General features: G+C 45.9%; 1 protein-coding gene and 1 non-coding gene across 2 annotated transcripts; one reads left to right on the top strand and one right to left on the bottom strand.

The window, feature by feature from the left end:
- Positions 1 to 65,505: 65,505 nt before the first annotated feature.
- LRFN2 (leucine rich repeat and fibronectin type III domain containing 2) lies at positions 65,506 to 117,578 on the top strand. Its single transcript, XM_023546050.2, has 2 exons — positions 65,506 to 66,905; positions 116,606 to 117,578. The coding sequence occupies exons 1-2, from the start codon at positions 65,506 to 65,508 to the stop codon at positions 117,576 to 117,578; spliced, it is 2,373 nt and encodes a 790-aa protein (XP_023401818.1).
- Positions 93,994 to 94,064, bottom strand: TRNAG-UCC (transfer RNA glycine (anticodon UCC)). Its single transcript has one exon. It is a non-coding gene; the product is annotated as a tRNA-Gly (tRNA).
- Positions 117,579 to 144,179: the final 26,601 nt, after the last annotated feature.

The following is a 144,179-nucleotide window of genomic DNA, read 5'->3' as shown; positions in this document are numbered from 1 at the left end:
TGGTCCCTGGGGGTATCTGGAATGTAATGGCAGAGCCTGTTCCAGAGCTTATTGGGAGCCTGAGGGTAAAGGAAGGGAAGTAAGACATCTCCCACCTCACACGCACCCTCTTCTGTCTCTGAGCTCCCTCTTCTTTCTTTCCTCACCTCTCATCCCCACATGGTGGAATTGCTGCCCTCATTTCCTGCCACTTCCAGGCCTCGGTGTCCTTAGATATAAAATGGGAAGGGCAATAGTAAGCACCACGTAGTGGTGATCTGACAATCAGATGAGCTGATTTGTGAGAAACTCTTCAAATAGAGCCCAGCACATAGTAAGCGCTCAGTGAATGGTGTTCACTGCCATTGTTGTTTTCCTGCTGGCATAGCGCCCCAGGACCATGAGAGGTCAAGGCCGTCGCTCCTGGGGACCAAGCAGTTCTCTCCCCTACCTTTCCCAAGAAGCCCTGTGGCCCCAATAAGAATGGGTACATTTGCAGTAAGGGGTGGGGCGAGGGCAGCAGAGAAGAGACAAAAGCAAAGTGGGTTCAAGGAGAAAGAAATGATAGAAGAGGAGAATGAAAGTGGAAGCAGAGAGGAGAACAGAAGGTGAATGGTGCTAACACCTACTCTGTATCTGGTATTTACACACATTATCTCGTTTACGTCCCACAACAACCTTTCAGGTAGGTTTTAGTTACCTACCCATTTTGCAGATGAGGCTCTGAATGGTGAAATAACTTGCCCAGATCCAGGCCACTGACAAGTGGTTGAACAGAGATGCCTACCCAGTATTCACAGGTTCTTTCTTCTCAGCCAACCTGAAGCCTTCTGAACTTTGGTGGAAGAAGAGAGAACTCCCAAAGACAGAGGAGAGGCAAGGGGAGCAGAGGGGCAGCGGCTGCCACAGGGACGGGGAGCTGGCCATAGAGCGCCACAGCTCCTTTAGCAGCTTAGTCACGTCTGGGTGTCCCTGGTAGACCTGTTGCCACCCGGGAGCTCATTACTGTCACTTACCGGGCTGTGCTCTGGGCTCCTCTGATGTCTCCTTCACCTTGGCCTGAGCCATCTCCCACTCCACCTGTGGTCCTGGCATCTGAGCCACCCTGGCCCGGAGGAACAGGAGGCTGGGCACTGGGTGGACGGGGCAGGAGCCGGGGGGAGACTGCCGAGATGGGGGAGCAGGAGGAGGGTGCAGAGGGGGAGGCAGCTGAGGCCGCTGGAGGGAGCAGAGTGCTGACTTCAGAGAAGCTGTCAGGTGTCGCCATGGCAACCACAGACTGGGGACTTCTTTGAAAAATAAAAAGGACAACAAGTTTGGGGATTTTATTATTTGTCTTCGCACACTTTGCCAAGAGGAGAAGTCGAGATTTTAGGGAGTGTGCAAGGAGGCTGGGGGGCAGGCAGCGGGTGTCAGAGTCAGGAGGAGCAATCAGAAGAGAGGGTGTGATTCATCCCTTAGGGCAGGTGGAGGGTTCTCCCTGTGGGCCTCCAGGCCTCTACACTCTGCCTTCCAGGACCTGCTCTGAGGTTCAAGGACCTCCATGGCACTTGCCACTGGGATCCAGGGCTACACAGGTCACACCAAGTGACCTGCAGAGAAATCCTTTTCTGATTTGGGTCCACCAGGAGGGGAACATTTCAGAGGCCAAGAAACCTTGCTCTCCCCCATCCTCCCACCCCTGTCTAAAAGCAAGTACCCGCATCAACAACATGGCCATTGACACTAAACAAGTGGTGCAGGGGATAAAAGTCCAGGTCCCCGAGTCACACTGCCTGGCTTTACAACCTCAACACTCATTTCAGCAGCTGGGGCAAGCTGGATAACTACTCTGTGCCTCAGTTTCCCCATTTCTGAAATGGGGCAATAATAATACCAGTTAATGGACGTAAAGCTCTTAAAAACAGTGCCGTTGTGAGGTCTGGCCCCCTGCAGTAGGGTGTCTGCAGTCCTCCCCTTTGTTGTTGTTAGATGCTGTGGAGTTTATTCTGACTCAACAATAACAACAAAATAACCAAACCCATTGCCATTGAGTTGATTCTGACTCATGGCACCCCTATAAGACAGAGTAGAGCTGCTCCATAGAGTTTCCAAGGAGCAGCTGGTGGATTCAAACTGCCAAACTTTGGGTTAGCAGTCGAACTCTTAACCACTGCTCCACCGGGGCTCCATTTCAACTCACAGCGACCCCATATGACGGAGTCGAACTGCCTCATAGGGTTTTCTAGGCTGTAATCTTTATAGGAGCAGATCTCCAGGTCTTTTCTCCTGCAGAACCACTGGGTGGGTTTCAAACCATCAACCTTTCAGTTAGCAGCCAAGCACTTAAGCGTTTGTGCCCCCAGAGCTTTACAGCTTTAGGGCTGTGGAATTGAGGGCTTTCGGGTTGGTGGAAGTTGTAGAACTGAATTCCCAGCCACCCCCATCACCCATCCCCAGGCATGGGGCCTGTCAGACCTGGGCACCAACCTCTATGCTTCCCTCATGTCATCAGGTATCTGGAAGGGAGAGGAGGAGAGTTCCACTCCTTAGGCTGCCTTTCCTGGGGAGTCTGAATGCACACCCAGATTCCGTGGGCCTCAGTTTCTCCAAGGTGCTTTCCATCCCTGGTACTTCTAGGATCCTGAGCAAGAAAAAATAAGCAAATCCAAAGCAAACGGATTTCAGTGCTCAGGGGAGGACCTGTCCACATTGATGAGGGACTGAACCAGCGACTGTTTTTCAATAAGTGGCTTTATTCCTTCCAAACACAAGCCCTCAGTGGACCTGCCTTCCCAAACAGACCCAGACGCTTGTCATGGGCCCCTCAGTGACTGGCGACTCACTGAAATTAGCACGGCAGTTGCACTGAGCATATAAATGCTCTAGAAAGGTTCTCTGGAGACGTTTACCCTAGGATTGTTTTACCTCCCCCCCCCGCCCCCGCCCGCCCCATGTATACAGGATTTTATTTCAGGCTTTGTTTTAATTATTATGAATTTCAGAGTAATTAGGTTTTACAGCAAGTGCCCAGATAGCAGTGTGATATTCCTTTAAATCACAAATTGTAACTACCATTTAGCCCCACCAGGTACGTGCTAGGCATGGTGACCTGCTTTATCAGTAATTCCTAATCAAAGCTGGCAGAGTGGGCTGTCTTATTCTTATTTCCAGGAGGGTAATGTGAAGCCCAGAGGTGAGCAACCCATGTGAGGCCACATGGTGAGCAAGTCAAAGAGCCAGGATTCAAATCTAAGAGGGCCGCTCTAAAGTGGAATTCTGATGCACCTGGGAAGCTTAGGAGGTGGCGAAGGGCCTGACTCCCTCTGAGCCAAACTACCTGGATCTCAACCCCAGCCTCCCCAGTATCTACGCTTTCCAGGCCTCAGTTTCCTCAGCTGGAAAACAGGGATAATAATATGAACCTGGGGATGTTAAAAGGTTAAAGAAAAAAGAAAAACTTGTCATCAAGTTGAGTCCACCTTGTGGTGACCCCGTGTGTGTCAGAGTAGAACTGACTTTTCGGAAGTAGATCACCAGGGTTTTTTTGCAAGGTGCCTCTGGGTGAGTTAGAGCCATCACCTTTTGATAGCTGAGTGCTTAACCATTTGACCACCGAGGGACTCCTTAAAAGATTAAATGAATTAATACGTATGTACAAAGCTCTTAAACAGAACGCAACAAGCACCAAATCAGTGTTCACTTATATCCTTTCTCCCAGGCTTCCATACATGGACCTGAGGAAGGGGAGTGGTACAGCCTTGTCTACACCCAAACATCAATTCTCAAGAGCCCTTGAAATTTTCCTAGAGACAGGCCTTTTAAAAATATCGCAGGTTTTAAGCCAAAACTACTTCCCCAAACTTATTTCACAGCAGCACAGATTCTTGGCCTTGTATGGTGGAAAGAAGACAGATTGTGGAGCCAGACTGCCTTATGCTAGAATCCAGGCCCCACCCTTAATGAAAGTGTAACTCCAGGGCCTTCTATGTAGGCTCTGTGGGGAGGACAGAAGCCCCATCCCCAGGCTCAGAAAACACTTACCCCATTTGCTGATTTTTCCGAAGTAGATTGCCAGGCTTCTCTGAGCGGACTCGAATTTCTAAACTTCAGTTTGAGCAGCCGAGAACATTAACCGTTTGCCCATCCAGGGACCTCGCAGGTCCATCCCGGCCACTAACTTGATTGGGTTCCCTCTCTGAGTCTTAGCTTGCTTTCTTGTAAACTGAGGATCTTGCTCAAAGTAGTTTTAACAGCACAGGCTCAGGATTACGATCCCCAACCCCACCCAGGGTGCCCCTTCCGGACACTGGGTGGCAGGACCAGATACTCAAAGTGGGAAGGAAACACAAGAAGACCCCTAGGAATTCTGGAAAGGGAGAGCTAGAGAGGACCTTAGGCAGTTATTTAGTTAACTCTCCATTTTACAGATGAGAAAACTGAGGCCCCAGTGGTGAGAACGACTTTTGTCCAGTATCAGAGTTGGGAGTAGAGCCCATGTGTGCTGTCTTGTGGGACCAGTGCCCTGTGCACTGTTGCCACTATCCCCTCAGGAGTGTGAAGCTTTAGGCCCTTCTGTGGGGTGGTGGTTACCACTTAGCTCCAGGAAAGTGAATCTTCCCACGTGTGCTATGGCACAAAGTTTGTGAGAGATACATGTCCTATTAGCTGTGATAATGATGATCATAAAAACCAAAAACACCAACCGTCATTGCCATCGAGTTGATTCCAACTCATAGCGACCCATAGGGCAGATTAGAACTACCTGCATAGGGTTTCCAAGGCTGTAAATCTTTATGGAAGCAGACTCCCACATCTTTCTTTCCTGGAGCAGCTAAAAAAAATCTTTACGGAAGCAGACTGCCACATCTTTCTTTCTTGGAGCAGCTAGTGGGTTAGAACTGCAGAGCTTTAGGTTAGCAGCCAAATGCTTTAACCACTGTGCCACCAGGGCTCAGATGATGATGATAAACCAAAAACCAACCCTGTTGCCGCCGAGTCAATTATGACTCATAGCAGCCTATAGGACAGAATAGAACTGCCCCATGGTGTTTCCAAGGAGTGGCTGGTGGATTCGAACTGCCAACCTTTTGGTTGGCAGCTGAGTTCTTAACCGCTATGCCACCAGGGCTCCACGATGATGATAGCTGTAATTTATTGAGTGCCATGTGCCAGGCATTGCTCTAAGTGCTTTGTATTCATTTGATTCTGTGAGATGGGAGCCATTATCATCTATCTCCCTTTTACAATGAGAAAACTGAAGCACAAAAAAGTTAAGCAATTTGCCCAAGTTTTCCCAGCTGGTAAGTGCAGGAACTTGTTTTGAGCCAGGCCATCAAATTCCAGATCCTGAACCTGAACTCTTTGTCTACACTGACTCCTCGGAGTGTAATTTTTCCACATTTCCAGTGCCTAGCAGCTCAGGGAAGGGAAGCGTACTGGATTCAATTCCATTTAACTCTGTTAGAATACTCGTTGAGCCCTATTATGTTATCAGCCAGATAACTAAAAACAGTGGCTGGTTCCGTATTAAATGTATCAATAGAAGAGAAATCACACGTATGTTCATGCACACACATATATAGATGTGCGTATGTACACACACACACATACATACACGCACGCAACCCCACCTAGGGTGCCCTTTCCGGACACTGGGTGGCAGGACCAGATACTCAAAGTGGGAAGGAAACACCCAGCTCCTGGGCTGGGGAGGGGCGAAGGAAGTGTATGCAGGGCCTGGAGACGCCATGCGAGTCCACTCCAGAAGGAAGGAGAGGGGAGCAGGGGTCAGCCCCTCAACTCGGCAGGCAGTGGACTGGCATTTCATTCCCTGAGCCAGCTCATCTCCATGGCCCCCTGCCTCGAGGCTGTCGCTTTGCACATGTGACCCACACTGTCTCTTGTCTAATTATCACATGGAGGAGGAGAAGCTGCAAACAGGTTTACGATGTTCACGGTTTGCTGCGTCTGTGTTACATCCCGTGTGTGTGTAAACAACATCTTGTGGCATTGTTTGATAAATTAAACATCTCTCCCTCCCAGCTTGGAGAGGAGTGTCAGGTCCCCAAAGAGGGGCGCAGGTGAATCATGCCAGGGCTGCCAAAGAGCTTCGTGTGGAGCTCTGAGAGCAAAGCGCTTGGGAAGGAGCCAGGGAATGGAGAGTGTGCAGCTCTGGTCAGGGCCTGCTTACCGGGAAGAGATGACAGCACATGCCGGAAGCTGGACCGAGGCTGGAGAGTTGTTGCAACGGATATGGCGCTACTCATGCCCACCTGTGCAACAGCCAGGTGGGAAGAACAGTGGGGTGCCAGACAGACAACCACCCCAAGCCTCTTTTGACCCCTGGCGTGAGGGGCAGTGGTGGTTCTGTGGTAGAATTCTTGCCTTCCATGGGGGAGACCCAGATTTGATTCCCAGTTGAAGCACCTCATGTGCGACCACTGCCCATCCATCAGTGGAGGCTTACATGTTGCAGTGATGCTGAACAGGTTTCAGTGGCGTTTCCAGGTTAAGACAGAGTAGGAGGAAAGGCCTGGTGATCTGCTTCCAAAAATCGGCCAATGAAAACGCTATGGATCAGAATGGTACAATCCGCAAACGATCGGTGGGGATGGTACAGAACCGGGCAGCTTTTTGTTCTATTGTGCACAGGGTTACCATGAGTCAGGGGTTGGTAGCAAAAACAGTTAAGCACTTGGCTGCTAACCAAAAGGTTGGCGGTTTGAGCCTACTCAGCGGCACCACAGGAGAAAGACCTGCCTATTCTGCTTCCTTAAAGATTACAGCTAAGAAAACCGTATGGGGCAGTTCTACTCTGTCACATGGGGTCACTAGGAGTCAAAAATGACTTGACAACACCCAACAACAATGCAAGGCCCTCTGCCCCAGCCTCCCCCCAACTCTTTCACTGAAAAGAACCTGGCCCATCAACTCAGCTCCGTCCGCCACTAGCTGTGTGACTTTGTGAAAGATACCTAACCTCTCTGGGTCTTGGTTTTCTCATGGGACCACAGACGATGGAGATAACCCTGTTGAAGGCAGGCTGCTGAATCACACCATCCCTTGAGGTCCCTGTCAGCTCTAAGAGCCATGAGCCTCTTTTCAGCCTTCCAGGAGATTCCATGTCTGAAGAAATGAGCCCAAAGAAAGAAATTATGAGAACAAAAGGGAGACACCTTTGATTAGAACGCCCACCACGCTGATGAATGCTTCTCAACTCCACCCATCATTAGAATCACTCAAGGAGTCTTTTAAAAACACCCACACTGGGTCCCACTACTAGAAAATCTGATGGACTTGACTTCAGGAATTAGAATTTTTTAAGAGGTTCCCGTAGGTATAATGTGCAGTCAAGGATCGAAAACCACTGACATAGGTAATCCATCCCCCGACAACCCAGAGTAGAGGGTGATTTTAATTAACCAGGAAGGTGGGGAGAGATTCTGGGGAAACAGAAGTCTAGGCCTTTTTGCAGCTGGGCCTGAGACATTTTTCGGGGTCCAGCCTGTGTAGGTCAGAAACAGGAAGCTGCTCCTGATTTGGCTCGCCACTGAGTGTGGGCTGGGAGAGGCGGAATAAGTCCACTGAATCACCGGCAATATCTGAGACCTGTTCTTGGCTGTGGGTTGGGGCCTGAGAACGAGTGAGGAATAGGCCCTGCTGCCAGGACAGTCCCAGTAAACCAATAAGGCGATGGTGGGATCTGTCTTCCAGCAGTGTGCACTCGGAATTGAGGGGGGGAGAGATGGATTCTGCCTGAAAAGGTAAAGGAGGACTTCTAGAGGTGGGAGGTTTGAGTCAGGGTTTTGAAGGATATATACAAGTTTACCAGCTGGAAACAAGGAAGGTGGCAAGATTCCTAAGCAGGGAATGGGAAACAACACTTATGCCAGTGCGTCTGGCCTAGGGGCTGAGCTGCTAACTCAGCACCTATGGGGCTCCCCAAGTTGCCAGAGCTCTGTGCCAAGCATTGCTGGTGGTGTTATGTAGGAGGTAGTGCACACAGGAGACTGTGGGCCCCACCCTAAGACTTGCATTGTGGCTGGGGAGACAGGAGTTCAAAGGGAATTTCAAGATCTCTGCAAAGGGAATTTCTAGTGGGAGTCCCTAGTAGACCTCAGTTATCAGAGAAGGCTTCTTGGAGGTGGTGAGTCTGGAGAAATGTCCAGGCAGACAGGAGGCAAGCAACATCTCAGGCAACTGCATGCAATAAGTGTGGGGAGGAGAAAAGGCCTATGCTTTTAATGATTCAGCCCCCTGCATCACCCTGGGGTATGGGTGGGCCGGGGGTGCCCAGTGAGACTGAGGTCCTGGGAGGGGCATGTGGGCTGGACCTGTTCTGAACTCTTAGGATAGAAGAAGATGTTTTAAGTTTTAATCCAGCCTGGATTATATTTGTCTCTATACCAATGCAGTCATAAAATGTAAATTGTTAATACTTTTTATGGAGGAAGGAGCCCATGCAGGCCAGTGTACCTAAACCCAAGAAGATCACAACACAGGCCTGGGAAAGACCACTTGACGAGGACTCTGTCTATAAGTCCTACTTGTAATTAACTGTGGCCTCAGCATCATCTCAGAACTGTGGAAACCTCAGTTTCCCCTCCTGTAAATTGGGAGTAACAGAGCCATCGCACAGGCAGCACAGCCCCAGGGGGAACCATTGATATTGACCTGGGCTTTGTGGAGAAGGGCGCACCCTGGGGTTATACAACCGGACCCAATGGGTGTCAACAAAATAACAAGATTTTTTTTCTTTTTTACTTTAGATGAAAGTTTACAGAACAAACCAACTTCTCGTTAAACAGTTAGTACACATATTGTTGTATGACATTGGTTAACAGCCCCATGACATTTCAACACTCTCCCTTCCCAACCTTGGGTTTCCTATTACCAGCTTTCCCGTCCCTTCCTGCCTTCTAGTCCTTGCCCCGGGGCTGGTGTGCCCTGTTAGTCTTGTTTTGTTTTATGGACCTGTTTAATCTTTGGCTGAAGGATGAACCTCGGGAGTGACTTCATTACTGAGCTGAAAGAGTGTCCAGGGGCCACACTTGTGGGCTTTCTCCAGTCTATGTCAGGCCAGCAAGTCTGGTCTTTTTCTGTGGGTTGGAATTTTGTTCTACCTTTTTCTCCAGCTCTGTTCCGGACCCTCTACTGTGATCTCTGTCAGAGCAGCCAGTGGCGGTAGCCGGCACTGTCTAGTTGTACTGGACTCAGTCTGGTGGAGGCTGTGGTGGTTGTGGTTTACTAGTCCTTTGTCTTTAGTTTTCTTCGTTCTCCCTTGCTCCGAAGGGGTGAGACCAGTGGAGCATCTTAGATGGCCACTCACAGGCTTTTAAGACCGCAGACGCTACTCACCGAAGTAGAATGTAGAACATTTTCTTTATAAACTATGTTATGCCAGGTGAGCTAGATGTCTGTCCCCTGAGACCACGGCCCTCACAGCCTTCAGTCCAGTACTAAGAATTTTGACGACTGCTTTGAAGCCTTCTTTGAAGAGAAATTTAATCTTCATTCTTGAGAAGGGGATCAGAGCCCCTTGCTCAACCTCACTATCCCTATTCTGTATAAAAAACCAGTTGCCATAGAGGCAGTTCTGATTCATGGAGACCCATGTGTGTCAGAGTAGAAGTGGCTGATTTTTCAGAATTAGATTGCCAGGCCTTTCTTCTGAGGAGCCTCTGAGGGGAGTGGAACTGCCAACCTCTTGATTATCGATGAGCACGTTAACCGTTTGCACCACACAGGGACTCCACTCTGTTCCCTATACTTCATATCGAATGTTCCCATTGAAGCAAAAATAATCTCTCAGTTTTTAGTACTAATAAATTCCTTGGTGGAACAGTCCGTAGGCATTGTTTGTACACACTGTGTGTGCACACTCTTCGCCCCTCAGGACAACCCACCAGCTCCCTGTGGCCTAGACCCCCTCCTGTCCATCCCCAGCCCCTCACCCATGCACACTACCTCAGCATCATGCAAGAGCTGGTATGAGCCGATGGCCAGACCTGCTTGCCTGGGGTACTGAGGGGAATTCCTCTCAGACAAGCCTTGCGTCCTTTCTTCTCCACGTTTGCTCCAAGAGCCATGATGCGCTCACATCCTTCTCTCCACTCCTGTGCGGCTCTTGGGTAGAACAGCTACATCGTGCAGCCTCTGCTGTGCTGGAGTTGATCAAACACAGAGTCTTTGCACTGATGGCTGGCCTGCTGCTAGCTTGTTATGGGGGCCAGTCCCCAGGCTCGCCCAATGCCGGCTTCCCACACACCCTGGGTTCCAAGCTGACCTCTGTAGCCTCCTCCTCTCTGGGTGGGGTGCCTTGTGGCTGTTCACTCATGAAGTCTCCAGCAACCACGAGAGGGGGTGCAGCTGGGGGTGTCTCCTCAGTACCCACCACCCTGCCTCCACGTGGTTGAGATGGTTGTTGTTGTTAGTTGCCATGAATTGATTCTAACTCATAGCAACTCCATGTGAGAGTAGAACTGCTCCATAGGATCTTCTAAGCTATAATCTTTTCAGGAGTAGATTTTCAGGTCTTTCTCCTGAGGGGCCACCAGGTGCTAAACTGGTTGAGTCACCCAGAAGAAGCACAGTGTCTCCCAGCACAAGCCCGTCTTTCCACAGAAGCTGAAAGTGGTTCCAAAAGGTTCTTGGCTCACCTGCAGGTGGCCAGGTCTCCTTTTCCAGCTTAAAGTTTCCCCCACTACACCTCAGATACCATCCTAGTTGCCTGTCTGAAAACCCCATGTCTGAAATAACAGCATCTTGCATTTATGGAGCACCTTTTGTGTACCAGGGAATGTCTAGGCATTTGTACCCCGGGAGTGAGGAGGGCACATATGAGAGGCAGAGTGGGCCAGTGAGTGACGGCACGGAGGATACAGACTGCTGCCATCCAGTTACCAATCCCGGAGCAAATGGTTTAAACACTTTGGGCCTCAGTGTCCTCATCAGTAAAATGGGCATGATAATAGTAATCCTCACTTCCCAGGCTGTGGTGAGGGTTAAATGAATTATGATATATGAATCCCTTGGAACCATGCCTAGTACTATGGAAGTCTTGGTGGCTACCCTCACCGTATGGCTCCAGTGAGGACATGGAGGCCCAGGAGGGTCATATCACTTTCCCAACACAGCCAACAGAAGGCTGGGATGGAGTTTAAACCCATGTTTTTCTGACTTTGAAGCGGAAGCTTTTTCCAGTCTGACACGCACTGTCTCCTTCTCAGGAACTTCCTGAAGACATGACATTTAAGCTGAAAGGGGGTATGATGTTACCTGAGACCCTTCTCAGGCCTTCTGGCCAAGTGGTAGCAGCTGAGGGCTGCTTGTCACTTTATAACACATCACTCCTGCAGACAGCAGGGTCTTAGAGCTGGGCTGGAGCCTAGGAAGGTCACCTTTATGGGGAGGGAGAAGGGAGGGAGGTGACCCTAAGGCATGGAACTGGAAAGATGAGACTCAAGCTGGCCTTGGGAGAGAGGGAGGCGCCTGGACTCAAAGGGGCAGGGATAAGCCAGTGTGCACTGTGTGTCCTTAGCTGGAGGAAGCACACAGAAAACCTCTGTCCCAGCATCTCACCTGGTGAGAACCGTTTCCGCAGCAGCCAGAGGAACAGGTGCTTAAGAAGTTATTGGTGGATGCCGCCCAGAGTGAATGAAGGGTGTTAAAGACAGGGTGGGAGGAGACAGCAGGTTCCAGGCCAAGGAGAATGACATTCAAGGAAAGCTTTGAGCCAATGAAAATTAGGATTGGGGGATGACAAGACTCTTGCCTGTGAGCATGCCAAGTACCAGAAGGTGGGTGTAGCAGCCACAGGCAGGGGAGAGGCCGAGGGAGAAAAAATGATACGGTTGTGACAAATGGTACTCAGAGTCATGACACATCCCTGGCTCCCCGTGTGATCTCCCCGGAATCTCAGGACGCGGCTCCTTCGGTGATCTGCAGCAAAAGCAGCACCAGGAGGGAAGTGCATACCTACAGGCAATGTGGCTTCCTGCCAGGCTTTCCTGGGGAAGGAGACTGCGGATCACAGCAGGAACTGCTTGCTGTGTGCTGTGTGCAGAGAGAGGGGGCCTTAGCAGACCCTTTTCAAGGTCATTTGGCAGGGTCCCCGGGGATCTTCGTTAGGCTGCAGGTGGCTGCAGCGGCCCCTCTGCTAGCTGTGCCCTCAACTCCCCCTGCTTCTTCTGCTGAGCCACTGCTGAGGGGAGCAGCTCAGATGCCAGCTCAGCCGGCAGGAAGTAAAAAGTTCAGTTGGGCAATGGGTTGTTCTCACCTTGCAAGAATAAATCCCCAGATTCCTGGTTTGCTCCAAGATTTGCCTGCCATGGCCTTAATTTGGTGGAATGCACCAGCTGTTTTGATATCCACAGGCCCATCCAGGCCTGGGGAGGAAAGCAAACAAGAGAAACTGCGAAGGGGTGGGGCTGGAGGGAGGGCAGGGGAGGATGAAGAGTGGATGCGGAGCGCAGAGGCAAGGGAGAGGTGGGGGAGAATCCCGATTTTCTTTATCGTCTGCACACATGCACGTGCACACACATGCACGCACACACGTACACTTGTATGCATATGCATGCACGAAGGTGCACACACATGTAAGCACGTGAACACACGTGCACACACACGTACACACACACAAGCACACACACACACAAGCTTATCTGTAAGACCCCACCCTTTTGTACAGGCTATCGGGCCTCTGTGACCATGTACTCCAGTGTGTGGGGTGTTTAGGGGCATGAAGGTCACTGAATATACATAAATGGGTCCTGGCTGCTTCTGAGCACTTGGGCACGCTCTCACTGGGCCTTGCTTGACAGGGATGGGGTCCCCTATTCACCTGCTATCTTTTGGATGAGTATAGTTTGGCTGTGGGTGTGTGACAAGCTCTCTCTTTCTAATTGGTCTGGTTGAGCCACCAGACCAAGTCTTAATTGTAGTAGCCGTAGCTAGCACCTTGTGCTTGCAACATGAACTCTTTTGATCTTCACAGGAGCCCTCTGAAGCGGGTACTATTATTTCATCCCCATTTTACAGACAGGTGGTTCAGTAACCTGCCCAGGGTCACCAAGCCAAAAAAACCCAAACCAGTTACTATCAAGTCGATTCTAACACATGCCAGGGTTTCAACCCAATTTGTTCCATTTCCACCCCAGGTATACTGAATTGGAATCTACATTTTAATAAGATCCCCTGGTGATTCTTAAGTGTAACTTCCTGGGAACTTGTTAGAAATGCAAATTGTCAGTAGGGGTTTGAACCCAAATGAACCGGTTTGAAGCCTGGTATGTGGTGACCCCGTGTGCGTAGGATGGAAATGTGCTCCAAAGGGTTTTCAAGGCTGTGACCTTTTGGACGCAGATCACTAGGCCTTTAGTGTTCTGGGTAATAGTTCAGTGCTTAACTTCAGTGCCACCGGGGACTCCCCCCGCAGTCACAGCTCTTATCAATAACGGAGCAGGAGTTTGAACCCTGCCAGCTGGCCCCAGAGTCCATGCTCTTGACCTCCAGGCCACACCACCTTGTGCAGAGCGGCCTGGGTGTGCATTGGGGAGATTTTAGCAGCCAGTAGAATGCATCCTTTGGAGAGTCCCCACAACTGTGTCACAATACTTGGTCATTCAGCCTTAGTTTGGACACACCCAATGACAGGCTGCTTATTGTCAGGAGGCCAGACCCATCTTCAAACAGTTTGAATTCTGGAAAAAGTCACTTGGATGTTGAGCCCCAAACCTGCCTCCTTGTGACCTCTTGCCCTTGCTCCAATTCTGGAGAAGTCCTTAACCATGTCAAGAGAAGAGATATCCTTGGCCAATGTTCAATTCCTCTCAGACTCCGAGCCTGGAGAAAACTCACCTGTAAAACTCCTGTTGAGTAGTTCTGGGCTTTGCCAGGAGCCACTTACTGTGCACCCCAGACGCGTTGTCTCCATGTCCATGCAGCCAAGACATGAGCATGGCCCAGCTGCAGGAGTTGCAAGAGGGGTAGGCAATGTGTCCTCTAGCTCAGGCCTAGCTCAGAGCCTGCTGCAGTGTCCACAGGCTGAGTCTGCCTCCAAGGACACAGGCAGCAGTGCCTGCCCCAGACAGGTTCTGGACAAAGCTGTTCCCCTCAGTTCACCAAGTGCTATCAAAGAAGGAACATCAGGGACCTAGGAAGGGGAGCAACGAGAGGGGACAGGGCCTTATTTTTGGGACACACACACATCAACTCATTCAAGGTTCTGGAAGAGTAAGATAGCAAAACATGTGTTGTCTTCATTTTGCAAGTGAGGAAGTAAAGTAGGGAGAGAAGTGACTTGCCTGGGGTGACATGAGTACGGGTGAAGAAGCAGAAGTGGGTCAAAAAAACGTTCTACCTGTAAATCTCATACTGGGTCCAGCCCAAGACCTTGTGGCTTTGCCCTCTAGCCAGAGCAACCCTGGCAGGTTCTTGAGTGAGGGTGTCTCCTCTTTCTCCATACCATCTCATGGTGGAGACACCTGTTCACACTGGGCTGTGATGAATGTGTGGCCAATAGGTTTCTTTCAAGTGGATGCTCCAGCTCCCCCATGACATCAGGGGCTCCTTTAAGTCAGGGCTGAGACTCTTCCCCCAAACTAGGAGCTCCCAAGGCAGAGCTCTGTTTCCCCATGTTCCTGGGCACTCCCTTAAAAAAAAAAAAAAAGATGCCTTGGAGTCGATTCCGACTCATGATAATTTCCGTGGTTTTCAGAGTAGAACTGCCTCCATAGGGTTTTCACGGCTGTGACCTTTCAGAATTCCAAGATGCCTCTGGGTGAGTTTGAATCACTAGCTTTTTGGTTAGTAGTCCAGTACATAACCATCTTTGCCAATCAGGGACTCTGGTTTAGGGACTCCCCTAGAGGGGGAGTTATTTCAGAAAGATGCCCAGGTACAGGAAGAAGACATTTGCTTAGCATATTTACAGATTCTCCTGCTTTTCCCTATCTTTGTCCCTGCTGCCTGCTCCTGGGATGGTCTGATCATCTTATCTTAAAGTAAAAAAAAATCCCCAAACTTCAGATTATCTCCTTGTTTCTGTACAGAGAACATTCCACTACCCTAGACCTAGAAGTTCTCCATGACAAAGTCAATAGCTAACAGCTGGCTTCTCTTGGTGTACCATGTTCTCTTTATTTCCACACTCTGATTAAAAGCCCCTGGTAGACAGCAGGAACTGGAGAGCATTGCCCTCTACTTCCACCCCTACCCTGTTCTTCCAGGTAATGTCCTTCTTCAATCTTTTCTCCTCCAAGTTATAGCCTCCTGCTCCCTATGGGTGAAAAAACAAAAAACAAAAAAACAAACCTGTTGCCATCAAATCGATTCCAACTCATAGCAGCCCTATAGGACAGAGTAGAACTGCCTCACAGAGTTTCCAATGAGTACATGGGGGATTCGAACTGCCAACCTTTTGGTTAGCAGCTGTATCTCTTAACCACTGTGCCATTAGGATACACCTGTCTGAGGGAAGCAGAGGAGATATGACTGATAATCTCTGCAGCCTTTGCCTGATGTGGGCAGTCTATCTGCCTTCCCTCTACTCTGCCCCCTGCTCTGTTCCATCCCATCCAGCCCACCTCTCCCCTTGGACCACTATCTAACTCAGCTCAGTGTTTAGGGCTCTGTTGGACTTTCCAACACTTCATTCCTGGTAACTGAGAGATATCTCTCCTGTCTCTAAATTTCCATGATTTGATCATCTTGGGAACAAATAGTCCCAACAACTTTAAAGCCATCAAGTATCAGATCCAAGTCAAATCCTAGGTAGGCCAGGAGCCCCCAGGATAGGTCTTTGTAGTTGAATACCTCCCTAGTCCCCCCAAACAATTAATGCCTTATGTTGGGTTCCCCCAGAAATAAACCAAGTCAAGGAATTGAAGGTATGCACTTTATTTGAAGGTGATCTTGGGAAGCATTGGTAGGAAATTAGTGAAGTGAGACTGAAAAGGGCAGGAAGCCAGTATAGGGTGTGTTAATGAGGACATTACTGATTTGGACAACTGGGGCTCAGTCCTGCTGAGGACCTCCAGGAGTGTATTAGTTTCCTATTGCTGCTGTAACAAACCAGAAACCTGGTGGCCTAAAACAACACAAATTTCTTATCTTATAGCTCTGTAGTTCAGACGTCTAAAATGGGCCTCACTGGGCTAAAATTAATGTGTCGGCAGAGCTGTATTCTTTTCTGGAGGTGCTAGGGGAGAATCCGTTTGTTGCCCTTCCCAGCTCCTTGAAGCCACCTACCTTCCTTGGCTTGTGGCCCTATTCTTCAAAATCAGCCACAGCGAATCAAGTTCTTTTCACATTGCACCACTCTGACTTCCTCTTTTAAGTACCCTTTTGATTACAGTGCACCAAGCCAGGAAATCCTGGATAATCTCTACCTTAAGGTCGACTGGTTAACAATTTTAATTCCATCTGCAACCTTAATTCCCCCTTGCCCTGTTATAGCATATTCACAGGTCCTGGGGATTAGGACACCAAAATCTTTGGGGGTCATTATTTGGCCTACCACTGGAGATTGTGTAGATGATGTCTCAGAGTTGTCCCACCAAGGAGTGACAAAGCTGAAGTGTCTATACACCAGCTCCCATCCAAAACTGTTTGCAGAGGGTAACCCCTCAGCATTTCTGGTCTGACCATGCACTAGCTGAGTAAGCCAGAGAAAGCCTTTAGGCAGAGAGTCACAGATGCTGGGGGTAGAAAGCCCTCATTATGCACAGAAATGGCGAGTATTGAGGGGGTATGGGTAGGACAGGATGGAGTCAGCCACAATTAATTACTCTTTATTCTTCACAAATTTGAATGTCTGGTTAGGCTGGCACTCATCTCAGGCCCTGGTGAGAGAGTGATGAAAAAGACACTGGTCCTTGCTCTGGAGGGTTTCATGGTCTAGTTGAAGGGACAGGCACGTACAAGATAATTATAATGCAAGTATAAGCACAGTGATAGAGACCTGAGCTGGGAACTGGCAGAACACAGTCTGGAGTGGGCATAAGGGGCGGATCAGAGAAGGCATCCTGCAGGAGTGAAGCCTGAGTTAACACTGAAGGACATTTAGGAGCTAGTCAGACAACAAGGACAGGTCATTGTTCCAGGAGGAGGGGATAGCACAAGCACAGACACCCAGATAAGATGTGGGGCAATGTGTGTTGGAGGCCCAAGTGGAGTAAACAGGCCTGTGTAAGACACTGGGCAGGGAACGGTGGGGATTCCTCTGCAGAACTAGACAGAGTGTGGTCTTGGAACCCTACTGCCCACATGAAGGGGCTCAAGCTTCATCTTGCATCAAATGGAAACCTTTGAACGTTTTGAGCAAAGGAAGGATGTACCCAGATTAGCAGAGTTGTTAGATTTCTCTGTTCACAATGTAGAAAATGGAAATGAGGTAGCAAGACTAGAAGCCAAAACCAGTTGCCATCAAGTTGAGAAGCAGGGCAGATTATTCAGGAACTATTGCAGTAGTCCAAGGGGAAAGGCAAAGAGCCTCCAAAGTGGGATTCAGTTTCAGAGGTAGAGAGGCATGTCTGCATTCTAAGGGCAGGTCTGTTTGTAGATAAAATGCTCTTCGATGGCTTAGGCCAAGGTACGAGTGACAGAACATCTAAATTGGACAATAGAAATTTATTTTTGTCTTATATAATAGCCCAGCCCGGCACTTCAGGCTCCTTCTACCTTGTTGCCCGGTTGGGCATGGCTTCCATCCCCAAACTCACCTCACGATCCAAGATGGCCACTGCAATTCCATCCTTCTGCGTTCTAGTCAGCAGAAAGGGGAAGAGGGGAGAAGGGCTCAATCCTTCCTTTAGGGACTCTCCCAAAAGCTGTCTATACTTCTACCACTTACACTTCATTGCCAGAACTTAGCCACATGGCCACATCTAATTGTAAGGGAGGCTGGTAAATGTTGTCTTCTTTCTGGAAGGCATATGCCCAGCCACAATTCTATTACTACAAAAGCAAAGCAGATGGGTACTGGAGGCAAGTGGTCCTGGTGATGTAGTGATGGACATGTGCATATGGCTAGACTGACCTGGCTTCTGCTTTTGTCACCTTGGGCATCTCCTCTGAGCTTTGGTGCCTTCATCTGTAAATGGAGATGCTAATACCCATCCTGTAGGTTTGTCGTGAAGTTTCAATGAGATAATGAACACAAAAGTGTTTTGCAAACTGTAAAGTGCTATCCCTTATATGGTACCATTGCTGTGATTGTGGCCCAGGATTGCTTTACAGGGAGAGACATAAAACTTGAGATCCTAAAGAAAAGTCAGTATGAAAAGCTTAGGATGGGGAAAGGAAAAGAGTAAGGTGGTGGGGAGATCTTCTCAAGGCAAAAAGGGCTTAGGGAAGGGAGGCTGTTAATTGAGTGCTGAGGCAGACCTAGAGGGCTTCTTGGAATGGGGTCTATGTGCCTCTGGAGGAGGCATCTTCAGCCAAAGCCAGGAGGTTGCACCTGAAATCCTGCAAGAGCTATGGAGGGACTTCTATAGCTTCCTTTGTAATCCTGGTGCTTTCCTCCATCCCTCTGATCCCACCTACACTGTCATTGGACCAATCCAGGGTTAAGAAGAGAAACCATAGGGCAGCCATCACCAGATTCGCTAGTTGGGCTCTGCTTTTCTCTTCATTGGCATATGAAATCATTTCTTGGTTTTAGCCCAGGTGCCCTTAGTTCTTTATAGTAATGACTGCTCTATCAGTAAACAGAAGGGTTTTAATTTCACAAGTGTGTTTGCAAATTGCACATTTTGCATTTCCTGAGCCTTAATACTGTAAGAGAATTAAGAGGTCCCAGGAAGACTTGTGATCTTGCTTAAGCTAATAAAAAACGAGCCTACATAACTACAAACAGGACCTTAGCGAATGCATTTGTAGATAGCTGTTGACCACATTTTTCTGTCCTGTATCAAATCTTCTCTGATAAATTCAGGTAGTGATTAAACGAGTGTTGGGGTGGGGCGGGGGTGGAAGTCTATCGTTGCTATTACAGTTTAGGATTTTGTGTCTTCTTCTTTCTTGTCATTCAAATTACATTTTAACCCACAGCCCTGGAAATCTCCACCCCCCTTCTGCTTAATTTTTCTCCTTAGTACTTATCACCTTCTAATATGCTGTTTACTTTGTTTGTTTATCTCATTTAGTCACTGTCTTTTTTTTTTTTTTCCCAACTAGGCTCTGTTGAAGGAGGGGAAAATTTTTTTTTTAATCATCTCTTTCATTCAATGGTGTATCCCCAGTACCTACAGCAGTGTCTGGCAGGTGGTAGGAGCTCAATCAATTATTTGTTACAGAAAGGATCAAAATCACCTGGCATGGTGTTGAACACAACAGTGTGTATAATTTCTAACATCACTTTTGGGCTGTAAAATTCTGTGTTTCCAGACGCTTGGTATATAATGTTTGCTTCCTGAATGCCTAGCTGATTTATTAAATAAATGAACGAATCAACTGGTACAGTACAATGATGGAAAATAATGTTGCTGTCCAATTGAATTGCCTCCCCTCTCCCCTAGCTGTTCCACAGCCCCGGATGGACAGAAGGAAGGAGGTGCAGAGAGCAGCATATGTTCTCCGCCCTTATCTCTCCTGTGCATGGCCAATTTTTTAAATAGCATTTAATGACCATTGCATAAAGATGTCACTGCGTCAGTGCCGTCCCCCAGCAGTCGGCAAACTGTGAAGCCCCCTCATCTTTCTATGTCGATCCCTCCCAGGAGCCAAGGAGAGGGCTTACTGGGCAGGGTCACCTACTTCATTTGTAACCCAGCTCCCTGGATAGGGTATTCTGCTAAATGCTCCCTCTCAGTTATCTGCCTCACCTATGGCAATGCTCTTGCAACACAAGCCGGACAATTAGAGGTAATTGGGACAATCAGTATTTGTTATGGAAATTTGCATTCTACAGGAGGCGGCCCAGAATTTACAACCCCCAGCTTGGGGAGATTTTTTGATCTGGGCTAAATTCTGCTTTCCATTCTAATGCTTATTTTCCAGACAGCAGGGTTTGTTTGCCCCTTTTGTGATCACATGGTGGTCCTTAGGAGGGGATTAGGTATGAGTCTCACCAACCAATCAGAGGGGGTATGCAAATTAGAGTCTGGGAATTAAGGAAGCAGGTCTTCCGTTGTCAGGGACCTGGGGAGGAGTCTACTGCCTGGAAGGAGCCTCTGGGTCTGTAGTCAGACCCCTGGTGACTGATTTTTCACTACGTTGACCAGATGTTTGACTTAATTGACAGACTTGTTTTGCTGTCTCAGCTGAGTAACTCAAACCTGCTATTGGTAGGAACATCAGCAAGGGATGCTTCTGCAAGGAAGCTCCACACCAGGGCCCACACAGGGACTTAGGAACTTGCAGCTGCTCCTGTCTGCTGCCACCTCCTTGGGCATGGACACTTCACTGGTGTCCAACTTTATCAGCACCCATTTGTCCTTCTTGTGAATGACAGCAGCGTTGTGCCATGGTTATAAATGTTGCCTGACTCTGGACTGCAGCTTCCTACCAGTTGTTAGCTGGGTGACCATAAGCAAGTTACTTAACCTCTCTGTTTTGTAGTTTCCTCACTGGTAAAGTGGAGATAATAATACCTGACTTATAGTGTTGACATGAGGAGTCAACAAAATAATGCATATGAGGCCCCTAGCTGAGTAGTAGAGACAAATGTTAGATGTTCTCATTACTAGGTTCCCCTCCAGCCCCTCGACAAGCCTTCACAGTGCCTCTGTATGAACCATCTACAAGGTAGAAAGTGCCAAGTGTCCCAGAAGAAGCACAGATGAAGGTGCTTGGGGAGTTTGGAGATGGAAGACACTGACCTGGTTGTGGAGGACAGGCAGGTTTGTCAAGGGGAAGGAATGGCATTTGTTCTGGTCCTTGAAAGACTGGTGGGATTTGTACCTGCAGAGGTGAGAGGAGGCCATTATGAAGGCAGAAAGAGTGGGGTGTGGTGGAAGAGACGTTCACAGCGAAGGGCCCATGTTTGTATCTGCACCTACAAGATCTCCAGCTACAGTTAAAAGACTGTGTTTCACTTTACCTACAGATTTCACTGGAGTTATTTATAACACGCAGCCTCCCTGAGCCACCCCATGTGCAAGGAGACCAGGGGAACATGTCAACGCCTTGCAATGGTATCCCTCTGGCTCGAGACTTTACTCCTATGATAGCTCCATCATAGACTCTGTACACTTTGTTGAGAAAATGAAATACTTTTCTTAGATTATTGGAGAATATAAAGAGTGTTAGATGGTGGGTCTCACAGATCACTAGACCCTTCATGGACCCCAACCTGCCTGCTCAGGAAAGGAACCTGGCTTCCCTTCTTAGGGAAAAAAAAAAAAATATTGCCATCGAGTTGAACTCATAGTGACCCTATAGCACAGAATAGAACTGCCCCATAGAGTTTCCAAGGAGCGCCTCGTAGATTCGAACCGCTGATCTTTTGGTTAACAGCAGTAGCTCTGAACCACTACACCATCAGGGTTTCCAAAAATCTGTAGGGAAGCAGATTGCCACAGCTTTCTCCTGTGGAGCAGCCGGTGGGTTCAAACTGCTGACTTTTCGGTTAACAGCCAAGTGCTTTAACAACTGCCCTACCAGTGCTCCTTAGGGAAGGCAGAGATATTTAGGCAAGCTTACAAATAACAAAAGTTTTGTCGTTGCAGTTGGTCCTATGGGTTCTTGGAAAGCATGTGTGAAATAAACTACATTTGCTGAAGCATCTATTTATCCAGTATATTAGTTAGGATAAAGATGAAGCTGATGTAACAAAGAGTCTCCAAAGAAAGTGGCTTAAATAAGATGAAAATGTGTTCCACTCTCACAAAACTATCTTGTTGCTCCAGGCTAGTAGGACAGCTGTGCTTGACAAAGTCATTCTGATCCAGAGTCCTTCTACCCTGAGGCTCAACCATTCTCTTGGACCTTGTGCTCATCTGAGTGGTTGAGGCTGGGTTGCTGGCACATTTGCTTTCCAACTAATGGGAACTGGAAAGAAAAGTTGAGCACAACAGGTTTTTTTTAAAGCAAGGGATGCAGAAGTCAGTCTCGTCGCTTCTGATACTATTTCTATATACCTGGTGGGCCAGTGGTTAAACATTTGGCTGCTAACCGAAAGGTCGGCTGTCGCAGTTCAAATCCACCAGCCACTCCTTGGAAACCCTATGGGGCAGTTCTACTCTGTCCAGCAGGGTCACTATGAGTCAAACTTGACCCAGTGACAGTAGTTTTTCCTCTGGAGAACACAAGGTCGTGTTGTCACACCTAACCCTACAAAAGCAAAAATCCATGGATGGTGCAAATGGTTTGCACTCAGCTACTAACCAAAAGGTTGGTGATTCAAATCTAACCAATGATGCCACAGAGAAAAGGCCTGGCAATTTACTTCCATGAGATTATAGCCATTGAAAACCATATGGAGTGCAGTTCTACTCTGAGATGCGTGAGGAAGCCATAAGCCAGAATCAACTCAACAGCAACCGATTTGTTTTTTTAATTCTACAAGAGGTTGGGAAATAGAGTCTCTAGCCAGTTCCATGTGTCCAAACAAACCTTGGGGGAGGGGTGGGGTCTGTTAGCATAAGGAAGAAAGAGGATTAGTGTTCCTTCTCAGTCTCAAAGTTGAGAAAAATAGAGAAAGCTGAGAGCTACTTTGTGTTGCTCTAGCCCATCACCTACCCATGTAACCAAGACTTAGAACCCAGTAGGAAGAGTGCAGTGAACAGCTCTGGGCTGACCATGCAGCAGGACTGTTTTACTGTTACTTTGGGCCTTTTGCTGCTACTATGTAGTACTGTTTTTGTGAAAATGTCTTGACTTCCCAGCTATCCTCACCCCCTCATGCACAAGGGGCATCACTGCTTGCTTGTAGGAAGAACACCTACTGGCAATGAAACGTACATTCTGGCAAATTACCCATTCTCTGATCCATCCTTACATAACTTACATATTTATGTTTGCAAAACAGTTGATTGTGGTTGCTTCTGCTCCTCATAGTCACCCTAGGTGAAAGCTAGGCAGGTTTTCTTCACATGTTCTGGAAGAGAACATAAGCTAACGGAAGTTAAATGATGTGTGAGAATAACTGAGGTTATGCTTTAGTAACAAGCAACCCCCAATCTCAATACCTTAACCCAACAAAGGTTTACTTCTCACCCACACAGAATCTGCTGTGGGCCTGAATGACTCTGCAGAACAGTCGCCTTCATGTGGTGACTCAGAGATCCAGACTTATAGTGGCTCCATCTTCCTGTAGCTCCTCCACTGGGAATATGCAGCTTCCTTTGTCATCATGGCCAGGCAAGACAGACCAGATAATCAAGTACGAGATTTTCACTGTCATACCCAAGAAGTGACCCACATCACGTCCGCCCACATGTCATTGGCCAGGCATCACCACAGAGCTCACAAGCCTGCAAGGATGCGATCTTAGTTTCTTAGTGCTGCTGTAACAGAAATACTACAAATGGGTGGCTTTAATGAGCACAGATTTATTTCCTCACAGCTTAGAAGGCTAGAAGTCTGAATTCAGGGCATCAGCTCTATGGGAAGACTCTCTCTGTTTGCTTGTCTCAGCATCTATAGCTTTCTTCTTGGCCTTCCTTGGAGATCTTCATGTTGTATCTAGCTTCTCCCTCATCCCTGTTTGGTTTTTTCTCTGCCTAATCTGTTCTTTTTTTTTTCAATCTGTTCTTTTATATCTCATAAGCGATTGCCTTAAAGCATACTGATAGGGCCTTATTGACATAGCAAAGGAAACCCTATTCCCAAATGGGATTATATCCACAGGTATGGGGGTTAAGATTTACAGCCCATATTTTGGGGAACACAATTCAATCTAGAGCAGGAGTAGAAAAGTGTTATCTTCTATGTACCCGGAAGGGGAGGAGGGTTGGATATAGGTGAACACTACTCCTATCTACCATACATGTTTTGCTCAAGATCCCGTGGAAAATCATGACATCTTAAGGTTTTTTAAGGGTTATCTTATTTATGATGTAATGCTAGACTGACAGTAAGGCATGTCAACCTCCCCCTCCCCAGGAATAGCAGCAAATGTTCACACATGTGACTAATGTTTTTGTTAGGTACCATCAGTTGGTTCCCACTCATAGTGACCCTTATGTACAACAGAATGAAACACTGCCCATTCTTGTGAAATCCCCACAATCATTGTTACGCTTGAGCCCATTGTTGCAGCCACTGTGTCAATCCATTTTGTTTAGGGTCTTCCTCTTTTTCACTGACCCTCTACTTTACCAAGCATGATGTCCTTCTCCAGGGACTGATCCCTCCTCACAACATGTCCAAAGTATGTGAGACATAGTGTCACCATCCTTGCTTCTAAGGCGCATTCTGGCTGTACTTCTTCCAAGACAGATTTGTTTGTTCTTTTGGCAGTCCATGGTATACTCAATATTCTTCTCTGACACCACAATTCAAAGGCATCAATTCTTCTTCAGTCTTCCTTATTCATTGTGCAAAATTGACTGATAAGACAGTTATTCTGAGGAGAAAAAGGCTAATCCCATACCTAGTACCTCCTTGTGGGATGCTGGGCTTTTATCCAGAGTAGGCAGCTATGTATATTTCAAGGCCCCAAATCTACATAATTAGGATCTGTCCTTTGGATCAGGGATGTGGGAAAACCCTCTTAAAATGCAGACAGTCTCTCTTGGCTCGGGGACAGTAACATACAAGCATCATTATCCATTCATACCTCCATATGGTTATGGTATTCTTAGTGAGCAGAGACTGAGAACCAGAACAGGTACATTTTGGTGGGGGAAGAGAAGGAGTAAAAAGAGGGAAGGATAAAGGAAAGGAAGAGCAGTGGAGAGAGTTTGGGGTGGCAAACCCATCATGGAGTAAAAAGTTGAAACACTGTATGGTTGACAAGCTACTGCTCAGAGATAAGTATGTGTGGAGGGTTCTAGGAATACCATTTTTCCAAGGAGCCGAAATTACTATAAGCACGTGTGAGTAGAGCTGCCCTTAAGGCTTGTTCTTGTGGCCTCAATCCAGGTAACATAGCCACTCTTTTTCATCCTTCTCCTTTCTTTCTCTCCTTAGAGGGAGACATGAGCCTTTTGTCTGGGCCCAGAACAACCATTCAATAGCTGTAACTGTGGAGAGCCTTCAACGATCTGTCATGATAATCTTCATTTGTAAAATGAGGATAAAAATATTTCCTTGGAGAATCAAATAAGCCAACAAATAGGCCAGGTTTTTTAACTATGTTGTTGTTAGTTGCTGTTGAGTTGACTTCAACTCACTGGCAACCCTACATACAACGGAACAAAACGTTGCTTAATCCTGCGCCCTCTTCATGATCATTGGTATGCTTGAGTCCATTGTTGCGGCCGCTATTTATTTTGAGTGCCCTCCAACCTAAGGGACACATCCAGAGTCCCTGATCCCATTCTTCTTGTATTAATCTCTCCAGACTTTGCTTAGAAGTAAGAAAAATTATTCAAGTAACTAAAATACACTTGGTGATTTTGTTTCTAAAGTCTTTGGACAGACTTTATCTCTTTGGAGGTAACCTCATATAGGAGGGGTTTTTATTCCAGTGTTGTGGATGAAGCAAACAAGTCTCAGCGGGGTGAAATGCCTACTGTGTGGTGGAGACAGGATTGGAACTCAGGTCTCTCTGGCTTCTTTCTGCACTAGAAGTTCACAGACCAAACCCCCAGCTGCAGGATTTGCAGCAGCTCTGCCCACCAGTGCTGCCCAAGGCCCTCGTTTCCCTGGACTTGGTGACATGAATCACGCTGTGATTTGCGCCCTGAATGCACAGTGGCATCTCCGTGGAGCCCTAAGAACACTGATGTCTAGACGCTACCCCAAGCTGACTCAGGCTCTCGGCAGGAGGGTTCTAATGAGCAGCCAGAGTTGGGGAACAGTGGTGTGGGGGAAGCTTCAACTTGGGGTCAGGACCCCTGGGCCCCACTGCCCCCCAGAGCTGTTGCTCATCCCCAGCAGCACAGGAGGAAAGTACCTGGGAAAGTCCAATTGCCAGATGAGTGCTTGGTGTCATGCGCATGACAGCTACCATGAGCACCATCTCCCAAGTCCCAGACTCTCCTCCTGGCCTAACCCTCCCTCTGCCAACCTTCTAGGTGTTTTCCTGATGTGAAATAAACAATACCCTCCACCCCCCCTGCCAAGCTAACCAAACATATAAAATTAACAGGGGGCTGGTTCTTTGATTCTCTTACTAGAAGGGAGAAAGCCACATTTCAGAAGGGAAGCAGACAGGATGTTCTCTGTAATCCCTTTACTCAAGCTAATTCTTTCTATCTTTGGAGATGTCCCCAGCCAGAGCTGTTTAAAAGTGAGGAGGGAAAGACATGTCGAGAAATTAGTTACCTCTGAACAGATACCCCAAAAGTTTGTGAATCTGAGTGCTGTCACCTTCTTGCATAGAGTGAGAGGGGCAGGAAGAGAAGGTAGTGACATGATTTGAGACACTCTTGGAAGATACCCCTGAAAAATGTCTTCCCTGTGCACAAGCCTGCTGTTCATTTTGGAATCCCACTATTAAATATTCATTCCTTTGGGTCTTTCAGAGCTCCTGACTGGACTGCAAATATTCCAAAGGGTTTACACCTTAATGTCTTTTGTTGTTGTTCTATTTTAGATGAAGGTTTACAAAACAAACTAGTTTCTTATTAAACAGTTAGTACACATATTGTTTTATGGCATTGGTTAACAACCCCACTACATGTCCGCACTCTCCCTTCTCAACCTTAGGTTCCCTATTACCAGCTTTCCTGTTCCCTCCTGCCTTCTAGTTCTTGCTCCTGGGCTGGTGTGCCCCTTTAGTCTTGTTTTGTTTTATTGGCCTGTCCAATCTTTGGCTGAAGGGTAAACCTCAGGAGCAACTTCATTACTGGGCACACCTTATGTCTTGACCTCTTAAAACCTCATCATCAAATCATTCTCCAGGTTCATGGCTTGTGAAGAATGGAGATGCAAGAGAAAGCCTGGGGAATAGGGTCTAGAAGAGGGACCAACAAGGGAGAGTGGGTCAGCTCCTAGTAACAAACAACTACTTACATGCATCCAGTAGCTCACAGTTTCCTATGAAGGATGCTCTTTTGCCTGCATGACCCATTCAGTCCTCACCACAATTTTATGAAGCCTGCAGAAAGAAATCTCTGTTCCCATTTTACAGATGAGAAAATGGAGACTGATAGAGGGAAATGATTTGCTGATGGTCCCATGACTCAGAAATGACTCATAAACCCACAAACCCAGGTTGTGGAAGTGCTAACTGCTTCCACATCTTCCCTATATTACTGGGGGGTACATTGCGCATACCTAAAACAAAAAGGAAAAAACCCAGAAACATGTTCCAGCCTCCCTTGCAGACAATCTTGGACAATTAAACTGCAAATATCCCTGAAACGTGTTGCACCTTGTATCTTGATCTCTTAAAACCTCATCATGTACTGGTAAGGAGTGAGCTTCTTGGCTCAAGAAGACACATGAGACTATGTGGGCAGCTCCTGTCTGGGAGGGAGATGAGAAGGCAGAGGGGGACAGAAGCTGGCTGAATGGGTACAGGAATACAGGGTGGAGAGAAGGAGTGTGTTGTCTCATTAGGGGGAGAGCAACTCGGAGTACATAGCAAGGTGTATATAAATTTTTGTATGAGAGACTGACTAGATTTGTAAACTTTCACTTAAAGCACAATAAAAATTAAAACCACCAAAAACCTCATCATGTCCTTTTCTAGGCTTATAGCTTTCTGGGAGTAAGGTTTCTAAAAAGTGGAAGTAATTAGGTGGGACTTCTAAGAAAGCCCCCCTTGCCCTAGGCCCTTCTGCTTTTCCTCCTTCCTGCTGCATAAAAAGGGGGTCCCAGAGCTAGAGCTCTAGCAACCATCTTGGAGACCTTAAGGACAGAAACTGTGTGCTGAGAATGGTGGAGCAGAAAGACAGAAGGAGCTGGGCCCCTGATGGCCATGCTGCCCAGAAAGCCAGACCTGAGCCCTCTACTTCGGGATGTCTTTTACACGAGAGATATAAACTCTTATGAATTTAAGTCATATGAAGTTGAGTTTTCTGTTCATTCTAGTTGCTACTCTGAACTTTGACTCCAGGTTCATTTCCTCTGTGATGCCGACAGCAACTTTCTCATTTCACAATGGCTGGCCTGCTGAGACCTGCTGGCTGGTCCCAGGAGATTTCTCTGAGTGGGAAACCAGATTCTCTCTGGAGCCCTCTTCCATTTGCTCCAACACTGCTGGAATTAGAAATGTGGGGGAGCACCAAAAGCTGAAAGGGAACATTCCAGAAGGCTCCCAGGTGGCTACCCCAGTTCTTCGCAGAAAGAGTAGTTACATTAGGTGCCTTCACTCAAGTCTCCATCTTTGGCACAAACTCCTCAGGGCATCAGTGAGCAGTGCCACCCGGCATGGTACAAGGCACAGTGGAAAGGGCTTTGGATGTGGAGGCCACATTTCTAGTCTTTTCTTTGGGTAACCTGGGGAAATCTGCTCAATTCATTTGAGACTTGGTTTCACCATCTATAAAACAGGTGCAGTATTACTTGTCCTGTTCATCCCCATTTGAGGATGTCAGTTGTCAATAGTCAAACAGCATGAAAGAAATTTAGAAAACTCTAAAATCCAAGGCAGGCTGATTTTGATTTTGGTCCTGACTAGGGAGCTGCCTTTCCTCCCCACCCACCCCTATTTCTTCTTTATGTCTTTTCTTTCCTTTGTTTGTTGGGGCTTAACTTTCCCCTTCAGTAGAAGCTGGGGTATCTTGGGAAGTCACTGAGTATAAGAACCTTTTTCCTGCTTAGGTGGCTGGTCCTATATCTGTTCTGGGTCCTCCTTTTGTAGAACACCTGTCCATACCTGTCATTCCTCCTCTCCCCAGGAATCCTAGGGTCACTAGTAAATATTCCTCCTTGCCAAGATGACTGTATTTTTATGGGCTTGAGTGCAGATCTCTACTAAGGTGTTGGTTAATGTCATGGATTGAATTGTGTCCCCCCAAAATATGTGTCAACTTAGTTAGGTCATGATCCCCAGTAATGTATGATTGTTTACTATTTTTTTATCTGATGTGATTTCCCTATGTGTTGTAAACCCCATCAGTATGATATTAATGAAACGGATTAGGGGCAGTTATATTGATGAGATCTACAGGATTAGATAGTGTTTTAAGCCCATCTCTTTTGAGATATGAAAGAGAGAAGCTAGCAAAGAGACATGGGAACCGCATACCATCAAGAAAGTAGCACTGGTAGCAGAGCATGTCCTTTGGACCCAGGGTTCCTGTGCAGAGAACTCCCAGTCCAGGGGAAGATTGGTGAGAAGGACCTTCCTCCAGAGCTGACAGAGAGAGAAAGCCTTCCCCTGGAGCTGACACCCTAAATGTGGACTTCTAGCCTACTAGACTGTGAGGAAATAAATTTCTCTTTGTTAAAGCTATCCACTTGTGGTATTTCTGTTACAGCAGCACTAGATGGTACCGAGACAGTTGGGTGCTGCTCTAACAGATACCTAAAATGTGAAAGTGGTTTTGAAATTGTGAATGGATAGAGGACTCAGAAGGAAGTGAGGAGAACTGTTAATACTGGGGAAGGCTCAGATGGTGAGAAGCAGCAACAGGAGACTGGCCGCAGCAGAGAACCGGAGGACCTCAGCAGCAGAACCAGGAGACCAGGGCCAGATAATGCTGGAGCCGACCTACGGAGAGAGACGGCTGAGTTCCTTTGCGAAGGAAGTTTCCTGGTAAAGTGGGGTGCCACCAGACACTTACTGGTGGAGCTACTGAGCTTTGGAACACTTTCCCCAGCAGGGCAGATGTGGGCATGAGGTCCGAGGGCTGAGAGGCCCGTGAACCAGGAAGCAGAAGCTGAGACAAGGAATACAGGAAGCCAAGCTGCCTCAGTCTCAAAAGGTATGGCCTCGACCTCTGGGGTTTCAAAGGGTGGAGCCATGGCTTCTGGTGTTTCTAAGGGTGGAGTTACCCCTCCGATGGACTAGAAGAATGGTGCATCTAAAGCCAAGGGAGCAGAGTTGCTGTCCCAGTGGGCCTGGAAGGTGGAGCTGAAGCCCAGGACTGAGGGGCCTCCACTCAGAATCTGGAGACTGTGGCCAATACTTAAGAGTCTGGAGGGCAGGGCCGTTGTGTAAATGCTCTCAGAGAACAGAGGATTATTTTCAAGCCTTGAGGGCTAATGTAATATGTTCTGCTGACTTGCTTGGTGCCTGTTATCCCTTCTTTCCCCCCAGTTTCTCCCATTTGTAATGGGAATGTCTCATTTGTGCCTGTTCTGCCATTGTACCTTTGGAAGTAAATAACTTGTATTCTAGATTTCAGGGATGAAGAATAATTTTTCAATTTTGGCCTTGGATTTAAGGCTTTTGCTATGATATGATGGGGTGAATGTTTTACATGTGGCAAGGACATGAATTTGGCGGGGGCATAGGGTAGAATATCATGGATTGAATTGTGTCACCCCAAAATATGTCAACTCGGTTAGGCCATGATTCCCAATATTGTGTGATTGTCTACCATTTTGTCCTCTGATGTGATTTCCCTACGTGTTGTAAATCCTATCACTATAATGTTAATGAAAGGGGTTAGTGGCAGTTATATGGATGAGATCTACAAGATTAGATAGTGTCTTAAGCCAATTTCTTTTGAGATATAAAAGAGAGAGGCAAGCAGAGACATGGGGAACTCATACCACCAAGAAAGCAGCACTGGGAGCAGAGTATGTCCTTTGGACCTGGGGTTCTTGCGCAGAGAAGCTCCTAGTCCAGGGGAAGGTTGACGAGAAGGACCTTCCTCCAGAGCCAACCGAGAGAGAAAGCTTTCCCCTAGAGCTGACACCCTGAATTTGGACTTCTAGCCTACTAGACCGTGAGGAAATAAATTTCTCTTTGTTAAAGCCATCCACTTGTAGTATTTCTGTTATAGCAGCACTCGATGACTGAGCCAGTTAATAAGACCTCGATGGGAGGAAACTGGCTAAATCTGCCCTTTTGTCTTTTCCTTGGCGCCCAGGTTGTGTACTGGTTAAGAGCTCAGTTGGTAACCAAAAGGTCAACAGTTCAAATCTACCTGCCACTCCTTGAAAAACCTGTCGGGGCAGTTCTACTCTGTCCTATGGGGTCACGATGAGTTGGAATTGACTTGAAAACCATGGGTTAACAGGTCCTTTCCTCAGAGGAGAGGCAGAGCAGCAAAAGAAGATGCCCCCCTCCCAGTCACCGCAAAACTAATTAGTGTGGTCCAACCTCCCCAGGATTTTCATTGGCTGGTTTTCTGACATTGATGTCCAGGCCTTTCTTCCTAGTCTGTCTTAGTCTAGCTCTGCTGAAACTTGTCCACCATGAGGGACCCTGGTGGCTTCCAGTGTCATATCAGCATGCAAGCCACCACAGGATGACTGATAGATGGGTAGTGGTTGCTAACTATAAAGGGTTGTAAAAATGTCAGGGGTTACCATCGTATCATCACCATCACCACTACTATCATCATCGCCACCATCATCATCATCGTTTTTTATTTTACTCTATACAGGAGAGCACAATATACAAAAATATCGGCGATTATAACTACACAGAATCAATAGTCTGGCTATTTCCAGCTTAGGAAACAAATCTCATTGACATACCTTGTCAATATCTCTTCCTAGATCCACTTCCCTGCAGTTCAATGTCTTTCTCCTCTGACTTTCTGAACTGTTAGCTGCCTCCTCCTTTTTAGTCTAAAGTTAATTTATGCTTCTGAATACCTGCATTAATTTTACATTGTGTAATAAATTTCCACAAACTTAGTGACTCAAAGCAACACAGATATATTATCTCACAGTGTCTGTAGGGCAGGAGTTTGGAAGACTGTAGCTGGATCCTTTCAGGGTGTCATAGGGATGAAATCAAAGTGTCGGCCAGGTGCATCTTCATTTGGAGACTCAGTTTAGGAAATACCTGCTTCTAGACTCTCTCAGATTATTGCTAGGATTCAGCTGTGGGATGAAGCTCCTGGTTACTCTCTGCTTCTCAGTCAGGGCCTCTCTCTTCCTAAAGGCTACCCTCTCTTCCCTGTGGCCCTCTTCACAACGTGGCAGTTTGCTCTTTCCAGGCCATCTGGAGACATCTCTCTTACGATTTGAGTTTCTCTGACTTCAAGGAGGTCTGAGTCCCTTTCTTTTCTTTTTTTTTTTTTTTTTGTGCTTTAAGTAAAAGTTTACGAATCTTTCACACAAGAACTTATACACACCTTGCTATGTACTCCTAGTTGCTCTCCTCCTAATGAGACAGGACACTTCTTCTCTCCATCCTGTATTCCTGTGTCCATTCAGCCAGAGAGAAGCTGCCCACATAGGCTCGTGTGTCTACTTGAGCCAAGAAGCTTACTCCTCACCAGTATCATTTTCTGTCTTATAGTCCAGTCTAATCCCCGTCTGAAGAGTTGGCTTTGGAAATGGTTCCAGTCTTGGGCTAACAGAAAGTCTGGGGACCATGACCTCCGGAGTCCTTCTACTCTCAGTCAAACCATGAAGTCTGGTCTTTTTTTGAGAATTTGAGGTCTGCATCCCACTGCTCTCCTGCTCCATCAGGGATTCTCTGTTGTGTTCCCTCTCAGGGCAGTCATCGGTTATAGCCGGGCACCATCGAGTTCTTCTGGTCTCAGGCTAATGTAGTCTCTGATTTATATGGCCCTTTCTGTCTCTTGGGCTCCTAATTACCTTGTTTCTTTGGTGTTCTTCATTCTCCTTTGCTCCAGGTAGGTTGAGACCAATTGATGCATCTTAGATGGTCACTTTCTAGTGTTTAAGACCCTAGACACCACTCACCATAGTGATGTGGAATGTTTTCCTAATAGATTTTATTGTGACAATTGACCTATATATCCCCTGAAACCATGGTCCACAGACCCCTACCCCTGCTACTCTGGCCTTTGAAGCATTTGATTTATTCAGGAAATTTCTTTACTTTCGGTTTAGTCCAGTTGTGCTGACCTCGCCTGTATTGTGTGTTGTCTTTCCCTTCACCTAAGATAGTTCTTGCCTACTATCTACTTAGTGAATACCCCTCTCCCTCCCTCCCTCCCTCCCCACCCTTGTAACCAATCAAAGAATATTTTCTTCTGTGTTTAAATATTTCTTGAGTTTTTATAATACTAGTCTCATACATTATTTGTCCTTTTGCAACTGACTAATTTCACTCAGCATAATGCCTTCCACATTCCTCCATGTTATGAAATGTTTCACGGATTCATCATTGTTCTTTACGGATGCGTAGTATTCCATTCTGTGACTATACCATAATTTATTTATCCATTCATCCATTGATGGGCACCTTGGTTGCTTCCATCTTTTTGCTATTGTAAACAGTGCTGGAGTGAACATGGGTGTGCATGTATCTGTTCCTGTAAAGGCTCTTCTTTCTCTAGGATATATTCCAAGGAGTGGAATTACTGGATCATATGGTAGTACTATTTCTAGCTTTTTAAGGAAGCACCAAATCGATTTCCAAAGTGGTTGTACCATTTGACATTCCCACCAGAAGTGTATAAGTGTTCCAGTCTCTCCACAACCTCTCCAACATTTATTATTTTGTGTTTTGTAGATTAATGCCAGCCTTGTTGGAGTGAGATGGTATCTCATTGCAGTTTTGATTTGCATTCCTCTAATGGCTAATGATTGTGAGCATTTCCTCATGTATCTGTTAGCTACCTGAATGTCTTCTCTGGTAAAGTGCCTGTTCATATCCTTTGCCCATTTTTTAATTGGGTTATTTGTCTTTTTGTGGTTGAGTTTTTGCAGTATCATGTAGATTTTAGATATCAGACACTGATCAGAAATGTCATAACTAAAAGCTTTTTCCCAGTCTGTAGGTAACCTTTTTAGTCTTTTGGTGAAGTCTTTGGATGAGCATCTACCCACTGCCGTCGAGCCGATTCTGAGCATAGGTGTTTGATTTTTAGGAGCTCCCAGCTACCTAGTTTCTCTTCTGGTGTTTGTGCATTGTTAGTAATGTTTTGTATACTGTTTATGCCATGTATTAGGGCTCCCAGAGTTGTCCCCATTTTTTCTTCCACGATATTTATCATTTTTCGATTTTACATTTAGGTTTTTGATCCATTTTGAGTTTGTTTTTGTGCATAGCGTGAGGTATGGGTCTTGTTTCATTTTTTTGCAGTGGATATCCCATTATGCCAGCACCATTTGTTAAAGAGACTGTCTCTTCCCCCAGTTTACTGACTTTGGGCCTTTGTCAAATATCAGCTACTCATATGTGGATGGATTTGTATCTGGATTCTCAATTCTGTTCCATTGGTCTATGTATCTGTTGTTGTACAAGTACCAGGCTGTTTTGACTACTGTGGTGGTATAATAGGTTCTAAAATCAGGTAGCATGAGGCCTCCCACTTTGTTCTTTTTCAGTAATGCTTTACTTCTCCAGGGCCTCTTTCCCTTCCATATGAAGTTGGCAATTTGTTTCTCCATCTCATTAAAAAATGTCATTGAAATTTGGATCGGAATTGTATTAAATCTATAGATCGCTTTCGGTAGAATAGACATTTTTACAAAGTTAAGTCTTCCTATCCTTGAGCAAGGTATGTTTTTTCACTTATGTAGGTCTGTTTTGGTTTCTTGCAGCAGTGTCTTATAGGTTTCTTTGTATAAACCTTTTACATCTCTGGTAAGATTTATTCCTAAGTATTTTATCTTCTTGGGGGCTACTGTAAATGGTATCGATTTGATGCTTTCCTCTTGGATGTTCTCTTTGTTGGTGTAGAGGAATCTAACTGATTTTTATATGTTTATCTTGTATTCTGATACTCTGCTGAACTCTTCTATTAGTTTTCAGTAGTTTTCTTGTGGATCCTTTAGGTTTTTTTGTGTATAAGAAATCCTGGTGGCACAGTGGTTAAGTGCTATGGCTGCTAATCAAAGAGTCAGCAGTTCGAATCCACCAGGCGCTCCTTGGAAACTCTATGAGGCAGTTCTATTCTGTCCTATAGGGTCACTATGAGTCAGAATCAACTCGATGGCACTGGGTTTGGTTTTGGTTTTTTTAAGGTCATGTCATCTGCAAATAGAGATGTTTTTACTTCTTTCTTACCAATCTGCATGCCCTTTATTTCTTTTTCTAGCCTAATTGCTCTCTCTAGGACTTCCAGCACAATGTTGAATAAGAATGGTGTTAAAGGGCATCCTTGTCGGGTTCCCGTTCTCAAGGGGAATGCTTTCAGATCCTCTCCATTTAGGATGATGTTGGCTGTTGACTTTGTATAAATGCCCTTTATTATGTTGAGGAATTTTCCTTCTATTCTTATTTTGCTGAGGGTTTTTATCATGAATGGGTGTTGGACTTTGTCAAATGCCTTTTCTGCATCAATTGATAAGGTCATGTGGTTCTTGTCTTTTGTTTTATTTATATGATGGATTACATTGATCATTTTTCTAATGTTGAATCATCTCTTCATACCTGGTATGAATCCCACTTGGTCATGGTGAATTATTTTTTTGATATGTTGTTGAGTTCTACTGGCTAAAATTTTGTTGAGGATTTTTGCTCCAAGTTCATGAGGGATATAGGTCTGTAATTTTCTTTTCTTGTGGTGTCTTTACCTGGTTTTGGTATCAAGGATATGCTGGCTTCATAGAATGAGTTTGGGAGTATTCCATTCTTTTCTATGTTCTGAAATAGCTTTAGTAGTAGAGGTTTTAGCTCTTCTCTGAAAGTTTGGTAGAATTCTCTGGTGAAGCGGTCTGGGTCAGGGCTTTTTGTTGTTGTTGTTGGGTTTTTTTAAATTACCTTTTCAATCTCTTCTTTGTTATGGGTTTATTCAGTTGTTCTACCTCTGTTTCTGTTAGTTTAGGTAGGTAGTGTATTTCTAGAAATTCATCCACTTATAGGTTTTCAGGTTTGTTAGAGTACAATTTTTCATAGTAATCTGATATGATTCTTTGAATTTCATTTGGGTCTGTTGTGATATCACCCATCTCATTTCTTATGCATGTTATTTGCCTCCTTTTCAGTCTGGCCAATGGTTTATCAATTTTGTTAATTGTTTCAAAGAACCAGCTTTTGGTCTTGTTACCTTTTCAATTGTTTTTCTGTTATGGGCAGTTCTACTCTGTCCTATAGGGTCACTATGAGTTGGAATCGACTCAACGGCAGTGGGTTTGGTTTTTTTTGTTGTTGTTTTATTTCATTTAATTCTTCTCTAATTTTTATTATTTGCTTTCTTCTGGCACCTGAGGGTTTCTTTCATTGCTCTCTATTTGTTCAAGTTGTAGGGATAATTCTTTGATTTTGCCCCTTCTTTTTGGAGGTGTGCTTTTATTGCTATAAATTGACCTCTGAGCACCACTTTAGCTGTGTCCCAAAGGTTCTGATAGGAAATGTTTCATTCTCATTGGATTCCTCGAATTTCTTTATTCCATCCTTCATTTCTTCTGTAATCTGGTTGTTTTTGAGCAGGGTGTTGCTCAGTTTCCAAGTGTTCGATATTTTTCCCCCTGCTTTTTCTGTCATTGATTTCTAGTCTTATGGCTTTATGGTCAGAGAAGAAGCTCTGTAATATTTCAATGTTTTGGTATCTGTTAAGGCTTGCTTTGTGACCTAATATGTGGTCTATTCTAGAGAATGTTCCATGTGTGTTGAAAAAGAAAGTATACTTGGCTGCTGTTGGGTGGAGTGTTCTGTATATGTCTATGAGGTCAAGTCGGTTGATTGTGGCATTTAGATCTTCTGTGTCTTTACTGAGCCTCTTTCTGGATGTTCTGACTTTCACCAAAAGTGGTGTGTTAAAGTCTCCTACTATTATTGTGGAGCTGTCTATCTCACTTTTCAATGCTGTTAGAGTTTGTTTTATGTATCCTGAAGCCCTGTCATTGGGTGTGTAAATATTTAATATTGTTACATTCTTCTGGTATATTGTCCCTTCAATCATTATATAGTATTCTTCCTTATCCTTTGTGGCGGATTTAACTATAAAGTCTATTTTTTCAGAAATTAGTATTGCTCTCTTTTGATTGTTGTTTGCTTGATATATTTTTTTCCATCCTTTTAGTCTCAGTTTGTTTGTGTCTTTAAGTCTAAAGTGTGTCTCTTGTAGATAGCATATAGACAGATTGTGTTTTTGTTTTTTTTATCCATTCTGCCACTCTCTGTCTCTTTATTGGTGCATTTAGTCCATTTACATTCAGCATAATTATGGATAGGTATGAGTTTAGTGCTGTCATTTTGATGTCTTTTTTTGTGTGTTGTTGACAGTTTCTTTTTTCCCACTTATTTTTTGTGCTGAGTAATTCATGTATTTTCTTTTCCTCTTATTCATCGTTGTCAGTTTTGTTTTTGCTGAGTCTTTATGTTTTTCTTGTATTTTATTTTGATGTGTAGGATTGTTAGTCTCCTTTGTGGTTACCTTAATATTTACCCCTATTTTTTCTAATTTCAAACCAAACATTTGTTTTTTCATATCACCTTGACGTCCTCTCCATATGAATGATCTATGACTATATTTTTTAGTACCTCGTCATTGTTTTAATGTTGTCATCTTTTACATAATGACATCACTGTTTCCCTGTTTTAAGCTTTTTTTATCTTGATTTATGTTTGTGATTCCCCTGTCTGGATTGACATCTGGTTGCTCTGTCCTGTGTTCTAGTCTTGAGTTGATATCTGATATTATTGATTTTCTAACCACAGAACTCCCTTTAGTATTTCTTGTAGTTTCGGTTTGGTTTTTACGAATTTCCTAAACTTCTGTTTATCTGGAAATTTCCTAATTTCACCTTCATATTTGAGAAACTGTTTTGCTGGATATATGATTCTTGTCTGGCAGTTTTTTTCCTTCAGTGCTTCACATGAGCCATCCCATTGCCTTCTTGCCTGCATGGTTTCTTCTCCGTAGTCTGAGCTTATTCTTATTGACTTTCCTTTGTAGGTGACTTTTCATTTATCCCTAGCCACTCTTAAAATTCTCTCTTTATCTTAGGTTTTGGCAAGTTTTCTCTTAATATGTCTTGGTGAGTTTCTTTTGAGATCTACCTTATGTGTGGTTCAATGAGCATCTTGGACAGATATCTTCTCATCTTTCAAGATATCAGGCAAGTTTTCTACCAGCAAATCTTCAACAATTCTCTGTATTTTCTGTTATCTCTCCCTGTTCTGGTACTCCAATCACTTGTAGGTTATTTCCCTTGATATAGTCCTAGATGTTTCTTAGGGTTTCTTCATTTTTTTAAATTCTTTTATCTGATTTTTCATTGAATGTAGTGGTGCTAAGTGTTTTATCTTCAATTCATTATTTCTGTCTTCCGTATCCTCAATTCTGCTCCTCTGACTTTCTATTGAGTTATCTAATTCTGAAATTTTATTATTAATCTTCCGAATTTCTGATTGCTGTTTCTCTATGGATTCATTCAGCCTATTAAATTTGTCATTATGTTCATGAATAACATTTTTAATTTCTTTAACTGTTTTATCTATGTGTTCCTTGGCTTGTTCTGCATTTTACCTAATCTCCTTCTTGATCTGTTTTGAAGAGTTTTCCTTCCTGATCTCATTTGAATTCTACACCTGGCAATTCCAGGAATACATCTTCATCCGAAAGATTCCTTGAATCTTTGTTTTGAGCACTTGTTGAAGTGATTGTGGTCTGCTTCCTTATGTGATTTGATATTGACTGTTGTTTCTGAGCCATCTATAAGTTATTGTATTAATTTATTTTATGTTTGCTTACTGTACCCTAGCATCTTGCTTTGTTTTGTTTTGTTATGCCCAAATAGGCTGCTTGAGTGAGCTAGCTTAATTATTTTTGCCTTTGAAGCTCTAACATCTTGTCACCAGATGGCTAGAGCTGTTACCAGGTATATGAGCCTAGGAGTCCATTCATTTTCTTGTGTGGATTCAGCTCGGGTGTCCAGGTAGTTTGTCATCAAGTGTGTAGTACAGGCTCTCTCCTAGAGTCTTAGAGGGGCAGAGGTGATTGTTGTAGGTACAGGTATCTGTTTTTTTTTTGCAGCAGGGGGTCACGCTCTGAACAAGGCAGGGAGCTGACAACCATCCCATGAGTGTCTGTGAGGAAAGAACATCCCTGTTCCCTAGAGCACACAGATGGGTGGGTTCTGCAGCTGGATTGTGGGCACCCAATGCTTTTGGTTGTAAGGACTGGGAGGAACCACCTATCCTTGGACCCCTGCCGTGAGTGGCTAGGTGATGTGGGTGGAGCCACCAGTCCTCAATCCCCTGATGTAGGTAGGTGAGGACCTTGCTTAATAGGCAAAGCGATGTCAAACATCAAAAACTCACCTCTCCACCACACAGCTGAAACAGTTGACGTCAGATCTAAAGCACATACACCATTGCAGTAACGAGGGCCTAATATCCTGGAATGGGCCCACACAAGTCCATGCAGAGATTTAAGGTATTCAAAGTCCATAGGCCATTTGTGCCTGGACAGGAGCCACTTCTGTCCTGAGATCCCCAGTTTAGTGGAGCTGGCAGATTATCTTTTCCCCCAATTGTTAATTCATTCCTTCTCCAAGGCTAGGAGAATGGCTCAGGCCTTGCAGCAGAACCTATCTCAGGCCCTGGAAAATCGACAGCCACCGAAGCTGACTTGGGGGCTGGGGGACCAGTAAAATAAATGCAAGTACTTAGATTTTGCTGAGAGCGCTGTTCTTCTCTGGTTCCAGAGGTGTGAGTAGACTGTGTGGCTCACTGTCTCTCCCTGAGGAAACCATGTCCCGAATGCTACCGCCAGCCCCGCCATGGTCACTTCAGGGGGTTGTGCCTGAAGGGTGCTGGTTCCTGCTGAGTCAGATCTGGCAGCTCCCCACTGCTTCTGAACCATCTCTCCCTCCTCCTGCCCCTCAGTCCAATTTCCTAACTTTGTCTTTGATGTTTAGGGCCCCCGGCTTGTCATATATAAAATTGTTTCTCTCTTTTTTTTGGCCTTTGTTGTAAAAGGGATCACCAAAAGCTTGTGAATACTCCACCATCTTGGCCCTGCCTTCTTGGGCTCATCTTTACCTTATGTCTTTGTTGTTCTTCATTCTCTGAGTCCCTTTTAAGGGTCTACCTGATAAAGTCAGGCCCACTGGGACAATCTCCCTTTTTATTAAGTCAGTCAATAAATTATGAGCTTTAATTACATCTACAAAATCCTTCTGCCATATAAGTGTAACGTAATCACAGAATCGATATCTCATCTTATTTGTAAGTACTGTTCCCTTACACTTAAGGGGAGAGAATTATACAAAGGGTGGTTGGGACCACCTTGGAACTCTGCTTACCGCAGTATCCAAGAGGTCCATATTTCTCATCCTTCACTCTCCACTTAGACCAAACTAAGCTCCAGTTCAATAAAGTGTTGAGTCTCCTCTGCCACCCAGAATTTGGAAGAAGCAAGAGGCCTAGAAACAAGTAATTGCCAAAGTGGTTGTCTTAGTCACTTTCCTAGGAAGAGCCTGAGGCAGGAGTTCAGTGCTGATGCTTATTTGGGAAATACAATTCCAGGGCAGTGAGAACAAAGGCAAAAGGAAGAAAGGCAAGGAGAATGGGAAGCATTGCAAGGTGAGGTGTCACTGTAATGGCCACTGCTTCACAACAAGCCACAAGGAGACAGTTGATAATGCTCAGATGCATCTGCTCAGTCAAGCAAAACATCCATGGGCAGGTTATATGATGAATCCATGCCTTGGAGGGAAGAAGAAATGGAAGTTATCTGCCTGGCTTCATCCTGTCTCCTGTTTTCCATTGTTCAAGGTTTGCCTCATACAGATATAACTACTTAGCAATTCCAGGTTGGAGAGCTTCTCTAGAAACCAGATTCCATGCTCTGGGATGTGGGGTCTTATTCCAGCCCACAACCATGCCTGTCTGCATAGAGGAATTCTGCCACGGTGGCAACTACAGTGGAGCAAACAACTATAGGAGGCAGGTGGTATATAAGGCAGATGAGAACAAGAGAACATCATGTGTTTGGCAGAATGATGCCAACTAAGCTCATGATACTTCAAAGGCAACCACACATTGAGGCATGATAGAAAGGGTTACCAGAAATCCACTGCAATAGGCTAAATGAGAGAAAAAATGGCTCGAAGGCAGAAACAATGGAAATGAAGAGGAGTGGAGTCAAGAGGTATTAGTTATTCCCATTAGTTATTTATCTCATAACTACTAGTTTATTATAAAAGTAATATATTATATAAAACTGGAAATATCACAAAAGTGCATATAATGAAAAGAAAGTCTTTTTTTTCTGTCCAAGATTCCCAGTCACAGTTCCAAGAGACACCAAAATTTTTCTCTGTCCTTTCAAAAAGTTATGGCTTATACAGTCAAAGATAGGCAGGTAAAGAGACAGACAGACAGACAAATGTGTATGTGTGTGTGTTATGCCACAAATGGAATCTTACTAGGTTTTGCAACTTAGCATTTCATATATAGGTATGCTATAGGTGAGCATTTAAGCTATGTACAGTCTTTGGTTATTCTGAAAAATGTTGTAATGAAATCCTTGTACATATGTACAAATATCTGCACAGGATAAATTCCTAGATGTGGAATTGTTGGACCAAAGAGTGAGTGCCATTTAAATTTCTATTGATATTGCCAAATTGTCTTCTAACAAGACTGTCCTAATTTGCACTTACTTCCCCCTCCCTCCACAACCTCAACAACATTTGGTTGTGCTTGTTGGCCTACAGCCTCACAGGCACTAGTTATTATCAAATGTCTCAGTCTTTACCAACCTCTCAGTGAAAAAACAAGATTGAAATGTTTTAGTTTGCATTTCCTTGATTATGAATATGGCTGAGCATGATAACCATCAAAAGAGCTTTTAAATAATCAAGTTATGACTTTTTCCCTACCCAATGGATCTGACAGTTTTTCTTCTTGGTTTGGAGCATTCCAACTGGGCAAGGGGCTCCACTTCAAGAAACCTAGGACCAGTCCTAAGGAGATAAGAATAGAGAGAGAGTCCGGCATAAAAAGTACACAGGGGATTGGAGGGTTAACCCCAAGCAGAGAGATGTGGGGAGAGGCTGGTAGGTGCTTTGAACCTGATGAATGACAGACAGGGGCTGGACATCTTACTGATCTTGGGCACAAAACCTGCCCTCAGCAAATGACTCCAAACCCTCCTGCACATCACCCAGTGTTGACCATGCTTGCCTTGGGGAAATGCCTTCGGGGAAAAAAGAGTTGTTTTTGAACCCAGGGGTAAAAAAAAAAAAAAAATCTAGATAGCAAAGCCAAGTTAAAGAGAGCAGTGTGTGTCTGTGAGTGTCAGGGTGGGGGAGATAGAGAGGAGGCTTGCACTATTGTGGGAGTTATGGTGGGAGGGACATTGCTAAGGGTGGTCACAGTGGATGTGGTGGGGTGATGCTTGTCATAATGATGCTTCAGTCTTAGATCCTTTAAGCTAGAGAAATCTGAGAGGTCATTTCATTCATCCCCCGTCATGGGAGATAAACAAGAATATCAATGCCAGCCGGTCAGTTCACTTCTTTCCCCTCAACAGTACAGGCACATCCTCACTCTTCAGCTCTCCTTTTTTCCTCTTTCACTTTTCCTTCTGGCACATTGACATAGCCAATGCCACTTCCAGGGTGACAGTTCTTTGCATGACACACATACAAGGGAAGCACTCCTGATTGATTACTGGCATGAGGAAGAGACCTGGAGACCCATCTGCATGGTGATTATGGCCCTTCTCTGGCCTGTAGCAGGGCCATAGAACATTCTCAATGGGGAATAACCTACTTTTTCAGCGTAGTTTGCATGAGCTTCCTCTCCTAAAGTTGGCAAAAGGTCTCCCTTATTTTGCCTAAGAAGCCCAAGGCTATAACCAGGTCTATTGCTCTAGGGGTCTGGTGTGAAGTCCTAGAACTTCTGTTTCTAAAGTTCCACAAGTTCATTCTCATTCTCTTTCTCTGCCTGCCCACTCTGTGTGTGTGCTCTCCTCTCCATGTGATAGGGAAGTATTGGGAGAGAAGGGTAATTCCATAATGTTCATGTAGTCAGCTTCATGGAAACCTTCCTCATATAGTCAGTCATTTCTCTTCTGGTTGTGGTGTCTGTTGGCTCCTCCCAGATCCATGTCACCCATCACTAAGGTTTTTTGGACTTGATGGAACCAGTTGCTATGGAGCCAATTCTGACTCATGACAACCATATATGTGTCAGAGTGGAATTGTGCTCCATAGCGTTTTCAGAGTAGAACTGTGCTCCATAGATTTTTCAGAAGTAGATCACCAGGCATTTCTTCTGAGGTACCTCTGATTGGACTCAAACCTGGACCATGTTAACCATTTGTACCACCCAGGAACTCCCAGTTGGGTCCAATCCCTCCGTTTTTCTTGCTTCCAAAATGGAGAGTTTAAAGAGGGCTGTACGTACTTCTCTCTCGCATCAGTATACTCTGGGGTAAGAATCCAGCTGAGCTCAGAACTCACCAATGCAAGCAGTGACATTATAACCCTGACTCATGACACCATTGGGCTATTGTGGCTTTGCTAGCTGATGCGGTTAATTCTGAATCATTGCTAGCCTGGCATGTCAACAATATCACAGGAGCAAATTTATGACATGGTTGGCCCAAGATGTGTTTGACCTTGGACTTTTGATGTCGAACAGCCATAACTCTGGCCTTGAGGCTAGCTGATCCCATGGATGTTAAAGTGGGTGACCTAGGGAAACTCTAGCATGCATTGTCACATAACACAGCAGTTCTGGCCTGTACTTTACCCTTCATTCCCCAGAATTCTTCACTGGGAAGTAAGATTGTGTAGGAGGGGAGATAATGACGATTTGTAATAACCTGGGTGTCTATAATGTTGTTTTAATTGGGAGAGGTACCATTGGAAATGCCAAGCTGAAGGAGGAATGGTTCCTGGGAGGTTGTACACCAGCCACCTATGGAGTTCTTTTTCATTCTAATCTGGAAGGGAGCCATGGTATTTCTCTTCATTATGTCTGTGCAGCCCAGTGGGTCCAAGTCCAGGGGAACATCCAAACAAGGCATTCTCCTTGCACTTTAGGACTTCCTACAAGGGGCTTCTTGCCTCCCTTGGTCACATAGGGCTGCACGTGCCACTAGGGAGTAGAAGAGAGCTTGTATGTTTCCAACAAGGTGAGGCTCACATAGGGATGCTGCCTGGAGCTCCAGCTTCTTTTCATAATTGTCTAGAAACCAGAATCAACACGGTACCACTGAAGCCTGGTAATGAAATGTCAGCTCTTCCCCACACAGGCCACGTGGCCAGTCCAGAGAGATACTCATTAAGTAAAAGGGCCGATAATTCAATCACTGCTGGGCAGACATAAGCCGAAGATGCTGCTTCTTTCCCCAAGGAAGAGCTTGCCTTGCCCTTCCACCTGTGTCTCCACTTCTTGTCCCAACCCCTGCAGCTGAGACTGGTTTACAGCCTCCTCAAATTAGGCCTGTAACTCAGCTCTCAGGACTTGGAGCCTGTGCAGGAAGAGCCACATCTAGAAATGCCCACCCCTCTTCATGGAGTGGATTCAGTCAGACAAGTAATGGTCCAAGAGCCATCGAAACCCCTTGTCTTAGTCATCTAGTGCTTCCACAAGAGAAATACCACAAGTGGATGGTTTTAGCAAACTGAAGTTTATTGTCTCAAAGTCTAGTAGGCTAGAAGTCTGAATTCAGGGCGCCAGCTCCAGGGGAAGGCTTTCTCTCTCTGTGGGCTCTGGGGGAAGGTCCTTGTCATCGATCTTTCCCAGTCTAGGAGCTTCTCCACACAGGAACCGCAGATTCAAAAGACACACTCTGCTCCCAGTACTGCTTTTTTGGTGTTATGAGGCCCCCATGCCTCTCTGCTCGCTTATCTCTTTTATATCTCAAATGAGATTGGCTTAAGACATAATCTAGTTTTGTGGATTGAGTCCTGCCTCATTAACACAACTGCTGGTAATCCAATCTCATCAACATCATAGAGATAGGATTTATAACACATAGGAAAATCACATCAGATGACAAAATGGTGGACAGTCACACAATACTGGGAATCACAACCCAGCTAAATTGATACACATATTTTTTGAGGACACAATTCAATCTGTGATGTGCCCTTCTTGCCAGTTTTGCTTCTAGATACCAGTTGCTGCCATGTCAGTTCCCACTCATGGTGACTGCGTGTGTATCAGAGTAGAGCTGTGCTCCATAGGGAGTTCAATGGCTGATTTTTTGGAACTAGGTCACCAGGCCTTTCTTCTGAGGTGCACTGGGGTGGACTCGAAACTCCAACCTTTAAGTTAGCAGCTGAGTACATTAACCTTTTGTACCACCCAGGGACTCCTCTTCTAAAATAGGGATTCTTCCCTTGGAGAATCTGATGAAAGCTCTGGAAACTCTTCCCAGAAAAAATGGATTATCACACAGAATTCTGCACACAATTTCAATAAATGAATAAAAACCAAAATCACCAAACCCATCGCCATCGAGTCAATTCCGACTCTTAGTGACTCTATAGACCCCAGAAACCCCTCCGTGGATTAAGGAGTAGAAAGACACATACACAATAAATAAAACAAAATGAACAAAAACCTCTACTAGATTATGTCACACGTGTCTAGGTTCCTTAGAGGCACTTCCCATCAGTTCTGGGAGAGCAGTATATTAAAGCTAGTAGTAATGGCGCAGGACCAGGCAACATTCTGTTCAGTTATGCATGGGGTCTCTATGAGTCAAAACTGAGTCGACATTATCTAACAACAACAACAGTAATGTGGGTACAGATGCTTTTATGCTATCTTTTATATAAATGACATCTACAGTCCACATCTGTGCACATCTAAACGTTCATCCATCTTCAGGCCTCCTGGCAAGACTTCAAAAATTCTTCCCTGATCCTTTTCCCCACCCCCTTTGTCTGAACATCCAAAGAACGTGTACCCTGGTGATGATCATTTTCTTCTTGCATTATAGTTACGTGTTCACACACCTTATATCCTCTCTAAAGGATGTCTATTCCTTAGAGGGAGACAGGGACCAGCCACATTTGTTGCATTATTGGCAGCCTTAGTGCCTTACGGAGCCCTGGTAGTGCAGTGGGAAAGAGCTTGCCTGCTAACCAAAAGGCTGGCAGCTTGAATCCACCAGCTGCTCCTTGGAAACCTTGTAGGGTAGTTCTATTCTGTCCTATAGGGTCGCTATGAGTTGGAATTGACTCCATGGCAAAGAGTTTGGGTTTCTGATTTTTTTTTTTTTTTTTTTTTAGGGCCTATTACAGAGCTCTTTTTTTTCTTTCTTTTTGTAGTAAATGCCCAGTAAATGTTTTCTGGATGGATAAATATTGAATGTGTGTCCTCACTTGGGGACTGCCCACGTATAGCCAGTCTATCCACACAGGGTGAAGCCGGACATTAGACAAACACCAGGCACTTGACCTTCCTTGGAGGTTTCCAGCACTGTCACACCCCCACTCACACCCACTCAGGAACACAGAGAAGACCGCCCATGAGAGGAGATGTGCCTCCCTCCCTGCCTTGCAATCCGCTTAGGGGCCTTTGACATTTAACTCTCGTGCGATTTGTTTGGTTTTACCCGAGTTGCAAATACCAACAAATGTCACCCGCTTTCGCTCCTCTCTCCTGATATGTGACTTTGATGGGCCAGGAGCTGGCAACACTAATGAGCACCTCAGGTCTCCATGAATTAACAGGGAGGCGCAGAGTACTGGGGAGGTAAGAGGTGGGTATGATGGGTCAAACAAAAGCAGAGTGAGGCCAGAGTTAGAGACGGTGGGGCAAGGATGCTGAGTCAGAGGTAGAGTGAGGAGGCAGAAGAGGACAGGCTTCTCCGATACCACCCAGCACCACCAAAGGGAGAGAGGATAATAAATAACTCAATGTCTCACACTGTTCTTCTCCACATTGCCCTGAAGATTTTCTAGTTGTTCCCTGCATCAGTGCCAGCTCCTTCTGCCTACTGTATACATTTCTCAGAGCTGGATCTGAATGCCACCTTTTACCTTTTGGTATTATATCAATTAGAAATAGGTTTTGCTGTGAATAATAGGAAATCCCCAAATAAAAATGGCTTCAATGAGATAGAATTGTATTTCTCTGTCATATAAGAAGTCCCTGCGTTGCACAGTTTTTACTCAACTACTAACCTAGACGTTGGCAGTTTGAGCTCACGCAGTGGCACCACAGAAGAAAGGCCTGACAACCTGCTTCCATAATGATTACAGCCAAGAAAATCCTATGGAGCAGTTCTGCTCTGTAACACATGGGTTTGCCGTGAGTCAGCATTGACTCGATGGCAACAGGGTTGGTATTTTAGGTTTTCTCACGTAAAAAGTGCAGGAAGTAAAGTCTGTATTTGAGTCACTAGTATTGTACCAATGTCAGTTTCCTATTGGGACAGAATTCTATGGTTATATGTTATCACTGGGGAAAGCAGGGTGAAGGGTATATGGGAACAACTTGTGAGTCCTAAAAGAATTTCAAAACAAGTTATAACTTAAAGATAGTATAGGGAGTCTTGGGCTATATGGACGTCATGATCACCAAATGCTCAGGTTTTTTCTACTTCGTTGTGTCGTATCCTTGACACCTGTCTACCTCCTTGTGGTCCGAGGTGGCTGCTCAACTCTACCTACATTCCAATCACTAGGAAGGAGGAAAGGGCAAAGAAGAGTGTGCCTTTTTTTTTTTTTTTTTATAGACACTGTCTTAGTTATCTCATGCTGCTATAACAGCTATACCACAAATGGGTGGCTTTAACAAACAGAATTTTATTTTCTCACAGTTTAGTAGGCTGGAAGTCCTAAATCAGGGTGCCAGCTCTAGTGGAAGTCTTTCTCTCTGTTGACCCTGAGGGAAGGTCCTTGTATCTTTCCAGCTTCTGTTCTTAGGTTCCTTGGTGATCATGTGGTGTGTACCCTCCCCTCCATTTGTGCTTGCTTGCTTGCTTAATCTTTTTTTTTCTCTCTCAAAAGAGATGGACTTAAGACACCCTACACTTACACTGCCTCATTAACATAACAAGGAAAACCCATTCTTAAATGGGATTATAACCATAGGTTAGGATTTACAACACATATCTTGGGGGACACAATTCAGAACATAACAGACACCATGATGCATCACATATTACGTGTTTACTTACATCCCGTTGGCGAGAACTTAGTCATGTGACCATGCCTAGGTACAAGGGAGGCTGGGAAATGTAGTCTTTATTCTGGAGGGGCTTATGCTCCAATAAGACTTGAAAATTCTTACTGGGGAAGATGGGGAGAATGGATATTAGGGGACAACCAGGAGGCTCTGCACAACTACCCCTTAGAGGAAGAACACAGTGCTTGGTGTCAGGGAAGAGCTCGGTGATTTGATGACCTTTTCATGTCTTCAGCCTGACTTCCCCTTACCTGTCCCTCAACTGTAGCTGGAAGTTGCCCTTGTTTCCTCCTTTAACAAGTTACAGGTAGTTCTCCTTCTATGATGTACATATGGTAACTCCATCTAATCTCCTGGGGCCTGCATGGGAACTTAAGCTGGAGGCATTCATCTCCCCTGGCTCTGGTTGTGTGTAAAAAGGCAGGAGACACTTGTATGGTGTGAATTAGCAGAAATTATTAGACTCTCCCCATCCTTGCATCTCTGCAAACACCACCCCCACAAGTCAGGGAATATGCCTAACATTTCATTAGTGACTCGGTCCCTTGGTCAAGGCAGTGCAGGCTTCTCACTTAGCATAATCAATCATTCATATTTTAGCCATCAATTTATTTGATCTTATTACATGTTGCAGCAAGATAAGCATCCTAACCTGAAGGGTTGGGGCTGGAAGGGGATTCAGAGATTTCGTTGCCCTCAAACACCCATCCCTTTGAAGCAAAATTTGCATTTCCAGCCCAATACACTGAATCAGAATCTACAATTTAACAAGATCCCTAGGTGATTCTTATGTATAATAAATTTTGAGAACCACTACTCTACTAGGGGTTCTCAGAATTGGTCCTTAACCAGCAGCACTAGCACCCCCTGGGAACTTGTTAGAAATGCAAATTCTCAGCACAGTTTGAACCCAAATGAATAGGCTAGAAGCCCTGCTTTGAAGCAATCACTGTAGTAGGAATGATGTGGACGGAAGGCTGTGGTCACACTGTGGCAGAGGTGGCCCTCTTTTGACTTCAAGCCCACTCTGATCTCCTTATTATCAGGATAATAATTATTTTTTTACCCTACCTGAGGCTGGCTGAGGTGGGGTGTGGAGGGGAGCACAGGTTTGCTGAGCAGACTGAACCCCAGGTGTTGAGGAAGAAGCCTGTGCTTATTCTGCTTCTTCTGTTCATAGAATTAGGGTTTGAGCCCCTTTCCCCAACCAGCCAGCCTCCCCAGTTTCTAAGGCCAGGCGAGGGTGTGAGTTGAGGAGGGATCCCACTCCCTACTCCCACTAGGTTTGTGTAAAGGACACTGCTTATGAGCTCCCAGCCTCCTTGTCTCTCGCCTGGTCTCTCACTGTCTTGTGCTCTCAGGCAGGGAGTGCTCCTGCCCTTTGACACCTGAGGGCCCCCCGACCCAATTACTCTTTGGCTGGAGCTTTGTGTACATTTTCTTCTGGTTCTCCTAGAGAAGAACACAGGAGAGTTCCAGGGTCCCTACACTCTGATAATATGCACAAAACTCTCTGAGAGCCTAGCGACCACTTAACTTTCTGAGCCTCAGTTACCTCACCTGTAAAATAAGGGTAATTGGCACATCCATCATGTAGGGTGGTTGAAAACCAAAAAACCAACCAACCAAACAAAAAACCATGTTGCCATCGAGTCGATTCTGACTCACAGCAACCCTATAGTAGAGAGCAAAACTGCCTTATAGGGTTTCTAAAGAGTGCCTGGTGGATTCAAACGGCCAACCTTTTCATTAGCAGCCATAGTTTTTAGCCACACCACCATCAGGGTTTCCATAGGATGTCTCAGAGAATTAAATGGGTGAAAGCATAAACTTCTTCCTTTATAGTGATCACTCAATATGCGTTAACTATTAGATGATGGTGATGATAAAGTCATGCATTTAAAGTGATGAACAGTGAGAATTATTTGAGCCAAACTCAAGTGTTTTGCCTACTAAAACGTTCACAGAAAAATACAGGTTTGGGGGCAAACTTTTTAAAGATTCTCTAATCTCAGGTCCCCAGTTAAGTTCAGGTGGAGTTCAGCAGGTAGAAAACATCACCAGATGGTGACAGTTCGGCTTGTAGTGATGCTAAACTTGGGGAGAGAGGAGAGACTGAGGATCTGTGTGAGGCCACTCCTGGGTCTACGGTTAATGTTATAACGTCACAGCACCTTTAAAACTAACGGCCCAAATTTACAAAGGGGAAACTGAGGCACAGGGTGGGGACATGCTTTGCCTAAGTTTAATAAGAGGGTCAGTTGGGTCTTTACCCCTTGCTATGGAGGAAGTAGAAATATGGTGTTCTTGGAGAACCACTGCCATGATGAGGGGAAATAGGGCCTTGTTGTAATGAACTCCCACTCTGAAGAAGAGATATAGCCTTGCCCTCAGGGAGCCCCAGTCTGAGGAGGAAACACAGCCCTGCCCTCAGGGAGCCCCAGTCTGAGGGGGAGACACAGCACTGCCCTCAGGGAGCCCCAGTCTGAGGGGAGATACAGCCCTGCCCTCAGGGAGCCCCAGTCTGAGGGGGAGACACAGCCCTGCCCTCAGGAAACCCAGTCTGAGAGGGGGACACAGTTCTGCCCTCAAGGAGCCCCAGTCTGAGGGGGAGACACAGCACTTGCTTCTCAGTTTGAGGGAGGTGGCAGAGCAGATTTTGTTTCTGGCGTCTGTCCCCCACCCTGTACATTCCTCCCTTCCTCTGGAAGGAGATAATTGTGTGTGTGTTTTCCATGTGCTGGATCTTTCTGTCTTGCTTTAATAGATTGTATTCTCCCAGAGGACAGGAAGGAACTATTTACTCAGACTCTGGTATGGAGCGCAGCACAGTGGGTGCTCAATAAATATTTATATCTGCTAACAATTTAGCATAAAAAATACAGACAACCCAAGTGACCATAGTTTAATAAACAGATCGTAAGCAGCTGAGCCTGCAAGACCAGACCGTTGGTGGTAGGGAATGGGCTGGGGAAGGAATAACTAAAAAGCCTATAGTGATCAGGGAAGGGAGGGGTACCCTTTCTTCTCTGTGACCCCCATAGCTTGTGGTCACAAAGCTCTTCCAAGTAGGACTACATTATGACTTTTATGGGCCCTAGGTACTTTGCCTTCACGGGCCCCTTTTTTTGTAAAAATACCAAAAATTCTGTTTTACAGCTATGTGGGTACACAGACAAGTATAATCCAGGCTGAATTATATTAATTATTTTCTTCTAATTTTAAAATACAAGGCCATGGTGTTACAATGGAGCCTCGGTGGCACAGTGGTTAAGAGCTCGCTGCTTAGCAAAAGGTCACTCGGCAGTTTGGATCCACCAACCACTCCTAGGAAAACCCTGTGGGGCAGTTCTACTCTGTCCTATAAGGTCACTATGAGTTAGAATCAACTCCACAAAAAAAACAAAAATACAGCAGCAGAGTATTTTGTTTTGGGTGTTGCAACAGTTAAGCACCTGGCTGCTAACTGAAAGGCTGGCATTTCGAACCCACCCTCAGCTCCACTGGAGAGAGACCTGATGACCTGCTTCCATAAAGATTACAGCCTAGAAAACATTATAGGGCAATTCTACTTTGTCACATGGGGTCACCACGAGTTGGAATCAACTTGATGGCACCTAACAACAACAACAACAATTTTTAAGAAATGAAAACATTTTTAATGTGATCTGGAAAGTATGGTGGGTCCTAGACACTGTGCCTAGGGTGCCTGATGGATGAATCAGCTCTGCCCTCCCCTAAGGTGACCTCCAGTTACCTCTCCCCATGGCTGAAAGGCACCCCCAGCAAACTATGCCCAACCCTAACCCTGGAATCGGGAGCAGCCAGGTTGGAGGAGGGTTCAACGATTGCTCCCAATCACAGCTTTACCCCCATTAACTATTATCCATATAACCTTGTTGTTAGCTGTCCTTCAGTTGGCCCTTGACCCGTGCCAACCACATGTACAACAGAATGAAACGCTGCCTGGTCCTGCCCCATGCCTATGATAGGATGTGGATTATACCACTGTGATCCATAGGGTTTCACTGACTGATTTTCAGAAGTACATTGCCAGGTCTCTCTTCTTGGTCTTAGTCTGAAAGCTCCGCTGAAACCTGTTCAGCATCATAGCAATGCAAGCCTCCACTGACAGACGGGTGGTGCTCGCGCATGAGTTGCACTGGGTGGGAATGGAACCTGGGTCTCCTGCGTGGAAGGTGAGAATTCTACCACCGAACCACCAGTGCCTCCCATATAGCTGACAACAGAATTTCTTAAACCAGTGGCCAATGTTTCCTGGGGGTCCTGAATTCTACAGGTATATTTTACATTTTAGCTTTTTATTTCAGTGGCAATCTAAAATCCTTCTTTGAACAAAACTTATCTTTGAGAATGACCAGTTGCTACTTAAGACAACCAGCCCTTACTGCTGAAACCCTACCACCTATCATTCAAGGCCATAATCAATACCACCTTCTCCAAGAAGCTTTCCATAGCCCTAGTTGGAGGAAGAATAAAAAACAAAAAACTAAAATCATTGCTTTCAAGTAGATTCTGACTCATAGCGACCCTATAGGACAGAGTAGAACTGCCCCATAGGGTTTCCGAGGAGTGCCTGGTGGATTTGAACTGCTGACCTTTGGGTTAGCAGCCATAGCTCTTAGCCACTATTCCACCAGGGTTTCCAATGAAATTTGTTGCCGTCAAGTCGATTCCGACTCATAGCAACCTGTAGAACAGAGTAGAACTTCCCCATAGAGTTTCCAAGGAGCACCTGGTGGATTCGAACTGCTGACCTTTTGGTTAGCAACTGTAGCACTTAAGCAGTACGCCACCAAGGTCCCTCAGTTGGAGGAAGGAAGGACGCTTTCTGCAGAATCCCCACAGCTTTTTGTTACCTTCTTTTCTGCCTACCTTGAGAGTAGTGTCCTCTGTTATGAACCGAGAATACTTTTGTCAAAATCCCAAAGCCTCAGTTTCTACACCAGTAAAATGGGTAGATAGTATGGCCTTAACGAGTGGTTTAAATGAGATAACGTGTGTAAAGTGGCAGACACACTGCTGGATTGCAGTTTTCCAAGTACATGTTGTAACCGCCTCCTGTGAAGAGGAGAAATATGACATCCAGTTCTCCACACCCCCCCTACTGTGCTCACATGGAGCAGACTCTCAACAGAGTCATTGCTGCTGAGTAAACATGTCCATATATCTGTGGGGATGGGAGGGGGGCATAGGAAGGAGGGAGGCAATGCAATGCTCCATATTGACTCCAAAGCCCTCAGGGAGGAGGCCAAAGGAGAAACCAAAAAAAGGATGAAGAGGGTGGGGCAGAGGGAAATGAAGAAGGTGGAAGATTGTGGAGAGGAAGAGGGACAGGAGGGAAAAGGATATAAAGAGAAGGTAGAGATAAGGGAGCAAAGTGAACAAAAGGATAAATTGAAGCCCTATGAACTTTTCAGACTTAGGGACAGGGACGGAGAGGGAAATAGCCAGTCTTTGATTCTTCATACTTGAAGGACTGGGCTAAGGGTAGACAAGGGTGTTGGGTGGTCTGAGTCCTCATTGCTCCCCACCCAAATCTCATCAAGCCAGGGCTGGAAGTGGATTTGGATCTGAATTGATGATACCCTCCCCATCTACCCAAACTGCCAAGATGGGGAAACTGGGGCACCAAGAGGACAAGTGGTTTGCTGAGGTCCCAGGTCAGGGACTCAGGTCACGGAATTCCTGCATTCTCCTCTTACCACTGTATCAGGCTGTAGGTGGGAGTCAAGATGCTCACAATCCAACATGAAGAAAGAAAGTGTTAGGAATGCAGAGAGCAAATCCCAGGGTAATGGAGCCTGGTGTTTGCAATAAAAATTTAAATGTGCCATCCTGGTGGCAACAGCGGCTTTTATCTGATCAGCCTGTCAGCTCCAAAGAAGACTGGGTTTTGTAAATGGCAAAACCAAATTGAATTTTTATTTACTGCCATTGAGTCTATAGGGTTTATTATTTCCAATAGAATAACCTCTCTCTTCTCGTCGTCCTCCTTTTTTCTTCTTCTTTTCCTCCTTCTTATACTGCCCACTATTTTTATTATCCAACAACTCACTGGGAAAACTGACAAAAGGAAGGGGTCTCTCTCTCTCTGCGCTGGTTATTTTCCATTTGCTCCACCTTTATCTGCTCTGTGCCCAGAGGGTCAGTTGTAGGGACAACAGCATTCGGGCTCCCTTGCCCTGTGGCTTCTGGTTGGGTTTGGCCACTGGGAGACACCAGTAGTAGACAAGAGGGCAGGATAAAAGAAGTAAAAAAAAAAAAAAGCAACAGTTGCCGTGAGTTGACTGTGATTCATGGTGAGCCCATATGTGTCAGAGTAGAAATGTGCTTCATAGGGTTTTCAATAGCTGATTTTTCAGAAGTAGATCACCAGGCCTTTCTTCCAAGGCACCTCTGGGTGGACTCAGATGTACAACCATTTGGATAGCAGCTGAGTATGTTAATCATCTGCACCCCTCAAGGGACCCCAAAAGAGGTAAAAGAGAGGTGCTTATTCCCTTGGGCTGCTCTCACCAGGCTGAGACTTGCTAGTGGGATGTATTCAACTACTGCTGACCGCAGCTTCCACTGGGCAACTTCTCCTGTGGCTATAACCTTGGCTGGATTCTTGAAACTACCCTCTACCTTTGCCTCTCTAGGCCTAGGGGTGAAAGGCTCCCCCCCATTGCTAGTTCCTGGGTGCTGCACCATACCTCCTGGGTTCCCCTAACCCTGCCTACCCTCTATAAATAGCCCTTCATTAAACTTCCATCAGAGACTCCTTTGATTCTGTCATCTGTTTCCTTCCAGGACCCTGACAGATAATTTTTCTCTCTGCCCCTTCTCCCCAGAACTGGAGGACATAGGAGAGCAATGTAACAAGGGAGCAGAGAGAGGAACCCTGCTCCATTTGCTCTTTGCAAAGGAGGAAGAAGCAGCAGAGATTTAGTTATCTCTGCTCTGTGGGGACTTGTTTGCAGTACGTGCATAGGAGACGGGGATGGCATGTTGGCCTAGCACCCCATCTCCCAAAGGACCTGGGAGACCTGCCCCATATTCGTTCCTGCCCCTTTAGCAGCTGCTTGATAAATACTCCCAGGGCTGACTGGGGCATGTCAGATAGAGTGGCCTGTGTGGGGCCCCGTAAACAGGCCATCACTCTGGCTTTTTCCCATGCCTAAGTCTACTGAGGGAATTCATAAGGACTGAAATATAATAAAGGTCACCCCAACTGAAAAGTCTGCTTGCTTTTAAGTGTCTTGATTTCCTGTAACCCCAGATTGGACAACAGGTGAGGATCTGGTTCCAAAGCTACGAGATCCCCTTGTATCTGTGTTCCTCCCTCCCCGCCACCCACAAACGAGCAAAATGAAATAAGCAAATAAACTCCCATCAAGAAGCAAATTTCGTTTTCTAAATTATTTTCATTTTAATGATCAGAGGTGTTATTAGAAGCCCAAGATTAAATGTGCCACACGTGGTGTTGGGCCAAACACATAACACCAGGGCAGGGGAATAACAACAGGCCTGTGTGATGAGATCTGTCCTCAGAGCGGCCTCAGAGCTTTAATGATACTCAATCTGCGGTGGCCCCGATGAGGCCCTAGAAAGGGCCTCATAGGAAAGGACTGCTTCAGGGGCCTCCAGGAGGAGTGTGAGGTGGGGTGGGCAGTGAAGGGGGTAGGAGGACACCAATAATAACAGCCTCAATCCCACGAGGCAGAGCTTTGAGCTGATCCTTGAGATACAGCATAGACACAGGTCCTGCTGTCAAGGAGCCCCAGCCTTAGGGAGCCCCAGTCTGAGGGGAAGACACAGCCCTGCCCTCAGGGAGCCCCAGTCTGACAGGGAGGCACAGCCCTGCCCTCAGGGAGCCCCAGTCTGCTCAGGGAGATACAACCCCTACCTCTAGCAACGTTCGAGTCTGTTATTCAGCTCAGATGTCAACCCATAATTATGTCGTCTGGCCACAGTGAACTTTAACGCTATGCCAACCTTTGCCTACCCTCTGGCCTGGGTGGCTTGAAAAAGAAAAGCCAATTTTCATTTTAGCCTGAGCCAAACATAATGAGGAGAGTAAATCATAGAGTGAATATTCCCCAGCCAAATGGAAATGAGTTTTGGATTATCTGCTGCTTTGAATTATCCACCCCACTGCTCCCTTCATTAGCCCAGTCCTGGGGAAGACCACACTGAGGTTGCTCCCTTGAGTGTCAGTACTAGTGAAAGGCAAGAGGGCCCTCAGGGGAGGGAGAGGTGTGCTGGTCAGTCAACAAACCTGGGAGTGCACTGTGATCTAGGAGGGGAAGGATGTAAGGGGCTGAGGTGGCAAGGGCTGGGTCCTTGGATATGGAGCTGCTGAGGAAGACCTTGGGAGAAGGAGGAAAGACTAGAAAGGCCCTGGTGAGCTGGAAAGACATCCCAGTGTATCCTCATTCACCCTCTGAGGTAAGAAGGGAGCGGTCCATCCAAATTTCTAAAGCTGGACCCTCTTCTGAGGCTTTAGGAGGTAAAATCTAAAAGATACTTGAAATAGAGGGGAGAGGATTTTAGAGGAAGAATCTTGGAAGTCATCACTGAATCAAAGCCAAAAGTCTCGCTGTGTGACGCCAGAGCCCCTATATAATACTCACACTTGAGGGCCAGAGTGGAGGCTGCTGTGCGGGAACAGGGAGGAAGGCCAAGGCCTGCACTGCTGCTGAGAACTGCCAGCCCGTGAGCTGTCTGTGTCCCAAAGCAGGGACAGATCACAGGCAACCATGGAGATTAATGCATTTGAAGTTGACAGCACAGCAGCAAAATAGCATTTGTTTCCATCAAAGCTGAACAAACAAGCTATGCTCCCTCTTCCTTCCTCAGACACCCTGGACTCACACACTACCTTGTACACATCAGGCTCCCATTCAGAAAAGCACACCCACCTTCACCCACTCAGCCCTCCATTCATGCAAGCACACCCATTCCCTCACTCACCTCTATTCATGAGACACCCCCGCATTCACACACCGAGGCGGCTCCAGTCACGTTCAGTCAGACACACCCGCTTTTCCCCCTCTGCTTTCTGCACACACACATACGCCTCTATTCACGTCCCAGCCTCCACATTCACACCACACATCCCATCCCTACATGGGCCTCCCTCCATTCACACACAAACACTCATGTACACAGTGACTCACACGTGTCTCAAGATGACAGAGGGCTAGTGCTCCACAGTCCTTGGCGTAAATACATTGGGTAGAAGATATATTCTGTTGAATTATGACTACTGGTGGCAGTGGTTAAGTGTCTGGCTGCCAGCCAAAAGGTCTGCAGTTCAAATCCACCAGCTGCTCCTTGGAAACCCTATGGGGCAGCTCTACTCTGTCCTATAAGTTTGCTATGACTCAGAATCGACTCAATGACAATGGGTTTGTTTTTTTTTTTTGGTTTAACAATTATTTGGGAGTCCTGGGTGGCACAAACAGTTAAGCACTAGGATGCTAACTGAAAGGCTGGAGGTTCAAGTCCACCCAGAGGCACCTCAGAATAAAGGCCTAGCGATCGATCTACTTCCAGGAAATCAGCCGTTGAAAACCCTATGGAGCAGTTCTACTCTGACACACATGGGGTTGCAATGAGTCGAGGCAACTGGACAGCAGCTAACAGCACCACCAATCATTTATATGTAAACTTAGGTCTCCTTTCTTCAATGAATTGCTAGCACTTGTTAATCATTAATGACAATGTTCATGGTTTTCATATCATTTTTTATTTCCATTTATTTTACATTTCCACAGTGGCCCAGGTTCAGCTGGTATTTTGTCTAACGACAGTTATGCTTAAGATAGAGTCCCTGGGTGGTACCAATGGTTAACATGCTCCAGCTGCTAAACAAAAGGTTGAAGGTTCAAGTCTACCCAGAGATGCTTTGGAAGAAAGGCCTGGCAATCTACTTCCAAAAGATCACAGCCATTGAAAACCCTATGGGGCACGGTTCTACTCTGACACTCATGGGTTGCCATGAGGTGGACTCCACTCAAGGACAACTGATAGTAGTATTCCTGAGACATTCACCTTAGTCTGGATTCCCCAGATGTGAACTCTGATATGAGAATTTAAGTGGAAGTGTTTTTTTTTTTTGAGCAGTGATCGCAGGAAATACAGGAGTAAGAAAGTGAGAGGAGGAAGGAAGGAAGCCAATACAGAGTGTGTTAAGTAACAGGTGACTAAGGGCAAGTAGGCTCATTCCCACTGGGGACCTCTCGGAGATGGTGTAGAATGTGCCTCAGAGAATTAAAGTAGCCTCTTTCTCCCTTACCGGCATTGGTTGGGGGCTGCTCTCTGGGGGCATTAATTCCCCAACAGACCTGGTCTGCCCCAACACTGCAGCAAGTTAAAGTGTAGAGGGTGTCAAGGAGGGATGACTGTTGATGCTAGAGCATGGGTTCATTCATTTATTTACTCATTCGTTCTTCATCCAACATATCTTGGTGCTTACTCTGTGCCAGGTACTGGGCTTGCGACCGGGGACTCAGAGTTGAACAACATGCAATCCCTTCCAGTAAGGGGTTACCAGGTGAATGGGGTAGAAGACAGGCAAACACATAATTATATTACAACACAATAAAAGCTATCATGGACTTGTAAGTGGAGGTACAATGCTGTCACTGGGAATAACGAGGAAGCAGTTCTGAGCTTAATAACTTACTTACGATAACAACTGTTTATCTTGCACAATAGAAGTTTAAACAGCACCTAAATGGGCTCATTCTGCCCTTTTTGATCTTTTAGACATCATTTCCCCCTTTTCTTTCCTGTTGCCTGTGCTACTTATTAAATAGCCCTCTTTATATCTAGTTTATGAAGATTGGGAATTCAGGATGGGGCTCCTATGTCCATGGCTTTGTTTAGGGACAGCACACAGGAAATGTTCTTGCCCACCCTGTGCGGGTGTCTTTCTGCAGCCACCAAGCTAGCACCTCTTCAACATGCATGCCCCCCCCCGCCCACACACACAAAGCTTGCGCACCACCACCCTTTTTTCTCAAGGTTCTAGAAGGGTGCCTGTACAGGGCTTTGGGTGCTATGTTTACTCCCCGTATGGCCATTGGAGTGGGGGTTTTGGGAAATCAGCTCCCTGAGTCCAACTCATTTTTCTTACCCTCTTACTTAGACTGTTACTTCTTGAGGGTCCGTGGGGCCCATTCAGGGAGGAGGAGGAGCTGGTGGGGGGGCAGGGTGGACTGGAGGCTTCTCCTTGGAGCCCAGACATGGCGCTGGTGGCATTTTCATCAGCTGGCAAGTCAGGCCAGAGAAGCAGCCCCATCAGCCAGTGCCTGGGCCTTGCTCTTCCCCCACCCAAGTGGAAGTCAAGTTTCCTTTCTCCATTCCTCCGTTCCACAGTGGGCCCCTCCTGGGCCTGCCTTGAGAGGTATGTATGATTTATGGCGAGCAGGAAGTGCTCTGGGAGGCAAAGTCGGGGAAGAAGCTGAGAGGCTGCCTCTCCATTGCAGATCTGAACCCCTCCCACTCTTATTAATTCACACTTTCCTGGCCCTGAGCACCCTGGAGGGGCCATTTCTTTTTACCTGAAGTAGAGACAGGCATCTTGCTTGATTTACAGGCTTGAGGGGCAGGTGGCTCCTTGGCTGGTTGCTAAGGTATCTTTTAAATGGAAATCAGGGTAGAGAGATACCACATATATCGTGCCAGCCATCTGCTAAATGTTGCTTCTTCTGTCTGGAACAGCTCGAGGTGGTTCTGACAGGGAGGCAGGGCCCAGGGGCTGAGGGAAGGGAGGGGGAAGAAAGGCCACTGGTGGGAGGAACATTCACGGTCTCCAGACTTTCAAGCCGGGGAAAGGGAACTTTCCTTTTCTGCTGCCATATCCTTTATTTTTCCACTTTCTGGCCTCCTCTTTCTTTTTCCTTTTGTTTTAAAAATAAAATCCCATCTGGAGACTCTGATTACAAAGCATCAGCCTGGTACCCACAACTCTATATTTATTGCCAGTGTATTTCTGAGTGTGTGTATGTGTGTGAGAGAGCCTGACTCACCATCAGCAGGGCTTGAGCCAATTAGGCCTGTGCTTCTGAGAACACCAGAGCTCCTTCCAGGTCCTTCCCCAAGCAAGAAACACAAGTGCCCAAATTTAGTCAAACAGTTGGGCCGTCACCAGTTACTAAGCAATCTCATAGTGGATGCAGCCAGTTTCTCCTTGGATACCAGGCAAATGGAAGCCTCCAGACAGGCCTTCTCTCTACTCTGAGACCACCTGGAGCCAAATGGTCCCCAGTTCAAACCATGGTTCTTCCTAGATTAGCTGGCAGACTAGGCAGACCCAAACCTCTTTGAAGGAGCCCCTGGGTGGTGCAAACAGTTAATCACTCGACTACTAACCAGAAGGTTGGCAGTTTGAACCCATCTAGAGGCACCATGGAAGAAAGGTGTGGTGAGCAGTACTTTCAAAATATCAGCCATTGAAAACCCTATGGAGCATAGCTCTGCTTTGACACACATGAGGTCATCATGAGTCAAAACTGAGTCCACGGCCCACTGGTTTGGTATTTTTAAACCTCTTTGAACCTCATCTTCTTATGTTTACAGTGGGAATAGCAGTGTGCAGGGCCATAAGATATAGTAGGGCAGGTTGCTCACTGTACAAGGTTCCTCAGCTAAAACAGAAAAACACAAACCCGTTGCCGTAGAGTCAGTTCTGACTCCTAGCGACCCTACAGAACAGAGTAGAACTGCCCCATAGGGTTTCCAAGGAGCAGCTGGTGGATTCGAACTGCTGACCTTTGGTTAGCAGCTGAGTTCTTAACCACGTCGCCCCCAGGGCTCAGCTCAGGGGCCCTACAAATGCTCAAAGGGGCACTTCTTTTCCTTTGCACAAGGGTACCTTCTGGGCTAATGGCTAATGATAGTGCTCACGATGAAGAGTAGTTGTGAAGACAGCATGAAGAAATCCAATCGACAGATGGGGAAGCCACTGTTTCTACCCTGGGTGAACTTCCAGGGACCCAGCCAAAGCTCTTGGGCATTTTTTTTCTTCCTCTGCCTGTTCCTCTGTTTCTGTTTCTTCTGGAAAACCCCTCTCTCCCCGCCCCCACACCACACACATCCCCAGTCCTGGCTCATAGACATTCTGAGCAGACAAGCTCCCAGCTCCTCTGCATATAGATTCCTCCTGTGAAGGCTGATTCTGACATTTGATACCAGCATTCATTTCACAGCCTCACTTCTGTTCCTGCGTGGGCACCTCTCCCAGCTTTGCCCCCAAATAATCCCGCTGCCCTCCTGCCCGCCCGCTTTCATTTGTTTCTTTGCTCCGGATACCAGCCCTCTTGTTCTAATCACCGTCCCTTGCTCCCCTCCAACTACACCAGTCTGGGATGCTTACTGTGACCTAGGTCTGAGGTTCCTCCTTCCAGCATTTGTTCAAATTCCTGCATAAAAGACAGCACCACTCCCCAGCCCATCCCGCCCCTGGATTTGCACTGATTACAAGTATCCATTGAGCCCCCGGGTCCTCCCTCCCAACTTGGGGTTTAAGCTGCCTTTTGTTGGGCTGTTAGGGTAATGTATTAAGCGACAGTTCTCAGAATACAATTTTAATTAAGATTCAGTAGTCATTCCTTTGTCAGTAATCTTCCAAGCTGATTACTTAAAATGTATTTACCCAGCTCTATTATGTCACAGATTTGAATTCATTAGACACTTGTTAATCCTCAACAAAGTTTGTTTTTCCTTTAAGTGTGGTTTGTTTAGCATAATTTGCAAGGACAAAGCTATTTGAAACAATGGAACAGTGCTTCTAAGGCTCTGGGTCCTCTCTGTCTGCCGCCGCTGCTGCTGTCCATCCCGAAAGGACATCATAGGACAAGGTGGCCCATATGCTGTGGTAGGGGTCAGCCCCTGAGGGCATAACACAGGGCGGGAGAAGGGAGAGTAGAGAGGGCCTAGAGGGACAGACAGAAGATGTTGGCCATAGACCCAGCTGCACCTGACCAACGTTCTCATTTCCTACATGTACTGTGATGCGAAGATGTTGGAAAGGGCTGCTTAATCTTAGAACATTACGGCATTTACTCACTAGGGCTCATAAGGAGGACAGCCTTTCCCATGGGGCTGTACACTTTCAGAACATAGCCTCCCCCCACCTCCTGCACATGTACCTGCACACAGAGCCACCCGCAGCTTAATTAGTAAGGGGCATCCTTGGGCACAGTGGTCTCTGTGTCCCCCAATGGGTTTAAAAAAAAAAAAAAAAGAAAGCAAAAAACAAACCTTGTGGCCATCTAGTTGATTCCAATTCATGGCGACCCTACATGTTACAGAGTAGAACTGTTCCATAGGATATTTTCCTAGGCTATAAATGGCCAGGCCTTTGTCCTGCAGAGACACTGGGTGGGTTTAAACCACCAATCTTTTGGTCAGTGACTGAGTGCAAACCATTTGCATTGGGAATCTTTTCCTCTGTGGGTATGGGGGCTATTTCTTATATTTCTTAACTCCACTTGAACAGATGCAGGTGTTCTTTAGAGAAATATGGCCTCCTTCCCTTGGTGGCCACGGTGAGTTTTGGGAGGTGTAGCTGGAAAACACAGCCAGATGGCTGCTAGAGAACGCCCTTGATGTGCCTCCTGGTGCCAAGCTACTCTGTAAAGATGGTTGTCTCAGCTGAGCAGCCAAATGAACCCTGGACCATGTTTGATACGGAACTCCTAAACTCAGTGACAATGCCAGAAACTCACTCCCAGCACCATATTTCATTCATTCATTTATTCAGTAGATGTTTATTGGGCACTTTTACTCTGAGCCAGGTGTGGTGCTGGGTGCTGGAGAGTCAGTGGTGGGTGGATAAGATCTCTGCCTTGTGGCAGTTAGAGTTTAGTAAGGCAAACAGGGAAGTGATTAAGTGGTTATAATTAAAAACGTGATGAGTAATATGCAGCAAGTGTTATTATTGTTAGTTGCCGTCAAGTTGATTCCAACTCAGGGCGACCCCATGTATGCAGAGTAGAACTGCTCCATAGGGTTTTCACAACTGTGACCTTTCAGGAAGCAAATCACCAGACCTTTCTTCCTGGTGCCCCTGGGTGGGCTTGAAGCACCTTGCAGCTGGTAGTTAGGTACTTAACCGTTCGTGGCACCCTGATACTCTACTGGGCAAGTACAGGGTGATAAAGAGCAAATAGTGAGAGGGCTTAACCTGGTCTAGGTTTTGGAGAGGCTTCCTGGAGTAGGTGGTATTTGAGACCTGGAGGCAGAATTAGAGTTTAGCCAGGTAGGAGTGGAGATAGGGGAAAAGCCAGGCAGAGATAAGAACATGTGGGAAGTCCTAGAGGAAGAGCAAACATGGCAATTAATGAGGTGAGAAAGGTCCAGTGAGGCTGGGCATAAAGAGCAAAGGTAGTAAAAGATAAGGTGGAGAAGGGCAGGGCCAGCTCCTGCAAAGACTCCTTCTTGTGCTAAATAAGACAGCGGTCCTTGCAGATACAGAAGATTCTTGTTCGTCTTAACAGACCCCAGCTAAGTATAGGCTTAGATGGCCAGAGCATGTTTGAGCATAGAGAAAGGTGGCAGGTGTAACACTTCCATATATAGACACCTCTGGGATGGATGTATCTGGTGGGACCTGGGTCAAGGTGGGCCAGTCCATTTCAGGTAGGAGCTTGGTGAGAGCAGGGACTGAGCTGGGTAGGTGGTTGCTCGTGGGGGGCCCAGAGCAGAACTGTGTATAATTAGGCACTTCAGCGAAGGCCTTTAATGCTAATGACAACAATGAAGATGAAAAGACAATAAAAGAAATCTTTTAGAACAAAGCTCGGCAAACTTTTTCTGTAAAGGCACAGATAGTAAATACCTTAGGCTTTGAGAGCTGTGGGGTATCAGTCACAAGGACTCACCTCTGACACTGTAGTAGGAAAGAACCCATAGACAATATGTTAACAAATTAGCACGGCTATGTTCCAATAAAACTTTATTTACAAAAACAGCCAGAGAGCTGGATTTGGTCCACAGACTCTAGTTAGCCAACCTCTGCTCTAACACACCTGGCTAGTCAACACTTGAAATGTGGTGTAAGTGTAAAATACGCACCCACTTTTGAAGTCTTACCAAACTAAACCAGCTGCTGTTGAGTCGATTCTGACTCATAGTGACCCTATAGAACAGAGTAGAACTACCCCATGGGGTTTCCGAGGAGCAGCTGGTAGATTCAAACTGATGACCTTTTGGTTAACAGCCAAGCTCTTAACCACTGCACCACCATGGCTGTTTTGAAGCCTTAGTACAGATAAAATAATGTAAAATACCTCAATAATTTTTTTACATCGATTACATGTTGAAAGAGTGATGTTTTGGATACAGTGAGTTATCAAAATTCATTTTACCTGTTTCTCTTACCTTATTTTTTTTTTAATATGGTCACTAGAAAATTGAAAATTGCATTTCTGGCTCGTATTCTATTTCTATTGGATAGCCCTGCTCTAGAACAACACAATTTTTTTTTTTTTTTCCAAGTGAAATACAAGTTAGTCTCTGGACTTAAAGAGCCCCAGACAGGGAATTTACCCTTAAAGAGACACAATTATGGAATCTGAGTTTGTACAATAAAGTGATATCTGATTGGAATAGGCTTCTAATCGAATATATGTGTGTGTGTGTGTGTGTGTGTCTGGGTATGTGTGTGTATTTTCTCATCAGCTAGTTGGTTTGTCTGTATCTGTTCCTCCGATTGGTATCTGTGGTGCTCTGCTTCCTCAAACTATTAACAGCTTTTGCTCAAAAAAAGGAATGTCTTTAGTAAAAAAAAAAAAAAAAAGAGTAATGCAGAATTAAACATTAATCCAATTTCTTTACTGCAGCAGAATTTCTCAACCCTTCTGAACTCACTGATGTTTATAGAGCTTCTGCAAGAGCGAGAGAGTAGGCAGCGCTTCCCCGACTTATTGGCATTAGAAGCCTTTTTTTTGCACAGCCCTAATTAGCACTCCTAGAAGGCAATTTGAGGAATGCTGGTCTGCATGACGGTACACAACCAGTGTGCCTGATTTTCCAAAAGTCCAACTCAATTGGCTGTTTTTAGCACTACATAAATAGTGTCACAGTTGGTGTAACACGCAGTGAGGAAGCTGTAAACTGGGGAGGCATGAAGACCCAGTCCAAATTGCTGTTTCTAGATATTCATTCCCTAAATATTGATTCATGCAAAAGGACCTACTATGTGTCAGGCAGTGTTTAGGTCCTGGGTATATAGTGGTATATTGTGCAGACAGAGGCTATTCCCTAAGGCAGTGAATGTGAGGGAGGAAGCTCTGGGCAAGGGTGTTAGGAAGTCACCTCTTGACCCTGACCTTGTGTTCCTCCCTTCCAGGCGCCACGGCCTGAATGACCAGACCATGGAGACTCTGCTTGGTGGCCTGCTGGCGTTTGGCATGGCGTTTGCCGTGGTCGACGCCTGTCCCAAGTACTGCGTCTGCCAGAACCTGTCTGAGTCACTGGGGACCCTGTGCCCCTCCAAGGGGCTGCTCTTCGTGCCCCCTGACATTGATCGGCGCACAGTGGAGCTGCGCCTGGGCGGCAATTTCATCATCCACATCGGCCGCCAGGACTTCGCCAACATGACAGGGCTGGTGGACCTGACCCTCTCCAGGAACACCATCAGCCACATCCAGCCCTTCTCCTTCCTGGATCTCGAGAGCCTGCGCTCCCTGCACCTCGACAGCAACCGGCTGCCCAGCCTGGGAGAGGACACCCTCCGGGGCCTGGTCAACCTGCAGCACCTCATCCTCAACAACAACCAGCTGGGTGGCATCGCTGATGAGGCCTTTGAGGACTTCCTGCTGACACTGGAGGACCTGGACCTCTCCTACAACAACCTCCACGGCCTGCCCTGGGACTCCGTGCGGCGCATGGTCAACCTCCACCAGCTAAGCCTGGACCACAATCTGCTGGACCACATCGCCGAGGGCACCTTCGCCGACCTGCAGAAACTGGCCCGCCTGGACCTCACCTCCAACCGGCTGCAGAAGCTGCCCCCAGACCCCATCTTCGCCCGCTCTCAGGCCTCTGCTCTGACTGCCACGCCCTTTGCCCCCACGTTGTCCTTTAGTTTCGGGGGGAACCCACTGCACTGCAATTGCGAGCTTCTCTGGCTGCGGAGGCTCGAGCGGGACGATGACCTGGAGACCTGTGGCTCCCCGGGGGGCCTCAAGGGCCGGTACTTCTGGCATGTACGTGAGGAGGAGTTCACTTGCGAGCCACCTCTCATCACCCAGCACACACACAAGCTCCTGGTTCTGGAGGGCCAGGCCGCCACACTTAAATGCAAGGCCATTGGGGACCCCAGCCCCCTCATCCACTGGGTGGCCCCCGATGACCGCCTGGTGGGGAACTCGTCCAGGACTGCCGTGTACGACAATGGCACCCTGGACATCCTCATCACCACGTCTCAGGACAGCGGTGCCTTCACCTGCATTGCCGCCAATGCCGCTGGAGAGGCCACGGCCACCGTGGAGGTGTCCATCATCCAGTTGCCACACCTCAGCAACAGCACCAGCCGCACTGCACCCCCCAAGTCCCGCCTCTCAGACATCACTGGCTCCAGCAAGACTAGCCGGGGAGGTGGCAGCAGTGGGGGCGGGGAGCCTCCCAAGAGCCCCCCTGAACGGGCAGTGCTTGTGTCCGACGTGACCACCACCTCGGCCCTGGTCAAATGGTCAGTCAGCAAGTCAGCGCCCCGGGTGAAGATGTACCAGCTGCAGTACAACTGCTCCGACGATGAGGTACTGATTTACAGGTGAGCCAAGGGCTGCGGCAAAGGCGGGGGCGTCTGGCTGGAGAAGGAGAAGGGCAGGGGGAAGCTTTTGAGGTGTTCCCACCTATCTCTCGCCCCCAGAGGTGTTTGTGGGGATCCTGGGCAAAGCGTGCCATAGGCCCTCAGGACTCACCTGCAGGTAAGAGGAGTAGGAAGAACATCAACTACAGGCTTAAGGAGAGCAGGATTCATACATGGGCAGCTCAAAGGGACGTGTGTGGAGAGGGACCACGCCTCTCATGTGGGTGGCTGTGGTAGGTGGTTTCCTGGCTATGAGCCTCAGAACCTCCTGTTGTGAGCGCCACCTAGAGGACACACAAAAGCAATGAGTAGAACCTCTTGGCCAAAGGATCAGACTCCCCAAGGAGGCATGAATTTAACCCTCACCTGCACTTGTATGCAATCGTGCTTAAAGCTTTGAGATCAGAAAGAGTGGAATTCAAGCCACGGCTCTGCTATCTGCTAGTCATTTAATTTTTCTAGCCTGCCTCAGTTTCCTCATCTGTAAAATGGGAATAATACATACCAGGCTGAGTTTGAACACATTGTTGCAGGTAATTGGCCCAACTCTAACTGGCTTTAAAGAAAAAGGAAGAACAGAGTTGTTGTTTCGTGTAATTGAAAAGTTAAGGACTGCTTCAGGCTCAGCGGGATTGAAGGTTCGCCCAAAAACGTGCCATGGTCTCAAAGTTTCTTGTTGTTAGTTGCCATCGAGTCAGTTCCAACTCATGGCGACCCCATGTGTGCAGAGTAGAACTGTGGCCAAAGGCCGTGGCCTTTTGGAAGCAGATCACCAGGCCTTTTTCCCTAGGTGCCTCTGGGTGGTTTGACCTGCCAACTTTTTGGCTAGTAGCTGAGTGCTTAACTATTTGCATCACCCAGGGACTCCCAGAGTTTCTTATCTTCCCTAAATTTTGTTCTCTGGGTTTGCTTTCCCTTCAGGAAGCCTCTATACTCTCAGCAGCCCCTGCTGGCTCCTCTTAGCAGCCCTAGAGGGAGGCAATCGTCCCTTTCCCAAATGTTCCCACAAAAGTCCTGGATGAGCTCTGATTAGCCAAAGCAGGTCACGTGAGCCCCTGGAGCCTAGAGGTGATGTCATCCTGCCTACCTGTACTGACCTCTGGGCTTGAGTGTCCCTCTCTGGGAATGGAGACAATGATGTTGACCTGATAACATTGCTGTGAGGATCAAGGAGTCGTCTCCTAGGCCTGGAGGAAAGGGGTTAAGACTGGACAGCTGCAGTGGAACTGCCTAAGTCATTCGGGGGGTGGAAGGAGCTCACAGAGTGACAGACAGAAGGCCCCTCCCCTTCCTGCCTCAGTTCCTATTAACAGCAAGGACATGCTCTAGAATCTTAACACTCAAGGATTGCATGATTTTCATTGAAATCCTATGTGATTTATTTTATGCATTTAAAACAGTTATACTGAGAAGGGATCCCATCATCTTCGCCAGACTGCCAAAGGGCCCATGGTGGAAGAGAGGTCAAGAACTGCTGGTTCCATTGTTAACATTTCTTCCAGCTTTGAGTTTCTGAGTTGACGAGTCTTTGGAACGGGGTAGGTGGGGGGAGAAGAGCACACAAGGAAGCCATTCATTCACTGAATGGAGTCCATGAGATTGAGGGGGCGCTGTGAGCAACGGGAAGTGTCATGGAGGCCGTGGGCCACACAGTGCCACTGTAGTGAGACTAGGGAACCTCCCTTACCTGGCATCTGCTTGGCTTGTATGGACAGCAGTTTTGTTTCTCAGGATGTAGAGACAGCAGCATTTGAACTTAAATAGACACACATGCATGTATGCAATATGCGTACACATCTATTACTAAACTCAAATATACATACGTATATGTGTTTTTGTAATTATAAAAATAAGTCTGTAGAAAATCTCAAAAGCAGCATTAGAACTTAAATACACACATGTGTGTACATGTGCATAGATTTATATATATATACTTTATAATTATAAAAAAGTAGAAAATTTGCAAACCAGCGTTAGAACTTAAATACATACAACACATATATTCATATATGTTATTAAAATTAAATGTATATACTAATATGTATTTTTCTAATTATGAAAGTAATAGTCTTTGTAGAAAAATTCAAAAGCAGCATTAGAACTTAACCTGAATACACACACATATACACACATATATATATGTTTTGGAGCCCTGGTAGTGCAGTGGTTAGGAACTCAGCTGCTAACCAAAAGATCAGCAGTTTGAATCCACCAGCCACTCCTTGGAAACCCTATGGGGCAGTTCTACTCTGTCCTATAGGGTCACTATGAGTTGGAATTGACAGGACAGCAACTTTTTTTATATACATGGTGTTAAATTTAAACCTATATACATATATGTATTTGTCTAATTATAAAAGTAATTCTTATTCAATGTAGGAAATTTGGAAAGCTGAGAAAATTATAAAGAGGAAAATAAAAATTACCCATAATCCCACCATCCAAAGTAACCAGAGACATTTGGAAAGTGAGTTTTACTTAAATCCCAAACAATATTTATTATCACTCTAGTATGTACTTTTGTATCATAATTCTTTCCACTCAACATTATAGCTTGCTTAGTTCCCATGGCACTAAATATTTTTCATTTCTCTGTACCCTAATTTATTGGATGGATATTGTTGTTGGATATTTAGTTGGTTTCTTGTTTTTCAATATTAAAAATAACGCAGCAACGGGTATCTTTGTACATAAATGTGTTTGTGCAACTTCAATAATTTCTTTAGCATGTTTTCCTAGGGGTTGAATTACAGGTTTAAGGAGTAAATTATAACCCTTATGTGTGACATATAAATATTTATTTAGCCTTTTCACCAGTGGGAGGTGGCAATGTTCACTTTGACCATGACTTTGCCAATATTGAATATGTAATTACTTTCCTCTCTGCCAATACGATAGGTGAAAAATGGAACTTGGTTTAATTTGGATTTCTTTGATAACGTGTGAGGTTGACCTTTTGAAAATTAGTATATTTCTTCACTTGTGAATTTATTATATAGCCTTGGCTTTGATAAAAACCGTAAAGGCGAAAAGCTCCCTGTTCTGGGGCTTGCATGGGCGTAGAGTGAAGGGAAATGCAATTTGTTAGATGGGAAGGGAGATGTTGGCATTCAACAGCAGCACACTGAGGTGGCCAAAGGGGCGCCCCTCCCTGGGGGTCTTGGAAACACTGTGGAGGGGAGAGGGGAGAGGGAAGAGGCTGTGGTCTGAATCACTCAAGATGAGGCTTCAAATTGCTTTTATCTGAGACTGAGAACCTGGTGTCACTGGGTTTATGAATATAATACACAAATCAAATGGAAGCGTGACAACCTTGGAATAAAAATGCAGGTGACAACGGTGACTTCCTCTGAGGATGGTCAGTGAGGCTTAGCTCTCCACATAGTGCAGGCACATAGAAAGTCCTCAAGGAATAGCAACACCCAGTTGCCATCAAGTTGACCCTGACTCAGGGCACCCCCATGTGTGTCAGAGTAGAACTGTGTTCCAAAGGGTTTTCAGGGGCTGAGTTTTCAGAAGTAGATTGCCAGGCCTTTCTTCCAAAGCACCCCAAGGTGAACTTGAGCTTCCCACCGTTTGGTTAGCAGCGGAGCACATTAAGCATTTGCACCACCCAGGGACTCCTCAGAGAATACAAATGATTATTATTAGAAGTAGTAGTAGTAGTGAGAGCAATAGCAGTACTAAGGAATGCCGTTATCTTGTCTGTCATCCCGGTTAAGGGCACAGAAGAGAAAGGTCAGCTACAGCAGGCAGTCTTTAAGACAGATTCCCAAAACTTTAGAGAAAAAGTAAAGTGTGAGTCCGTAGTCAGAAAATAGCCACCACAATAGTTAGCCAACACTGTAAGCTACTTGTGTGCTTGACACTGAGCTTTACAAACAGTATCTCACTGAAGAGCTCAGCTGCTAACCAAAAGGTAGTTGGTTCAAACCCACCCAGCAGCACCGAAGGAGGAAGAGCTGGCAATCTGCTTCCATAAAGATTACAGCCTAAAAACCCCGTGGGGCTGTTCTACTCTGTCACATGGGGTCACTATGAGTCGAAATCTACTCGACGGCACCTAACAACAACGTATTTACCAAAGGAGTCCTGGTGGTGCAATGGTTAAGGTCTCGGCTACCAATTGATAGGTCGGTTGTTTAAACCCATCCAGCAGCTCTGGGATGGAAAGACCTGGTGATCTGCTCCCGTAAAGATTACAACCTAGGAAACCCTGTAGGGCAGTTCCATTTTGTCATACAGGGTTGCTTTCAGTTGGAATCAACTCAATAGCACACAACAAAAACAACATATACAACAAGAGGTAATAAAGCTGAGGTTGAGAGAATTAAACACTCACCCAAAGTCCCGCAGACAGAAGGAGGCAGGCCTGTGATTCGAATCCAGACTTTTTGACTTCAGTGCCCAGACTCAACCACTGTGGTCTTGATGCCCAATGTCCTAAAAGTGGATATGGCTTAGGAGAAGAGGGAGATTTAAGAAATAAAAGGTGGATTTTTAGAAAATAAACTGTCCCCAGAAGAAAGAAAAGAAGCCAGTGGGCTGCACATTGGCTCTCTGATGCGTTCAGATTTTGACGGGAAGATGTGCAAAGGAAAGGAGGGAAGGCCTGCATCCAAAGATGAGTACAAAAGAGGCAGCAGACAGGAAGCGCTAAAGGCGGCCAAAAAAGGGCTTTTTAATCCATGTTTAAAGCAAGAAGAAGAACTCACAAAGGCCTGCTGGTGGAGAAAGAGGTAGCAATGAGAGTAGACAAGAGCTAGCAGGAAAAGTCTCGAACCTTCCATTCTGCTTTTATCTTCCCCAGCAAGGAGCACAGCTGCAGCAGCAGCAGTAAGAGCACTCATCTGCATGAGATCTGGCCTATACCACGCACTATACTAACTCGGCCGTCCCTGGGTGGGGCAGAAGGTTAACATGCTCAGCTGCGAACCATAAAGTTGGAGATTTGAGTCCACCCAGAGGTGCCTCAGAAGAAAGGCCTAGAGGCCTACTTCTGAAATATCAGGCACTGGAAACCCTGTGGAGCACAGCTCTCACTGACACATGGGGTCGCCATGAATTGGAGTAGACTCGACGCCAACTGGAAAAAAAAAAAAAAAGAGTCTACCTTGTTCAGTCCTCAGAAAAGCCCAGGAAGTAAGAACTATTATTATTCCACTTTACAAATAAAAAACTTGCCCAAGGTTACACAGAATTTGAATCCAGGCAGCCTCTGTGTTTGACCAGAGTCTTAGCCAGGGAAAAATAAGACCAATACTATGGAAAGAAAGCTGAAGCCCAACAAAGAGGCATTGCACTGCCATACTTGAGTTCTGGTCCCCAGGCTAAACGAACATGTAGGTGAGGTTTTTCCAAGCCTGTAATATTGCCCTGATACAGCATGGGCAGAAAGAAAGGAGATGCTTAAAGACTGGAAAAGGGTAGATAGAAGAGCCATAAAGCATGGGGTACTAGACGGAGCATGGAGTCCCCACAAAATTCTAGATAGGATTTCTCAATGGATGATTGTGAGCTGGTGGGAAAGAATGCTGAGTGCCAGAACCCAGCATGGGTTCTGTAATCATTAAGGTTGTGTGCCAACTTGGCTGGGCCATGATTCTCAGTGGTTTGGCAGTTATGATATAGTTTGCCAGTCATGTAATGATGTAATCACGTCCATGATGAGAGCTGATATAATGTGATCACCTCCATGGTAGGGTCTGGTGTGAGTATGCAATCAGTTGAAAGGGAGTTTCATCAGGGATGTGGCCTGCATTTAATATAGGTAGAATTCCTGGCAAGACTTGGGGGCTTTTGCTCACTCTGGATCCTGCAGCTGGCTCTTGTTCATCTGACCTCTGGTTCTTGGGACTTGCACTAACAGCTTGCCTGCTGTCTTGCCTACTGTTCTTGGGATTCGTCAGTCTTCGCAGGCTGCGAGCCAGAGCCCTGCCGTCTGACCTGCCTATCTTGGGCTAGCCAGCCCCTGTGGCTATGTGAATCAGGAGAAGCCTCCAGCCTGACTCACACAGCCATTTCCTTGATATAAATCTCTCTCTCTCTGTATATGTGTTTATACACTTTACTGGTTTCACTTCTCTAGAGGACCTAGCCTAAGACAGGTTCGCTAAGGGAAAATTCTGCCAAATCATTGCGCCCTATCCTCAGGAGGCACTATGGGCCAGTAGATCTCAACCTTTTCTCTGCTCCTTGTCATTCACAAGGCTGAGGCTCATCAGTGACATCCCTCCTTACGCAGATTCTCCACTACAGCCCGCCTCCACCCATCACACTGGGAATCAGGCCAGAATCTCTGGGGCTGCAGGTATAGTTGAAAAATATTCTAGAAGTTTCCATTGGCTGTGAGTCACTGCCATAAACAGACAGCATCACAATTTTATAGGATATTTGACAGAATCTCGTGCTCTTTAAGAACAAAATGGAGAAATGTGAGCTGGTGAAGTAGTTATAACTAGATGAATACCAGATGGATAAATAAATCGAGCGAACATGCAAGAAAACCTCTGGCTTGTGCCCCAAGGTCTGCCTCCATTTCTGTACTGCTCGTTATGTTTTCTTATTGACATGAATAAAGACACAGAAGACATGCTTGGCAAATTGGCATACCCACAAACATAGAAACACTAACCAATATAATCAATGACAGAACAAAATTTTAAATGATACTGATAAAATAGTACCTTGTAGTAAAACCATGATCATGAATTTTGCTTCGAGGAATCAATTGCCCAAGTTCAAAGTGAAGAGAATCTGGCTTGACTGGAATTTTATGAGTCATAGGCTTAGAGTTTTAGCCCACTTCAAGGACAGCCACAAAGTGATGGAGGTGCTAAAAGACTTATAGTCTTTGGCTGTATTAATAGAAGTATAGGGCTCAGATCATGGGAGGTTATGATTCTACTGCGTCATCAGAGCGGTTAGAACAGAGCTGTAATATGTTTACTCCAGGTGGCACAGTCTTAAGGGTCGTGTTTACAAACAGCAATGCACTCAGAGGTCAGTTGGTGAGAATGGGATTCTGGAAGTTCATGTGAGACGGGTGAAGGTTATCTTGGAGATGAGAGGACTTAGAAAAGAAGTTATAGCTCTCTTAACTTATTTGAAGAGTTTACAAGTAAAAGAGGGGAAAACACACACACAAGTAGACATGGGGCCTTCATTAAAAAAATGTCCCACAGTAGCAGCTTTTTGTTGCTCTTACCATCTGGTAGTGAAATAAGTTGACTTTGTATCTATCTCCCTCTCTGGTATGTGTGCTTGTCTCTGTACCCCCACCCCCTTGCAAGTCCTGGCCCACAGAAGCTATTCAGTCAACATCTACAGAGCAGAACAGATGGAAATGAGCATCAGAGCCACTCAGCAGCAGCATAAGTCAAGAGCCCTCACAAAGTAGTGAGCTGTCTGCGCTGGAAGGATTCAAGCAGAACCGGGTTGCCTCTGTGCCAAGGATACTGAGTGGACAGTCTGACTTCAGACAGAAGTAGAATCTTTTGACTTAAATGATCCCTTCCCTGAAAATCTATGAATCGGCGTAAGACTTTCATCATCCCGAGACCAAGACAGTGTGGTTGCTACTGTTGCTGAATCCATCTGCTTTTACTAGTTGAGATCACTATAGCAACCTGCCAGGGTTAGGGTGCCCTGTCTTAGAGGAGTTTGAGCTCCAGTACCTGAGGTCAGAGTCAGGGACCTTGGCAGGTTTAAAGAGATCAAAATATAAGGTGTAACCCCTTTCAGACCTGGACACAAGTCATGGACAGGTGACCATCTACCACCCCAATGTCCCATGGAAGCCCTGGGAAGCTGTAAGCAGGGTCTGAAAGCATCGGGGGCTGTTCCCCACACCACGAAGGGACAGCAGAGGTATGAGTGACCCCAAATCATGGATAACTAGGAAGGATTTGAATTTGGCTGTGAAATAGATCTTGGTCATTTATCAGATACTTAGTCCCTTAATTACCTAATGGTCTTGGCTGACCTCCCAAGGTGTTGCCTTCGCTGAGTACACCCAGGTAAGCCCTGCAGTCTAGACTGTGTCCTCTGAGACTGGGAAAGGCTGACTATCCCATCTCTCACCCCCAGAGCCTGCCCTTTCGTCAGGGAGAGGAGTAAATAAGGAAGGAGAGGGTATAAGGAAGGAGGCCTCCCCTGCCCTCCTCCCGCCTACCTGCAGGGGGCAACAGCCCATCCCAGCCTGGCCTCATCCCTGGTGTGACATGGAAAGTTAAGTGCCCTGCATGCCATTATCAGCCCAAGTGACATTCACAAACACTTGTCTCCAAGAGTCATCAAAAACATCTGTCACCAAAGTGGTGTTACAACAGTCCCCAGGAGGGCAAGGGAGACAGCAAGCAGGCTTCTAATGCACGGTGTGGAATCAGCCAGGAGGCAGCCTTGTCTTCTTGTTGCTCATTATGCTGTGATCATTTCCATGTGGGGAAAGGGGTGAGTTGTGAAAAGAGAGACCCTGAAGGTAGGGGAAGGGGGCAGCTACCCCATCCCCCTCCCCATCCCCATCCCCATCCCCATCCCCATCCCCATCCCCATCCCCATCCCCATCCCCATCCCCATCCCCATCCCCATCCCCATCCCCATCCCCATCCCCACCCTGCCCCATCTACAGGTACCCTTCTTCATGCCTTAGTCTTCCATAACATCAGACGTACCTCCCACCCTGAGATGACTGTTGTAAGTTGGCATCAAGTCAGCTCAGACTCATGCTGACCCCATGTATCAGAGCCAAATGTTGCCTGGATCTGTGCCATCTTTATGACTGTTGGTATGTATGAGTCCATTGTTGCTTCTGGTTCTGGGGAAGAGCCAGGTTTTTACCACCTGCCTATCAGTTTGTCATACTTTGGTGGCGTGTGTGTTGCTACAATGCTGGAAGCTATGCCACCAGTATTTCAAATACCAGCATGGTCCGCCATGGTTGGCAGGTTTCAGCAGAGCTACTAGGCTAAGATTAGGAAGAAAGGCCTGGTTAACTACTTCCAAAATTAGCTAGTAAACACCCTGGGAGACTGAACCACCCCTACTTAGTTTTGTGGAGCTGGCTGGGGCTTCTTCTAATGCTGCTCTGTCTCCCATCTGGGAAAAGGACGAAAGGGCAGATTCGACTAGTTTTCACTCCATCAGGGTCTTATCAGTCAACACCTTAGTAGGGATCTGCACTCCACCATATGAAAATAGTCATCTTGGCATAGAGGAAAATTTACTAATGACCCTGGGATCCCTGGGGACAGGAGAAGAGACTGATACAAATGGGTGTTCTCCAAAAGGAGGGGACAGGACAGATATAGGACCTGTCATCTCAGCAGGGCAAAGGTTCTTATACTCAGCTACTCCCCTTGACACCCGAGCTTCTACTGAAGGGGCAAGTTAAGCCCCCAAAAACAAAGGAAGAAAAAGCACAAAGAAGAAATAGGGGCGAATGGGGAGGAGAGGTAGTTCCCTGGTCAGAGCCAAAATCAAGATCAGCCTGCCTTGGATTTTAGAGTTTTCTAACTTTCTTTCATGCTGTTTGGCTATTAACACCTGACATCCTCAAGTGGGGGTACACAGAACAAGTAATACTGCACCCATTTTATAGATGGTGAAACCAAGTCTCAAATGAATTGAGTAGATTTCTCCCGTTTACACAAAGCAAAGACTAGAAACGTGAGCTCCACATCTGAAGCCCTTTCCACTGTGCCTTGTACTGTGTTGGGCAGCACCACTCACTAAAGCCCCGAGAAGTTCATGCCAAGGATGGAAACTTGGGGTGAGGGCATCAAATGTAACTTCTCTTTCTGGGAAGGACTGGGGTAACCACCTGGGAGCCTTCTGGAATGTTCCCTCTCAGCTTTCATTGCTCCCCCACACTTCTAATTCTAGCAGTGTTGGAGCAAAGGGAACAGAGCTCCAGAGAGAACCTGGCTGCCACTCAGAACAGTCACCTGGGCCCAGCCAGCAGCTCTCAGCAGGCCAGCCATTGTGAAATGAGAAAGTTGCTGTCGGCATCACAGAGAAAAATGAACCTGGAGTCAAAGTCCAGAGTAGCAACTAGAATGAACAGAAAACTCAACTTCAGATGACTTAAATTCATAAAGGTTTATATCTCTCCTGTAAAAGATATCCCCAGGTAGAAAGCTCAGGTCTGGCTTTCTGGGCAGCATGACCATTAGGGACCCAGCTTCTTCTGTCTTTCTGCTCCACCATTCTCAGCACAAGTTTCTGTCCTTAAGGTCGCCAAGATGGCTGGTGGAGCTCCAGCTATGGGATCTCCCTTTTATGCAGCAGGAAAGATGAAAAGCAGAAGGGCCCAGGGCAAGGAGGGCTTTCTTAGAAGTCCCGCCTAATTACTTCCCCTCTTTAGAAATCTTACTCCAAGAAAGCTATAAGCCTGGGAAAGGATATGAAGAGGATTCAGTGGATCAAGATATAAGGTGTAACCCCTTTCAGGAATATTTGCAGTTTAATTGGCCATAACTGTCTGCAAGGGAGGCTGGCACATGTTTTGGGGTTTTTTCTTTTTGTTTTAGCTATGATGATGCACCCCCAGTAATATAGGGAAGATGTGGAAGCAGCTAGCACTTCCACAACCTGGGTTTGTGGGTTTATGAGTTGTTTCTGAGTCACGGGACCATCGGCAAATCATTTCCCTGCTCTCAGTCTCGGTTTTCTCATCTGTGAAATGGGAACAGAGATTTCTTTCTGCCTGCGTCATAAGACTGTGGTGAGGACTGAATGGGTCATGAAGGCAAAAGAGCATCCTTCATAGGAAACTGTGAGCTACTGGATGCGTGTAAGTAGCTGTTGTTACTTGGAGCTGACCCGCTCTCCCTTGTTGGTCCCTCTTCTAGACCTTGTTCCCCAGCTGTCTCTTGCATCTCCATTCTTCACAAGCCTTACTTCAAGAGAGCTGTGAACCTAGAATGATCTGATGAGGTTTTAAGAGATCAAGACATATTTGCAGTCTAATCAGGAGATCTGAAAGACTCAAAGGAGTGAATATCTAATAGTGGAGTTTCAAAACGAACAGCAGCCTTGTGCACAGGGGAGGCATTTTTCAGGGGTATCTTCTAAGAGTGTCTCAAATCATGTCACTACCTTCTCTTCCTGTCCCTCTCACTCTACGCAAGAAGGTGACAGCACTCAGAGTCACAAACCTTCCGGGCATCTGTTCAGAGGTAACTAATCTCTCGACGTGTCATTCCCTCCTCACTTTCAAATAGCTCTGGCTGGAGACATCTCCAAAGATAGAAAGAATTAGCTTGAGTAAAGGGATTACAGAGAACATCCTGTCTGCTTCCCTTCTGAAATGTGGCTTTCTCCCTTCTAGTAAGAGAGAATCGGAGAACCAGTCCACTGTTAATTTTATATGTTTGGTTAGCTTGGGGTGGCGGGGGTGGAGGGTATTGTTTATTTCACATCAGGAAAACACCTAGAAGGTTTACAGAGGGAAGGTTGGGCCAGGAGGAGGGTCTGGAACTTGGGAGATGGTGCTCATGGTGGCTGTCATGCGCCTGACACCAAGCACTCATCTGGCAATTGGACTTTCCCAGGTGCTTTCCTCCTGTGCTGCTGGGGTGAACAACAGCTCTGGGGGGCAGTGGAGCCCAGGGGTCCTGACCCCAAGCTGAAGCTTCCCCACGCCACTGTTCCCCAACTCTGGCTGCTCATTAGAACCCTCCTGCTGAGAGCCTGAGTCAGCTTGGGGTAGCGTCTAGACATCAGTGTTCTTAGGGCTCCACGGAGATGCCACTGTGCATTCAGGGTGCAGATCACAGCGTGATTCATGTCACCAAGTCCAGGGAAACGAGGGCCTTGGGCAGCACTGGTGGGCAGATCTGCTGCAAATCCTGTAGCTGTGGGGTATGGTCTGTGAGCTTTTAGTGCAGAAAGCCAGGGAGACCTGAGTTCCAATCCTGTCTCCACCACACAGTAGGCATTTCACCCCTCTGAGACTTGTTTGCTTCATCTGCAACACTGGAATAAAAACCGGTTCTATGTGAGATTATCTCCAAAGAGATAAAGTCTATGGAGATGCTTTGGAAATGAAAGTGCCAAGTATATTTTAGTTGCTGGAGTCTTTTTTCTTAACCCTAAGCAGAGTGTAGAGAGGTTAATACAAGGTGAATGTGATCAGGGACTCCAGATGTGGGATTTTGTGATTTCCAGGCCCCCCTCTCTCCTCTGAGCCTCAGGTTTCTCATCTGCAGAATGGGAATAATAAAAACTGTCCTGCTAACCTTTTTAGGTTGTTCTGAAAATGGAAGGAGATGCCAGGAGTGAAACAAGAGCATCTTCATAAAGTGTAAAGTGCTCCTAGTACAGAGATCTGACCACAGTGGTAACCAAATTCAGCGTTTGTTTCTGTCCTGTCAGAGAATTCCAGGGAGAGGTAGTTCAGGGCTGGAATGGAGGCTCCACGGACGTCAGGGACGAAGGCTTCTTCAATTGCATTTTCTTTAAGGCATGGCTTCCAGCTCCAAGCTTGCTGACAGACTCTCCACCTGGGAGTTTCTCTGGCATACCTAGCCCACAGGGAACTGAAGTCCCCAACAGCAGCCCTCAGTCTACGACAGTGGGAGTTGATGATTAATACTTCACTTACCCTTGGGGAAGGAGGGAGGAGGACAACTCTGAGGTGTGTTCTATGCAGTCTCCCAAAGGGCCCTGGTAGGACTGAGCCCCAGTTGCCCACAGTGGTAACCTGCTTAGTAAATCACCCTGTATTGGCTTTCTTCCCCGTTTCCTTACCAGAGCTGCCTAGACCTACCTTCCAAATAAACTACTTACTCTGGAATCCTTGTCTCAGGGTCTGCTTGCAGACAACCCAAACTACATAGATAGCTAGCAACCTCCTGGATGACTCAGCCCCTTCGAAAAGAGCCTCAGAAATCCCACCCAACAACTTCTGCTTGTATCTTATTTTTGTTTCCTCCAACCTGCCATGGACGGTGAGACAAGTAGTGATTTGCCCAGGCTCATTTCCTTCCCCAATAAAATCAAGGTTCTGCTGGGATGGTAGAGAGAAGAGTGGGTGCTGGGAGGCGTATGACTGCCACAGAGGTGTGTGGACAAAAAGCATTATTGTCATTAACGTTTTTTGGCACCTGCCCACAAGATCCTAGCAACCAGCAGCCAGTTTGTAACTGAGGCCCTCCGGGGAAGGAAGCTAATCTGGGCTGCTTTTCTGTCTCACTGAGAGCGTTCTTATCTCATCTCTGGGGACACTGAGACACAGCGAGAAGCCTAGAGGGATGTGGCAGCGCTTGCCACTTAAGCCTGTGGTTTGGCAGGTGCGAGCCTGTCAGGTGGGAGTGGGTACCCTGTGGGGGACAGAGGTTCCAGGATGGAGTCAAATTAATGCCCAGCATTTTAGAGTCTCAGAGGCAGGTGGAGGGTGGTGGTGAGTGGGCAGTATCACAGCATCGCACCAAGCTGTAGAATGCGATGTGCCCCAGGGTGAAGACAGGGCCACACAGATGTGCAGTGAGGGTGAACCAGCTCATTAACTATTTATTTACACAGGAGAGCTATTTCCAGCTGGTGGGGGGCGGGGAGGGGGGGACTCCAAAGATGGACCAGGACTTGTTCTGTGGCTGTGGGGCTGATGTGGATGGGAGTCCGGATCCAGATATGGAAATTCACTTCTATTGTATAGTAAGGGTAGTAAGGGTGATGAAGTTAAACACCAAGAGATCTATTAAACACTTAGCTTTCTAACCAGGTACTTAGTTAGCAGCGGTACTAAGTTTAGCCATTAACCTTCCGAAAGCTTAAAACATAAATGAACTGCTTGGTCAGCTTTGCCCCCTTGAGCTTTTTCATGAGCTGACTGAAGTGAATTCATATGCCTGAGGTAGGAAGGGTATATTCTGGGGGAGCTTTTGTGAACAGGTGGAGTGTAAGCTGTGTCTTGGGGTACAGGTAGAATTTGAAAGGAAGAGGGAGGGGGTAGCTGCTTTAGAAGGAACCACTGAAGAAAGAGGCAGAGGTAGGAATGAGCTGGCCTGGTCAAGGACCAATGAGGGCACCTGGTGTATTAGTCAGCTATTCCACGATAATGCTGCATAACAAACACTCTCAAATTCTAGGCATCTTACAATCACTAATATTTAATTTTCTTACTCAGGGGTCTGCAGGATGGGTGGTGCTCAGGTGGTCTAGGCTGGGATGGGCTGTGCTTGGCCTCAGGCCCCAGGTCCAGTTTGGGTCTGCTCTTTGTCTTGCTCTGAAGCTCAAGTAGAGGTGCAGTGGCTCTCCAGGGCACGCTCTTCTCATAGCAGATAGCAGAAGTGCAGGAGGGCAGGAGGGACTGCAGAAGCAAATCTCAAGCCTCTGCTGGCATCTCATCTGCTAAGTCATACTCACCAAGGCAAGTAACATGGTCAAGGCCAAAGTAAAAGAAAAACCAGAAACCTGTGGCTGTTGAGTTGATTTTGACTCATGGCAACCCCATGTGTTACAGAGTAGAACTGCTCCATAGGATTTTTCCGGCTGTAATCTTTACGGAAGCAATTCAACCAGGGATCTTCCACGGAGCCATTGGGTGGATTTGAATTGCCAATCTTTTTGATTAGTAAATGATTGCAAAGCACTTGTGCTGCTCAGAGACCCTTAAGCCCAACGTCAAGGGGTAGGGAATATACTCCACCAACCATGGATTGAGTGAAGAGACATGACCCACAACGCAGTTGACCACACCTGGCTTACCTGGCTCAAAGCCTTTCTCCAGGACCCAAACCCAAACCCACTGCCCTCATGTTGATTCTGACTGATAGCGAATCTATAGGACTGAGTAGAACTGTGCTATGGGATTTTCAAGGCTGTAATCTTTACAGAAGCAGACTGCCACCCACATCTCTCCTGCACAGTGGCTGGTGGGTTTGAACCACTGATCTTTCAGTTAGCAGCTGAGCACTTTAACCACTGCACCACCAGGGCTCTTTTTCTCTGGGACTAAACAACAACAACAAAAAAAAAAACAAATCTGTTGCTGTCAAATCAATTATGGCTCATAGCGACCCCATAGGACAGAGGATAACTGCCCCACAGGGTTTCCAGCCTTTTGGGTACCATCCGTAGCTCTCCATAGCTCTTAACCACTGTGCTGCCAGTGATCCTTCTCCAGGGCAGTGGCTCTCAAGCTTGAGTGGGCAGAAGAATCACCTGGGAGGCTTATTAACTAACACAGACATGCTGGACCCTGTCATCTCCATCCTGAGTTTTTGATTCAGGAGGCCTGGGATGAGGTCTGAGAATTTGCAATTCTAACAAGTTCTTTGGTGATGCTACTGCTGCTGGTCCAGTAACCACACTTTGAGAACCACTGGTCTAGGCAAATAACAGGAGCTTGTTCAGAGAGGCCAGAGTAAGACAGATTACGGTGGCCTTGAAGGCCCAGCAAGATAAAGAACAGTAGCTAAGTTTACTGAGCAGTTACTACATTCCAGGTACTCTTCTAAAGATGTTCAGTGTGTTCTGTGTGGTACTCACACTGTGTGGGATGTCATCCGTGACAGCCATTTTACAGGTAAGGACTCTGAACCACTCGAGGATGAAGTGACCCACTTAAGGTCCCACAGCTTGAGCTGAAGCTTATAGCTCGTGTTCTGTCCTGACATCAAGCTTTCCCCTTTGGCAGTGGGAAGCCAAGGTCGAGTTCTGAGCAGAGAGATAACCTGTGCTAGGGACAACTCTGGGTTTGGGACTTGGTGATCTAGGAACAAACCACACTTTGACTTCTGATAGCTCAATATCCATTTATTCAATCAGCAAATATTTATTGAGTATCTGCTTCGGTGCAGACTCTGGTCAAGGGTTGGAAAAAGATAGGCAAAATTCTTGCTTTCAAGGAAGTTACATTCTTTTGGGAGAGACGGATAAAAAATGAAAAATGGGTACTCTGAGGAAAAATAAGGCAGAATAAGGGGACAGAGACTGGGAGGGTTGCTGTTTTACATTCGTGGTCAGGGAAGGTCCCTGTAAGGAGTGACATCTGAGCAGAGCCCTGGGTGGAGTAAGATAAAGAGCAGAGCGTGCAGAAGCCTGGGGTGTGGAAACGTGCTTATCCTGTTGCAGAAGCAGTGAGAAAGGGAGAGAAGGGAAGGGTTAGACGAGGGGACAGGGGCTGGATCATGTAGAGCTTTGGATTTCAACCAAAATGGCACGGCAGCCGTTGGGAGTTGAAAGCAGAAGAGTGGCATTATGTGATTTAGAAGACTCTGCCTGCTGGATGGAGAGGTGGCCTTTAGACCCTGCTGCTCCTCAATGTCCACCTGCATAAAATGGGAGTAAGAACTCCTTCCACCTCAGGCTGGTTATGAATGCCAAAGGACATCAGGGTGGGGGCCTGCTTGGTGAGCAGGAAATAGGGAAAAAGCAGCAGTTTGCGACGATTTGGGGGCAGAATTTTGGGGCCTTTTCTTGCCTTTCTGGGGATCCATGCTGAGACCCAGCCCACAGCCTGGAGCGGAGGGAAGGTTGTTTTGATTTCCCTCTTCGGAGCAGAGCATCACACCACCGTCAGCATCCCAGCTCCTCCCTAAGCATCCTCCCTGAGTCCTCTTACTCTGATAGGGAGTAGTTGTTTATGTTCTTGTTTAATTAGCTCATTAGGCGTGTGCTGCAGTATTTCTGATAATGAATCACTTTCTCTAGTGGCTCTTAAGTGCATCTTTGCTGGTCCCTGGCCATAGTGATGGACGTGGCACTTGTGGGGTGTGAGGTGGCCTGTGGTCAGGGGCCTGGTGACCTGTTCGTGCATGGACAGGTGGGAGGCTGCTGAGGCACTGGGTGTGGAGACAGGATCTTGGAAGCTGAGATGGTGGCAGCAGCAGCAGCTGACGCTGAACACCAGAGAGATATTTTTACCACCCGTCCAAATGCCAGCACGTATGTGCCAGTGCCAAGGGCTGCTTCCCAGTGCTGCTTTGCTCTCCCCCCTCAAAGCCTGCTTTGATTGTCGCTCCTTGGAAGAAGGTCTGAGTGGAACAGGGAAGCTCTGAAAATTCCCGGGTTGGCTTGGCTGGTGCTCAGCAGTCCTTTCCCTCAGGGGCTGGGGGATGGGGGTGGGCTGGAACAAAGCTTCTGTACTGCAGCAAAAGTGAGTGGGGTGGGTACTGCCTCTCAGGCTGGGAGAGCAGGAGCATCCAGGTTCAGACCCCAAACCTCGCTCTCTCCCACCCTGCCATGAGTGGGCCTGGTAGCAGGACCCCATCCAAAAATATTCCCCTCACAGAAGATCAGAGGGGCTGAAATTTTACCTTTAGAGAGTCATTTCTTTGCATCTGTAATGGGCAGAAACCCAGGAGATGCTGAAATTGTTTCTTCTGAGACTGGCTGACAGGGAGGGCAGGCTCAGTGGAGGGCTGATTGAGGCTCAGGCAGCAAGAGGAGGGAGGGCATCAGGAAGGTGGCATAGGGTAACCTTAAAACCCAGTTTCCCTGTGTAGACAATTTTGCCAAGGACTTGAGAGAGCAAAGTCAGGGTCCTTGGAATCAGTCCAGCTGCTCATCCATCACAACTCTATTGCGCTCTGTTCTTCTATCTTTAAAGCGGACCTAGTTCTTGTTATTTTCATAAACTGAAATATGTCTAGAGTGAGGAAGGGACAGTTCAAGGTCATCCATGCCAGCCCTCATCTTTCTTCATGAAACCTTATGGATCTACTACCCCTCCCTCGCATTAGCACCCTCCCCCTCCACCTCCCACCTTGGAATGCTGACCGGCCCCATATGAAGATGATTTTCTGACAAGAAACACACATTTTTTTAAAATGACCACACACCACTGTTGGGTGCCCCTGGCTAAAAAGTTTTTTCTGTTTGTTGTTGTTGTTAGTTGTCACTGGGTAGGCTCCCACTCATGGCAACCACAAGTATAACAGAATGAAACTTTGCGGGTCCTACACCATCTTCACCATCATTGGTACCTTTGAGTCCATTGTTGCGGCTTTTATATCAATCCATCTCATTGCAGATTTCCCTTGTTTTCACTGACTCTCTAATTTATCAACATGATATTCGTTTCTAGTGATTGGTCTTTCCTGATAACGTGTCCAAAGTAAGTGAGCATAAGTCTCGCTATCCTCTCTTCTAAGGGGCATTCTAGCTGTATTTCTTTTGACTCTGATTTGTTGTTCTTCTGGCAGTCCACAGTATATTCAGCATTGACCGGCACCGCCATTCCCATGCATCAGTTCTTCTTACGTCTTCCTTTTTCACTGTCCAGCTTTTGCATACATCAAAATCCATCTCCTTCCACCTCCTCACTTAGATTCAGTCTTCATCCTCATCAGGAATAAAACTAGTTATGTTTTTATAAGTCCATTTAATTTTTTAAAGATCATTCTTATGGTTCTCCTAATTCCTTTTTTTTTTTTTTTCCCAAACTCAACATGTTCCCTGCCTGTCTTCCTCCACTCTTGCCTTTCTTTTTTTTTTCCTTTCATTTTCATTCTTGCCTTTAATTTTTCAAGGTGTATTTATTTTATATTTATGTTCTCAGGTCTGGGTTACTCACAGGAAATACAACTGAGAACCAGACACTCCTGCCGTCACTTAGCTCACATTTCCCAGGAGACAGACATTAAATAACTATTCACTAGAGGCATTTACTGATTCAGTAGCTACAGCTGTGGTAGATGCTGTGTGATAAGTGCATGTCCTGGGGGCTGATCTAGCCCACAGTGGTTAGGGAAGGCTTCCTGGAGGAGGTGACCCAGAAGGCCAAGTAGGAGCTCAATCAGTGCAGATACCTGGGAGGATTTGCAGGTAAAGGACTGATGTGTTCTTCTCTGGAGCAGGAAAGGGCTTGAAGTGTGTCCTGTGGTGTGTTTTCTAGCTCCTCACTTCAGACATGTGCCAGGTTTGTGACATCCCTCTTCATGGATGAAGTGCAGCAATGTGACCAGATGTGACCACAGCAAAGTAGTCTGAGGCAGCCCCTCCCCAGCTGGTGGTACGCTTCATCTGAAGGCAGCCAAATCTAACACAGACAAGGCCCCCTAACAAAGCTGCTCCCACACTGTTCTGAGGGCCACCTTGTCCCCCTCCCCCCGTAGGCTATGCCGAAGACACCGTGGCCAGGGCTGTGTGACAGCTTCATGGTATTGCCAGGTTATAAGTAAATCTAGTGCTGGAGTGTCATAGTGAACCAATCTGGGGGCCTCGAGCTCAAGCTTCCACATTGATTTTCCATCTGCCATAAAACTTGAAAAATTGTACTTGTCTCATTTTATATGTGCTTTTATGTTGCAAGTCATCTCATCTCTTTTGATGGAAGGAAGTGGATTATAACTCACAAAACACATTGATGGAAATTAGGTCAAAAGTGCCAGGTAAATGCAGTTCGGTTTCTTCTCCAGTAATGATGACCGTAATGAGACCTAACCTTTCTGAGAAAGGTGCACTTCTAAGCGGTTTCCATTTAATGCTGTTGTTAGCTGCTGTAGACTGAGCCCCCAACCAGTGGCGTATCTGTGGAAAATAGCCTCAATGGCAGATAGTTTTAGATTCCTGAATGATCTCTCACAGCTGGCGATGGAAACTGCGATGGCCAATAGAAACTGCTTGTTGGCCGCCACCCACCCACCCCAAGGGCACATGCCATACCTGCCATAACCAAGATACATCTCTACTGCAGCCCCATTCATTACCATCCCGTGCACAACAGGGTTGGACCATCGTGATCCGTGGGATTTTCATTGGCTGATTTTTGGGTAGATCCCCAAAATTTCCTTCCTAGTCTGTCTTAGTCCGGAAGCTCCCTACCTGAAACCTGTTCAGCATCACAGCAACAGGCAAGCCTCCACTGACAGACGAATGGTAGCTTTGCATGAGGTGCACTAGCCAAGAATAGAACCTGGGTCTCCTGCATGGAAGGCGAAGATTCTACCACGGAACCACCACTGCCCCCTTCTTTTATTAGCTCATTCTCACAACGTCCCCACAAAGAAGGCGCTGTGATTATCTTGATTTTACAGATGAGAAGACTGAGACTTAAAGAGATTAAGAAGCTGGCCTGAATTGTCCCCACTGGGAATTGAACACAGGCAGGCTGGCCTCAGGGTCCACCCCTTGACACCTTAATAAAATGCAGGTAGCATTTGAGTGATTGCTCTGTGCTCCCCACCATACTGAGCACCTTCACAGCTACCTAAACCAAAAAATCCAAACCCAGTGCCGTCGAGTCGATTCCGACTCATAGCGACCCTATAGGACAGAGTAGAACTGCCCCTTAGAGTTTCCAAGGAGCGCCTGGTGGATATGAACTGCCGACCCCTTGGCTAGCAGCCGTACCACTTAACCACTACACTACCACAGCTACCTAAAAAAAAAAAAAACAGCTACCTAGGAGGCAGCAATTACTATAACACTAGATTAGAGATCGCCCAGATCAGAGAGGGCAGGTGAGCTGCCCAAACTCTCCCACCTAGGAAGTTGTACAGTCAGAATTCAAACGCAGGACGCTGGTGCTCCAACAAGCTCCTAACCATGCTGCTTCCTCCCAGAACACGAGTTAGGACAAAGACGTGTAAGATGGGTAGAAATAAGTGTCTTGGGGTCATAGGTGGTGTGTTCAAAAGAGAGGCCAGTGACTCCATTTCCTTTCTAGATTCTCCCCTTTCCCAGCCCCTAATCTGTTAACAAACCCAGAACCAACAACATTTGTGACTCAGAAGCACCATGAGGTAACAGAGGAAATGTGAACCAGGTCAACCCATCCCAAGCCACGGGCAGATAAGGAGTCGTTGTTATTATTAGTTACCCCGGAGCTGATTCTGATTCTTGGCGACTCCACGTGTGCAGGGTAGAACTACTCCGTAAGGTTTTTAAGGGCTGTGATCTTTCGGAAGCAGGTCACCAGGCCTTTCTTCTGAGGTACCTTTGGGTAGGTTCTAACTGCCAACCTTTCGGCTAATAGTCAAGCACTTCACTGTTTGCACCACCCAGGGACTCCTAGATAAAGAGTAAACAAGGGGAAACTGGTGGGTGCTGCAGGAGGGGTCTCAGTTAGACAAGTAGGAGAACTTCCAGGCAGTGCTGCTGCTGATGCCTGGCACATGAAAAGTCACAGCTTCTTTGCTAGCTGGAGGAGGCCTCAGCTAAAGGGCCTGGAGAATTCCCTGTGAGGCAGGCAGTCTGAGGCAGGCCTTCCACCCCTTCTCCACACAGAGGAAACTGATGGCTGGCCGTGTCCTGGGGCGTTTTAAGTTATGACTTGCCGTTTGAACCGTGGCTGCCCTACCTCCCTGTTGCTGCCTCCTTCAGGACTGAAATGAAACCCAGGTCATGGGTTCAATCCTAGTGACAGGGTGTGTTCGTGGAGAGGGAGGAGATTTACGGCTTCGTCTCTGTCCTCAATGAGCCATCATCCTCCAGAGAGCCACTTTGGCCGCTTCCTCTCGGCCCGGCGAGGCCCGGGCCCAGCATTGAGGGCAGGCAGGCGTGCAGGGCTGGAGGATGGCGCCATGAATCTCTGACAGCATGGGGCTCCCTGGCTGGTGGGTGACCAGTGGAGGGAGCAGCGATAGATCACAGCTGGGCTGTTGACCTTGAGTCTTAAGCAAAGTGAAGAATAAAAGGTCATATTTATTCCATCAGAGCCACGGGAGCCGTGAGATATTGGCATGTGAATAAAGACAGCGGTAAATCTCTCACCACTCTTGGGGACTTGGATGATCTGCCATTGGCTCTGCCACTCACTGGGCAAGCTGCCATTCATGTGAGCTGAGATGGAGAATAAGAAGAAATGGGGAACTCCAGGGCCCCCCAAATAGTGCTATCTCTAGAATGTAGCAGTGTTAAGAATCACTGGGAATTCCTAGGTGGTACAAATGGTTAACATGCTCAGCTGCTAACCCAAAGGTTGAAGGTTCGAGTCTACCCAGACGTGCCTCAGAAGAAAGGCTTGGCGATCTACTTCCCAAAAATCAGCCACTGAAAACCTTATAGAGCAGTTTTACTCTGACACCCATGAAGTTACCATGAGCTGGGGTCGACTCAACCACAGCTGGTGTTTTAAGAATCACTGAGATTCCTAGATTCCTAGAATGTAAGATGTCCCTCCCCTCAAATGCCACCTTTTTAATAAGGTCATCCCAGACTAACCTATTTAAAGTTGAGCCTGCCCTCCTTACCCCCTAACGCTTTCTTCTTCCCTCTCAACTTGCTCTACGTTTTCTTTTATCCAAAGCACATTCCACTTTGTAACACTCAGTAATTCACTGACTGTGATGTTTGATGTTTATTGTCTGTTACACGAGGCAGGGCCATTTGTCTGTTGTGGTCACAGGGTATCCCCGGTGCCTAGAGCAGTGCCTGGCAAATAATATGCTCCATAAACTTTTCCTGATTGAGTGAATGAACTTGGAAAGACCTAAGAAGTAGTCTAATCCCAACCCCTCGACAGGCCAAGGAAGGGCGAAGACCCAGAGGGATGAAGTGACTTGCCTTTCACATGGCCAGTTAGGGTTTGCGGGGCTGGGAGAAAGCTCCAGGCACCTGAGTCCCAGGCTAGTGCTCTGAGCCCTGCATAGTCTGAGCTGCTCTCACACCCCTCAGAGGATGGCCTTGCCAGTCACATTGTGTTAGCTACATCTAGGACACAGGAGCTGTGTAGCCTGTGGTGGGGGGGGTGAGGGTAGGGGTGGGATGTAAGGAGTTGCTTGCATCCTCCCTTGATTAAAAAAAAAAAGTAATAAGCTTATTGATAACTAATGTTAAAAAAGAGGAAGACTGTCAGTGTGATGGATTGAGACCATGGCTGCAACAATGGGCTCAAACATAGCAATGATTGTGAGGATGGCATAAGACCAGGCAACATTTGGCTCTATTGTACATAGGGTTGCTGTGAGTCCGAACTGACCCTACTGCACATAACAAAAATAATGTCCTAACCTAAAGGGAGCAGTGGTGCCTCAGTGGTAGAGCTCTTACCTTCCATGCAGGAGGCTTGGGTTTGATTCTTGGCCAATGTATCTCATGCACGGCCACCACCCATCTGTCATCTGTGGATTGCATGTTGCCATAATACTGAACAGGTTTCAACAGAACTTCCAGACTAAGACAGACTAGGAAGAAAGGCCTGGTGATCTATTTACAAAAGTCAGCCAGTGAAAATCCTATGGATCACAATGGTTTGATCCACAATCAATCATGGGGATGGTACAGGACCAGGCAGCATTTCCTTTCATTGAGTATGGGGTCACCATGATTGGGGTCCAACTTGACAGCAGCTAACTACAACAACCCAAAAGGGCCCAAAAATATGGGTTCCATGACTATGGGAAGTCAGGAATTTTCCTTTCTGAGAATTAAGGGGTGGGCAGGAGCGGGGTGAGGGGTGTTTATTAAGCACCTTCACCTCGTATGACAGCCATTGTGCTCAACTCTTCACATGAATCAACTACTTCATTCTTACCTCCAAGCTGCAGTGGAGTGTAATGTCCTCAGTGCTTGATGACATTCATTCATCTAATCTGCCCAACAACAGTATGATGCGGAGAGTTTCTATTATCATCCCCATGTTACAAGTGAGAAACCTGAGGCACAGAGAGGTTAGGTGGTTTGCCTACAGTCACACAGCTCGTAAGTGGCAGAGCCAGGATTTGAACCCTGGTCTGTCTGATTCCAAAGCTCCTCATCATTGTGCTTCACCCCTGTTATATGATACATACCAAAGGAAGGAAGGTTTGTCCTTCACCCTCACTCATCTCCTGTGGAAACAGACACACTATCAGGGAATGCCTCAGCTGACTGTGGGTCCCCTGCATTTAGCTGACTGACTGACACACAAGAGGGGTGACACGCATGTGTGCCGAATGAATAAAATACATTCGTTCATTCAACAAATATACCATAAAATATTGTTAATTGCTGTCAAGTCCCCATGGCGGGGCTCATCTTCCCATGCAGCGCAGGGACTACCAGAGCTCCCAGGTAGATCACCATCCACCACTGCGAAATGTCCCGCTGGGAGATGGGCTGGTTCATGGTGTTAGTGTTCTCTATAAAATAAGATGATGGTGATGATGATTGTTGAAAAATAGAGAGATAGATGATCGCTAGATAATAAAGTAGGTAAGCGCCTTCTCAGCCCCGTTCCCACTTGCAGCCCAGCATGGCCTCCCCCAAGCTGGGGCAGGAGAGGAAGGAGAGCAGACCAACTCCTGGGGTCCCCAGACCATGCATCCCAACAAACAGTGCTGGAGAGACTCCCAGAAAGTCACAGGTATGAGCCTAATATACTCACATGCTATTTGCTCATGTGATTACTTCCATTACTAGTGTCCTCCATGGACACTGCAGGGCATCTAGTGGACATATTCTGTGCTAGCTGTCCTGGAGGAGCTGGCTGTCCATGGGCTTGGGGCGGGGTAGGGGAAGAGAAAGATGATAATACTGCTGTTTTTTGATGTTCTCAGTCAAAACCAGGATGGGGCATCTCCAGGCCAGGCCAGCCCCATCTCAAAGCTCCTGGCTAATGAGTAAATCCCATACACATTGCCCATTGCCACTGAGTTGATTCTGACTCATAGGGACCCTACAGGACAGAGTAGAACTGCCCCATAGAGTTTCCAGTGAGCGCCTGGTTGACTTGAACTGCCGGCCTTTTGGTTAGCTGCCGAAGCACTTAACAACTATGCCACCAGGGTTTCCAATAAATCCCATGGCGGGACTCATCTTCCCATGCAGTGCAGGGACTACCAGAGCTCCCAGGTAGCTCACCATCTGCCACCGTGAAATGTCCCTCTGGGAGATGGGCTGGGTCATGGTGTTAGTGTTCTCTATAAAATAAGATGATGGTAATGATGATGATTGTTGAAAAATAGAGAGATAGATGATTGCTAGATAATAAAGTAGGTAAGCATCCAGAATATACATATATATTATATGCCATGGCTTTGCATACATTTTTTATTACCCTCCTATGACTCTACAAATTAGGCTTGCAAATGGCTTTTACAAGGAGACCGAAATAGGGAACTTAAGTACTGTGGTAAAGATTCTACAGCCAGTAAATTGTGGGGTCTACATTTGGACCCCAGTTGCTCTGGTGCCAAATCCTGTGTGCTTTTAGGTTTGAGGACCTGGTGCCTGCACCCCAACAGCCCTTTGATGGTTGTGTCCACCTGCCCTCCTCCCACCTCCGCCTTGTTTTTATCACCCCTCTTCTGGTGATGCTCTTGTGGAATTCTAGAATGTCAGAATTGGACATTGAGGAACAGAGAAGGAAAGTGACTTGCCTGAGGTCACATGGCACGTCCATGACAGACCAGCGTTCAAGCCTCAACCCTCGAGCCCAACCTGAGGATATTTGGTGGGTGGGGACAGCTCTGTTCCCCCATCTTCCTTTCCCTGGGCTCCAGGACCAGGGCTTGGCTGGACAGAGTGCTCTCCCCATTGCTCACGTGAAGTCTCTAGAAGTAGTTTCTCCCCCAACCTTAATTCATCCTTTCCTGGCCAGCCCGCTCGTTAGCAGCAGAGGGTGTCCGGGGAGGATCAGCAGAAACACAGCCCCGAGAAATGCTGAGTGGGCTCCTCCTGACCATCGGGTGGAAAGGGTTTCTCTCAGCAGGGTGAGGCAGCACGCAGAATGACGCTACCACTCAGGAAGCCGAACATCCAGTAGGCCATGAGGTTGTGGTTGTGGTCCAGCCTCCAGGCACACAGCTTGGAGCAGCCCCAAGGAAGTGCCAGTGAGTTTCTTGGATGTGCATTCAGAGTTGGGCACCGAATGGCCTCATTACAACAGACGACAGCTTACATGAGCAAATGCTTTACCGCTTATCTCTAGTAGACACATCTTAGTTGGTTTTCACAGTTCTATGGGGTCAAATTTTTTGACAGACAAGGCAATAGTGGTTCAAAGAGGTGATACTCCCTTGCTCAAGAAATTCTCAGTTAGTAGATGGTGGGGCTGGAGTCCCTGTGTGGTGCACATGGTTAACATACTTGGCTGCTAACCTAAAGGTTAGAGGTTCAAGCCTACCCAGGGGCACCTCAGAAGAAAGGTCTGGCAATGTAACCTATTCCTGAAAATTCAGCCATTGGAAACCCTATCGAGCACAGTTCTCCTCATGCATGTGGGGTCTCCATGAGCCAGAACTGACTCTACTGCTACTGGTTTTTATTGGTAAGATGATGAAGCCATGTCGTCATGACTACTTTTCCTTGCGTGACTTCCTAAGCACTGTACTGAGTGCTGAACAAATATCATTGCATTTAATTTTCACAAAGACACTGTATGATCAATATCATTTGCCTCATTTTGCAGATGAGAAAAATGAGTGAGGTTCTTGCCTAGCTTCACAGTCAGCGAATGATGGAGCCCCACACTTTTTTTACTATAGTGCATAAAGGATTGATACAGTTTCCTTCTTCTGGGCACTTCTGATCTGACAAAGGAAGGGCATGATAACTGGAAATGCCAGAATCCATCCCTGAGATGATTGAGGACTTCAAGCAAGATGGACCCATTTCATCCTGATTTGTGTTGACTTTGCCATCGTCACTGTAACAAAACCTGGTATTTACTGGTCGCTCATTTGTTGCCAGGTACCATGCCAAGAGGAAGACCCTCAACAAGGTGGATTGACACAGTGGTTGCAACAATGGGCTCAAACATAACAGTGATTGCAAGGATGGTGCAGGACTGGGCAGTGTTTCATTCTGTTGTACATAGGGTCACTGTGAGTTGGAACCAACTCAATGGCACCTAAAAACAGCGATGTGCCAGGAGTGTAACACACTTTTCCTCATTTGCTCCTCACACTATTCCTATGAAGTGGTTGTTGTTAGCTGCTGTCAAGTCAGCCTATGTTCCCTGATGACCTCATTCACAACAAAATGAGACACCGCCCTGTCCTGCGTCTTCCTTCTGATCAGTTGTAGCCCATAGGCTTTTTACTGGCTGATTTTCAAAAGTAGATCACCAGGCCTTTGTTTCTACTCTGTCTTAGTCTGGAAGCTCCACTGAAGCCTGTTTAGCATCACCTAAGCCTCATATAAGCCTCCACTGACAGACAGGTGGTGGCTGTGCATGAGTTGCATTGGCCAGGAATCGAACCTGGGTCTCCTGTGTGGAAGGCAAGAATTCTACCACTGAACTACCACTGCCCTTTCCTATGAAGTAGGTACTAGTATTCCTATCTAACCAAGGCAGAGAGGCTTAGCTAACCCACCCAAGCTCACACAGCTAGGCAATGGCAAAAAAGGCAATGACAGAGGGGTTTAAATCCAGGCCCAGCTGTCCCCACAGCTTATGCTGTGACCCACCATGCATCATCTTCAGCAACTTCTTGCGCATTTGATTCCTGCCAAGTTCTTGTCTGGGAGCTGCCCTATTCTTCAGGTACAAGGACACATGTGGAAAAGCAGACAGCCAGGGGCCATTGTCCTTCCCCCTATGTCCCCTCCCCAAATGCTGCTTACTGCTTCAGATCTAACAGGGCCAACCAAGCCCCTAAACAACAGATCAAGAAGCCCCTGCCGACACTGACTGCCATGAGTGTGCATCAGCCACACTGAAGTGACAAACACACGCCACCATCCTCTCCTCTTTAGTCCACCTGGCAGAATTTGCTCTGTGGTAGCGTGTTGGAGGAGGCTGGTGCTGCAGGGAAGCATGCCCTGGGTGGAGCCCCCATGAAATTACAGATCTGCCAACTAGGGCGAATTCTCCAGTCAGGTTCACCATCAGGTGGAGGTAACTCGGTGTTTGCTGGTTGTACCAGCTGGACGGGGCTGGTGGAGAATCTTCATTTTGCACACTCCTGAGTTTACAATGACGTATAATTGGTCTGACTCCTTCTGTGTTTCTCCTGCAAGTAATGAATTGTTATTGAACAAGCCGTAGCACAGTGGTTCAGTGTTAGGCTGCTAACTGAAAGGTTGGCGCTTCGAACCTACCAGTGGATCTGCAGGAGAAAAGACCTAGCGAGCTGCTCCCATAAAGATTACAGCCTAAGAAACCCAATGGGGCAGCTCTACTCTGTTACATAGGGTCACTATAAGTCAGAATCGACTGGACAGCACACAACAACGACAAGCTCTTCTCGGCTCCTGCAGGAGATAAGTGGCAATTATTATCATCATTTTCAACAGTCTGGTTGTACTAAAGGGCCCTGGGAGGGGCAGGGCAGGGATGTCAATCTTTATCTCTACTGACTTGATTTCTTACACCCAACACAGGAGGTTGGCGTTAATTATCCCCATTTCACATGTGAGCAAACAGGTTCTGAGAGAGGAAAGACAAGGTCTAGGAGCACCCCACTGGTCAGAGGCAGAGCTGGCCCTCAAAGAGGGATTTCTGTCTGATTCCAAAACCAACGCTCTTTCCTCCAAGACTTAGTCCTTGGGACCCAGAGGCCAAGGACAATTAAAGACAGAGAAAGTTTCTACATCCCTAGAGACTTGGATAAGGAGAGACAGAAAGAAGGAGAAACAGAGGCCTTGCATGGGCTGGGAGCTCAGCTAGATCAGCCAGGACAGAAACCCTGCTTACCAAGAACAGAAGGGATAGCAATGTGGCATAATAGTGGCCTTGGGGAAACACAGGAGGTTTTCAATGACTATCTGCTGAGTGTGAGCCACCCACAGGATCTAGCTTTCTGGAAGCTGAATATATTCTTGGGGGCCCTCAAGAGAAGTGTGATGTCAGATGGGGAAAAGTGGGGTCTGACTGTTCTCTGCTGATTGTACCTCCTCCTCCATAGAGAAGAGGGCACAAGACAAACTGGCATATGATCAGAGGGGAGTAGCCAGGATGCAAACTAGAAACTGCGTCACGAGGAAATGGTCGGAAGGAAGGGAAGCATTAATTCTGGACAGGTGAAAAATTCGAGGTGGGTTGAGACAGCTGCCTCACAGTTTGGGAAGCACCGACATGTGTAAAAGAAAGAAACAGACGTGATCCAGGTGACTCCAGAAGTAGCAGGCTGTCAGACCACAGCCCAACATGAGCAGGGATTCTGAACCACTCAGAGTTGCCCAAAGCTGGGACTGGCTGCCTTGGCAGGTAGTGAGCTGCCTGTCACTGGAGGTGTGTGAGCAGATGGTCATGTTATGGAGGGGTTGATGAGCTCAGTGACTTTCACGGCCCCTCTCAACCCAGAGTTCCTATGGCGTGTAAGTGGAGATGGCAGAGGAAGAACTAGAAAGAGACAGCAGACATCTTGGTGACTCAGCAAGAGAAGCATCTGAGCTGGAGGGCAGGCTGGATCCAGGGGCTGGTGCCAGGACAGACTGCCAGACCTCAGGATGGCTGGTTGCTGAGCTGGGCTGTGTGCCTGCCTCACTAGCTGGTATTGTGTGTTTACTCGTGAAACCTCATACCTGGGTTCATTTCTCTGTCATCATTGGTACTGGACAACTCCCTCCATAGCAATCACTAAGTAAATTGAGTACTTGCTATAGACCAGGCACTGTGCAATTTACAGCAACCTGTGAGGTAAGCTGTACCCTCCACCCCATTTTACAGAGAGGCTAAGTAGTTTGCCCAAAGTCACACAGCTTGTAAGTGATGGAGCTGGGGTTTGGACGCTGGTGATCCAATACCAGCACCCAGTACTTCTGCCTCTCTTTGCTTTATCCTTCCCATGAAGCAGCACCGTAGAGCTGGTCCCTTCCCCACATGGTCATCTCCACTGATGACAGAGGCTGACAACTTTCCCAAGCATTGGCTGGGCAGCTGGATCTGTTGCATTTCCTGAGGCAGGGACCAAAGCCAGGGCCTGCCCAGGTGTGATCCCTACCTGTCAGCAGGTAAGCCCTTACTCTGGGGAGACGAGCACAGAGGCAGCCTGTTAAAGCTCAGCTCACGGTGACCTAATTTCCAGTAATCACTGCCATCACCGAGCCAGGGCTTAACTAACACCGTTGCCACGTGTCTTCTGAAAAAGATTTTCAGAGTTGAGTTGTATTTGGGGAGAGGAAACACGCCCTACTGTGAGTGTTGATGCCACAATGTCCCCCTGGCAGCCCTGCCAGGGTTCAGACCTGCCTAAGCCTCCCAGTTTCTAGCTTGCCTGAGGTTTGCAAGGCCTGGATTTCCACCATCAGAGGTACTTTTCTTTTGGTTCAGCATTGTTGTTGTTGTCATGTGCCATTGAGTCAATTCTACCTTGTGCCATGTAATCCCACCTTACCCACTCCTTTATTGCAAACCTTTGGTAGAATTTGCTATGTGTCAGACGCTGATCCAAGCTCCTTATGAGCCACGACTTGTTTAATCCTTATAACAACCTTCTAAGGCAGAGACTGTGAATGGCCCATTTTACTGAAATAGTGTATTCTGGGAAACTGAGGTATAGAGCGGTTAAGTAACTTGCCCAAAGTCACACAGCTAGTAAGTGGCAGAACCAAGATCTGAACCCAGCAGTCTGACTCCAGAGTCTGTGCTTACAATCACTGCATTCTGCTGCCTCTTCAGCTCCTCTTTTAATGGTAGGTGTTCCTGGGAGGAGTGATATGTATCATTGTTACTGGATTTATCAGGGATTTTTCCTGACTAATAGAGACTTGAACATCAGAAGTGTAATGGGTATCTTGGAAATGAGAGTCAGAAAACCAGGAACAAGGATATAGAAACAAAGGAGCAGAAGGAGCTCAAATATTCACTTTGGCCAAGGACTGGTCCTCTTTGAGGACCATAGGGAAAGTGAGGCAGCTCTTCAGTGTGGGGTGGAGGGGAAGGGCTGAGGTTTGGGAAAGGGCCTGACACAGGCTGAGTGTGTTAGGTGAACTCCAAACACTCCGGGTGGTAGGCGAGCTTGAGCCAGGCCTGGGGGACCTCAGAGAGAGCTACTGACGCCAGAGGTCCTAGGGGCTGAGGGGAGATAGTAGAAACAAAAGGAAGGGGTGACACTTTCCAGAGTCATGGAGACACACCCAGGGAGCCAGACAGCCCAAAGAACTAGACTGAAGCCTTCATGACCAAGTCTTCCATTGCCGTGAATGGTGCCTGAAATGGACAGTGTTACCCGGACTGGCCCCTCTGTTTGGGTATCAGGTCTTAAATAAAAAGTCATAGTCTTTATACCACAGGCTGGGGTACATGGATAAGTATGCTCAGTGTGCTCTAGAACAGTTCTCAGTAATTGAACTCCTTGCAGTGATAGAAACTCCCACAGCCCCACTGTCCAAAAAGGAAGTCACTTGCCACTGTGACTTGAGCACTTGCAATGTGGCTAGAGGGACTAAAGAACTGAATTTTTAATTTTATCTAATCTTAATTTGAATTTAAATAGCCACATGTAGCTACTGTTTTGGACAGTGGAGATACAGAGCATTCATTTCATTCACCATCCAGCAAATGTTTATTGAGGACCTACTATGTGTTAAGTGTTGTTCTAGGTGCTAGGGAAACAGTGAGAAAAACATGTCAAAAACAAAAACCCGGTTCCTCATGGAGCTGACTTTCTAGTGGGGAAGGGAGAATAGACAATTAACAGTAAGCATAACAAATAAGTAAATGGTACCATCTGCCAGGCAATAAATGCACAATGGGGAATATGGAGGAGAGGACAGAAATGGAGGGGAAACCTAGAATGTTAAATGGCGTGGTCAGAGATAGTCCCCTGAGAAGGTGACACTTGAGCAAGACTTGAAGGAGGCAAAGGAGGGAGTCATGTGGACATCTGGAGGAAGAGCATCTAGGCAGAAGGAACAGCCAGTGCAAGAGCCCTGAGGCAGGACATAATCGGCAGGTTTGAAGGACAGAGGGCAGCCAGGTGACTGGTACAGAGTCAGCAGCAGAGGGTGGGAGGTGTGTAGGGGAGGAGACCGGAGAGGCGAGGGGGCAGATTACGTGGGGCCTGCAGTCCACGGGAGGACTTTTGCTCTGCTGGGAGGTGCTGAGGGGTTACAGCTGAGGAAGAGCAGGATCTGACCGGGGTTTTAACAGGGTCGCTCTCGCTGCTTGCAGAGAAGAGGCTGAGGGAGGGGAACAAGGGAAGGGGCCCATAGGTCAGTTCAGAATTTTGACCCCCAACCCTGCCTACTGTTCCGAGAACTGTCGGAATGAATGTCTGGGTGCTCGTGAGGATTGAAGCAGTTGGAGTGCTCTGTCTCAGAGAACTTCATGGTGTTGACAGGAACGTGGCTCCATTTGCCTGTTGACAGGGCAAAGGAGCTGCATTAAGGCAGGCGTGCCTCAGGGCACCTGGAGGAACCCTGTGGTCTCAGGACGGCACAGGTAACAGGGCAGGGACAGAGCCCCTGGCCACTGCTCCGTCGATTAGGAGATTTTGATCCTTGGAGCCCTCACTGAGTCACAGCAGCTCTTTGACAGTCTCATTTGAATAGCAGCCATGCACCTTCCCAGTGCTCAGGGTCCTGTGTTTAGGGACAGCCAGCATTTGGTAACAGACACCTAAAGAGAGGACTCTAGAACTTGTACCGATAAGCCTGGTGTTTCTCCGATCTAGCCTAGGGAGACCAGGGACAGCAAACATGAGACACAGATTCTTCTAGCCCATCATACTCTGTCCCACTGTGATTGAACACAGCCTCAGAATCCTTCTGAACACTCACCTGTGGCCATCCAGTCGATTCCAACTCATAACGACTCTATAGGACAGAATAGAACTGCCCTACAGAGTTTCCAAGGAGCGGCTGGTAGATTTGAACTGCCAGCCTTTTGATTAGCAGCTAAGCTCGTAACCACTGCACCACCAGGGCTCCTTCCCGACACTGGCACCCAGCAAATCCATCAGAGTTGGAACACGGAGTGAAAGTACTTGTAAGTTCTCCCGAACCTGGCTTCTGGCCAGGTGACCTCATTTCCTACCACCTTGGTGTCCTCATTTCCTACCACCTTGGTGACCTCATTTCCTACCATTTCCCGTTTCCATCTCTGCTCAGGCCCCATTGGCCTCCTCTCTGTTCCTGCCTCAATGCTTTTGCACTGGCAGCCACCTTTGCCTGGCGACCCCACCCACAGACGTCCATATGGCTTCCTCTCTTCCTTCAGAGCATCCGTGAGTGTGCATCCTGAAGTAGCAACCATCCTCGTCACCCCTAATTTGTAATCCCATCTCCACCCCTAATTAGCTCTGTGATCACAGGGCAGTTCGGTTAACCACTGTCTCTAAAATGATGGGTATAATTATGCCACGTACTTCCCAGGGTTAGCATGAGCATAAATTGAGGTAATGTGATAGTTCTGTGTTCAATTTATCACCTTTGTGCACAAACACCCTCTCTTTGAGACCTTAGGCAAGCCACTTAAACTCCCTAGGCCTCAGTTTCGTTCTCTGTAAAATGGAGGTGATAATAGTACCTCTCTCCTGCTTTGGTGGGAAGATGAAATTAGTTAATACATATAAACTTCTCAGAACAGTGTTTGGGACATAGTAAGTGCTCAATAAAGGTTAACCATCATTGTAAAGTAACATATAATATACATTTTTAATTGCTGTCAAATAGCTGGCCTGACTAAGACTTTCTTCCTTCTAAAATCTGATTCTGTTAAATTCAGTTCAAGATAATAGAGTTTAGGGAAGGAGTCCCTGGCTAGCGCAAAAAAGTTAAGTGACTACTAACCAAAAGGTTGGCAGTTCTAATCCACCCAGAGGCATCTCGGAAGACAGGCCTGGTGTCTGCTTCTGAAAGGTCATAGCTTTGATAACTTCAAGGTGCAGTTCTGCTCTGCATGCATGGGGTCACTATGAATCAGAATTGACTCAACAACAGCTAACAACAACAATGAAAGTATAGTGAAGATCATACTTAGTGGCCTGGCTGACCTGGCTTACAACATTGGCTCAACCCCTTACCAGCTGTGTGAACTTGGGCAGGTGACCTACCTTCCTGAGCCTTAGTTTCTTCATCCCTAATGTGGGGATAATTGTTCCTACCTCATAGAGGCAATGTGCAGATTAAAAGAGACCCTGCATATCAAAAGTTTAGCATGTAATAGATACTCAATAAATGGCATGCAGGATAGAACCAACCCCGTGTATGTCCTCTGCCCTGCTCCCTGCAAACCCCTTGCAGTTTGTGCAGGGAAGGAAGCAGGCCCCTTTGGGGCTTGCAGGAAGAGGGAGAGGCTGGGGAGCCAGGGCAGCTTACCTCAGTTTAATGAGGCCCTTTCACATGGTCTGAGATTTCACGGGCGGCTGGAGAGGTTGGCAGGCCAGTAGTTCTGGGAAGAGCCAGTAATGAAGGCACGGAGCCAGTAACGAGGGTGCTGAGCCAGGGACATGAAGTGTGGGAAGATTGACATGGTCTCTCCAAATTAGTTCTGGGAGTCACCAGGAAGCCATGGGACACCTATGAAGTGGTGGTGCTGGGGGAAGGCAGAGGCTGGGAAGACGTGTAGATAAAAGAGGTGGCGTTTGGGGACAACTCCAGGAAAGTGAGGACTTTGCGTCTTGTGCAGACACCAGCCCCGATTTCTTCCTCTTACACACATACGCACATGCAGACACGCCTTCAGTCACCCTCACACACTTACCCTCTCTTTCGCACACACACCTACACATGACAGACCCTGCAGGCTCACTTCATCTTATCTGCAGGAGGCTGTATTAGGTAGCGGAGGTGTACTGCTGCTGCCCATGGTTGCAAGAATGTAGAGGCTCAAACACAAGAGAAGTTCATTTCTCAACCCTAGAACAGTGCAGGGCAGATATGCCTGGTTAGTCAGTAGGTCTTCTTCATGTGGAGACTCAGGCACCTGGGTTCCACCACTCCTAAGGCCTGTTGTCATCTGCATGGTCAAGGCCAGGTCACCACAGAAGGGAACAGGAGTGTGGGGGGAGGCACACCTGCAATTTTGAAGACCTGGCACAGAGGTGGCACACACTACTTCCACTAGAATCCATCTACCAGAACTAACCCCGTGGACACCCCTGACTGCATGGGATATGGGGAATGTAGTCTAGACATGAGCCCAGAAAAGGAGGAGAGTGGAGTTTGGTCCAGATGGAGTAATTACCTGCTTCTCGAAGACTCTTAGAATCCCTCCCATTCCCTGATGCCCAAAATGCCTTTGTTGTTGTTGTTGCCGTCCAGTCAGTTCTGACTCCTGGAGACCCCGTGTACGCAAAATAGAACTGCTCCATAGGGTTTTCAAGGCTGTGACCTTTCGGAAGCAGACCTCTAGGTCCGTCTTCTAAGGAGCCTATGCCCGAGTTCTAACCGCCGACATCTCTGCTAGTAGCCAAGCGCTTCATCATTTATGCCACCCAGGGACTCCTTCAAAATGCCTTTAATGCTGCAAACGTTCTGATGCATTAGGAAAAAAACAGGCTTAGCCTGCAAGTGTCTCTGGGAGAGGTCACACAGGGAGTCACCCCAGAGGTGTCAGAGGACATGAGGAAAAAGCCTCTGGGGGGCCCAGGGAGCTAAGCGGAAGATGTGCAGCAGTAGCTAGTGCTGCCTGGAACAAGAATTAACAAAACAGCAAACCAGCAACCATCGAGTCCATTCCAACTCATGGTGACCCCATATGTGCAGAGTAGAACTGTGTTCCATAAAGTTTTCAAAGGCTGATTTTTCAGAAGTAGATCTCCAAGCCTTTCTTTCGAGGTACCTCTGGGTGAGTTCAAATAACCAACCTTTTGGTTAGAGCCCAGCACTTAGCCTGGTGCACCAGCCAGGAACTCCTAAGAACCCCTTACATACCATGTGTACTTAAACACCTACACTCTGGCTCCCATACTCACAAAAACCAAAAAAAAAAAAAAAAAAACCCATTGCCATCAAGTCAATTCTGAGTCATAGCGACCCTATAGGACAGAGTAGAACTTCCCCACTGAGTTTCCAAGGGGCACCTGGTGGATTGAAACTGCCAACCTTGTGGTTAGCAGACATAGCTTTCGACCACTACACCACCAGGGTCTCCTGTATACTCACAAATACCCACATACTCAGTTCCCAAATGATACTTCTGAGATGCACACCATAATCCACACACTTTGTTTCACACAGACACACACACACACACATTCACCCAACTCCCACACTCACACACCCCAAGCACATATCTATGTTTGCGTATCCACGAAGGGTCTTCAGTAGTCCGTGAGGTGAGCTTCAAGGATTCAGGATATGGCAAGGTGCCTCTCTGGAACGGCCTCCTCACACCAGCCACAGTGTCAGAGAGCTCGCCTTTAGCCATCCGTTGCATTTAAATAAGAAACCCTTACATTTGTATAGGCCTTAACATTTAACGAAGCACTCTTTCATTTACTTCTCAATCACAGGGTAAATATTTACTCACTGTTGCCTCTCTCTGCCAGATATCATGATTGACAGTGGAGATACAAAGATGGATAACACACAGCCCCTGTCCTCCAGGGAGATACGTGCAGGAACAAGCAATCCCACAGTGTGGGGAGGGCTGTGGTGGAAAAAAGAGCAGGACCAGTTCTGTGTGGGGTCAGAGGTAATATGTGAGGCAGGGCTTCAAGGCTATGGTCACGGGGTGGAGGATGAGGGAGGAGGTTTCAAGGAAAAAGGAATGTTATAGGCAAAGAGGTCAAGGTGGCTTGACAGAGGGGTGATGAGTGATTCAGGGAGGTGGCAAAGTGCTCTCTACAACTGGGGTTCCACTAAGTAAAGCCAAGATGTGACATGAAGTAATGATTTTTTTCCCCAAAGTACAAGGAGAAAATGATGTTAGGTAGAATATTCTTGTCAATGTATAGGTCATCTCCTGGCATCAGTTGGGATTCAGTTTTAAAAAAAAGGAAAAACACTCTTGGTCTTGCGAAAGAGGAAATTCAACTTTTTACAGGTGTACAACATATTGACAGCAATTACAGTAATCCCTGTGCAATCCCTACACTTTATCAGTGTGATATTTCCATTGCTGTTAACTTCTCCTTCCCTCTCCTTCCTGCCCCAGTAACCACTAATAAGCTTTGTTCTCTATACATTTGCCTTTTCTTGTCTTTTTATGTAAGTGAGATCATATAATGTTTTTCCCTTTGTGACTGACTTTTTTCACTCAGCATAATGTCTTCCAGCTCCATCCGTATCGTAGGTATGTATCAAGACACCATTTCTCCTACTGGCTGACTAGTATTCCATTGTATGTATGTATCACATTTTGTTTATCCATTCATCTGTTGATGGTTGATGGACGTTTAGGTTATTTCCACCTTTTGGCTGTTGTGACTGGTGCTGCAACAAACATTGGTACACAAGTTTCTGAGTCTCTGCTTCCAAGTCTTTTGGGTATATACCTAGAAGTGGAATTGTTGGATCGTATGGCAGTTCTGTTTTCCACAACGGCTTACCATTTTGCATTCCCACCAGCGAAGTGTAAGGGTTTCAATTTCCCTACATTCTTGCCAACATTAGTTATTTTTTTTTTTTTTCTTTTTTAATCTTAGCTAGTCTAGTGGGAGTGAAATGGTATCTCATTGTGATTTTGATTCACATTTCTCTGATAGCTAATGATGTTAAGCATCTTCTTATGTGTTTGGTGGTCATTTGGAGCCCTGGTGGCACAACGGTTAAGAACCCAGCTGCTAACCAAAAGGCTGGCAGCTCAAATCCACCAGCCACTGCTTGGAAACCCTGTGGGGCAGTTCTAACCTGTCTATAAGGTCTCTCTGAGTCAAAATTGACTTGATGACAATGGGTTTGGTGGCCAATTGAATATTCTCTTAGGTGAAATGTCTCTTCAAGTCCTTTACCCATTTTATGATTGGGTCATTCTTTTTGTTTTTAAGTTGTCCAAGTTTTATATATATTTTGGTTATTAGATTCTTGTTGGATATGTGATTTCTGAGATATTCTCCCAGTCGGTAGCTTGTCTTTCACTTTTTTTGGTAAAGTCTGATAATAAAAGTTTTTAATTTTTATGAGGTCTTATTATTTTGTCCTTTGCTGTTTGTGCTTTTGCTATTATATTTGATAATCCATTATTAAAAAGTTAAGCTTGACAGCATTGCCTCTGTTTTTTCTTCTAAGAATTTTATTGTTTTAGTCCTTGATTAATTTAAATTTGTTTTTATGTATGGCATGAGGAATGGATCCTGTTTCATTTGTCTGCATGTGGAAATCCAATTTTTCCAGCACTGTTTTATTGAAGAGACTTTTCTTTCCCCATCAAATGCACTTAGCACCCTTGTCAAAATCGGTTGACTATGGATGTGTGGGTTTGTTTCTGAACTCTCCATTCTACTCCATTGGTCTATGTGTCTATTGTTATAACAGTGTCAGACTTTTTTGATATAGCTGTATAGTATATTTTAAAATTAGGAAAGGTGAGTCCTCCTACTTTGTTATTCTCTTTCAAAATTGCTTCACTTATTGGGGGCCAGCTGGCAAAACTTGTGTAATAAATATATTTACAACAACGACAAAAAAAGTGTGTTGCTGAGACGGCTTATGTACAACCAAAAATCTCATGGGATTTGGTTCTTTGATTTGGAGGTTTAGGGTTGTGGTTTCATGGGACACCCCAGTTAGTTGACCAATATCATGCTTAGTGCTTCTGTTCTACATCCTATTTCATTGCTAGTGCCTAGGGTCTTAAAAGCTTGCAAGCAGCCATCCAAGGTACAATAGGTCTCTATTTACCAGGAACAAGAGAGAAAGAAGGAAAATCAGGGAAAAAAGGAGGATATGGAGCATGTGGCTAATTGTCTTCATGAACAACTGCCTCCTTTGCCATGAGACCAGAAGAATTGGATGTTACCCAGCTACCATTGCTGAATATTTTGATCAAAGATTCTGTAGATGAATCCTGACAAAAGAGGGAAAATGCTGAACCAAATTTCAAATTCTCAAGGACTCCAGACTTCCTGGAGCCGTGAAGTTTGGATGAACCTCTGAAACTATTGCCCTGAGATAATCTTTAAACTTTAAGCCAAAAATACCCTCTGAAGTCTTCTTAAAACCAAACAATAAAAAGGATCATAATAGAATACTATCAAAAACTGTACACCAACAAATTTGAAAACCTGGAGGAAATGGACAAATTTCTAGAAACACACTACCTACCTAAACTAACACACACTGAGGTTGAAAATCTGAACAGGCTTGTAACAAAAGAAGAGACGGAAAAGGTAATAAAAAAACTCCCAACAACAACAACAAAAAGCCCTGATCCAGATGGCTTCACTGGATAATTCTACCAAACATTCAGAAAAGAGTTCGCACCAGTACTACTCAAACTATTTCAGAACATAGAAAAGGAAGGGATACTTCTGAATTCATTCTATGAAGCCAGCATAACCCTGATACCCAAATCAGACAAAGAAACCACAAAAAAATAAAATTACAAACCAATACCTCTCATAAATATAGATGCAAAAATTCTCAACAAAATTCTAGCCAATAGATTTCAGCATCATATCAAAAATAAGAGTAATAATACACCATGACCAAATGGGATTTATACCAGGTATACAAGGATGGTTCAACACTGGAAAATCAATCGATGTAATCACTCAATGCAGAAAAGCACTTGATAAAGTCTAACACTCATTGCTGATAAAAACTCTCAATAAAATACATATAGAATGCAAATTCCTCAACATAATAAAGGGAATCTGTACAAAACCAGCAGTCAACATCATTCGTAATGGAGAAAGGTTAAAAACATTCTCCTTGAGAACAGGAATAAGACAAAGATGCCCTTTATTACCACTTTTATTTAACACTGTCCTGGAAGTCCTATCTAGAGAAATAAGGCAAGAAAAAGAAATAAAGTGTGTCTAAATTGGTAAGGAAGAAGTAAAACTATCCCTATTTGTGAATGATATGATGTTATATAGAGAGTACCCAAAAGACACCACAAGAAAACTACTGGAACTAATAGAAAGATTCAGCAGAGTAGCACGATACAAGATAAACATACAAAAATCAGTTGGATCCTATACACCAATAAAGAAAACTACAAAAAGGAAATCAGGAAAGCAATACCATTTTTATTAGCCCCTAAAAAGTAAAATACTTAGGAATAAGTCTAACCAGGGATGTAAAAGACCTATACAAAGAAACTAAAAAACACTACTGCAAGAAACCAAAAGAGACCTACCTAAATGGAAAAACATACCAAGCTCATGGATAGGTAGACTCAACATTGTGAAAATGTCCATTCTAGCCAAAGCAATCTACAAATACAATGCAATCCCAATCCAAATACCAGCAGCATTCTTTAAGGAGCTGGAAAAACTAATCATTAACCTTATATGGAAAGGAAAGAGGCCCTAGATAAGTAAAGCACTGTTGAAGAAGAAGAATAAAGAGAACTTGCACTACCTGACCTCAGAACCTACTATACAGCTGTTGTTATTATTGTTAGGTGTCGTTGTGTCCGTTCCGACTCATAGCAACCCTGTGTACCACAGAACGAAACACTGCCTGGTCCTGTGCCATCCTTACAATTATTATGCTTAAGCCCATTGTTGCAACCACTGTGTTAATCCATCTCGTTGAGGGTCTTCCTCTTTTCCACCGACCCTGTACTTTACCAAGCATGATGTCCTTCTCTAGGGACTGATCCCTCATGACAACATGTCCAAAGTATGTAAGACACAGTCTCACCACCCTTGCTTCTAAGGAGCATTCCGGTTGTACTTCTTCCAAGACAAATTTGTTCATTCTTTTGGCAGTCCATGGTTTATTCAATATTCTTCACCGACACCACAATTCAAAGGCGTCAATTCTTCTTCGGTCTTCCTTATCCATTGTCCGGCTTTCATATGCATATGATGCAATTGAAAATACCATGGCTTGGGTCAGGCACACCTTAGTCTTCAAGGTGACATCTGTGCTTTTCAACACTTTAAAGAGGTCCTTTTTGCCCAATGCAATGCGTCTTTTGATTTCTTGGCTGCTGCTTCCATGGCTGTTGATTGTGGATCCAAGTAAAATGAAATCCTTGACAGGTTCAATCTTTTCTCCATTTATCATGATGTTGCTTATTGGTCCAGTTGTGAGGATTTTTGTTTTCTTTATATTGAGGTGTAATCCATACTGAAGGCTGTGGTCTTTGATCTTCATCAGTAAGTGCTTCAGGTCCTCTTCATTTTCAGCAAGCAAGGTTGTGTCATCTGCATAACGCAGGTTGTTAATGAGTCTTCCTCCAACCCTGATGCCCTGTTCCTCTTCAGATAGTCCAGCTTCTTGGATTATTTGCTCAGCATACAGATAGAATAGGTATGGTGAAAGGATACAACCCTGACACATACCTTTCCTGATTTTAAACCACTCAGTATCCACTTGTTCTGTCTGAAAAATGGCTCCTTGATCTATGTACAGTTTCCTCATGTGCACAATTAAGTGTTCTGAAATTCCCATTCTTTGCAATGTTATTCATAATTTGTTATGATCCACACAGTCAAATGCCTTTGCATAGTCAATGAAACATAGGTAAATATCTTTCTGGTGTTCTCTGCTTTCAGCCAGGATTCATTTGATATCAGCAATGATACCCCTGGTTCCACATCCTCTTCTGAATCTGGCCTGAATTTCTGGCAGTTCCTGTTGATATACTGCTGCAGCCACTTTTGAATGATCGTCAGCAAAATTTCACTTGAACGTGATATTAACGATATTGTTCGATAATTTCTATATTAGGTTGTACCACCTTTCTTGGAAACAGGCATAAATATGGATCTCTTCAAGTCAATTGGCCAGGTAAGCTATCTTCCAAATTTCTTGACATAAACCAGTGAGAGCTTCCAGCGCTGCATCTGTTTGTTGAAACATCTTGATTGATATTCCATCAATTCCTGGAGGCTTGTTTTTTGCCAGTGCCTTCAGTGCAGCTTGGACTTCTTCCTTCAGTACCATCGGTTCCTGATCATATTCTACCTCTTGAAATGACTGAATGTCGACTAATTCTTTTTGGTATAATGACTCTGTGTAGTTCTTCCATCTTCTTTTGATGCTTCCTGCATCGTTTAATATTTTTTTCCATAGAATCCTTCACTATTACAACTCAAGGTCTGAATTTTCCTTCAGTTCTTTCAGCTTGAGAAACACCGAGTGTGTTCTTCCCTTTTGATTTTCTATCTCCAGCTCTTTGCATATGTCATTATAATACTTTGTCTTCTCGAGCCACACTTTGAAATCTTCTGTTCAGTTTTTTCACTTCATCATTTCTTCTTTTTGCTTTAGTTGCTCAATGTTTGAGAGCTAGGGTAGTCAAAAAAGCCTGGTACTGGTACAACGACAGATACATTGACCAATGGGACAGAATTGAGAACCCAGATGTAAATCCATCCACAAATGATCACTTGATCTTCAACAAAGACCCAAAGTCCATTCAATGGAGAAAAACAGTCTTTTTAACAAACAGTGTCGTCAAAACTGGATGTCCATCTGCAAAAAAGTGAAACAGGACCCATATCTCACACCATACACAGAAATTAATTTAAAATGGATCAAAGATCTAAATATAAACCCCAAAACTATAAAGATCATAGAAGAAAAAATACAGTCAACGCTAGAGGCCCTAATACATAGCATAAACAGAATACAAACCATAACTAACAGCATACAAATACCAGAAGATAAGCTAGATAACTGGGATCTTCTAAAAATCAAACACTTATGTTCATCAAAAGAATTTACCAAAAGAGTAAAAAGAGAACCTACAGACTGGGAAAAAATTTTGTCTGTGACATATCTGACAAAGGTCTAATTTCTAAAATCTGTAGGAAAATCCAACACTTCTACAATAAAAAGACAAATAATCCAATTAAAAAATGGGCAAAGGAAATGAACAGATACTTCACCAAAGACAACACTGAAGTGGCTAACACACATGTGAGGAAATGCTTGCAATCACTAGGTATTAGAGAAATGCAAATGAAAACCACAATGAGATACCATTTCCGCGCCAATGCTACCGGCACAAATCAAAAAAACAAAATAACAAATGTTGGAGAGGTTGCAAGAAGCTTGGAACTCTTATGCACTGCTGATAGGAATGTAAAATGATACAGCCATTTTGGAAAATGATATGGCGCTTTCTTAAAAAGCTAGAAATAGAAATACCATATGATCCAGCAATCCCACTCCTAGGAATATATCCTAGAGAAATAAGAGCCATCACATGAGTGGACATATGCGCACCCATGTTCACTGCAGCATTATTCACAATAGTGAAAGGATGGAAACAACCTAGATGCCCATCAACATATGAATGGATAAACAAAATATGGTACACACACACAATGGAATACTACGCAATGATAAAGAACGATGATGATCTGCGAAACATCTCACAATGTGGATGAATCTGGAGGGCATTTTGCTGAGTAAAATAAGTCAATCACAAAAGGACAAATACTGTATGAGACCACTGTTATAAAAACTCATGAGAAGGTTTACACGCAGAAAGAAACAATCTGTGATGGTTAAGAGGGAGGGAAGGGATGGGGAGGGAAAAATATTAACTAGACAATAGATAAATGGCAACTTTGGTGAAGGATGAGACAGTACATAATACTGGGGAAGTCAGCACAACGTCACGAAAGCTTCACAGATACGTCCAGACTCCCTGACGGACTGAATTACTGGGCTGAGGGCTGGGGACCATGGCCTCAGGGGACATCTAGCTCAACTGGCATAAAGTTTATAAAGAAAATGTTCTACAACCTACTTTGGTGAGTAGCACCTGAGTTTTTAAAAGCTTGTGAGTGGCCATCTAAGATGCTCCACTGGTCCCACTCCATTTGGGGCAAGGGAGAATGAAGAAAACCAAAGACACAAGGGAAAGATTAGTCCAAATGACTAATGGGCCACAACTACCACAGTCTTCACCATACTAAGTCCAGCACAGCTAGATGGTACTCGGCTACCACCACTGATTGCTCTGACGGCGATCGCAATAGAGAGTCCCGGACAGAGCTGGAGAAAAATGCAGAACAAAATTCTAACTCAGGAAAAAAGACCAGACTTACTGGTCTTATAGAGACTGGAGAAACCCCAAGATTATGGCTCTTGGACACCTTTTAACTCAGTACTGAAGTCCACTTTAGTCAAAGATTAGACAAGCCCATAAGACAAAACAAGAGTTAATGGGCATAGCAGCCCAGGGGCAAAGAGGAGAAGGCAGGAGGGGACAGGAAAGCTGGCAATGGGGAACCCAAGGCCTACAAGGGGAGAGTGTTGATTCGTCGTGGGGTTGGCAACTGATGTCACAAAACAAGATGCATATTAATTGTTTAATGAGAAACTAATTTGCTTTGTAAACCTTCATCTAAAGCATAATAAAAAAAAAAAATTTGAAGAAGCCCAGAGTCCTTTTCATTAGGCCCTGGTCCCCTCCCCCCACAAAAAAAGTCTGCCTTGAGCATTGTGCTCTTTTAAGAACGATCTATATGGGATCAAATTGACAACAGCAACTGGAAAGATTAGATGGGAACCTTAGGAGGCAGTGAATTTATGTTAATGGGGGAGAAACAACTCAGAAAAGGAGGGTAAAAATGGTTGCACAACTTGAAGAATGTAATAAATGTCACTAAATTGTAAACGCAGAAACTGTTGAATTGGTGTATGTTTTGCCGTGTATATTCTCAACAATAAAAACAAAACAAAAAAAAAATTAAAAAAAGAGGGAATTCAGTGCTAAGATTAGGTTAGACAAGCGATGCAATTGCTGAGGGGTCAACTGGGGGTAAGGAGTCATCCACCCACCCACCCCAACTCCTTACCCAAGGCTGAAGGAATAAGGGTGACGAGAGCCCAAGATCCACGGCTATCTGGTAGGAGCTAGAACTCCAGAGGGGGTTGCCTTGTGGGTACTGGAATCAAATGGGAGACTCAGCTGCTGACAGGGGATACCACTTAAAGGAGAAAAAGAGGAAGAAATACCTAGCTTCTCCCTTCTTTCCCCCTGCCTATCTTCCTCCAGTGCCTACATTGGACAACTCTACCTGGAAGCCTGAGGGCAAGGGAGCCCGGGAAATGTAGTTTCCCACCTTGCAGAGCAGGGCCGCAGAAAGGAGGAAAACAGATCGGAGAGCAAATAACTGATGCATTCCTACAATTTCTTCTTAAACTCTGGTATCAGCTGTAGATTATTTGCTAATGTTAAGCTGAATGAACAAATGCCAAATGAATATTAACAGAAAAAAAAAAAAAAACCCAACTCAGAAGCAGCCATTAACACTTGTTTTTCCTGGGTAAGTGCTTGGGGTTGCAGTTCTAAATTGTGTTTTAGAGCTTGTGAGCTTAATTAAATTTAACGCGTTGGAGCAGCTTAACATAAAATAGCAATTCATGTTTTCTGCTAACAGAGTTATTACAAGTTTATGTGATGGAAAGAAATATATAAGGATTTCAGGGTATGTCTTTCATAAAGAGGGCTATGACTGATAGTTGCACCAGATAGTGGCTTTTGCCCCTCCAGATTCTCACTCTTCTCCTCCACCCAGCTCTGTGCTCTAGAAGGCTGACTAGTGTGCTGCCATGAGCTCTGACTTTTGGTTGGGTTCAGTCATGAGCAGGCAGGGAAGCTGATTTTTGCCCCTTGGAGACATTTAGCAATGTCTAGAGGGTCAGGGGCTACTACTGGAATCTAGTGAGTAGAGGTCAGGGATGCTACTAAACACCTTACAATGCACAGGACATCCCCAACCCCTACTCCTTGCAATCACAAAGAATTATCTAGGCTAAATGCCGATAGCATAGAGGTTGAGCAACACTGTTCCTGACCAGTGTTTCTCAAACTATTTGTAGTGAAGGACCAGTTTTATTTATTCTCAATCCACTTCAAGTTAATGCTTTTGTAAGAATACAGTAAAAATCAATTATCAGAAAAAATGGTCACATACTTGGATGTCACAGCCAATGGCACATTGTTTTAAAACTTGAATGCTTACTCTCCATTTCTGTGCTATCTGAGCATGGACCAAGAACAAATGGCTCATGGGCCAGTACTGAGCTGTGCACCATCCACTGAGTAGCACTGATCTAGATGATTCTCTCTGCTTTCTGCAACCCTTAACCTTCCTTGGTATTCTCAGGCCTAGGGTGCTACTCTCAGTTGCTATCAAATCAATTCTGAATCATGGTGACCCCACGTGTGTCAGAATAGAACTGTGCTCCATAGGGTTTTCAGTGGCTGATTTTTTTTGGAAGCAGATCACCAGGCTTTACTTCCGAGGTGCCTCTGGGTGGACTTCAACTGCCAAACTTTCAGCGAGCAGCCAGATGAGTTAACTGTTGGCACAACCCACGGACTTCTGGCTACTAGCCCAGAGTCATTGCGTTTTCCCTTGTGAGTCCCCTGTACCCTATCCGCCTCTTTGTAATCAGTACCTTTATAAATAAGCCTCCTTTAATTATCCCTCTGCGCATGTGCTTTCTGCTCCTAAAAGGCCTCTGGCAGATTCTGAGGTGTTTTTATACCTGAGCAAGTTTTTAAGAATGCGGGCAGATACAGAAGGTGGGTGGATGGGATGACAAGAATGTGGTGAGAATCCTGGCCCAGGGATCAACAAAGAAGGTATTTGAGAGCCCCATAAGGAACTTGGAGCCCTGGTGGCACAGTAGGTAAGTGTTCAGCTGCTAACCAAAAGGTCAGTAGTTTGAATTCACCAGCCGCTCCTTGGAAACCCTATGGGGCAGTTCTACCATGTCCTATAGGGTTGCCCTGAGTTGGAATAGACTTGCTGGCAATGGATTTGGTTTGGTTTTGGTGTTGAACTGTCTCTTGTAGGCTGTGGTTAGCCCTTAAAGAGTGTTTGAGTGGGCGAGGGGCGTGGCTAGGGCAGTGTTCTAGATGGAGCCCTCTGGAGACGGTGGTGCTGAGACAGGACGTTCAAGGTAGCAAGACCAAAGGCAGAGAGGCCTGTTTGGAGGCTGCTTACACCGACCAAAAATGGCGAGGTCGAGGCAAAAGCATAGAAGAAGGGAGGGAGACGTTTCAGAGGTTGACTGTGCTAGCCAGCATGGTGGGATGTGGGTAGGAATGAAGGGTGAATGCTGGCTGCCTGGATCTAGAGTGGATGCTCAGCGAATTGCTTTGTTGGGGACATGGTGGGGTGGACGGGGCCACAGGGTGGGAGATGAGTTCGGTTTTTCCTTTAGAGCTTGGCCAGTGGCCATTTCACATGATCGTCTTGGTCACTTCATCCTCTCTATTGCCTGCAATGAGAATCGATCTGGCGTATAATTAAGAGTGTGAGTGCAGGATCCATATGGACCCAGATCAGGTCTCAGCTCCACCACTTCTACAAGGGAAAGTGCAGACTACTCAGCCCCCTCCTTCTCTAAATGGGAATAAAAACAACCCAGCAACAATAGCTTCCTCAGAGGGTCGTCAGGAGGTTAAATGAGATAGTGCACGTAACCTTTTCGGGACAGGGTAAGCACTCTGCGAACACTGGGTACTATTGTTATCGGCAAAGGCAAACCTGACTTCAGGGGCTGTTTGGCCCTGGTGGGCTCCAGCTCTCCTGTAAGTGCCCCCTGTGTACACACACACACGCACACGCGCACGCACACACACACACAGCAGGAGAGGTACGGGGCTGCCCTCCTGCTCCTAATCCTGGAAAGCAGGCCAGGCCCTTTCCTCTGGCCTCACTCCTGTTGGACCATTCATGATGCAAAGCTTTTCTGAGCCCCAGCAGGCCAAGGGCCCAGCTGGTGGAGGGGTGTGAGTGGAGGGCTCTGAGTGACACCCTGGGGAAGGGTGACCAATGAGCCATAGACCAGCGTAAGTTTTTGAGTGACATGAGGAAAAACACTCCATGTCTGTCATACGGTATGGAACAAGCCCAGACTGTGGACCTAGAAGGCAAGTGTTAAAGTTCCAGCTGACACACTCTTGAAACCCCAGCTGTGTGACCTCAGGAAAATCACTCAGCCTCTGAGCCCTGGCCTATCCTCTCTGGGAAATAGGAGCATTGCTTTCTGCCCTCACAGATTGCCATTGTGCCCAGGCGGAACTGGAGCTGGGGATTCCCCGAATAGACCTAAGCGGCTGGCCTGCAGGGCCTGCTGGGTCCACCCCTGCTCCTGTACTGTGGCCTCTCTGCCCCTCTCTGGCCAAACCCTGGGGCAGAGGGGCCTTGGGGGCTCGGCTTCCTCAGCGCCGCTTCCCCAGCAGTGAAGCAGATAGGAGGGTGAGGCAGAGGCAACAGCTTCCAGGGCTGCCCTGACGGGATGTCAATGTCTGCCTGTCAGCTCCAGTCCTCAGAGCGGAGTCCCACGTGGACATGTCCAGTCTCTGGTATTTCATATTTGAGATCTCAATTACGCTGCCTGGCTCTGGGTTTGAGAGATTGGCAACAGCCTGTGGAGCCCTCTCATTCTCAAGTAGTAGAGGACAGGGGGATGGGGACTCTGGGGTAGGGGGGGACAGGGAAGGTTGCAGGGAGGGATGTGGACCACCAGGTCTCAGTGAGTATTTCTGCAGGAGTCTTTTTGGAGACGCAGGCATCATCCCTGGAGACAGCAGAAAGCAAGATATTGCTACAAGGGCCTTAGATATCAGGGTTTGCTTCCAGGTTTCCTCAAGGTCTGGGAGTAGGGGGTGGTGGGCAGAGATTGCTGCCCCACCATACCTTCCCCCAAAGACAGAGGAACCAGCCAAGCCCCTGCCCCCCCCCCCCCACCGCCCAGGGGAGCTCTTTCCCCAGATCTATTTGGATGAGCCTGGCCAGCTATGACCCAGGGATAGTTCATTCCTTCTGGGTTGCAGAATTTCTCTCCAGTCTTCAAAATTGCACTGTCCCCTCTGCCTCCTAGCAACCTGCAACCCTCCTGCCACCACTTCTCCCCTGCTTAGGCTAAGCCCCTGCCCATCTTCCCTCTCTTTAGTCTACAGCAGCAAGTGTTCTCCCTTCTAAATTACTAGAAAGCCCTGTGGAGACCATGAGCATGCTGGCTCCTAAGGGCAGGACCTGTCTCTGACCCAGCATGGTGCCTGGCCCAGAAAAGGGGCTCAGTCTCACAGGACACAACAAGGGGTAGATGGAGCCTTGGGGAGGGCTGGAGGGGGGCCAGGGACCACCTGACTCCAACCCCCACTTCCCAAGAGACTGAGAGAGTATCTGCATCAGACATTGAGGGAGGGAGGGTGTCCCTTTATTTAATTTCTGCGTCTTCATGCCTTTAACCTCTGTCTCTCCCTCTCTGCCTCTCTGTCTCTCCCTCTGCCTTTCCCTGTGACTCCTGTCTCTCGTCTCCACTGAGTCTGTCCCCCTTCTTTTCTTCACCTCTAAATGCCTCCCCCTCTGTACTTTAATTATCTCCTTTCTTTCTCCTTCTCTTTATCTTCATACTCACTGTCTTTTTGTTTCCACATCCATGGTGTCCTTTTTCCTCACATGATCTCTCCCTATAATGTATCTTTCTCTGTGTTTATTCTGTCTATACCTCTCTCGGCCTCTGGCACCCTGAATCTTTCTGTCTCGCTTTGCTTTTCACCCTAATCTGCTTCTGCCCTCTTACCTTCGTCCCTCTCTTCCCACCTCTGCCACCATGCCCTATGCCCTATTCCTGCAACCTGTCTGCGCCTTCTTCTTCCCCATCTCTTTTGTGTCTCTTTACCTCTCTTTTGCTCTGCCCCGTCTTTCTCTGTGTCCCTGTATCTGCCTGTCTCTCTCTCTCCAACCCTCTGCCTCTTCTTACCGTCTCTCTCTCTTTCTCTTTCTGCCTCTCTGTCTCCCCATCACCCTTCCTATCCCACCCTTCCACCCCTCGCCCTCTGTGTCTATGCCCCCACCCAGGATGATCCCAGCCTCCAACAAGACCTTCGTGGTCAACAACCTGGTGTCCGGGACTGGCTATGACTTGTGCGTGCTGGCCATGTGGGACGACACGGCCACGACACTCACGGCCACCAACATCGTGGGCTGCGCCCAGTTCTTCACCAAGGCCGACTATCCACAGTGCCAATCTATGCACAGCCAGATCCTGGGTGGCACCATGATCCTGGTCGTCGGGGGCATCATCGTGGCTACACTGCTGGTCTTCATCGTCATCCTCATGGTGCGCTACAAGGTCTGCAACCATGAAGCCCCCAGCAAGATGGCAGCCGCTGCTGTCAGCAACGTGTACTCACAGACAAATGGGGCCCAGCCACCTCCCACGGGCAGCGCTCCCAGTGGGGCCCCCCCACAGGGGCCGCCCAAAGTGGTGGTGCGGAATGAGCTGGCTGAGTTCAGTGCCAGCCTGGCCCGGGGCAGTGACTCCTCTTCCTCCAGCTCCCTGGGCAGCGGGGACCCAGCGGGGCTAGGACGGGGCCCCTGGAGGCTCCCACCCCCTGCCACCCGCCCTAAACCCAATATTGACCGCCTGATGGGGGCCTTTGCCTCCCTGGACCTCAAGAGTCAGAGAAAGGAGGAACTGCTGGACTCCAGGACTCCAGCCGGGAATGGGTCCGGGACATCGGCCAGGGGCCACCACTCGGACCGAGAGCCACTGCTGGGGCCACCTGCAGCCCGGGCCAAGAGTCTGCTCCCCTTGCCCCTGGAGGGCAAGACCAAACGCAGTCACTCCTTTGACATGGGGGACTTTGCAGCTGCAGCAGCGGGAGGGGTCGCCCCTGATGGTTACAGCCCCCCTCGGAGAGTCTCAAACATCTGGACAAAGCGCAGCCTCTCTGTCAATGGCATGCTCTTGCCTTTTGAGGGGAGTGACCTGGTGGGGGCCCGCGGGACTTTTGGCAGCTCTGAGTGGGTAATGGAGAGCACCGTGTAGGCCTGGGGGGTGGGGGGGCGGGGGACGCTCTCTCTCCCACTCTTGCAGGATGGAAGGGGAAAGAATCTTTACTGGCAAGTCTTTGTGGAGTTTCTATGGTGATGTTTACATCCAGGGACAGCTTTGCCTCCCTGTCAACGGCCTCTTCCCCACCCCACCACCCATATCACCCTCCCTGGCCCGTCCCCCACCACCCAGTTGGGGTGTGCTCAGGGAAAGTGGACTCACTCAAATGCCGGACTAAGCCCTGAGTGTTTGGAAAGGCAAAACACCGGCCTTTCTAATCACAAAACTAGCAGATAAGCAAGTGGCTTCAGATTGCTGATGGTTCCAGTGTTGTTTTATTTCATAATTATTTTTTTTTCCATTTCCCAGACTCCTCTTCTTCATTCATGTTGCTAATCGAGAGTTTACAGAGGAAAGTGCACTCCCAGCAGCCCTGGGTCCGGGTGATCGTTGCCAGTTGATGGGAGAAGGGAATGGTTCTAGTCGTACACTACTTTGGGAAGACCCCTGCCCAGACCTCTTGTGATTCCCAGCCACCCGCATACCTGATACCTGACCCAGTTTCCTTTGCTTCTCAAACATACCTACACCTCATCACATCAGCTTAAACCAAAAGGATAATGTCCAAGACTTCCTGAGTGAGGGAGGAGGAAGCACTTGGAGAGGTTACAGGGGATAAGGGATCTTAACTTCAGGAGTTACTTTTGGAGTTTTGCCTCTTTTTCTGTGAAGCTGGGACAAAATGTCTCCATGGGCATGTGATGGGCCAGGGAAAGCCATGTGGGGTGACAGAAGGGGCTCTGGACTTTGAGCCAAAACTCTAAGGTTGGGTTCCAGAGCCACAACTCAATAACCAACTGACTAACTTGGGCAAGACCCTTTTCTTTCTTTGGACCTCTGTTTCTTAATTTGCAAAATACTGAAGTTGTACTAGAAGGTCTACAATTCTAAAGAACTAATTAACTCTTCATGATTCTAAATATTACGGTTTTCAGCTCGGTGATACCAGTAGCACAAGTTGGTAGAGCTTTCCCTAGTCTTCTTACTGGACCCAACCCGAACCGTTGCTGTTGAGTTGATTCCAACTCATAGTGACCCTGTAGGACAGAGTAGAACTGCCCCATAGGGTTTCTGAGGCTGTAATCTTTTATGGAAGCAGCTCTCCCGTGGAGCAGCTGGTGGGCTCAGACCACTGACGTTTTGGTTAGCAGCGAGTGCTTAAACCACTGCATCAGCAGGGCTCCTTTCTTACTGGACACAGAGAATCCTAGAGGCTTTGGAGGAAGAACGCTGAATTGTTTTATAATCTTAGAATTTTGAAGCTTGGGGAGGCTTTTTCAATTATCTCATCCTTAATTCTCCCTCCTCGCCCCCTTATTTAAAGAGAGCATAAGGGACTTGTCCAGCATCACGCAGTGAGTTAGTCATAAAGTCAAGATAGTAGCCAAGGCCACTTACTTCCTAAGGTGATGTTTGGGATCCATTTCCATTTTCACCATCGTTAGGGCAGGTCTGTGTTTTCCTGAAAAGGCTGCCTCAGGGTGGGACATAGGAATGTCTTTTCTTGTTTCCCTGAAGGTGGATCTCTATGCATGGAAATAACAGGATGGGAATTGGGGAGTAGGTGAGCTCCTTTCCATCTGAGGATTAACCCCCACATTCTCATACAGTGGCCAGAGCAGGGTGGCAAAAGAGATTTGGCCAGAAGCTGGGGAGAAACTTCTTTAGAGGAATCTGATCAACTTTGCCTCTGCATCTCTGTCTCTCCCAGTCTGTCTGCTTTCTTCTCAGTATCTCCTTATTGCCAAATGTGCTTCCTCTTCCTCGGGCTCCCCAACTTATTCTTTCTGAACCCTCCTCCACAGAGCTCCATAGAGCTCTACCTCTCTCTTGTTCTCCCTCCCTCTTCCACTTGGCAACCACACAGTGGGTAACAAAGAACACAGGTGAGTCCATTTCAGGCTTAAGCGCCCTGGTAGGCTCAGACTTAGAGCAGACCCACTGCCTCCAGCCCCCTAGGAAAGTGAGGGTCGTCGGAGCGGTCTATGCAGGATTGCCTTCTAGCTCTAGCTCAGGAGCCTCCAAATCCAATGCCTTCATCTTCCTCACCCCTCTACCCGTTGCCTCCCCTCCCTGCTTCTTTTTCTCTCTCCTTGCCTTTCTTCCAGTACCTTGTCTTCATTTTTCTTCTCCTTCCTCTGATTCTCTCCACTGCCCCTTCCCTTTCAGGTCCTGACAAGGTCTTTAGTAGACTAGGCCAGTCTCTGCCTGAGACCATAAGTGAATTTTCCAGGCCACCCCAATGCCAGAACACGTCCTTTTCCCTGTCATGGCAGCAACCGCAGTACTGGGTGACTTGAAAGGAAATCTCTCTCACCTTCCCTCTTTTCCCTTCTTCCTTTCTTCTCTTCTGTTTTCTCTTTCTGCACCTTTCCCATTTAGCCCTTCTAAATACAGCCACTGAGGAAGCAGCTCCAAATACCCTTGCTTTTTTCCCCGTTGGGTTCATACACCCCAAAGGGAAAGTGGTGAACAGTGGAAGGGGAAGAACCAGCTCACTGTCTGTTCTCCCCAGTGGCTCCAAGTGCTGTCATGACATGGATATGTAATTGCTCTTGTGTTTGCTGTGTTTCTGACTTTGAGTTTTGGAAAACAACATCCTGTGGTCAGAATATAAATGCCTATCTCCTCCTTTGCTAAAGAAAAAAAAAAGTGCAGTAAAATGTACAGTTTAAAAAACAACAGCCAACCACACTTCTTGGGAGGGAGGAAAAAAAAAAAACATTCTCGTGTCTGTGAATGTCAGCTGTTCATTTCTCTGGCAACTGAGGTTTTCTAAAGATGGCTTTGAAGTGGCATTTTCTCTTGTACCTGTGTTTGTCACTGGTGGGAGCCTGCTTTCTCCCTAGTGCACGGTGAGGTGAAGAAGGCTTTTGGAATAAGAGAGGAAGGGCTTGTCCTCCTGGAGTAGACATGGGAGAGGAATCTGTAGTGAAGCGCCAGGACGAGAAGAGAGTATTCCATCCCTATCTGCCCTGAATGTCCCACCTGGCATCTCGATTCTCTCATCACCATCCCACCTACTTTTTCCTGGACTGTGGCCGTCACCACACCTGGCCACTAGAGGTACACGGGTATCTGCCACCCATTTTGGTTGAGCCCTGGTTGGCATTTTTCAAAAGGGCCTTTTTCTGGGGAACCATGGGAGAACAAACCAAAATGCAAACCCAAAGTACAGAAAGAAATAAGCTTCGGGAACACAACTTCTCAGCCCCATCACTATGTAAAGTCTAGATCAGTGCTGGCCAATAAAAATAAAATGAGAATTTCACTGTCACTTTAAATTTTCTAGTGGCCACATTAGAAACAAGCATGAGGAATCAGGTGAAATTAATTTTAACAATATATTTGATTTAACTCAGTATATCCAAAATTTTATTGTTTCAACATGTAATCATTATAAAAATTATTAATAAGAAATTTTGCTCTTTTTGGTACAAATCTGGTATATATTTTACACTGACAGTGTATTTCAATTCAGACTGTTGTTGTTAGGTATTGTGTTTGAGTTATTTTTGACTCATAGCAACCCCATGTGACGGAATAGAACTGCCCCATAAGGCTTTCTAGGCTATAATCTTTATGAAGAAGATCTCCAGGTCTCTTCTCCTGAGGAGCCACTAAGTAGATCTGAGCCTTTCGGCTAGCAGCTGAGCGCTTACCTGTTGCACCACCAAGGCTCCTTTAAAGTGCTTGAGAGCCACATGTGGCTAGAACTGGCCACCATATGTGACAGCGTGGCTCTAGACATACAATTGCCTTGCAAGCACAGGTTTTGGAAGACAATGGAAACTAACAGTTATCGAGCATCTTACGGTTTCCAGATATTGTGCTTGGTGCTTCACGTGCAGTTCTCACTGCATCTGACTGCAGCCTCTTAAGTTAGATATTACTATGCCTATTTTACTAATGAAGGGACTGGGGCTCAGAAGGGATAAGTAACTTGCCCAAGGTCACATAGTAAGTCTGGCTGCAAAACTTTATCTCTTCATCACACTGCCTCCCCTATCCTTTCTTCCTCCCTTCAGCCCATTATATTACTGGGTTTCACACTGAAGTATTCAAATGTATAGGCTATTTTGGAAGCCCTTGGTTTGGCCTCAATATCTGGTAGAATCTTTGTGGTATTGACTCCAGGTAAGCGCCTCTTGATTAAGTAGTTTCTTCTGACCTCAAACTGGCCTTTCTGGTCCTTCTTGACTTGTAACACATTCCCTCTCCTGGCCTGGAAGAGTCCCGCAGGCTTCAGTCTTTCCTGCACGGCCTGCCCTATTGCTACCCCTTTCCCCTACCTGGTGACCTCTAGGAGGCCCCTTGGTTAAGGAGCCTTCCACCTCCAGCCTCCTCTGGGCCCAGTCTTTCTCCTGACCCCTCTGCCTGGAGAGCCTGCACCTTCTCCTTAGGAGTCTCTGCCTCATACCAGTTTTCCCCAATGACCCAACCCACTTCCCACCTCTTCTTTTTCCAAAACTCCTGTCCTCATCAGAAGGGGAACTGGCCCACCCCATGTCCTCTTTCCTGATAGAGCGAAACCTCCAGCTCTCTGATCTTTTGCAGGGGAAGGATGGCCGATATGCTCTGAGCCCAACTGACGCTTAGGCTTTCTGGTGAATACTTTAACCTCCTTCCCTCCCGTTCTTAATAATGACGCGTCCCTCAGGTTCTCCTCAAAGGAGGTGTTTCTCATTTTTCTATTATTACAGTGTCGAAACTGCAAAAGATCTTAGACACACTTTTTTTTTTTTTTAAAGGGATATAATTTCCCGCCAGGTAAGAGAAAGGTCACTGTCTCAGATTTTCCCCTTCCAGAATGAAAAATAACTTTTTTTCCCAAAGTCTGTGGCTATTGATTTTTAATAAGTACGGTCTGAGTACTTCTGTGTCTTCACTTCTCAGCATTTCCGTGGTGAAGGTCTTGGGGCTTCAGCAAGATGAGTGGGGCTGCTTCTGTTCCTGCAGGCATTGGGGTTTCTGTAAATGGCTGCTGGAAAAATAGACACACTTTTTCAAAAGAAAAGACTATTGGTAGGCAGCAGTCAAAACCTGAGCAGGCGGTTTTAAATATCACACCTAGATTACAAAGCCCAGCCACTCCGTGTCAACCAGTTGGCAGCAGGAGGAGTTTGTTGTGACAAGAAGGCTTCTCATGGGTAAATACCTGAGGTTTCTACCTTTACGTAATAGAATTAGACTCACCCAGGTTGCTCTTCCAACATCTATAAAGAACGCTACCCCTTTCAGAGTAGAAAAAAATATCTGTTTGTGCTTTCAGCCTTTAAACCAAGCATCTCAGTTTCTCATCTGCCATAATCTCAATTAAGGTTCCCTATTTTTTTTTTTTACCTGGCAGCCAGTCAGTGTTTACCTCAAGGCTCCCTTGTTTCCCTTCCCAGCAGCCTCTGTTGTTGTTGTTGTTAGTTGTCGTCAAGTCAGTTCTGCCTCATGGTGACCCCATGTGTTGCAGAGTAGAACTGTGCTCCATAGTAGCCTTTCAGAAGCAAATTGCCAGACCTATTTTCCAAGGCACCTTGAGTGGATTCAAACCGCCAACCTTTCGGCCAGTAGTCAAGCACTTAACCATGTGCCCACCAAGAGACTCTCCCCTGCCCCCCCGCTGTCGTCGAGTCGATTCCTACTCACAGTGACCCTATGGGTAAAGGGAAATTGGCAGGCTTCCCCACAGACCAAAGAAGGGAGCTGGCCTTAACCTCCAAAGCCATTCCATGCCCCACATCATAGCCATCCAGGACCCTCTGACAGATCCACTATTCTTGCCCCATGTCCTCATTTTGAACAACGTTTAGCATCTTTCTACTATTCACAGACTCTGGAAAAATGGACCCAGTTTGTGATCTCTTCCCTGGTCATTTTCCTTTGCTTGTTGGTATATTTGATCTCATCCCTTTAGCCAACAGCCAAATAGATTCCACAGTTACCCACTTGGTTCCCTAATGATGAGGGAAATAAGCTGGAATTTCACCAACCCCCATGGGATCCCCAAACCCATCTGGTCTACGATCAGTCAGCCCACTGACCAGCCTCCCAAATCCCCAGGGCCCTGTGTCTAGCCTGCCCATCCGGCTAGGTGATGATGGACACACCCCCTCTTCTTTGCCATCTGCTCTGTAACATGAGTTCATTGGTGCTCCCTGGCACACGCAGCAGTAGCTCTAGCATTTATATACTTTGCAAGGGTAAATTTTCTTTCTCTTGAGTCCCCATGTTATACTCTATGTGATTGCAAAGATGTCTCCTGTTCCCCGAACCATGGTTACCTCTGTTACCAGAACTCCTGACACTGTTCCCAGTTTCTCAGGAAGTAAAATCCCAGAACCCCACACCTCTTCTCTTCATCACTGGCTCTACACATCTTGGGAACAGGCAGGTATCTTGCTCACTAGTTAAGAAGGACTATACAAAGAAGAGATTGAAGTTCTCAATTAAACCCATCAATCCTAATATTTCCCACCTGGGCTCCCTGTCACCTCCCCCCCACCTTTCATTCCTTAAGGACATAATTCTGCCTGTCCACCAAGGATGGGCTGCTTGCCTTCCCTACCCAGACAAAGTTATGGGGAATTTCTTATCCCTTCCTTAGGCTGATGCAAGATTGGCATTTTTCAAGTGGATATTGAACTACAGAATTAAATTGATAATCAGAGCTGACATTTATTGAGAGTTTCCTACATGCCATGTTCTAAGAGCCTTATACAGATTATCTCAATTTATCATCAACAATAGGATGAAGTAGGTATTATTATGATCATCCCCACTGGGGAAGCTAAGGGAGAAAGGGATTAAGTAACTTGCCCAAGGTCACACAGCTGGTAAGCACCAAAGTTGGGTTAACACTCAATAAATTGATTTTCTCTGAAGTTACCTATGGAGCTGCAGAGACCATTAGAAATGCAGTTTTCTGGGTTTCATGTCAAAGGCCTGAACTCTGACATGTGAGCCCTGAATTTGAGAAGACTGAGCCCGGCAGAAAAGTGGGAGAGGTGGAGAAATCAGAGCTGCGCTTATACAGTGCCCAGCGTCGGGAGAAATAAAAATAAAAGTGGAGGATGCTGTATTCCTTTGAGGGCCTTACACATTTCCCTGAGGCCTGAGGACATAAGCTGGTTTCTAAGTCTCTGGTTTTACACAAAAGGGTGTGTTTTCACTCGTTTCAAGACAACTATGGCTCTGAGGAGCCCCACTGTCCAGAAAGAGATGGACAGATTGATCAAGCAGGGGCCACACAGCCCAAGAAGGCACCTCTGGCTGGAAGAATCCACTGGATTGTAAATTCCAAAGGGGTCTTGACTCATGTTACAGAAGCAGAAATTAAGATCTATAATGGGAAAGTGATGGGCTTTGGGTCAGACAGGGGCCCAGTGAGAACTGGAACCCTGTGCCCAGACAAGCAGGACCTGAAGGAAACAACTCTAACTGACCAAGGAGCTTTTGAAGCATGGGGTGGGGAGATGAAGCAGGCCTGGAAGAGGGGTGGCTGCAGAGAACTGGAGGGTCCTGAGTAAACCAAGACAGGTACATTACTTCCAGAGTGAGTGCTGTTCAGGGGAAGGAGCTGGATTGAGAACCTGCTTCTTGGCCTGGGTTTACTTCTCAGTATCAATGGTAAGCATTGACTTCAATAAGCATGCCTATGAAGTAGTAAGTAGTTCTATTAGATCACACATCAGATTGGAAAAGGCAGAGCGATAAAGTGATTATTATCAATGATACGCATCATTATTATAAATTATGACACATTAATGATAGCATCAGGTATTTCAGGCTCATAGAATCTCAGAGCTGGCAAGAGATCTCAGAGGTCATCCACTCCAGCCTCCCTCAATGAGTGTTAGAATTCTCTGCTCGATATCCATGAAGACTCTAATTAATCTTATCACAAGGAGGATTGTGCATGATGAGTTTCAGATTCACCCAAGGCAGGAAGTGACTCCCTATACTCCAGTCAGACCAGGGCTTAATGGTTATGGCTTCATATTCCTGGTGGACCTTTGTGGACCCTTCACAGGAAATCCAGAGACCAGAAGGAAACCAGCGAGAGCCTAGATTTGCACAGAAGGTTGAGAGTGCTAGAGGCTCCCCACTTGAGACAGGAGGTGAGCACTTGGCAAGGGGGTGGTTGGAGGGCCCCAGGCAGTCCATTGACCTACCCATCCTGCTTCTTCTAATGCCTAGCTCCCCTGTATCCCAAATACCATCCACCTGCTTGAGGTGGGGCGATCAAAATTGGGATGGTCTTTGCTTCTGAATTCTCACATTAATTCCAACATAAATGAAGAAGGAATGTTAGAGAAATTTTTCACCCATCTGTTGGAGTCTACATGGCTGAATAGGCCCCTTGGGCCCTATGGATGGAGCTGATGCTTCAGAGTTTAGAACTGGGGTGTGGCAGGACATGCTGAGAGGATGGAATGACACACACACATGAAGAGCTCGGTTTTTATGTTGAAGGTAAATAGGTAAATAGAGAAGTGGTCTGGGAGGAAGTGGGGAAGGCTTTCAACAGCAGTCAACTGAAGGGCATCACTTCTTCCTTGGTCTCCACACTTTTAAGAGTCCTGGTGAGATCCCACCTTTTGAGAATCAGGGCAACAGCTTTAAATTAGTACAGCCCTGAACTGTGAGGGAAGCAGAGGCTGGGGCTTTTCTTGGGACTTTTCTCTTGACGCCTAGGGCCTTCTATCCTCCCTGAGGTTTATGGATAATAGGGGTTTGTGCCAGGCAGGACAAAGTGATACCAAGGATACTTTCTGCCTAAACTGAAAATGAAGAGTGCTCAGGCAAGAGCACCTAATTCCGGAGGTGGTCAAATGGGGCCACCCAAATGGCAAGGACACATTGCTTCTGGAGAAGGACATTTGATATATAGAAAGTCAGCAGCAGAGTCAGAGAGATGGTACAGCATTTTACTGTTTAAAAAAAATAACTATTTTATTTTCCTTCCCCAAAACTCTGATTTACACATTACTGCTTTCCCCAGTTTACAGGTTTTTCAAATTAAAGATCAAAGTTAGTCATTTCATTTTTCCAAGTTGTTGTAGAGCTTATGAGGCAGAAGTGGGTCTCAAACATTAAATCATCTGACTCCAGAACTGGAGTTCTATTTATACCACACCCCTGACACGCAGCCATAACAGCGATGGCTGGCTACCATAGCAGGAAAGAAGTGCCACCGAGAAGCCAACCCAGAGCTAGGAAAGAAGATGTCCACACTAGGTGAAGGAGAGTCAGCCCTGGGAGAGGATGGCAAATGGTACAGATCTGGAGATCTGGAGATGGGACTGAGAAGGGCAGCTTTGCCCAGAATTCTTCATGGACACAAGGCTCTCTCAGCTCTCCAGGGCCAGTCCAGCAAGGACAGAGGTCAGAGGGTGTGGCCCATTGTAGGCTAAGCAAAAAAGAAGGGAAGAAACAGGGGCCCAATCCAGGACAAGTAGGGAAAGTAGGAGGGGCAGAAACAAAAGAGAATGATTGGGAGGACACAAACTGTCCAAGTCCAGGATATGGGTCCAGCCCACCTACCACCCACACTTGGGGTGGGGGCAGCAGAGTATTGGGGTAGGGGTCCAACTGGAGTGTTGTTATGGCCCCTACATTTTGAGGACAAGAGACAAGTAGGGCCCTCCCAAGAATCCCGGCCATTTTTAGGATTAGAGTATTTGTCCTGTCTGTTTTGAAGCTCTAGTTCCTCCTTGTGGGAAGGCAAAGACTCCCAACTCCATGAGAGAGGCACACTGGGAAATCATGAATGTGTCTACACCTGCATTTCAAGGTATAATAGAGGAAGAAAGGACTGATTTCTCCATGAATACTGGAGACTTCAGGACACAGCCCCACTCATCATGTCACAATATCACTGGTCTCTTTCTGAAGGTGATGGTTCCCAGGCTTTCAAGATTGTTCCAGGGTACACCAGTCTGCCATATCCAGTCCCCTTGGGAGCAAAGCCATTACACAAAAGGGTGGGAATTTTTCAGAAAATTTCATGGAGTCTGGATTGGCCTTGAACTCCCACCAGCCAGGGAAGGGCCAGAGTTACATTCATGAGACTCAGGACTCTTTCCCCTCTTGGTTGTGAGGCACAGTGGATAAGAAAGCTCTTAGGATTCAAAGATCCAATTAAGCAGAGAAGAGGTATCTTGTGTTATTTACCAAGCACTGGAGTAAGCGTTTCTTATATTTCATATGTATTATTCCTCATAATCATCACCATAGAGATCAGATCTTCCATTTTACAGCTGAGAAAACTGAGAGAGAGAGGCTACATAACTTCCTAAAGCTCACATGACTGGTTAGGGGAAGGGCTGGGTGATCACTCACTAACTGGAGTTGCCCCGAAGTTACCTAAGGAACAGTAGAGGACATTAGAATTTCAGTGGATTTTCTGGAAGGAATCATAACATGTGAGGTGAGCAATGAAGGTTAAAAGAGTGAGTCTAGTATAAAAAAGTAGACGGGAGAAATGCATTGAGTAAATATTTAGTGACTTCTCTGTGCCTGTCCCAGTGCCTCAGAAGGTGAGAAATAAAGCTGTTTGGCAGTTCAAATCTACGAGGTACTCCTTGGAAACTCTATGGGGTAGTTCTACCCTGTCCTATGGAGTTGCTATGAGTCAAAATCTACTCAATGGCAATGGGTTTTTTGTTCCTTAAAATTTATTCTGACAAACTCGGCATCAAATAGTTCCCAGGTCACTGTTTTGTTGTGTTTTAAATGTGGGGGTTGGCAGGGGAGGATTAACATAGCAGGCCCTGAGAAAACACCGCTGCCCAGAGTAGGAAGTTCCTCCCCAACCAAGGCAAATGTACTGCATGCCCCCTCCTTCAAGGGAGTTGAGAGTCTTTTTCCTGGTTTCAGTATCCTCATCTGTAAATTGCCATGGTAGCTCTCTCCAAGGATAACCATGTTACCGCAAATTATGGGTTCAAGCTGCCTGCGGCAAAGCCAATACTGAGACAGGAGGAGGTAAGTAGTAAGGAGGCTTTATTGAATACCAGTATTCAAGAGACAGAGGGGGTTAAATTTCTCTCAAATTCTATCTGCCCTAAAGGGTTGATAAAAAAAAAAAGGGTTGATGGGAGGGTTTTATATGGGAAAGATCAGGGTTACCTAAAGTTTTGAACACGTAGTCCACAGATGGTCTTATACATCACAAAACAACTACAAAAACTCTTTATTAAACTAAACATGTCAGGCATCTGGACTCTAATCAGTATATTTATAACAGACTGAAAAACTTTTATAAGAATCTCTCAGCTAGTGGAATTGTTTTGCCAAGTCCACTGTGGCTGAGATAGGGAGCAAGAAAGTAAGTCTTTTTGTCAGTTTACAAGCCGAAGGCCATTTCTTAAGAGAACAAAGAAAGAAAAAGAGAGGCCAAGGGCACAGGAGTGGAGATAGTTCTGTACCCCTTTGGAAGAGACCAGTGCAGCTAGTGTAATTAAAAAATGTTTAGAAATTATTTAGAGCATTATTATGGTGTTAGTCGTGTCAAGCTCTTAATCACCTATTTTGCATAGGGGGAAACATGTAAGGTATTAGGGTATTATATTTTAAGAGTGGAATAGGCTGCTCAGGTATATTTTGAACAGAGCCCGTACTATTTTCTAAAGGCTAGAGATTAATTACAATTTATACAGTTATACAAAAATAAATGAGAAAATATATTTTCTTTAATATTAAAATACTAAAGAAAATGCATTTTTGCTACTTCAATCATGTTTGTAAATTATTGAGCTGTACATATAACCCACAGGATTTGAGATAGGATTTGGCAAATCATTGACCCATGATGATTAAAGTAATGGATCAATGATGATACTGTTAAAAGCTGACAAGACATTAATGCTTATATGTGTGTTAGGCCTCTGGAGTCTCAGGGCTGGAAAGATCAGTGGTGTCCAAATAAGCTCCCCTCCTCTCATCAATAGCGCTATCAAATGGTACTACTCTGATCACAAATAATTCCATTGTTTTAATTCATAATTTCCCCAAGGAAGAGAGCACATTGAGGGTATTCTTACGTCCTGTGCTCCAGTGAGATTAGTCCGTGATTGTGGCTCCAGGTTTTGTGTTACAGACTCCACTATCCCTGTTCCTTTGAAGATCCCAGAGCCATTAAAGAAGACAACTCCCAGAATCTTCTGTCGTCACCACTGAGGTAGAAAAAACACAGAGCCAGGACTTCAGCTGGGAAGTCTCAGGGATGTCCATCGCTCTCTTGACAGATCAGCTCTAGTGACCATGGCACGAAGAGGAAGCAAGGAGAAAGGCGTCGGGGCACTGGGCAACTGCTGGGCCCCACTAAGTGTTCTGGGATGACTTTCACTACCAATTCTGAGGCTGGGAAAGCTGCCCACCACCTCCCAGGTCTGCAGCACAGGCCAGTGATAGCATACGAGTACTCTTTCATTCACTGTGATGGGAACAACTCCCTCCCTCCAGTCATCTGTTTCCTATTGAGTCTCTTACCCTCTTCCAAGGAGTGGATGGGCCAAATTACATTTATATCACGACTCTGCTCCATAGGGTTTTCAATGTCTGATTTTTTGGAAGTACATCACCAGGCTTTTCTTCTGAGGCACCTATGGGTGGACTCAAACCTCCCAACTTGCAGTTAGCAGCCAAGAGACAGCCATTTGCACCACCAAGACTCTCCAGCCAGTTGATGTCAAGTTAATTCTGAGTCATGGTGACCCTATGTGTGTCAGAGTAGAACTGTTAGGGTATAAAAATAAAATTCCAGACCCTCGGTGTGACTACCCCTTCCCACATTCTTCTGAATGATCTAACATTCTGGTGAATACATTTATTCCATTAGTTTTTGTCCTATTACAATCTAAATGCTCAGAAAAAAACTGCTGGGTGTCTGGTAAACCAGCTGTCATCAAAGTGTGGGTCGGGGGTTCCTCCCTGAGACCGTGATGAGTATTATTCAAAGGGGGAGGTGGGAGGGCATAGGGGAAGCACTTGTAACAGGCGTCCCACCCTCCTCTTATTGCCCATTTCTTTCTAGCACAAACACAACATCACCTGCTTTGGGTGGGAAGAAAAAGAGGACCTAAGTATTTCTGAGTCACCACACCAAACACAAGTCCCAACAGTAGCAAATGGCATAAAATCTTTATTAAACTTTTCCACTCTGTCCTGAAGTATGAGGGGCATTATTGGGGCCTGGATGGCTGACCAGACCCTTGAGCCCCACAGGCCTCCTTCATGGAAGGGCAGTTTTGAGGAACGAGATGATGCACAAAAAAGGGGAAATACATTTAATGTGAAGAGCCAAGTTCCCATGTTGATGGTAAGTGGAAAAACTTTTGGATCAGAGCTGAACTATAGGACAAGAACAGGAGGAGTGATGAGGGGAAGAGACCTACTTGGTCTTTACTGCTTTTAAAGCCCATAGTGGGATTCCAGCTCACAGCCCAGCCCTCTCTACTGAGGGATCACAGGGACCTTTAACCTGTGAGGGGATTCTGATGTGAGGGCTGGACTTTTCTAAGATGCCTGAAGCTCAATTTTCTCCCTCTTCCTGAAGGTGGAGTACTGGATATTCTGAGGACAAAAAATGGGTGCAGGGAACAAAAGTCCTAGGTTCTACTAGCACATCCTTTTCCAGAGATAGCAAAGGCTGGGAAGGAAGGAGCCTGGGGAGGGAGGGTTCCTCTGGAGTTTGCGCTACCGTAGATAAGTGGACTGGCTTGCAGCCCTCTCCTATATCTTGATTGATGATCATGGGTACTGACCATTCCTGTTTAAGAAAAGAGGAAATCAAAAAGCAGCTTGACACATGGAAAGGCAGCAGCACTAGGGAACGCTGACAAGGTTAAAATCAGCGTAAGTAATTTGGAGCACATTGTTTTCAAAAGACGTTCACACCATCACTCCCATTCTCACATGAATTCCGACTTAGGCGTTATTATTTTGTTCATTTTTCAGGAGAGAAGACTGACGCTCACAAAGGGTTAGGTGTATTTCCCACAATCACACCGAGCTTAGATGTAAGACCTTGGACTTAAAACTCAGTTCTTCTGACCTCCACGTCTGGAGCTCCACCCAGCCCCAACCCCAGCACTTCACCACTCACAATTTAACTCAGTGAAACAATCAGGGAGGGAGATGAGAAACGGGATTGAGAAAGAAGGAAAATACTCACAAACACAAGGTGAGTTAGGACTGAGCGAGGCGGGCAAGGAATACGGACCCTGCAGATGTCGGAGATGGGGCTGGGACAGGCAGCCCTGCCAGGCACGTTCTTGTCCTCGCAGTCCTGGGCTCTTTCATGGCACGCAGGAGACTGTCCTCCTTGGGACGGGAGAATGGAATCCTTCTTCCCCAAGATTAAAAATAAAGCAGGAAAGGGAGAAATTCAAGGAAGGGGCCTGAGACAGGCGTGGGGTGCTCAGGAGCGGGTCCTGCCAGCAGCCCCACCCACCCCCTGGGCAGGAGGCCCACAGCCACCCTGAGATGGACTAGACCGCAGTCCTGGGAGCCGCTCCAGCCCGTCTCCCACACCCAACCTGGGCTAGGAGGCAGGGCACGCAGCTCTCCACAGCCTCAGCCTCCGGGGTGTTTCCTGTATTTTTATAGCAGTGCTGTTCCTCCCGGGGGTCTCCCCACAGCCAGTCTGCGAAATAGGAGGTCAGGTCAAGCCATCGCAGAGAAAACGAGGAGTGAAGCGCCTTCCGCAACGTAACCGCCAACGGCTTCAGCGCTTGCTGTTGGCCCCGCCCATCAGGGCAGCCTGCCACAGGCCTCCTCCAATCAGAGGCCCAGCTCCGCCCACTGCTCATCCTGGCTTTGGGGGTGGGGTGGGGGGAGGGGCAGGAGTCCTGCTCCTTCCAGAAGGTTCCATAGCTTCTGAATAATCGGAGACCTGCTCCTCCTGAAGGGGAAGGAGATACATGGAGTTGGGGAAATGCGGGGTCTTCTGGGAAATGTCAAGGCCTCTGAGAGGCTGAGCCCAGCCTGTTGGAGAAGCTGGTGTGGTTGTGGGGATAAGCCTCGAGTGTGGGCTTGTGTGGGGAGATGTGAATCCCAGGCCTTCAGACTATGTGTCAACCATGGCTTGGCCTCTGAGAGGAGAGGCCCGGGTGTAGGCTGTGCTGGCAGCTTCTCCCGATTTGTACTTGCTAGGCCATTGAAGGGAGCCCTGGTGGTACAGTGGTTAAAAGCTACAGTTACTAGCCAAAAGGTGGGCTATTCAAATATAGCAGCCACTCCTTGGAAATTCTATGGGGCAGTTCTGCTCTGTCCTATAGAGTCACTGTGAGCCAAAACCAACTGGATGGTAATGGTAGGCCATTGACTCACTGGACACCTGTGATCCCTGGGTCCACATTTCCATTTACCCTAGAGGAAAGTGTCATCTGGAAGGCACTTGGCCTGAGGCTACACAAGAGTTAAGGACTGGCCTGCAATTAATAAAAAAACAAAAACAAAAACCCACTGCCAGGAAGTGGATTCCTACTCCTAACGGCCCTTATGGAACTGCTACATCTTTCTCCAGGGGAGTGGCTGGTGGGTTTAAATCACCAACCTTTCAGTTAAGAGTAGAGAACTTGAACCTCTGCGCCACCAGGGCTGCAATTCAGACCCTCGTAATGCCACCTTCTCAGCTTTGTTTTCCTTTCAGAAGACTTCTCACTAGAAAGGCTTGAAAGGGCTCAGCCAGTCTGTGGGAGCCCAAGACCATCTAGAAGGGTCCGCCCCCTCCCCTGCTGCTTTCTGCCTCTGCTGCAGAATATGGGAGACACATTAGCCTTTCAATATTTTGTTGGATTTTGTTTGCTACAGTTTTATTAAGAATGTTTGTCTCTGTGTTCATGAGGGATATTTGTCTTTAGTTTTCTTTTTTGAAATGTCTTTGGCTGCCTTTTTACCAGGGTAATGCTGGCCTATAAAATGAGTTGAGGAATATTTCCCCTTTAATTTTCTGGAAAAGTTTATGTTGAATTGGTAATCTTTTTGTTTTTTAATTTTTTTTAAATCATAGTAAAACTATATATAACAAAACATTTGTCATTTCAACATGGTATTATTTTTTCCATTAATGTTTGGTAGAATTTACCAGTGAAGCCATCTAGGTGTGAATTTTTGTTTGTTTGAAGCTTAACACCAAAAACCCATTGACATGGAGTCAATTCTAACTCTTAGCAACCCTATAACCAAAAACCAAACCATTTGCTGTTGAGTCAATTCTGACTTGAAGTGATAGGGTTTCCAAGACTGTAAATCTTTATGGAAGCAGACTGCCACATCTTTCTTCCTCTGAGCGGCTGGGGGGATCAAACCGCTGACCTTTAGGTTAGCAGCCAAGCACTTTAACCACTGCACCTTTGAATGTTGCAAACAAAAAACTTTTTACAAAAAATGTTGAACTTAAAAATTAAATTCCTTAACATTACTGAAAAAGAAGAACAGAGTGAGAGGCCTCATGCTACCTGATTTTAGAACCTATTGTACTGCTGCATTAGTCAAAACAGCCTGGTACAGGTACAACGACAGATACATAAACCAATGGAACAGAGTTGAGAACCCAGACATAAATCCATCCACATACGAGCAGCTGATGTTTGACAAAGGCCCCAAGTCAGCTAAACGGGGAAAAGACAGTCTCTAACAAATGGTGCTGGCATAACTGGATATCCATCTGCAAAAAAATGAAACAAGACCCAAACCTCACACCATGCACAAAAACTAACTCAAAATGGATCAAAGACCTAAATATAAAATCTAAAACAATAAAGATCATGGAAGAAAAAATAGGGACAACATTAGGAGCCCTAATACATGGCATAAACAGTATACAGAACATTACTAACAATGCACAAACATCTGGAGCAAAGGAGAATGAAGAACACCAAAGAAACAAGGTAATTATGAACCCAAGAGACAGAAAGGGCCACATAAACCAGAGACTACATCAGCCTGAGACCAGAAGAACCAGATGGTGCCCGGCTACAACCGGTGACTGCTCTGACAGGGAACACAACAGGGAACCCCTGAGGGAGCAGGAGAGCAGTGGGATGCAGACCTCAAATTCTCGTAAAAAGACCAGACTTAATGGTCTGACTGAGACTAGAAGGGCCCTGGAGGTCATGGTCCCCAAGACAGGAACCATTCCCAAAGCCAGCTCTTCAGACGGGGATTGGACTGGACTATACGATAGAAAATGATACCAGCGAGCAGTGAGCTTCTTGGATCAAGTAGACACATGAGACTGTGGGCATCTTCTGCCTGGATGGGAGATGAGAGGGCAGAGGGGGTCAGAAAGCTGGCTGAATGGACACAAAAATAGAGAGTGGAGGGAAGGAGTGTGCTATCTCATTAGGCGGAGAGCAACTAGGAGTATATAGCAAGGTTATATAAACTTTTGTGTGAAAGACTGACTAGATTTGTAAAGTTTCACTTAAAGCACAATAAAAATTAAAAAAAAAAAAGCAAAACCCTTGAACTTAAAAAAAAAAAAGAAGAAGAAGATGAAGCAGTACACAGAGTTACTGTACCAAAAAGAACTGGCTGACCTTCAGTCATTTCAGAAGGCAGCATATGATCAAGAACCTGTGGTACTGAAGGAAGAAGTCCAAGTGGCACTGAAGGCACTGACAAAAAACAAGCCTCCAGGAATTGACGGAATACCAATTGAGATGTTTCAACAAATCGTGCAACAACACTGGAAGCAATCACTCATCTGTGCCAAGAATTTGGAACATATGTGTGCCCATTCCAAAGAAAGGCGATCCAATGGACTGCAGGAATTGTCTAACAATATTATTGATACCATACCCAAGTAAAATTTTGCTGAAGATTATTCAAAAGCTTTGCATCCCTGTATCTACAGGCAACTGCCAGAAATTCAAGCGGGATTCAGGAGAGGATGTGGAGCGAGGGATATCATTGCTGATGTCAGATGGATCTTGGCTGAAAGCAGAGAATACCAGAAAGATGTTTACCTGTGTTTTATTGACTGTGCAAAGGCATTCAACTTTATGTATCATAACAAATTATGAATAACCCTGAGAAGAATGGGAATGCCAGAACACTTTCTTGTGTTCATGCAGAGCCTGTACATAGATCAAGAGGCAGTTGTTTGAACAGGAAAAGGGGATACTGTGTGGTTCAAAATCAAAAAAGTTGTGTGTCAGGGTCGCATCCTTTCACCATACTTATTCTATCTGTATAATGAGCAAATAATTTTAGAAGCTGGACTATATGAGGAAGAATGTGGCATTAGGATTGGGGGAAGACTCATTAACAACCTGCGATGACATGCAGATGGCACAACTTTGCTAAAAGCAAAGAGAACTTGAAACATTTACTAATGAAGATCGAAGACTACAGCCTTTAGTATGGGTTACGCCTCAGCACAAAGGAAACAAAAATCTTCACAACTGGACCAAAAAGCAACATCATGATAAACAGAGAAAAGATTGAAGTTGTCAAGGATTTCATTGTACTTGTGTCCACAGTCAATGCCCATGGAAGTAGCAGTCAAGGAATCAATGTACTTCATTGGGCTAATCTGCTGCAAAAGCGTTGTATTTTCAGTCACCTAATATGAGTTAATTTTGTTCTATATTTTCCTCCAGCTGCACAGTGAATAAGGAAGACTAAAGAAGAATTGATACCTTTCAATTATGGCATTGGCAAAGAACATTGAATATACCATGGACTTCCAGAATAACAAACAAACCTGTCTTGGAAGGAGTACAGCCAGAAGTGAGGGTAGTGAGACTTCTTCTCACCTACTTTAGACATGTTATCAACAGGGACCAGTCCCTAGAGAAGAACATCATGCTTGGTAAGGTAGAGGATCAGAGAAGAAGAGGAAGACCCTCAGTGAGATGAATTGTTACGGTGGCTGCAACAATGGACTCAGACAAAGCAATGATTGTGAGGATGGCGCAGGACTGAAAAGTGCTTCATTCTATTGTACGTAGTTTGTTCATATTTTTTTATTGTACTTTAGATGAGGGTTTACAGAGCAAACTAGCTTCTCATTAAACAATTAATACACATATTGTTTTGTTTCGTTGCCAACCCCACTACCCCTTCTTGGCCCTGGGTTCCTCATTACCAGCTTTTCTGTCTTCTCGTGTCTTTTCTTCCTTGCCCCTGGGCTAGTGTGCCCATTTAGTCTCATTTTGTTTTATAGGCCTGTCTATTCCTTTGCTAAAGGGTGAACCTCAGGAGTAATTTCATTACTGAGCTAAAAGAGTGTCCGGGGGCCACACTCTCAGGGTTTCTTCAGTCTGTCAGATCAGTAAGTCTGGTCTTTTGTGTATGTGTGCGAGTTAGAACTTTATTGTACATTTTTCTTCAGGTCTGCATGGGACCCTCTATTGTGATCACTATCAGAGCAGTCAGCGGTGGTAGCTGGGCACCATCTAGTTGTGCTGGACGTAGTCTGATGGAGACTGCGGTAATTGTGGTTCATTAGTTCTTTGGACTAATCTTTCCCTTATGTCTTAGTTTTCTTCATCTTCCCTTGCTTGAGATGGGGTGAGACCAGTGGAGTATCTTAGATGGCCTCTCACAAGCTTTCATGACCCCAGATGCTACTCACCAAAGTGGAATGTAGAACATTTTCTTTATAAACTATATTATGCCAATTGAGCTAGATGTTCCCTGAGACCATGGTCCCCACAGCCCTTAGCCCAGCAATTCGGTTCCTCAGGGAGTTTAGATGTGTCTATAGAGCTTCCAAGACCTTATCTTGGACAAGTTGTGCTGACTTCCCCAGTATTGTGTACTCCCTTATCCGTCACCAAGGTTATCACTTACCTATTGTCTATTTAGTGTTTTCCCATCCTCACCACCACCCCCCCGTAACCACCAAAGATTGTTTTTGTTTGTAAGCCTTCTCTTGAGTTTTTATAGTAGTGGTCTCATACAGTATTTGTCCTTTTGTGATTGTCTTATTTCACTCAGCATGATGCCCTCCAGATTCATCATTTGTGGGATGTTTCGCACATTCGTCATTGTTTTTTTATCATTGCGTAGTATTCCACTATGTGTATGTTTCATGGTGTGTTTATCCATTCGCCTGTTGATGGGCACCTAAGTCCTTTCTTATCTTTTTGCTCTTGTGAACAATGCTGCAGTGAACATAGGTGTGCAGATGTCTGTTCTTTTGATGGATCTTATTTCTCTAGGATATATCCCTAAGAGTGGTATTGCTGGATAATATGGTATTTCTATTTCTCGCCTTTTAAGGACATACCGTATCATTTTCCAAAATGATCATCCCATTTTACCAGCAATGCATAAGAGTTCTAATCTCCCTGCAGCCTCTCCAACATTTGTTATTTTCTGTTTTGTTTTTTTTTATTCATGCCAGTAGTGTTGGGGTGAGATAGTATCTCATCGTGGTTTTGATTTGCATTTCTTTAAAGGCTAGTGATCGGGAGAAATTCCTCCTGTGTCTGTTAGCCGCTTGAATGCCTTCTTTGGTGAAGTGTGTTCATATCTTTTGCTCATTTTTTAAGTGGATTATTTGTCTTTTTGTTGTAGAGATGCTGGATTTTTCTGCAGATTTTAGAGATTAGACGTTTGTCGAATTTGTCATAGCCTAAATTTTTTTCCCCAGTCTGTAGGTATTTTGTTCATGTTTTTTGTAGTTTCAGGGGGGAGGGTAAATCTGGACCCTTTGTCTCCATCTTTAGAAAAGATTTTAAAATTTTGCTTTTTATTTCTAGTTTTATTTCATTGTGATCAGAGAATTATGTTTGTGATATTCCTAGTATGTAAGTAAGTAGTTTCTTTTGTGATCTAATATGTGAAAAATTTGAATAAATGTTTTATGCCAGTCTGAGAAGAAGGTATATTCTTTATTATAGGGTACAGTGTCATGAAATCTAATTTATTGTTGATGGTGTTTAAGTCTTCTCTAGCCACACTTATTTTTCTGTCCACATGACCTTTCTTTTCCTGAGAGTGTGTGTAAAACTCTTATCATTATTGTTTCTATTTTTCCTTGCTTTACTACAATTTCTGTTTTATTTATAGATGGCTTCTGCGTAATCTAGGGCATGGATTTTAATAACTGATACATTTTAGTGTAGATTGTGGATTTTTGCATTATAATATGTTTTTGTTTGTCTTGTATAATGCTTTTTGGCCTAAATTCTACGTTGTCTACTCTCAGGATTGCTACCCTGCTTTATAGTTGCACCATTTAGGTGGCTTAGCTTTTCCCAATCTTTTTAACTTTATTTTTTGCCTTTTGAGTAACTTTGGTTTTAATCTATTTCCTATATGAGGAATAGACTTGAGGTTTGCTTTGTATTTTCAAAATCTATTTCTTTAAGTAGGCGATTTGAGCTCATTCACATTTATTGCCGTGACTAATATATTGAGTGTCAACTCCATCTGTCCTTTTATATTATAATTAACTATGTACTGTGTTATGTTTACTGTGGGCTTTCTTCTCTACATGATGTGTCTTCTTTGCTTTTTCTAAAAATTTATTTTGATATTTACAAAAGTGTACATTTCTCTTTTAGTGGTTGCCTTTGCACTGGTACCTTTTAAGATGTCTTTATTCATCACTTTTCTTGCTTAACATTTTACAATCTGGGTTGTCAACTTTAAATGATATCATTTGATTCCTACCTATTTCCTATGAAACAATTACTCACTTTCCTGTTTCTATCTCCATTCTCCTCTCACATTTTAAGTTGATTCTATTTTGTCAGAACATATGACATTTACTAATCGTTTTCTAACCTTGTCTCCGATCTTGTTTAAATATTGGGTGTATACTTAAATACACTATATATTCACTATCATTTGTTTTGCCAGGGTTTCCCGAGTCATCTCTTAGCTGGGTGAAGTTCATCCTCTGGCAGATTAGCCAAGAAGGGTTCATGTGTACAGAATTTTCTTCCTCCTTGCATATACAATTTATTTTAGTAAAGCCTTTATTATTGAACAATGGCTTAGCTGCATGTAAAGTCCTTGACTCACAATCCATTTCCATTTATTTGGTTACTTGAAAATAATGCTCCAGTCTTGCTTTGTTTGCATGTTATCATTGAATATCCTGATACCAATATAGTTTTCATGTCTTTGTAGGTATTATGGGTATTGTTCCTAGTGGCCTTGAATATTGTTTCTTTGTCTTTAAAGTCCAACAGTTTTACAGGCTATGTCTTAGAGTTGATCATTCCAAGTCAGTTTTCCAGGTGGATGGTTGAGCCTTATATAAATTGAGGTTTTCTCTTATTTCTATAAAGGATTCTGGGATTCCTTTTTAAAAATGAAATCTCTCATTGTTTCTGTCTCCCCAACACATGCACACTTTTCAGGGACACCAATGTTCTTGAGTATATGAGACGGTGTGGGGTGGAGAGGAAAAGTAGAGGGACTGGTTTTGGAGAAGAGTGCAAATAATTCCTTTAGTGTAACCAGCAGGAAAGCAGAGAGTGTGAGTAAGGATGCTGATAGGTGAGGGGATGTGGGGGTGGGTACTAAGTAAGTGCTTTTTAAATTTCTTCAGTTTTCTTGATGATGAGGGAGCAAGAGATAAGCTACCTCTTAAATGCCTCCTACCTGGAAAAAAAGGATGGAGATTGGTGCATTTGGCAGATTTAGATTTTTGAATCATTTACCAAATACCATGAATCATTTTCTAGAAGGAGCTCAGAGCGTAAGCAGTAATGAAGTAGTAGAGACTCGGAGGCTTCCTGCTGGGATCCATCCATGTCCAGAGAGACTAAGAACATTGATGGAGAACATGAACCAAGCGAGGGGTCAGGCACTGGGCTAGCTTGGAGCCAGATCTCTGTGTCAGGAGTCTGGAGGATTGTCCTGTGGGAGGTGGTAGAGACTTGCTCTGTATTGCTTTAGGAAAGAAAGAATCAGGGACATGGATTTTGAGTGAGTACAAGAAAGAACCTTAAAAGACTAGATAAGGCTAATGTGTGGGGAAGTAAATTCTCTCTCCCAGGGAATATTTACTAAGTGGCTGGATAGCAGGATGTCAGGGATATTGGGGGAAAGGATTTCTAGGTCAGCAGGGTGATTGCCAGATGATCTCTATGGTAACTCCAAGCTGACCACTTAACTTCTCTTACTACCCAGACTCACTCCATCAACAAATCTTGCCCACTCTGCCTTCAACATATATTCAGAATCCGACAATTTCTAACTTTCTTCACCTGAATCATCCCAGACCAGTACACAGTTTACTCTCTCTTGAATTATTTAAATAACCTTTGAGATGATTTCTCTGCTTCCTTCTTGGTTTCCACTCCTCCACCCCAAACTATTCTTGAAACTGTAGTCAGATTAAAAAAAAAAAAAAGATCCTGTTAAATTATAAGTCAGATAATGTTATTCCTGTGTATCAAACTCCACATTGATTCCCTATCTCAGAGTAAAAGCCAAAGTCCTACCAATGACCTACATGGCCACATGTGATCCACTAGGTCCCTTCTCAATCTCGGTGACCTCATCTACAACTGTACGGTCTTTACTCCTGCAGTCCTGCCTAAACTAACCTCCTGGATATTCCTCAAGCACGTGAGGTATGCTTTCTCCTTTCTCAGGGCCTTTGCAATTTCTTCTTCCTGGAATGCTTTTGACTCAGATATTTGTGTTCTTGGGTGCCATCAAGTTGACTCCAACGCTTGGCAACCCCATGTGACAGAATGGAATTGCCCCATAGGGTTTTCTTGGCTGTGATCTGTACAAAAGCAGGTCACTAGATTTTTCTCCTGCAGAGCCATTGTGTGGGTTAGAACTGCCAATCTTCCAGTTAGAAGCTGGCACTTAACTGTTGAGCTACCAGGGTTCCTTCAGATATCTGTTTGTTGTTAGGTGCCATCGAGTCGATTCTGACTCGTAGCAACCCTATATGCAACAGAAAGAAACCTGCCTGGTCCTGTGCCATCCTCACAATTCTTGCTATGTCAAGCCATTGTTGCAGCCATTCTGTCAATCCATTTCTTTAAGAGTCTTCCTCTTTTTTGCTGACTCTCTAATTTACCAAGCATGATGTCCTTCTCCAGGCGCTGGTCCCTCCTGACAATACGTCTCACTTTTTTCTACTTTCTGCTTAGGTGCCATTATGTGTCCAAAGAGCCTCTGCTTGTCCATCTTTTATATAAAAAACACTTCTCTCCTTTTACCTTCCTTTATTTTTAACAATAACAATTATCGCTTACATATTATATATTTCATTATTTGTTTATATGATGACTTTCCTATCTGACAGTGACTTTGTCTGCTTTCCTTAGTATCCTCAGTGTCTAGAAAGAGCCTAGCAGAGAAAAGATATTCAAGAAATATTTGTTAAATGAATGAATAGGTGTGACTGGGTTTTTATGGGCATATAGGACAATATGACAATTAACTTGGATTTGTCTTCTTCCTCCTAGAGAAGAGAAGGACCAAAGGATTTAGAACTTGAAAGGGCTCTAAAATCTTATTATGCTTTATTTAGTTCCAGGTAATATGAAGTAAATGCATACCAGTCTCTCTCTCCCACCGATAAATCAATTGCCATCAAGGTGATTCCAACACACAGCAACCCCATGAGTGTCAGAGTAGAACTGTGCTCCATAGGGTTTTCAATGCCTGTTTTATTGGAAGTAGATTACCAGCCACTATGAAAACTAGACCGAATGCATGCTGCACCTCTTTGAAGTATCTGAAGAGTAAATGCTAACAGTTGACTGGGGGAGAATGATGGTTAATGTTATGTGTCAGCTTGAGTAGGAGATGATTCCCAGTATTGTATAATTGTCCTCTATTTTTGTGATCTGATGTAATTATTCTCCATTATGTGGTATTGTGTAATCATTCTCCATTTTATGTGTTGTAAATCCTAAACCTCTGTATATTGATGAGGCAGGATTGGGATGGGGTGTATCTTGAGTCACACCCTTACTAAAGTGCGTGACTCAAGTCACCGCCTTACTCAAGTATCTGATGTAAGGGGAGTTTCCTTGAGGGAGTGACCTGCATCGAACTTATATGGATATTCTGGCAAAGCTCTCTCTCACTCTGGATTCTATATCTGGCTTGTCATCATCTGGCCTCTGGCTCTCAGGACTTGAACCAGCAGCTTGTTGTCTAATCTGCCGATTCTGGGTTTGCCAGCTTCCACAGCCTCATGGGCCAGCAACCTGTCTTCTGACCTGCTGATTTGGGTTTGTCAGCCCCTACAATCATAGGAGTTAGGAGAAGCCTCCAGCCTGACACCTGACCTATGGATTTGGGACTTGCCAGCCTCCAGAACTGTAAGCCATTTCTCCCAGCCTAAGACAGGGAGAAAATCAGAATATCAAACTGGTGGTGAGTTTACTAGATTTTTTCACTTACATCTCCCTGGCTAAACTCAACACACCCCCAAACTCAGAAGATAACACTGTGGTAGAGAGAGACAAGTACAAGGAAACTTTCTAGTTCTGACTCAAGTAGTCTCTAAAAGAGAGAGTGGGGTAAATTCCCAGTTGTTGTTTTCCCCCTTTTTCTCCACTCTCTCATGCCCTAGCCACAAGGGAATGCTGTGATGAGAGCAGCAGTGGGAGCATAATCCTCAAAGAAGACTCTATTTTTTTTTTTAGTATTGTATTTTAGACGAAGGTTTACAGAACAAACTAGTTTCTCGTTAAACAATTAGTACACATATTGTTTTATGACATTGGTTAACAACCCCACAGCATGTCAACACTCTCTCTTCTCGACATTAGGTTCCCTATTAACCAGCTTTCCTGTCCCCTGCTGCCTTCTAGTCCTTGCCCCTGGACTGTTGTGCCCCTTTAGTCTCGTTTTATGGGCATGTCTAATCTTTGGCTGAAGGGTGAACCTCGGGAGAGACTTCATTACTAAGCTAAAAGGGTGTCCAGGGGCCATACTCTCTGGGTTTCTCCAGTCTCTGTCAGGCCAGTAAGTCTGGTCTTTTTTTTATGAGTTAGAATTTTGTCCTACATTTTTCTCCAGGTCTGTCTGGAACCCTCTATTGTGATCCCTGTTCAAGGCAGACATTTTTTAGTAGTTAAGCTAAACTCTTGTTTGGTTTTAAGAAAACTTCAGGGTATATTTCTGGTGTAAGGTTTAATAATTATCTCAGGGCAATAGTTTCAGGGGTTCATGGAAACTTCTTGGCTCCAGGAAGCCTGGAGTCCATGAGAATTTGAAATTCTTTTCTGTATTTCCTCCCTTTTGATCAGGATTCTCTTATGGAATCTTTGATTGAAGTGTTCAGTAATAGTAGATGGGCACCATCCAGTTCTTCTTTTTTTACATGGGAAAGGAGGCAATTTTTTATGGATGCAATTAGCCACACATTCCATATTTTCCTCCCATTCCTGATTCTCCTTCTTCCTCTGTTGTTAAAGGTGAATAGAGACCAGTTGTTGTGCCTTGAATGGCCACTTGCAAACTTTTAAGACCCCAGGTACTCATCAAATTAGGAGGTAGAACAGAAGCACTAACATGATATTAGGCCACTTAAGTGGGACGTCCCATGAAACGATGACCCTAAAGCTCCAAACCAAGGAACCAAATCCC

This window comes from Loxodonta africana, chromosome 1 (genome assembly GCF_030014295.1).
Source record: "Loxodonta africana isolate mLoxAfr1 chromosome 1, mLoxAfr1.hap2, whole genome shotgun sequence".
In the NCBI taxonomy this organism is placed as follows: domain Eukaryota; kingdom Metazoa; phylum Chordata; class Mammalia; order Proboscidea; family Elephantidae; genus Loxodonta; species Loxodonta africana.
This window is presented reverse-complemented; position numbering and strand designations above follow the sequence as displayed.

Coding starts and splice junctions, on each gene's coding strand:
- LRFN2 (XM_023546050.2), top strand. CDS start 65,506: ATGGAGACTCTGCTTGGTGGCCTGCTGGCGTTTGGCATGGCGTTTGCC. Junction 66,906..116,605: donor GATGAGGTACTGATTTACAG/GTGAGCCAAGGG, acceptor GCCCCCACCCAG/GATGATCCCAGCCTCCAACA.